Genomic DNA, 144179 nt, shown 5'->3' on the forward strand with positions numbered 1-144179 from the left:
GCCCATGTCACATTCCTCTCAATCACGTTCTGTAAGTATCCATGTACCACGTATCCATGCACCCAGCTGCCTCATTCCCACTGTCCTGCATGTTCTCTCCTCCTCAACCACTGCTCTTACCTCCTCCTGGATTGGCGACGCCTTTCCTTCCCTTTGATGGTCAATGTTGGGAGTAAAAAAGGAACCCAGGCCGGCCCTGCCTCTTGCTACCACTCCCACCAGCCTTTGTGATCTAATCTTGCCTCTGCTTGTTAAACAGCCCCCTCAGCCTTTCATGTTGTAACGTTGTAATTTATAGGCACGGAAAGAAATAAAGAGATCACTCAGTTTTTTCTTTCTACATGTATTGCAAGCATTCCAGTTCAGTGTATCTTGAATTTCACTAGAAACAAACCTCAGGAGTGACATACAGTAAAGTGTATATTGAATGAAAGCTGTGATTATAAATCAGGATTATTTCATGTGACCATGTCTGTGAAAACCCATCTAAAGTATTTATTTTGTGATTTGCTGTTTTCTACATAAAATCATCTTATGTAATGTAAAGAACATTCTGTAAAAATATAACCATGACATCATTATACATTGACTGAGTAAAGCCATGTCAAAGATTGAAATAGTGAAATAACTGCTTGAAATCAAATGTGATGCTCTTTATTTTATAATTAGATTCAGAGACTTTAGCCTGGTTTTCTCGGACTGGGTCACATACATTACACATACATACATATTTTTACAAAAATCCTAATACGTCTTAAAATATTAAAGTATTCTGAAAACCAATTTTACCTTTTAATTTTGTTCAAATAAATGCAACTATAAAGCAATATTTTAATTTTTAATTTTGGTGAAATTCTTTCAGTGGTTAACAGAAAAAATACAGCATGCAGAAAAACAAAGTCATTTGAGTAGTTTCTAAATTCTCAGAGGCTGTGTACATGACATATATATGTATTAGAGTGTGTATGTCAATCTTTATTTCGGTCATAAATTTCACATAAAGAGGCATTACAATGGATTAAATCTAAATTGAACATCATGTTAATAAAATGTATACTCAACTCCTGAACAATGAAGGCGCTGTCAGGCACCCTGCTATCGCTATCCTAGACGTGTAAGTCTCAATAATAGATTATATTTACACGTTTAACTGCAATATTATAGCCCAACCTAACATACAAAAAAAACTAAATGTTCTGGATTTTAATAAAATTTTGATTTGTCTGATAAAAAGCATAGCTTTTTTATAAATCGTTGTTTAGATTGTAGCTTTTGTGACTTTATACAGTTTAGGTCTGTTAGCCAAATTAGGATTTTCACAATGTACTTGTATTGACCATGAAATAAAAATCTATCAATATTGTTTTAATACTAAACCATTTATAAATAGTTTAGCTCCCATTAAAAAGTAAAACTCTCTCTCTCTCTCTGTGTCTCTACACTAGTATGTGCAAAATAAACCAAATTAAAGATTTTTTTGGGTTGACATTAAAGGTTCTGTGTGTAAGTTTCAGAGGCCACTATTGGCGATTTAGGAAATTGCAACCTAAAGCTTCGCCACCCCCCTCCCCCTCCCATTAGAGAAGCTACGGTTGCCGTCACAGGACATATTACATCTTTCTGCAACAACGAACCGTTAATATTTCTAATAAAAAACACGACAATTCGTAAATTTTGTTGTTGTTCTTCCTCTTCTTCTGCTAATCCTTCTATGCAGTGGCTTTGCAAGCTTCCTCCAAAAAACAGCCGAAGAAGAAGACCATAGTCGGGTGCATCCTTCGTTTTATGAAACGCACTCAGTTTGTCCGTGTAGTGCTACTGTAGAAACGTGGCTGTGCAATTTTATAAATTGCATGTAAGGGTGTGCCCGCGGTATATATACATAAAATGGCTCATTGTAAGGTAATGTAAACATTTCGGTTCATTTTGTAAGGTATTTCTTCACCACTCACAACATAGTTTTGTATTATATATTACATTTTGGTAAGTAAATCCTTCAAAATCCTACACACTGTACCTTTAATTATTATTAAAGCAATAAACAGATAATGTTGTCATAATATCATTACAGTGAATTATTTTGGCTACAATAACCATATAGTGAAAATCGATTTCCATAACTGTGTTTATATATTATGGTATATTATTTGTGTAATTATTTGAATAGTGATATTTTACAACAGTTCATTGTAGTCACTTTAATTGGTTGAAAATGCTCCATGATTTTAGTCCAACAGTGGCGTCCCAGACAGGCTGCCAGTCTGAAGCTCTAAAAGACATCAAATTAAAAACAATTACAGGCTATATTCAAAAAAAGAAACTTGTTTTTGGCATCAATCACGGGATGTACGGTAGTTACAGCATCTACCAGCAGGGGCTAACCTGAACCTGCTTATTAAGGGATGACTGTCGTCCTTCAAAAAAACAACCCCATAAGTCATTGGTTCAATCAGCGTTGAATGATTGAATCCTCTAAAGAAGACTTATGGCAAGTTGTGGCATATTCATGAAATGTACAATTTATTGATTCGTGTTCGAACGATAAAGGCCCGCCCTAACCCTAACGTCACAGGGGCAAAGTCAATGCACAGTTAAACGTACGGATGAGATCACATGAATTCACACGAATGAGCCACCTCATAAAGTAGGTACAAATTTGCATTAGATTGCGTTACAGTTTTTCTTGATTGTTTACACACAAATATTGGTACTTGAGACACAATGAGCTCAACATGTAACTCATTGACCAACCCCCTGAACCAATTCTGCTAAACTACAAGCACAATTCCTGCTTTACACTCACATTGTAGATCTAAAACACACTTTTTTCAAAACACTACACACAATTCTCTGCATTTGGCACAATTTTCAGGCAGAAAAATCTCTTGTTTTCACAAGGAACACACTGCCATTCATATATGAACACTGACTCATCACATGTGTAAACACTTGTCACAAACATGTATACCCCTTCTCCAAGCTATAGAAGACACATGTGGAGATATAACAGCTGATGCTTTTCATGACTGGACTGAGAAACATTGCTTGTGATGTGGATGAGGTGCTGTGGTCAGACCCAAACCCAAGAGAAGATGCATCATAGTTTTTTACTGTAACTGTATACAGTCAATTCTTCTGTTGTTTTGTATGTACACCACTGTATGTGCCACTTTGCGTTGGTTGGGATGTACACTGGACATTGTTTTTGTTGGAAAAATTAAATATATTTGTTATCGTGTATTTGTGTGTTCTGACCATAAAAACTATTATATATATATATATATATATATATATATATATACTAAAAATACACGATAACAAACACACACTTATGTATGTATTGTCTGTAGTAAGTGTAACACTGAATCATATAAAGAGCAAAGTCATTATGATGAATGGAGAAGTGTTTTACATTCATCATAGTGTTTTATAAAGAGCACATCAGTGTTCAACTGGTTCTTATAAATGTTTATTCATATGATGGTTTGTGTTTGTCATTTGAAAACAAAATACCATTTTGAGAAGAAAGAACATTGTTTTGAATGTGAAGTTTCATTTTGGAGGAGAATTGAGGGGTTTTGCCCATTGTGTTTGTGTTTTTTGATTTGTGTGTAGAGTTCTGAGAATATGAGGCTTTCAGAAAATGTGTGTAAACAATTGAGAAAAACTGTAATATACATTTATAAATATGAAAGACATCAACAGATTCAATGTCATGTCAATGTCAGCTAGGTTGAAAAAACTGTGTTGTAATGCGTGTGACATCATGAGATGATGTTTGACTGTCACTACCAATCAAAATGCAGGTTGTTATTTCCATATTGTATGACATTTTGTTAAGTTTCCATTACACACTTTTTATAGAAGGCTATTAATTTAGTAATTTACACATTAGCTTGGCACATGATAAACGACTAACAAGGCATTAAAGGTGTATATTTGATCAGCGTGTGTGTTTTCATGGGATCAGACCAGTTATGTTTATACAGGTAACACAAGGCTTTACCAATAAAGCAATATGAGTTTCTGGTTGGCACACAGATTTACCCGATTAGGACAAACGTTTCTGTGCCATCGCCTGCTGCCGATTGAGGCAAAAAGGTGACAAACATGCTTGTATGAGTTGGCGGACTCAATATAACAAAATGTTTAGGTCTCAAGTAACAATACTGTTATTTAAAGTAAGTAAAAAACACCTTGAAATATCTTAATACTCCACCAAAATCTAGACTTTTTAGAACCCAGGTGACAAGAGAATCTACTGACCTCTAAAAACACAAGAAGTTGAGTTTCTCCTCACAGTCTCTGGTTGTCCAGTTGTTTGTGTTCTTCTGCAGGGCTCCACAGCGATTTTTAGCAGGACATTGGGGCTGTCCATTCATTAACTGAGAGAGAACATTATGTCCACTGACCCAGGACCATTCACCTGCTAGAAAGCGCAGACCAATCCACACGTATTGTGTTTGAGCTCCTGAGATTTTACTGAGAGCATCATCCATGCCTTTCAATGAGGTCAGTGTTGCCAGATCATCATAATAACGTCTGCAATATTCTAGAGCTCCCTCCCAGCTCCCAGTCTGCGGGGCCATGAAAAACTCAAATGTCATACAGAAGAATCTTTTATTGTTAGAGCACGGCTTATCTTTCAGATTCTTTTCATTTTCGTCTAGAAAGGCACAGTCATTATTGTCTGGTTCATCAGCGCCCCAGCTGATTCGTGTCGCAACTTTACCTCCTGACCACGTCCAGGCTCCAGTTCTCTTGTTGAGTCCCACCCAGGCATCAGATGTTTGACTGGCTGCATCTTTTAAAAACTGCTGTTCTTCAATCTCATCGGTGAAGGTGGACAGGTCATGATAGGAGCTTCTGCAGTATTGTTGTGCTTCATCCCATGTTTTTTCCTGATCTACATAGTAATGATGTTTAATGGCACATGAGGCGAGTCCATAGAGCTGGATGATGAGGAGCACAGTGAGTGTAGTCTTCATCTTTACCCAGTCAAGAGGTTTTGTGAGTTTGAAGATGAAGATAGAACTGTGACTCTCTCTTACTTCAACGGACACACAACCAATAACAAAAGAGTGTGATGAGTGACAGTGACACAGACCAATCACAACACAACATACAAATGTCTGGTGCAGGTGACCAGTCAGCTTTAAAGTATTCTATGCATTGTACTTAAATAAACATGTTTTTATGAACAGAATTGTGGGCAGGTACTCTTTTGCATAACTTCCCCAGTTTATTTAGCACAGTGGACTCTCATTTGGTTTCCACCTGAAGTTTGAAAGATAAAGCAAAAGTGTCTGCGATATTCAGGCCCACATTACAGTTTTTCTCGATTGTTTACACACAAATATTGGTACTTGAGACACAATGAGCTCAACATGTAACTCATTCACCAACCCCCTGAACCAATTCTGCTAAACTACAAGCACAATTCCTGCTTTACACTCACATTGTAGATCTAAAACACACTTTTTTCAAAACACTACACACAACTCTCTGCATTTGTGTGTAGAGTTCTGGGAATATGAGGCATGCTTTCAGAAAATGTGTGTAAACGATTGAGAAAAACTGTAAACCACAGGCACTAAAACACCTTAAGCCCCAGCGGATGACTGTCTTGGTTTATATCTGAACGGGGACTTGCTTTCAGAAGATAGAACCAAATGTTTGGATCCCAGAGAGTGAAAACTACCTGGGGTGCCATGAATTAATCAGTCAATTTGATCCATTTCTTAGAGAGCATATTGTACAATTTGGCAATGCAGGCAAGGGGACTCGTTCATATCGTTCATCTGCTGTGTTCATTGATTTGATGGACAAAATGGGCTTTCTGTACCTCATATAAAATCAAGATGGTTTAGTAATTTTCAATAACCGTTGAGTCTAGTCAGGGCATTCAACATTCGGACTAGCTTACTTTTTTGTGAGATGTGGAGCTGAAGTTATTTTGAATGCTTGAAGAAGGTTTTTGTCATGTAGATTTTTTGTGTATCTAATTATTTTAACTTTAGCAGTTCAGATGTCCCCTTCCCCAAAATACAACCCAGAAGAGTGTTTACTTTACTAGCGCCACTACATCCAGAAACTGATACTTTCAGCTAACATCATCATGGAATTATATATTGGGATATCCTTATGAAATTATGAAATGCTTCAGGGTATTCATTTGGATTCATCGTATTACAAGAATAAATTCCTCTCCTCAGGCATCCGGAGCAAGTAATGTAAACACAGCTTACAAAACAATGATTTTTTTGCAAAATGTACACGTACTAATTGAAAAGCAGTTTGTTTTGATTTCAGCCATAATACCTTAAAAACGCAGCTAACTAACACAATAAAACAATAAAAACATGATAACATTATCTCATTTTGGACACAAACTCTTTATATGTAAAACAGAACATTCTTTAACTAAGTTTCAAACAAACCTGTCTCGCTGTAAACTAGACAACATATATCAGTCATTTTCCATGCAAATATTGTACATTTGCTTTTCAAGTCAGCTGTGAGGGAAAATGTAGATGTTCTCAGTCCTACCTTGTCATACATTATAGCCAACAAAACAACCGATTAGGCAAAAGTCAAACTTTCTTTCAATTGAAATCATTTACAAATTGACTCCAGTATGTAACTACATTTAGACATGTTACAATATCCTTTTGGAAAATAGTTCTAATTGATTTATTATTACAGTTTTTCTCAATTGCTAAAACACTAAAGCCCATTGGCTGAACAAAGTTCTCAGTTGCCTGAATTTATTTAGCTAATTGTGCAGTCTGTTGTCAATACCTTAAACCATTTCTCATGGTAAAACACAATTTGCAGATCTCACTTAGACTCTTCAGCAGAACGCTAAACACTTTCTCATTCTCAAAACACATTCTGCACTAATGCACATGTCATCCATACTGGTAAACACAAGTGGCAACAATCAAATACAAATAGAGAACAAGTGTCATTGATTGAACACAACCACTCAAAATTGATTTAACCTGTTTCAAATGATGTGACACAACCGATATAAGCCAGTTCAGAGAACAAACAGGTTGTTGAAGGTGGGAAGGAGAAAGTCTGAAAATGGACAGAAGAAACAATGTGAGAGGACGAGTGCTTATGCGAGGTGGGCGATGAGGAGGAGGGCAGGAAAGATGAAGATGAGGAGGAGGGCAAGAAAGAGGAAGAGGAGAAGGAGAAGCGGGATTGGACAGCAGGCTATTGTTGAACCTCATGGTCAACGAGGTGGTAATGTCACAATCTGTGCTGCTATCAGCAACCATGGGGTTCTGCATCACCATGTTTCATGTCAGGACTGGATACGGCACACAAGAGACTTCTTGCCTCAGGAAGGACAATATTGCTTGTGACGTCCATGAAGTGCTCTGGCCTGACCCAGCCCAAAGACAAGAAGCACATTGATCATCACATGTTTACTCTTTTGATTTCTGATTTTATATTACAGAACATTGAAGGCTGTATACTGTACAATAAACTAATGGTTTGGCCCTGAACATTGTGCTTTCCATTTGTGAACAGTTCTGACTGCTCAATAGATTTTCAATGGTTGCAGGTTCATATCAACAAAGAACAATAATTACACTAGGACAAGTTTATGAGATGCAGGGTACAGTACTGTAAAAATAGGGGTAGAAGGAGGAAGAAACCCCCAAAAGTGCAAAGAGAAAAGCAGAGTAGTAATTTCTGATCAATTTTGAGCTACGATGATAGAACATGTTTTCATTCATCAAAAGACAAATGATGGAAAATATAAACTTTGTGTTGAGATAAAAAATGTACTTCACTCTGAGAACTATGTTTTGAACAATGTATTTTCTATTTATTGGTGTATTGTTTACTGACTGCTTGATAGTGTATATCATTTTGATCACTTTGTTTATGATTTGAGAGCAGTGTTTGATTTTGAACACAGGCAAAACTGTTTTGAGTCGAAAGTTTCATTTTGCAAGAGGAGTCAGAGGTTTTGTAAATAGTGCTTGAAGATGAGGTTTTGTGTTCAATGTTTTCAGAAAATGGAGCAACATTTCAGAAATCGTGTTTTAGCAATTGAGAAAAACTGTATTATGTCCATGAGAAGAGAAACATATTCCACCACAGTAGATTGTTTGGTGTAAAGGAGGGGAGATGTTCATAGTCGAGTCTCCACTGTTGTTTATATTACATGCAAACGCTTGCACGGAACAAAGACTTTTGCAAATTCTCCAGGTGAAACAGGCATGTTATAGTGCTTCAAAAATGTAAAGAGAAAACAATCATTGTCAAATAACTGGGTCCACCAGAACAATATTATTCTGAAAACAGTTCCTAAAGAAGTGTTGATTCTTACAGTTTTTCTCAATTGTTTACACACATTTTCTGAAAGCCTCATACTCTCAGAACTCTACACACAAATCAAAAAACACAAACACAATGGGCAAAACCCCTCAATTCTCCTGCAAAATGAAACTTCACATTCAAAACAATGTTCTTTCTTCTCAAAATGGTATTTTGTTTTCAAATGACAAACACAAACCATCATATGAATAAACATTTATAAGAACCAGTTGAACACTGATGTGCTCTTTATAAAACACTATGATGAATGTAAAACACTTCTCCATTCATCATAATGACTTTGCTCTTTATATGATTCAGTGTTACACTTACTACAGACAATACATATATAAGTGTGTTGTTAAATAATTTTTGTGTATATATATATATATATATATATATATATATATATATATATATATATATATACACACAAATACACGATAACAAATATATTTAATTTTTCCAACAAAAACAATGTCCAGTGTACATCCCAACCAACGCAAAGTGGCACATACAGTGGTGTACATACAAAACAACAGAAGAATTGACTGTATACAGTTACAGTAAAAAACTATGATGCTGCATCTTCTCTTGGGTTTGGGTCTGACCACAGCACCTCATCCACATCACAAGCAATGTTTCTCAGTCCAGTCATGAAAAGCATCAGCTGCTATATCTCCACATGTGTCTTCTATAGCTTGGAGAAGGGGTATACATGTTTGTGACAGGTGTTTACACATGTGATGAGTCAGTCTGGATATTTGAGTGTGTTTCTTGTGAAAACAAGAGATTTTTCTGCCTGAAAATTGTGCCAAATGCAGAGAATTGTGTGTAGTGTTTTGAAAAAAGTGTGTTTTAGATCTACAATGTGAGTGTTAAGCAGGAATTGTGCTTGTAGTTTAGCAGAATTGGTTCAGGGGGTTAGTGAATGAGTTACATGTTGAGGTCATTGTGTCTCAAGGACCAATATTTGTGTGTAAACAATCAAGAAAAACTGTAAATGTCCTCATTGTTCCATATAAAATACATGTGGGGTAAAAAATTATGTTTGAAAATTAACTTCCAAACCAAACGTGCTTGTTGTTGGTGCTTTGTTACAAATAAGAAAGAAATGCATGCCACAATACAGTGAAAGTATGGAGGGGATAACATTCCAGATGGAGTAATGATTTATAAGAAGATGCCCAATCCACTTTACTTTGAATGTATTATTTAGCGTATCAAAGTCTACAAAGTTAAGGCCACCAGTTTCATTCAAGTTCATTACAAAAGTTTTTTATACAGTATATATTGTGTCTCCAAACTAAATCATACAGCATCAACCTCTTTAGCTATTGTTTGTCCACATGAAGAGCCAAAGCTGTATATGTTAAGCGAGATATTCCCTGTGCTTTGGTGAGAAAAACTCTTCCTCTTAATGATAAATCTCTCACTAGCCATTGATTTACAGTTTTTCTTGATTGTTTACACACAAATATTGGTACTTGAGACACAATGACCTCAACATGTAACTCATTGACCAACCCCCTGAACCAATTCTGCTAAACTACAAGCACAATTCCTGCTTAACACTCACATTGTAGATCTAAAACACACTTTTTTCAAAACACTACACACAATTCTCAGCATTTGGCACAATTTTCAGGCAGAAAAATCTCTTGTTTTCACAAGGAACACACTCAAATATCCAGACTGACTCATCACATGTGTAAACACTTGTCACAAACGCCTAAACCCCTTCTCCAAGCTATAGAAGACACATGTGGAGATAAAGCAGCTGATGCTTTTCATGACTGGACTGAGAAACATTGCTTGTGATGTGGATGAGGTGCTGTGGTCAGACCCAAACCCAAGAGAAGATGCAGCATCATAGTTTTTTACTGTAACTGTATACAGTCAATTCTTCTGTTGTTTTGTATGTACACCACTGTATGTGCCACTTTGCGTTGGTTGGGATGTACACTGGACATTGTTTTTGTTGGAAAAATTAAATATATTTGTTATCGTGTATTTGTGTGTTCTGACTATAAAAACTATTTTATATATATATATAATAAAAATATTTTACAACACACTTATATATGTAGGCCTACTGTCTGTAGTAAGTGTAACACTGAACCATATAAAGAGCAAAGTCATTATAATGAATGGAGAAGTGTTTTACATTCATCATAGTGTTTTATAAACAGCACATCAGTGTTCAACTGGTTCTTATAAATGTTTATTCATATGATGGTTTGTGTGTGTCATTTGAAAACAAAATACCATTTTGAGAAGAAAGAACATTGTTTTGAATGTGAAGTTTCATTTTGGAGGAGAATTGAGGGGTTTTGCCCATTGTGTTTGTGTTTTTGATTTGTGTGTAGAGTTCTGAGAATATGAGGCTTTCAGAAAATGTGTGTAAACAATTGAGAAAAACTGTAAAAGCTAAACTTCATAAATACACTTGCACTGAGACGGGGAGCGACCAATCACAACAGCCTTAGAAGCGGAAGCTTGCTGATATCAGAAATACACTGTAAGTGGGAAAGTTTGTGTCCCTATTTTTTATTGCATTTCCCCTTTAAGAGGCTCTGGTGGTCTTCAGTGTTACTGCCCACTCCTGTGACGGACAGCTTTAGACGTGCCGTTGGTTAATCACATATCTTTCCTACACACAGCTTCTCAAACTGACTGTTAAACACATTATGTGTCGAATGTTTCATGTCACAGACACTTACAGTAATTTGGTTTACAGGGACATTTACACATATATGTAGCCTATATATACACTCTCTCTATATATATATATATATAATTGAATATATTAGTTCTTAAACATACAAGCAAAATCTTTGTCTCGTTGTTTTGACTGTAGGTAAAATAAATATGAACTACTTTCTATGGAAACAATTTTGCATATACCCGTCACTTTGTTTGAAAGGAACAGGTCTGGATTTGGTTTTCTGTTGAACTGGGTTTGAATGTAAATGTGGTCTCTTTGAACTTCTGTGCTCTTACATACTTTGTGGACTCTGTCCTCAAGAGTTTAGTCTATACACACCTGAATCAGCTGATCTCTTGGGTCTCTAGGGTCACTTGAAAGTGATATAAAGGATTTTGCAGTGAATCTGAGCCGGACAATTGATCTCTAGGAGCAGGGATGACCACCTTTCGTTTAAATATACTCTGTTTATCCAATAACTTTGCAATACTTTATACAATTCTTATACATCCATACAATGCCAGTTTATTTGCTATTCATTTCCTCAAGGAAAGTGTTTCTCCAAAATCAGCACCCTGTTTGACAAAAATAACCTTTGTTATCTCCAAATAAATATCAATAATTAATCAGCCATAATCATTTGTTGTTTCAATACTTCAAACTGAGCTTTAGTTCATATTCAATACTCAACACGCATACAAGTTCTTTATTACACCTTTAATAATATATTCAAACAAATTATGAAAACATCACTTTTGAGCACTACGTTAATTTATCAACTACAATATCTGTAAACCAAAGCAGTGATTAATATACATTTATCATTAATGCTGTGCTTCTTGCTGAAACTTTTCAGTGTTCCGTTTTTTATAGTCCTCCAATGTTCCAACTGTGTTCCACGGCTGATTGGCTACAAGGTTGGTTTGGTACTCTGCTTTTTTGTGAAACAAGTTTTTGTGAAACACAGATTAAAAAATGTTGCCAATTCAATTTATTATTTAATGTGTTAGCATGGGTTGAAATCCACAGAAAACATTCCGAGTGTGTGGTGGTAGCTTTACATAATGTTAGCTATGTTTTGTCTCTCTTTGATGAATTGGTTTCTGCAGGATGATGGGTCACGCTCTGTTCAGAGTGTTCCTTTTCTTCACACTTGTGTCATCTTTTCATGCTCCTTTGACTAATAAATAATGAATCCTAACCCTGCCCTGAGTGTAGGAGGGTGTGATGGTTCTTGATGGGGTGTAGGAGTGTATTAGGGTGTGAAGGTCCTTGATGGGGTGTAGGAGTGTAGTAGGGTGTGAAGGTTCTTGATGGGGTGTAGGAGTGTAGTAGGGTGTGAAGGCTCTTGATGGGGTGTAGGAGTTTAGTAAGGGTGTGAAGGTTCTTGATGGGGTGTAGGAGTGTAGTAAGGGTTTGAAGGTTCTTGATGGGGTGTAGGAGTGTAGTAGGGTGTGAAGGTTCTTGATGGGGTGTAGGAGTGTAGTAGGGTGTGAAGGTCCTTGATGGGGTGTAGGAGTGTAGTAGGGTTTGAAGGTTCTTGATGGGGTGTAGGAGTGTAGTAGGGTGTGAAGGTTCTTGATGGGGTGTAGGAGTGTAGTAGGGTGTGAAGGCTCTTGATGGGGTGTAGGAGTGTAGTAGGGTGTGAAGGTTCTTGATGGGGTGTAGGAGTGTAGGAGGGTGTGAAGGTTCTTGATGGGGTGTAGGAGTGTAGTAGGGTGTGAAGGTTCTTGATGGGGTGTAGGAGTGTAGGAGGATGTGAAGGTTCTTGATGGGGTGTAGGAGTGTAGTAGGGTGTGAAGGTTCTTGATGGGGTGTAGGAGTGTAGGAGGATGTGAAGGTTCTCGATGGGGTGTAGGAGTGTAGTAAGGGTTTGAAGGTTCTTGATGGGGTGTAGTAGGGTGTGAAGGTTCTTGATGGGGTGTAGGAGTGTAGTAGGGTTTGAAGGTTCTTGATGGGGTGTAGTAGGGTGTGAAGGTTCTTGATGGGGTGTAGGAGTGTAGTAGGGTGTGAAGGTTCTTGATGGGGTGTAGGAGTGTAGTAGGGTGAAGGTTCTTGATGGGGTGTAGGAGTGTAGTAGGGTGTGATGGTTCTTGATGGGGTGTAGGAGTGAAGTAGGGTGTGAAGGTTCTTGATGGGGTGTAGGAGTGTAGTAAGGGTGTGAAGGTTCTTGATGGGGTGTAGGAGTGTAGTAGGGTGTGAAGGTTCTTGATGGGGTGTAGGAGTGTAGTAGGGTGTGAAGGTTCTTGATGGGGTGTAGGAGTGTAGTAGGGTGTGAAGGTTCTTGATGGGGTGTAGGAGTGTAGTAGGGTGTGAAGGTTATTGATGGGGTGTAGGAGTGTAGTAGGGTGTGAAGGTTCTTGATGGGGTGTAGGAGTGTAGGAGGCTGTGAAGGTTCTTGATGGGGTGTAGGAGTGTAGTAGGGTGTGAAGGTTATTGATGGGGTGTAGGAGTGTAGTAGGGTGTGAAGGTTCTTGATGGGGTGTAGGAGTGTAGTAGGGTGTGAAGGTTCTTGATGGGGTGTAGGAGTGTAGTAGGGTGTGAAGGTTCTTGATGGGGTGTAGGAGTGTAGTAGGGTGTGAAGGTTCTTGATGGGGTGTAGGAGTGTAGTAGGGTGTGAAGGTTCTTGATGGGGTGTAGGAGTGTAGTAGGGTGTGAAGGTTCTTGATGGGGTGTAGGAGTGTAGTAGGGTGTGAAGGTTCTTGATGGGGTGTAGGAGTGTAGTAGGGTGTGAAGGTTCTTGATGGGGTGTAGGAGTGTAGTAGGGTGTGAAGGTTCTTGATGGGGTGTAGGAGTGTAGTAGGGTGTGAAGGTTCATGATGGGGTGTAGGAGTGTAGTAGGGTGTGAAGGCTCTTGATGGGGTGTAGGAGTGTAGCAGGGTGTGAAGGTTCTTGATGGGGTGTAGGAGTGTAGTAGAGTGTGAAGGTTCTTGATGGGGTGTAGGAGTGTAGTAGGGTGTGAAGGTTCTTGATGGGGTGTAGGAGTGTAGTAGGGTGTGAAGGTTCTTGATGGGGTGTAGGAGTGTAGTAGGGTGTGAAGGTTCTTGATGGGGTGTAGGAGTGTAGTAGGGTGTGAAGGTTCATGATGGGGTGTAGGAGTGTAGTAGGGTGTGAAGGTTCTTGATGGGGTGTAGGAGTGTAGTAGGGTGTGAAGGTTCTTGATGGGGTGTAGGAGTGTAGTAGGGCGTGAAGGCTCTTGATGGGGTGTAGGAGTGTAGTAGGGCGTGAAGGTTCTTGATGGGGTGTAGGAGTGTAGTAGGTTGTGAAGGTTCTTGATGGGGTGTAGGAGTGTAGTAGGTTGTGAAGGTTCTTGATGGGGTGTAGGAGTGTAGTAGGGCGTGAAGGTTCTTGATGGGGTGTAGGAGTGTAGTAGGGCGTGAAGGTTCTTGATGGGGTGTAGGAGTGTAGTAGGGCGTGAAGGTTCTTGATGGGGTGTAGGAGTGTAGTAGGGTGTGAAGGTTCATGATGGGGTGTAGGAGTGTAGTAGGGTGTGAAGGTTCTTGATGGGGTGTAGGAGTGTAGTAGGTTGTGAAGGTTCTTGATGGGGTGTAGGAGTGTAGTAGGGTGTGAAGGTTCTTGATGGGGTGTAGGAGTGTAGTAGGGTGTGAAGGCTCTTGATGGGGTGTAGGAGTGTAGTAGGGTGTGAAGGTTCTTGATGACAACATCAGTCTACGGTACTTTTGCATATTCACCGACATCTTGAACATTTCCATCATGCTTTGCATGATCTTGTTGTTTGTTTGGATCATGAGGATCACAACAGATAACAAGGAATTCTCGCTGAATCTGGTTTCAGGTTTGTTTCTTATTAAATAGACAGTTCAATAAACATCTTAATTGATAAGTTTTGTTAAGGGCTGCATACTTTCTGTAAATGTGATTTTTTGAATTGTTATTCAATATTATTTTATTTTAAATGGCCAAATATGGTCATTTCACTAAGTTTTCAAAAGCCAATTTTTTACAGAGCTGTGAGGTTTGTTTATACACTAAAAAGACTGCCAGTTTGCGCAATATATAAAATTGAGCTGTAAAAAATTAATATATATATATATATACATACCTGTATATATACGTTCTAGGGAAAGAATGGAAAAATTGTTAGCTGGGGTCCTTGACGGAAGCTGGACCCGTCCCCTTTGAAGTCATGATGCATCCCCTATAGTGACCTTATAGTGATTAGCATTTATGAACACCTTTTTTATAAGACGCGTTTATTGATTTAAAATATTTCTTGTTACAGCTGATTATATAAAGTGGGTTCATCATCACATTCATGTAAGCGCTGAAGTGAGACTGTGTGGGTGAGAAAAGCCCAGTTTCCTCTACATGTCACCATCACTTCCTCTTTCCTTCACGTCAGAAAAACTGACAATGTGTTCCGCCAACGCTTTGTATTTATATTCACTTTGCTTCCTTTAGCTGAAAGAACGGCTCTCTCAAGGTAAGAATGTACATTTATCTTTTTTCATATTTGGTACTTTTACATGTAACAGTGATTTGAGATGTTATTGACATCTTCAGATAAACCCACTCGGCATCAGAGCCCTGATCTTAAAACCTTACTAATCTAACCAATGTTTTTCAAAGAATATAACACTCATTTATCTTGTTATTTATATAAATCACTGTGTGACAGAAGATGATTTGTATTGATCAGGAATGAATCAATCACCGTCCGGTTTGCGGTCTGACTCATACAAAGTCCAAACATTTCACTTTAAGATGGAGCAAGCATGATTCATTGAGTTTATGTGACATCATACACCTTGATTTTCTGTTAAATGCAGTTGTGAAACCCATGAATCATCCGTCTCATGAGCGATGATAAATCCACAGTATTACTCAGATGACGGATTAAACGAATGAATGGAGTTCATGGAGCTTGAGAAATGTTTGAGTTCATGATGAGATCTTTAATATTGTTGACTTTTGCTTGCAGACTTGACACATCTGAGCTCAGTTTGAGACATGTTGTGAGATTTCTGTCTCTCTTTCTCAGATGAAATATCACAGACTTTAAAGTGATCTCACCAGTGAATTTTTCCCCTTTTATAATATTGTTGTTGTTGTTGTTGTTGTTGTTGTTTTCAGATGTTTGGTGACATCATCAGTCAGATCACAGATGAACTCAGCACAGATGAATGCAAGCGTCTGTTTTATCTATGTGGAGCTCTTCAGACGGACACCTGCACCTCTAATCTCAGATCAGTGTTACATTCTGTGCTCTGCCGAATGACCAACACTGACCACGTGTTTCTCACGGAGCTCATGCTGAGAATCAAACGCTATGACCTGCTGCGGGACGTGTTGAGCACTAGTAAGGGCACCGTTGAGGGGATGTTGGAGAACAGCCGAGTCGTGTCAGAGTACAGGTGATTCACCTCTCGCAGGTATACGTGTGGATTTCTTCATACTCGTGATGTGAAGTGTTGACTCTCTGTGTGTTTGTGTGTGATAGAGTTCTGATGGCTGATGTTAGTGAAGACATGGACACAAATGACCTGAAGTCATTGACATTCCTCCTGAGAGACACTTTACCCAAACACAAAGCGCAACACATCCAGGTATCAATCATCTGCTGGGACTTTATCGCTTTGACATCAGTTTGTTGATGGTGTTGTGTTATTTGATTTGACACTTGACTGTAGTTTGAAAATACATGTGAGAATATTTCTTCTTTGCAGAGTTTTTTAGACATCGTTGTGGAGTTGGAGAAAGTTGAGCAGCTCTCCAGTGACAAGACGGACAGAATTGAACATTTAATGAGATCCATTCACAGAGCTGATCTGGCCAAAAGAATCCGACATTACCAGCAGAAAGGTGAACATCATCTTCATCATCGTCATGTTTAATGTGAAATGTTTGCAGATGCTCCGAGGCGTTTAGAGACGTCCGCTTCAGATCCTCTGACTGTAACACCTGCAGAAGTTATATTGTGAAAAACACAAAGATCCAAACGCTCATCAATATCACTTCATAATCCAACTAGACCATCTAAAAATACTGAAAAATCCAGAGACAACTTATGAAACTGCGGCTGGTTTACTATGAGCAGAAAACTAGAAATATGAGGAAGTGAGATCACAGTCACATGAGAACTTTTTCTAGAGACGTTACATCTGCTTTCTGTGTCCATCGTGGTTTCATGTGCTTCATCATTCCTGCGAAATGAGCTCAAAGGAATTTCTGATGAATGAAATCAGTTTCATTAATAACCGATATTTGCATTTTCAGTGTTAAACACAAAACAAGGAACTTCACCAGCAGTCAAACAGCAGCTCAACACAACAGCATCAGTAAGAGATGAAATGTATCTTTGATTAAGATTAGATGACATTTACTCGACTATATTATAATCAATATCATATTTGTTTGTCATGTGAAGGTAAGCAGCTCATTTGACATCTCATCGTCATCATCAGTGTTCTGCAATGCTCAACTCTGTGGTGAGTACACAGAAAAACCCTTCACTCTGTTTATTATGTGTAATCCCTTAAAACATAAGTATACTTCATTTATTCTTTATGTAGCAAGTGATAGTTCTAGTATACTTCATTTATTCTTTAAGTCGCGAGTGATACAGTGATAGTTCTAGTATACTTCATTTATTCTTTATGTAGTGAGTGATAGTTCTAGTATACTTCATTTATTCTTTATGTAGTGAGTGATAGAGTGATAGTTCTAGTATACTTCATTTATTCTTTATGTAGCGAGTGATAGTTCTAGTATACTTCGTTTACTCTTTATGTAGCGAGTGATAGTTCTAGTATACTTCATTTATTCTTTATGTAGTGAGTGATAGTTCTAGTATACTTCATTTATTCTTTAAGTAGCGAGTGATAGTTCTAGTAAACTTCATTCATTCTTTAAGTAGCGAGTGATAGTTCTAGTATACTTCATTTATTCTTTATGTAGTGAGTGATAGAGTGATAGTTCTAGTATACTTCATTTATTCTTTAAGTAGCGAGTGATAGTTCTAGTATACTTCATTTATTCTTTAAGTAGCGAGTGATAGTTCTAGTATACTTCATTTATTCTTTAAGTAGCGAGTGATAGTTCTAGTATACTTCATTTATTCTTTAAGTAGCGAGTGATAGTTCTAGTATACTTCATTTATTCTTTAAGTAGCGAGTGATAGTTCTAGTATACTTCATTTATTCTTTAAGTAGCGAGTGATAGTTCTAGTATACTTCATTCATTCTTTAAGTAGCGAGTGATAGTTCTAGTATACTTCATTTATTCTTTATGTAGCGAGTGATAGTTCTAGTATACTTCATTTATTCTTTAAGTAGCGAGTGATAGTTCTAGTATACTTAATTTATTCTTTAAGTAGCGAGTGATAGTTCTAGTATACTTCATTCATTCTTTAAGTAGCGAGTGATAGTTCTAGTATACTTCATTTATTCTTTATGTAGCGAGTGATAGTTCTAGTATACTTCATTCATTCTTTATGTAGCGAGTGATAGTTCTAGTATACTTCATTCATTCTTTAAGTAGCGAGTGATAGTTCTAGTATACTTCATTTATTCTTTAAGTAGCGAGTGATAGTTCTAGTATACTTCATTTATTCTTTATGTAGTGAGTGATAGAGTGATAGTTCTAGTATACTTCATTTATTCTTTAAGTAGCGAGTGATAGTTCTAGTATACTTCATTTATTCTTTAAGTAGCGAGTGATAGTTCTAGTATACTTCATTTATTCTTTAAGTAGCGAGTGATAGTTCTAGTATACTTCATTCATTCTTTAAGTAGCGAGTGATAGTTCTAGTATACTTCATTTATTCTTTATGTAGCGAGTGATAGTTCTAGTATACTTCATTTATTCTTTAAGTAGCGAGTGATAGTTCTAGTATACTTCATTTATTCTTTAAGTAGCGAGTGATAGTTCTAGTATACTTCATTCATTCTTTAAGTAGCGAGTGATAGTTCTAGTATACTTCATTTATTCTTTATGTAGCGAGTGATAGTTCTAGTATACTTCATTCATTCTTTAAGTAGTGAGTGATAGTTCTAGTATACTTCATTCATTCTTTAAGTAGTGAGTGATAGAGTGATAGTTCTAGTATACTTCATTTATTCTGTATCTAGCGAGTGATAGTTCTAGTATACTTCATTTATTCTTTAAGTAGCGAGTGATAGTTCTAGTATACTTCATTTACTCTTTATGTAGCGAGTGATAGTTCTAGTATACTTCATTTATTCTTTATGTAGCGAGTGATAGTTCTAGTATACTTAATTTATTCTTTAAGTAGCGAGTGATAGTTCTAGTATACTTCATTCATTCTTTAAGTAGCGAGTGATAGTTCTAGTATACTTCATTTATTCTTTAAGTAGCGAGTGATAGTTCTAGTATACTTCATTTATTCTTTATGTAGTGAGTGATAGAGTGATAGTTCTAGTATACTTCATTTATTCTTTAAGTAGCGAGTGATAGTTCTAGTATACTTCATTTATTCTTTAAGTAGCGAGTGATAGTTCTAGTATACTTCATTTATTCTTTAAGTAGCGAGTGATAGTTCTAGTATACTTCATTCATTCTTTAAGTAGCGAGTGATAGTTCTAGTATACTTCATTTATTCTTTATGTAGCGAGTGATAGTTCTAGTATACTTCATTTATTCTTTAAGTAGCGAGTGATAGTTCTAGTATACTTAATTTATTCTTTAAGTAGCGAGTGATAGTTCTAGTATACTTCATTCATTCTTTAAGTAGCGAGTGATAGTTCTAGTATACTTCATTTATTCTTTATGTAGCGAGTGATAGTTCTAGTATACTTCATTCATTCTTTATGTAGCGAGTGATAGTTCTAGTATACTTCATTCATTCTTTAAGTAGCGAGTGATAGTTCTAGTATACTTCATTTATTCTTTAAGTAGCGAGTGATAGTTCTAGTATACTTCATTTATTCTTTATGTAGTGAGTGATAGAGTGATAGTTCTAGTATACTTCATTTATTCTTTAAGTAGCGAGTGATAGTTCTAGTATACTTCATTTATTCTTTAAGTAGCGAGTGATAGTTCTAGTATACTTCATTTATTCTTTAAGTAGCGAGTGATAGTTCTAGTATACTTCATTCATTCTTTAAGTAGCGAGTGATAGTTCTAGTATACTTCATTTATTCTTTATGTAGCGAGTGATAGTTCTAGTATACTTCATTTATTCTTTAAGTAGCGAGTGATAGTTCTAGTATACTTCATTTATTCTTTAAGTAGCGAGTGATAGTTCTAGTATACTTCATTCATTCTTTAAGTAGCGAGTGATAGTTCTAGTACACTTCATTTATTCTTTATGTAGCGAGTGATAGTTCTAGTATACTTCATTCATTCTTTAAGTAGTGAGTGATAGTTCTAGTATACTTCATTCATTCTTTAAGTAGTGAGTGATAGAGTGATAGTTCTAGTATACTTCATTTATTCTGTATCTAGCGAGTGATAGTTCTAGTATACTTCATTTATTCTTTAAGTAGCGAGTGATAGTTCTAGTATACTTCATTTACTCTTTATGTAGCGAGTGATAGTTCTAGTATACTTCATTTATTCTTTATGTAGCGAGTGATAGTTCTAGTATACTTCATTTATTCTTTAAGTAGCGAGTGATAGTTCTAGTATACTTCATTTATTCTTTATGTAGCGAGTGATAGAGTGATAGTTCTAGTATACTTCATTTATTCTTTATGTAGCGAGTGATAGTTCTAGTATACTTCATTTATTCTTTAAGTAGCGAGTGATAGTTCTAGTATACTTAATTTATTCTTTAAGTAGCGAGTGATAGTTCTAGTATACTTCATTTATTCTTTAAGTAGCGAGTGATAGTTCTAGTATACTTCATTTATTCTTTAAGTAGCGAGTGATAGTTCTAGTATACTTCATTTATTCTTTAAGTAGCGAGTGATAGTTCTAGTATACTTCATTCATTCTTTAAGTAGCGAGTGATAGTTCTAGTATACTTCATTTATTCTTTATGTAGCGAGTGATAGAGTGATAGTTCTAGTATACTTCATTTATTCTTTATGTAGCGAGTGATAGTTCTAGTATACTTCATTTATTCTTTATGTAGTGAGTGATAGAGTGATAGTTCTAGTATACTTCATTTATTCTTTATGTAGCGAGTGATAGTTCTAGTATACTTCATTTATTCTTTAAGTAGCGAGTGATAGTTCTAGTATACTTAATTTATTCTTTAAGTAGCGAGTGATAGTTCTAGTATACTTCATTTATTCTTTAAGTAGCGAGTGATAGTTCTAGTATACTTCATTTATTCTTTATGTAGCGAGTGATAGTTCTAGTATACTTCATTTATTCTTTAAGTAGCGAGTGATAGTTCTAGTATACTTCATTCATTCTTTATGTAGCGAGTGATAGTTCTAGTATACTTCATTTATTCTTTAAGTAGCGAGTGATAGTTCTAGTATACTTCATTCATTCTTTATGTAGCGAGTGATAGTTCTAGTATACTTCATTTATTCTTTAAGTAGCGAGTGATAGTTCTAGTATACTTCATTCATTCTTTATGTAGCGAGTGATAGTTCTAGTATACTTCATTTATTCTTTAAGTAGCGAGTGATAGTTCTAGTATACTTCATTTATTCTTTATGTAGCGAGTGATAGAGTGATAGTTCTAGTATACTTCATTTATTCTTTATGTAGCGAGTGATAGTTCTAGTATACTTCATTTATTCTTTATGTAGCGAGTGATAGAGTGATAGTTCTAGTATACTTCATTTATTCTTTATGTAGCGAGTGATAGTTCTAGTATACTTCATTTATTCTTTATGTAGCGAGTGATAGAGTGATAGTTCTAGTATACTTCATTTATTCTTTATGTAGCGAGTGATAGTTCTAGTATACTTCATTTATTCTTTAAGTAGCGAGTGATAGTTCTAGTATACTTCATTTATTCTTTAAGTAGCGAGTGATAGTTCTAGTATACTTCATTTATTCTTTAAGTAGCGAGTGATAGTTCTAGTATACTTCATTTATTCTTTAAGTAGCGAGTGATAGTTCTAGTATACTTCATTTATTCTTTAAGTAGCGAGTGATAGTTCTAGTATACTTCATTTATTCTTTAAGTAGCGAGTGATAGTTCTAGTATACTTCATTCATTCTTTAAGTAGCGAGTGATAGTTCTAGTATACTTCATTTATTCTTTATGTAGCGAGTGATAGTTCTAGTATACTTCATTCATTCTTTAAGTAGTGAGTGATAGTTCTAGTATACTTCATTCATTCTTTAAGTAGTGAGTGATAGAGTGATAGTTCTAGTATACTTCATTTATTCTGTATCTAGCGAGTGATAGTTCTAGTATACTTCATTTATTCTTTAAGTAGCGAGTGATAGTTCTAGTATACTTCATTTACTCTTTATGTAGCGAGTGATAGTTCTAGTATACTTCATTTATTCTTTATGTAGCGAGTGATAGTTCTAGTATACTTCATTTATTCTTTAAGTAGCGAGTGATAGTTCTAGTATACTTCATTTATTCTTTATGTAGCGAGTGATACAGTGATAGTTCTAGTATACTTCATTTATTCTTTATGTAGCGAGTGATAGTTCTAGTATACTTCATTTATTCTTTAAGTAGCGAGTGATAGTTCTAGTATACTTAATTTATTCTTTAAGTAGCGAGTGATAGTTCTAGTATACTTCATTTATTCTTTAAGTAGCGAGTGATAGTTCTAGTATACTTCATTTATTCTTTATGTAGCGAGTGATAGTTCTAGTATACTTCATTTATTCTTTAAGTAGCGAGTGATAGTTCTAGTATACTTCATTTATTCTTTATGTAGCGAGTGATAGTTCTAGTATACTTCATTTATTCTTTAAGTAGCGAGTGATAGTTCTAGTATACTTCATTCATTCTTTATGTAGCGAGTGATAGTTCTAGTATACTTCATTTATTCTTTAAGTAGCGAGTGATAGTTCTAGTATACTTCATTCATTCTTTATGTAGCGAGTGATAGTTCTAGTATACTTCATTTATTCTTTAAGTAGCGAGTGATAGTTCTAGTATACTTCATTCATTCTTTATGTAGCGAGTGATAGTTCTAGTATACTTCATTTATTCTTTAAGTAGCGAGTGATAGTTCTAGTATACTTCATTTATTCTTTATGTAGCGAGTGATAGTTCTAGTATACTTCATTTATTCTTTATGTAGCGAGTGATAGAGTGATAGTTCTAGTATACTTCATTTATTCTTTATGTAGCGAGTGATAGTTCTAGTATACTTCATTTATTCTTTATGTAGCGAGTGATAGAGTGATAGTTCTAGTATACTTCATTTATTCTTTATGTAGCGAGTGATAGTTCTAGTATACTTCATTTATTCTTTAAGTAGCGAGTGATAGTTCTAGTATACTTCATTTATTCTTTAAGTAGCGAGTGATAGTTCTAGTATACTTCATTCATTCTTTATGTAGCGAGTGATAGTTCTAGTATACTTCATTTATTCTTTAAGTAGCGAGTGATAGTTCTAGTATACTTCATTTATTTTTTATGTAGCGAGTGATAGTTCTAGTATACTTCATTTATTCTTTATGTAGCGAGTGATAGAGTGATAGTTCTAGTATACTTCATTTATTCTTTATGTAGCGAGTGATAGTTCTAGTATACTTCATTTACTCTTTAAGTAGCGAGTGATAGTTCTAGTATACTTCATTTATTCTTTATGTAGCGAGTGATAGTTCTAGTATACTTCATTTACTCTTTAAGTAGCGAGTGATAGTTCTAGTATACTTCATTTATTCTTTATGTAGCGAGTGATAGTTCTAGTATACTTCATTTATTCTTTATGTAGCGAGTGATAGAGTGATAGTTCTAGTATACTTCATTTATTCTTTATGTAGCGAGTGATAGTTCTAGTATACTTCATTTATTCTTTAAGTAGCGAGTGATAGTTCTAGTATACTTCATTTATTCTTTAAGTAGCGAGTGATAGTTCTAGTATACTTCATTCATTCTTTATGTAGCGAGTGATAGTTCTAGTATACTTCATTTATTCTTTATGTAGTGAGTGATAGAGTGATAGTTCTAGTATACTTCATTTATTCTTTATGTAGTGAGTGATAGTTCTAGTATACTTCATTTATTCTTTATGTAGCGAGTGATAGTTCTAGTATACTTCATTTACTCTTTAAGTAGCGAGTGATAGTTCTAGTATACTTCATTCATTCTTTAAGTAGCGAGTGATAGTTCTAGTATACTTCATTTATTCTTTATGTAGCGAGTGATAGTTCTAGTATACTTCATTTATTCTTTAAGTAGCGAGTGATAGTTCTAGTATACTTCATTTATTCTTTAAGTAGCGAGTGATAGTTCTAGTATACTTCATTCATTCTTTAAGTAGCGAGTGATAGTTCTAGTATACTTCATTTATTCTTTAAGTAGCGAGTGATAGTTCTAGTATACTTCATTTATTCTTTAAGTAGCGAGTGATAGTTCTAGTATACTTCATTCATTCTTTAAGTAGCGAGTGATAGTTCTAGTATACTTCATTTATTCTTTATGTAGTGAGTGATAGAGTGATAGTTCTAGTATACTTCATTTATTCTTTAAGTAGCGAGTGATAGTTCTAGTATACTTCATTTATTCTTTAAGTAGCGAGTGATAGTTCTAGTATACTTCATTTATTCTTTAAGTAGCGAGTGATAGTTCTAGTATACTTCATTTATTCTTTAAGTAGCGAGTGATAGTTCTAGTATACTTCATTTATTCTTTATGTAGTGAGTGATAGAGTGATAGTTCTAGTATACTTCATTTATTCTTTAAGTAGCGAGTGATAGTTCTAGTATACTTCATTTATTCTTTAAGTAGCGAGTGATAGTTCTAGTATACTTCATTTATTCTTTAAGTAGCGAGTGATAGTTCTAGTATACTTCATTTATTCTTTATGTAGCGAGTGATAGTTCTAGTATACTTCATTTATTCTTTATGTAGCGAGTGATAGTTCTAGTATACTTCATTCATTCTTTATGTAGCGAGTGATAGTTCTAGTATACTTCATTTATTCTTTAAGTAGCGAGTGATAGTTCTAGTATACTTCATTTATTCTTTAAGTAGCGAGTGATAGTTCTAGTATACTTCATTTATTCTTTAAGTAGCGAGTGATAGTTCTAGTATACTTCATTCATTCTTTAAGTAGCGAGTGATAGTTCTAGTATACTTCATTTATTCTTTATGTAGCGAGTGATAGTTCTAGTATACTTCATTCATTCTTTAAGTAGTGAGTGATAGTTCTAGTATACTTCATTCATTCTTTAAGTAGTGAGTGATAGAGTGATAGTTCTAGTATACTTCATTTATTCTGTATCTAGCGAGTGATAGTTCTAGTATACTTCATTTATTCTTTAAGTAGCGAGTGATAGTTCTAGTATACTTCATTTACTCTTTATGTAGCGAGTGATAGTTCTAGTATACTTCATTTATTCTTTATGTAGCGAGTGATAGAGTGATAGTTCTAGTATACTTCATTTATTCTTTATGTAGCGAGTGATAGTTCTAGTATACTTCATTTATTCTTTATGTAGCGAGTGATAGTTCTAGTATACTTCATTTATTCTTTATGTAGCGAGTGATAGAGTGATAGTTCTAGTATACTTCATTTATTCTTTATGTAGCGAGTGATAGTTCTAGTATACTTCATTTACTCTTTAAGTAGCGAGTGATAGTTCTAGTATACTTCATTTATTCTTTATGTAGCGAGTGATAGTTCTAGTATACTTCATTTACTCTTTAAGTAGCGAGTGATAGTTCTAGTATACTTCATTTATTCTTTATGTAGCGAGTGATAGTTCTAGTATACTTCATTTATTCTTTATGTAGCGAGTGATAGAGTGATAGTTCTAGTATACTTCATTTATTCTTTATGTAGCGAGTGATAGTTCTAGTATACTTCATTTATTCTTTAAGTAGCGAGTGATAGTTCTAGTATACTTCATTTATTCTTTAAGTAGCGAGTGATAGTTCTAGTATACTTCATTCATTCTTTATGTAGCGAGTGATAGTTCTAGTATACTTCATTTATTCTTTATGTAGTGAGTGATAGAGTGATAGTTCTAGTATACTTCATTCATTCTTTATGTAGTGAGTGATAGTTCTAGTATACTTCATTTATTCTTTATGTAGCGAGTGATAGTTCTAGTATACTTCATTTATTCTTTATGTAGCGAGTGATAGTTCTAGTATACTTCATTTATTCTTTATGTAGTGAGTGATAGAGTGATAGTTCTAGTATACTTCATTTATTCTTTATGTAGTGAGTGATAGTTCTAGTATACTTCATTTATTCTTTATGTAGCGAGTGATAGTTCTAGTATACTTCATTTATTCTTTATGTAGCGAGTGATAGTTCTAGTATACTTCATTTACTCTTTATGTAGCGAGTGACAGTTCTAGTATACTTCATTTATTCTTTATGTAGCGAGTGATAGTTCTAGTATACTTCATTTACTCTTTAAGTAGCGAGTGATAGTTCTAGTATACTTCATTCATTCTTTAAGTAGCGAGTGATAGTTCTAGTATACTTCATTTATTCTTTATGTAGCGAGTGATAGTTCTAGTATACTTCATTTACTCTTTAAGTAGCGAGTGATAGTTCTAGTATACTTCATTTATTCTTTAAGTAGCGAGTGATAGTTCTAGTATACTTCATTTATTCTTTATGTAGCGAGTGATAGTTCTAGTATACTTCATTTATTCTTTAAGTAGCGAGTGATAGTTCTAGTATACTTCATTCATTCTTTAAGTAGCGAGTGATAGTTCTAGTATACTTCATTCATTCTTTAAGTAGCGAGTGATAGTTCTAGTATACTTCATTTATTCTTTATGTAGTGAGTGATAGAGTGATAGTTCTAGTATACTTCATTTATTCTTTATGTAGTGAGTGATAGTTCTAGTATACTTCATTCATTCTTTAAGTAGCGAGTGATAGTTCTAGTATACTTCATTCATTCTTTAAGTAGCGAGTGATAGTTCTAGTATACTTCATTTATTCTTTATGTAGTGAGTGATAGAGTGATAGTTCTAGTATACTTCATTTATTCTTTATGTAGCGAGTGATAGTTCTAGTATACTTGTTGACTCCCTTTTGAGTGTATAAAGGTGAACTTTTAAGTTTACACAACTAGTTTACAACAACATGAAGTAGTGCAGCTGTGCATCATGTGTGTTATTTAATTCACTCTTGGTCTTGTTTAGGTAAGAGGACCGCTGTACAGAAAGACACACCTGGTGTGTGTAGTCAGGTAAGAATGATGAGAGCCGTGTCTTTAGTGTGTGTGACGTGATGTGTGACGTGTGATGATGAGGCTATCGGTGTGATTTCTCACAGCAGATTGAAGTGTACAGTATGCAGACAGATCCTAGAGGAGTGTGCTTAATCATCGACTGCATCGGCACACAAACAGGTGACAAATGTCCAGCACACTTTTATATTCAGTACATCCTTCAAATCTGATGTAAATGACTCAAGTCTGATTCAGATGATTTCAATGAAATCCAAATGATTCAAATCTAATTCTTATTATTTACATGTATGTAAATGTTTCCAATCTGATTGAAATTAACCAAGTCTGATTGTAATAAATCAAATTTAATTCAAACGATTCAAGTCCGAGTCTAATGATTCAAATCAGTTTGAAATGATTCGATTCTGATTCTAATGAATCAAATGTAATTCAAATGGTTAAAATCTGGTTCCAGTTAATAAAAACTGATTGAAATGACTCAAGACCGAATCTAATGACTTAAATGTATTTCAAATAACTCAAGTCTGATTCTAATGAATCAATTTGAATTCAAATGATAATCTGCTTCCAAGGATTGAAACACAGAACAGTACAGTTAAGTTTCTATTTCATCAGTCCATGTATTACATGAGATTCAAACCTTCGACTGGTGTTAATGTCTCTCTGTTTCACACACAGATGTGCTGGAGAAAACCTTCACACTCTTAGGTTTCCAGGTGATGAAACACAAGCTGTTGAGCTTGAGAGACGTCATGTCTGTTCTGATGGACGTCGCCCGTCAGCGGGATCACTACAGCTCGTGTGCGTTTATCTGCTGTTTGATCAGCCGCAGCCGTCGCTCATCACATCTGCTGGACACTGACCGACACAGGACCGGACTCAACCTGGACACCATCAGACACCTGTTCACCGCAGACTCCTCCCCCGGTCTGGCCGGCAAACCCAAACTCTTCTTCATCCAGACGTACGACGTCTCTGAGCCTCAGAGGTGTGTGGGGTTCAGAGGTCATGATGACGGAGACCTGGAGACGGACGGTCGAGCGAGGAGCGTCCCGACGGACGCAGACATCTTCTGGAGTCACTGCTCCAGTCAAGAGAAGCAGCTGAAGACCCCAGAACATCAGTCTGTGTACCTGAACGCTCTCACGTCTGCTTTACATGACGGACACATCAGGTACTATCCTCACGAAATAGAGTTTATTATCCAGCCGTGTGTGATGACAACTCAGGCATGAAATAACTCTTGTGTCTTGCTTGTGTGTAACAGGAGGACTCATCTGCTGGATGTGCACACGGCCGTGAATCGTGAAGTGTTTAAACACGACAGCCCATGTCCAGGATCTTCTGTTTTAAAACTAAGACACACTCTCAGAAAGAATCTGTATTTATGATTCTCAGCCCTGATGTTCATGAGTGAAGTTGTGTGAAAGTAAAGATATGTTTTCATCTCTAACCCTTACTCACATTCGACAATATCACTATGATGTTAGGATTGATTGCATCAATTATTTTTAATTTGCATTTAATTGTAATTTTGCTAGAAATGTTTCACAGTCTGAAACCCATACGAGGTAACATGATCATATCATGTGTTCATCACGTGCTCACAATGAGCGACTGATCGTCATGTGACATGAAACGATCTCAAGAGTGTTTGACATCTAAACTGTCAACTTGAAATGGCATTCGATGTTTATATGAAATAAATAAATATCCTATTTTAGTTCTGGTGGTGGTTTACAATCTCTTTATAACTCTTAACATGGTCTAGTCTTCATAAACAGACTGTGACGTGCTGGTCCTTAATAAACACAGCATCTGTTATAATTCTCTCCACACAGTTATCTTTATTATGATCTTCAGCCTATTCCCTTATAATGATCATCTTCTCTTGTACAGTTTCCAGCCATCATAATCTGACTGATGCTCGTGCTGGTGTGTGTTTATGTTTGTGATAGTGTGAATCGTCCACATGTCGGCGGTGTTGTGTTTCCGACGGATGACTGTGAACGTGTTCATTCTATTTGACATTAATTGGTTCATTAACTGTTATTCAAAGAATTAATTTGCTGAATATTTATTCGTAAAATAAATGTGAATAGTTTAGACCAAGTTCACGTGTTTATATTGATTGCTGACGGGTTTTAGATGCAGAGTTTATATAGCGATGTGTGTTCTCAGTTGCCAGTCGTTGAAGACCAACAGTTCACAGAAAGTGTGTGTGTGTGTGTGTGTGTGTGTGGGACGAATAAACGAAACGTGGATGTCCCCACAAGTCATAAAAGTCATTTGTGTGGGTGCGTGTGTGTGTGCGTGTAGGTGAGACAGGACTCATTCACGCGCGCGCGCGCTCGCTCCTGCACTGCAATGGCGCTGGCGGCGCGCTGAGGAGACTTGCGCGACTTGAACCGAGATTTGAAACGACATCTCCAGGTATGCGCGGCGAGTCGAGTCTTTAAATCCGACCTTAAGGAGATCTGACGGATCTGACCTCGGATCATTCGATGTCCTCCGGTGAGCCGTGAAGGTGAATGAAACCGCCCCGAACGCTCCTCACATCTGCACGCGATCCGCCCGCCGCGTCCACCCGCTGACCCGAGCACGACAGATCTCGCCCGCGCGGATGATTATGGCGGAACGCGGTTCCACCGGATTATTGATGCTGATGTCGGAGCCGTCAACGGCGGTCGCGCGCACTCTCCCGGCGGAGGTGCGCGAGAAGCTGGCGGAGCTCGAGCTCGAGCTGTCCGAGGGTGAGTCGCGGATCTTCCGCCTGTGTTGAGCTCGAGCCGCTGATGTAAAGATGATGTGTGTGTGTGTGTGTAGAGGTTCACATGATCGTGGACGTGTAATTGCATGCAAGTGTAAGTTGGTCATACATGATGTGATCACGTGATAAGGACATGATGAAGGTGATGATGAAGCTCTGACAGCTCAGTGAAGACTCACCCAGGCACAGCAGTGAAGTAACAAACTAGGTTATATTCCTACTGTGATGATCAGATGTGCTGAAGACATGTGAATATCAAAATACTGTCCATTAATATACAATTACTCATCATGATTGTGTCATTGTTGTGATGTTTTTTAAGTTTGTGTGTGTGTGTGAATGACATCACAAATGAACACAGCAGGGTCACTAAAACAGCCCATCCGCTTCCTGTTAGTGTGCGCATCACTTCCTGTCCTGCATGATCGATGTGTTAGACGTCATGTGGCGCTGCATCCGTCTCTTCTGGACTCTTTCATGTGAATGATGATTTTAAAGTCTCACTTACAGCGGTGTTCAGGTTACTGTAATGGAAGCTCACAGACACATGTCTTCATGTCATGAATGACCTCAGCTTGACCCTTAAAGGAAATACACACATGTGGAACATTGTTGCAGGGTGTTGTCTCTGTGGGGTCCAAATGTATTAAAAGTTGATAAATAAATGAAGTCTCTTATTGGTATTGCATTTTCTATGATCTGTTCTTATTTGTGCAAAGAGGTCATTTGCTAAAGTTTGCCTGAATGTAATAATAGTGGACGTCCATTTACAGCACGGAGAAATGTACATGGCACGCATATATTTTTGGAAGTGGATCCTCGTGGATTTGAAAGCAGATGTTGTATTTTTCATGTTTCACCGGGTTGATGTGGTTGTGGAATTGAGAATTACTGCAGATGATTTGCCCTGTCGGGCTGTGTTCAGTTAGTTGATGGTTGAATCATTTCTCTAGTTTGGGGCAGTGGGTGCTGGTGTTTGACCTGCTCCATGTCTCCTGTAGAATTTTGTCCTTGAGCTCTTTAGCCCGAATGCTGTCGAGTTCAAGCCTTGGATATTCCACATGGATGTTGAAAGAGCTGGTGATGTCTTTGTCTTGGGTGGTGATCATGTGCAGTCTGTGGTTTCAGCAGGTGGAATGAGTCTCTCTCTCTCAGGGGGATTCTGGATGGATGGGGGCAGTAGTATTTAATGCAGGATTGATTTAGTGTTGGCAGGAGAGTTTGGAACAGATTGCTGGTGCACATTTTCATTTCACTTCCAGGATCCTGCATTGACTTTCAGCTCACGGGATCCAGAAGACCCTTCAAACACCATGAGACTCAAAACATGTCAACGACATCCTCAGTGTTTTCTGTCAGAAACCCATAGCTGTGTTTCAAGAGTAAGATAAAGACGAACGCTTTTCATCTCGAAGACCCAGAGATTATCCAACATTTGAAATCTAAATATATATATATATATAGAAGATTTTCATAGATACAGTGTACAGATCAGACACGCAGTCGCAGGTTCAGGGCCATTTCTTAATTTCTACACATTATGGAAGAACACAGCACAGAATAACACAAATGGAATCACTCTGCAGAACTAGACCTGTTTTCTTGTCATTTCTCAAGCAAGCTGAACACATTCTTCTGAGATGGACTGATATGAACATGTGTACATCATGTGTTCATATAAAGACTCTATAGATGAGACTGCAGAAGCTCATGATGATGATGATGATGTGTTGTTTGGAATGTTGTGAACTCCATCACCTGACATCAGTTTATCGTGCACAATAACAACCTTCTTTGTCTGTGAGAATAGAGCTGGATTTTTCTTCGTACCCGGCGAGATGTTTCGCTCATATGTGTAAATGTGAGGAATGAGCGTGTGACACGAGGTCAAAGGTCACTTCAGTGTCTCCTCACACAATTTCACACATCAGTGTTTCTAAAGGCCGAGTGGTGAACATGTGCTTTATTCATCAGACACATGAAACATGCTTTAACTGCACCACTAAACACAGATCTACGACAGATCTTAACAAATATCCAGGATTTTTATGGTTAAACTATGGTGATCAGTTTATAAGCTTGAATATTCCAAACACTCTGTGTTGAGCGAGTCTAATGCAGACAGACAGAGCGCTGGGATGTGAATGTGAGAGATTTGTGTTTGAGATCTTTTCACTGAGGAACAAAGAGAATCATCCTCACAACACCACAGATGAATGTGTCTGGATCCATTCACACGCTCTCTCACTCATTCATACACTTTGAGTTTTATTCTCATATACTATAAATGTTCTGGACAGAGTCGTGTAGAGGATTTCACACTACAGATGTATCTATTGGTTTTCCTGCATGTGTTTTCACTCACATGGTGATGTTTTGGACTATAGCTGGACATCAGGAGGATGAAGGGTTTTATGGTCTGGTTATAATGATTGTCTATGATTTGTTTTGGTGCAGAATTTTCCGGATGTGGTGGTGTTGTGGCTATTCGAGGACGGGACGGGGCAGTCATGTGTAGATGTGTGTGGAATGTGTCCTGTCAGCAGAACACACACACACACGTCTGGTTTATTGTCTTCGTGAGGACAGTCCATAGGCGTAATGATTTTTTTATACTGTACTACAAGCTGTTTTGATGAAGTTTAGGGTAAACAGAGGCCTTGATATGTGAACTCTGGAGAGGTCAACAACACGCCTGTATGTCATCACGTGGCCGTTTAAAATACACTTGCCCACAAAAACAATGTGTCTTTATCTGGAACGACTTTTCCATTTGTGAAGTACCCTTCAAAGGAACAAAAACACTGCATGAAATTCATCTAATGTGTTTTAGGGATGCTCTGATCCGATTTTTGCATCGGGTATCGGCGTCGATACGTAAGTGCAATTTGTCACTGATACCCGATCGGACATAAAATTTGTGCTAGACGATGTAAAAGTTCATGGAGACACCGGCGCTTAAACTCTCTCGTGGGCGGCTGTGCTTTGTGCAACGTGCGACATCATACGCTAGCAACGTGCGACATCATACGCTAGCAACGTGCGACATCATACGCTAGCAACGTGCTCTGTACGTAGTGCACGTGAACATATAGCAGCGAACAGCATGGATGGGCAACCGCTGTCCGTCGTTGCGAATAATGGCTTCAGACTCCTTATAAACCATCTGGAGCCGCAGTACGACACGCCGAAGCGTAAATATTTATCTCTACCTTAAACTGTACCGAAATGTCTGCAAACACATATCCGAAAAAATTAAAGATGTCAATGCGGTGAGTTTTACAACAGATATCTGGAGCTGCGACGTGTCCCCCGTGTCGCTTTTAAGTTTAACCGCACACTGGTTGGATGAGAATTTTGTGCCACAAAATGCCACGTTAAATGCAACAAACATGTGCAGTTTTACTAAGCTAGGGAAGCAAAAAAAAAAAAACACTTACTAACCTCACTATTCTTAGCTTTGTATACTGTGCTATAGGCTTTAATGGACTAGTTTGATGCACTTATGTATTTTGTTGCCTATGTTGTTATAATTGCTTCTAATGTTTCCTCATCTGTAAGTCGCTTTGGATAAAAGCGTCTGCTAAATGACTAAATGTAAATGTAAAATGTAATGTAAATGTAAGCTAGTGTTTTATTCATCTGTTTCTGTTTTGGATGTTACATTTTATTTTCACTAAACTTTAGTTTAGTTAAGTGGACTTTGCTTTAGTGACTAAAGCATTAAAAAGATCTGATTCATGTTATTTTGAATATCTAAAGCAGTAAAGCTAGTACTTTTTTGCTCAATTTCAGCTGCTTTATTGCGAATTGATTTTTAAATTATTTTTGCACTTTCTTAAAAACTATTGAGAGATTTTGTTTCCATTTATTTATACCCGTTTATCAAGCTAGTAAAGCTGTTGTTATATTCAACTGCTTAATTTGCACTTTAATTTTGAATGTCTTTTGTCCAAAGATAGTGAACACTTGTTTTATTTTTCATTTGTTTTGCACCGGTTCTGGTTTAATAAACTATTTACTAAATTTGTGAATCATTAGTTTGTTATTTTGTTTTACGGGGTCAGGAAATGTATGTTTAGTCGAGCCTGATGTCTTGCACAGCAATGCACATAGTTTATTAAGTAATTGTGCACTTTAAAATGTTTACCTGTGTAAAAGTGAAGATGTCTCAGGAGACAAAAGTGAAGCAAACACTGGATACGAACGTGCCTTGATGCCTTGCTGTGGTACTTTGCACTTTGTTTAATGCATTCAAAGTGCAAATGACCGAGAGTGTACGCTGGCGCGACTCGCTGCCGCTGCTCTCCGATTGTTTGTTTAATTTTGGGCTTTTTAACTTCAGTTTTTATTGAATTTTTTAACTGTTTATTGCCCTGTTGATATACTGTCACCGATTACTGCGTTCATACCAGCTACATCTGGCTCCTTTTGACTGGCTCCTTTTTGACCAAAATGTGGCTCAGCAAGTGGGCGATACTCATGTGGATGGCTGCGCTACTCCTCGCAAGTTCCTCGTCGGCTATGTTTCAATACTCGACTGCTGAGCTTCTCAAACTCTGCTTCAATCCGACTGCCTCAGCAGTTTTAAAATCGACGCTGCACCCTGGCCCGGATAACGCTCGGTTACCTCGTCGGAGATATCTTCATCGTGGGTCTCGACGGAGTTTCAACATTGATGCTTCCACCGTAATCAACTCCTTCTGGTCTTCATCTCGCCGTCAACCGAGATCATCCAGCAGGAAGGTGGACCAGAGTGTGCTAACCAGTCTACCCAGGTCTGCTAATGCTAGCTCTGTTTCCCACAAGAACAACTTTAACGATCTCCACTTTGGATTATACAACATCCGATCACTTTCGGGCAAAGGACCTTTTCTCCAGGATTTCATTAATGACCGCAAATATGACTTCTTTACTCTGACAGAGACTTGGCAGCAACCACATGACTTTTCCCAGTTGAACGAAGCAACTCCCCCCGGGTTTGTTTACAGTTGTAAACCCCGCGTTACAGGTCGCGGGGGAGGTCTCGCGATAATATATCGCGAGAGTTGGAAAGTCTCGGCTGTCTCTATGCCACTCTATCAGTCATTTGAGTCTCTTGTCATTAAACTAAATGGTCCATCCCCTATCATTGTAGCCACCGTGTATCGTCCACCTAAACCAAATTCAGAATTCATTAATGAATTTTTAGCTTTTCTTACATTTATATCACCTCTTTCCCCTAATATCATTCTTCTTGGTGATTTTAACATCCATATTGATAATGACAATAACTACCTCACAAAAGACTTTAAATCATGCCTTGATAGTTTTGAATTGCAGCAGTTTATACATTTTCCTACCCATTCAAAGGGCCATATCTTGGATCTACTTTGCTGCTTTGGTGTCACTCCTTTTAATTGTACTGCTTATGACCTTCCCATTTCTGATCATAAACTTATTTCATTTAATGCTAAGGTGACACTGTTCAAAAAGAAACTGTTACGTCAAATTTCTTTCCGTAACATCAAGTCCATTGACCCAGCAGCTTTAAATTCTGGTATTGCCAATCTACCTAATATCGACTTCACATCCTCCCCTGATGAACTACTCAGTCACTATGATTGTGGCCTACACCATCTCCTCGATACCTTGGCCCCAATAAAAACACGGTTTGTTTCCTTTTCCCAATCTGCACCCTGGTTTACTTCTGAACATCGCCAACTGAAAGCTAGAGGTCGCCAACTGGAACGCCTTTATAGAAAAACTGGTTTGCACATCCACAAACAAATGTTTTATACCCATTTACTTTCTTATAAAGATTCTCTTTCCACTGCAAAGTCTAACTACTATACAAATTTAATCAGTTTAGGCTCTGGTAACTCTCAAGCACTTTTTTCACTGGTGCATAAAACACTTCGTCCACCTGTTTCTCTACCACCTAATTTTTACTCCACTGACTCCTGTAATTCCATAATGAAATTTTTTACTACTAAAATTGATCATTTACATCAACAGGTATCCCCTCAGATCGCACCCCTCAAACCATACTCTGATGTTCAAACATCTTCTTGTCATCTTTTATCTGCTTTCACTCTCCCCTCTGCTGCTGAAATAACAAATTTTGTTCGCAAATCTAAATCATCAACTTGCCAACTTGATCCTCTCCCGACTACATTGGTTAAAACGTGCATTCACTCCCTGGCCCCTTTTATAACTGCAATTATTCATTCCTCGCTTATCACTGGTATTGTTCCGTCTCCCCTCAAAATAGCTGCAATAACCCCCATTCTTAAGAAACCTGGAGCTGACCCCAGCAACTTTAACAATTTCCGTCCAATTTCCAACCTCCCCTTCCTTTCTAAAATTCTTGAAAAAACAGTTGCCTCTCAGATTCATGACCATCTCACTCAAAATAGTCTCTATGAACAGTTCCAATCTGGTTTCCGTCCCCTTCATAGCACCGAAACAGCTCTTCTTAAAATCACCAATGACCTACTCACGGCTGCGGATTCTGGATTACTGACAATCCTCATCCTTCTGGACCTGAGTGCGGCTTTTGATACCATTTCCCACACCATCCTCATCGACCGATTAGCTTCCCTTGGATTATCTGATACGCCCCTGCACTGGTTTAAATCATATCTCTCTGGCCGTACTCAGTTTGTACAACTTAAAACTTTCAGATCCTACTCTGCCCCCCTTTCCTCTGGTATTCCCCAAGGCTCTGTCCTTGGACCCCTTTTGTTCATTATCTACCTTCTCCCTCTTGGCCACATTTTTCGTAAACATAACATCCAGTTCCATTGCTACGCAGATGACACCCAGCTCTACCTATCCACCAAACCCACTACATCCCTCCCTCCCACATCTCTATCAAACTGCCTTCAGGAAATCACATCGTGGTTCTCTCTAAACTTTCTCAAGCTTAACAGTGACAAAACTGAACTCCTCCTTATTGGCACCAAATCCATTAAAATAAATGATTTCTCCATCGCCATTGACAACTCATCTGTGTTCCCCTCCCCTCAGGTTAAGAGTCTGGGTGTCATCCTAGATAGCACTCTGTCATTTCAGTCCCACATTAATAACATCACTCGGTCAGCATATTTTCATTTACGTAACATTTCTCGCTTACGCCCATCTCTCTCCCCCAAAAGTGCTGAAATTCTGGTTCACACCCTGGTCACTTCCCGCCTAGATTACTGCAACTCTCTCCTCTATGGTTTACCTGACAAATCCATTCTTAAATTACAATTAGTCCAAAACTCTGCTGCCCGTATCATTACCAGAACCCCTTCCATCAGTCACATAACACCTGTACTGCAGCAACTTCATTGGCTTCCCCTCAAATATCGCATCATTTATAAAAATCTCCTCCTTACATTTAAAGCCATCAACAATCTCGCCCCTACATATCTCACTGAGCTCCTCCATATCAAGATACCCACCCGTTCTCTCAGGTCCTCTTCCTCCATTCAGCTCATCGTCCCACATGCTCGCCTGGCTACCATGGGGTTTAGAGCTTTCAGTTATTCAGCCCCATATCTCTGGAACTCTCTGCCCCACTACATTCAACATTCCACGTCCATAACCACTTTCAAAACTCAATTAAAAACTCATCTTTTCAGACAGGCATACTCGCTTTAATTTTTTTTTCTCTTCACCAGTTATTGTTATTATTATTATGATTATTATTATTTTATTCAAAGTTTAATGGATTGAGTGTTTTATTGTTGCTTTTGTAAGGTGACCTTGAGTGCTGAGAAAGGCGCCTATAAATAAAATGTATTATTATTATTATTATTACCTTAGTATCGGATCGGTACTCTGCATCGGCCAATACTGAATCTCAGGTATCGGAATCGGTATCGGAAGCAAAAAAGGTGGATCAGAGCATCCCTACTGTGTTTTCATAAATGTGACGTGTCATATGTAACTTAAGTGTCTGTAAGACCTCTCTCCAGCTCCACATGCGGCTTTTGTTTTAATCCGTCGTGTTGCTGTTTTCATCACCTCTGTATTTAAAGTGAAATAGAGCGTCTTGTTCAAGCGCTCCTTTGTTTTCATATCGGAGTGGGAGGTTTTTGGCTTTGACACCAGTGGATTTCTACTCCGAAGGGGCTTTATTCATCAGGATAACACAGTTTAACACTGCAAGCTCACACACTGACACAAACAAACACGCACACGCAATGCTCACACACTCAAACAAACACGCACATGCATGCGCACACACTCAAACAAACACGCACATGCATGCTCACACACTCAAACAAACACGCACACGCATGCTCACACACTCAAACAAACACGCACACGCATGCTCACACACTCAAACAAACACACACACACACGCATGCTCACACACTCAAACAAACAAACACACACACACGCATGCTCACACACTCAAACAAACACGCATGCATGCTCACACACTCAAACAAACACGCACACGCATGCTCACACACTCAAACAAACAAACACACACACGCATGCTCACACACTCAAACAAACACGCACACGCATGCTCACACACTCAAACAAACACGCACATGCATGCTCACACACTCAAACAAACACGCACACGCATGCTCACACACTCAAACAAACAAACACACACACGCATGCTCACACACTCAAACAAACACGCACACGCATGCTCACAGACTCAAACAAACACGCACACGCATGCTCACACACTCAAACAAACACACACACGCATGCTCACACACTCAAACAAACACACACACGCATGCTCACAGACTCAAACAAACACGCACACGCATGCTCACAGACTCAAACAAACACGCACACGCATGCTCACACACTCAAACAAACACGCACACGCATGCTCACACACTCAAACAAACACGCATGCTCACACACTCAAACAAACACACACACGCATGCTCACAGACTCAAACAAACACGCACACGCATGCTCACAGACTCAAACAAACACGCACACGCATGCTCACACACTCAAACAAACACGCACACGCATGCTCACACACTCAAACAAACACACACACGCATGCTCACAGACTCAAACAAACACGCACACGCATGCTCACACACTCAAACAAACACGCACACGCATGCTCACACACTCAAACAAACACGCATGCTCACACACTCAAACAAACACACACACGCATGCTCACAGACTCAAACAAACACGCACACGCATGCTCACAGACTCAAACAAACACGCACACGCATGCTCACAGACTCAAACAAACACGCACACGCATGCTCACACACTCAAACAAACACGCACACGCATGCTCACACACTCAAACAAACACGCACACGCATGCTCACACACTCAAACAAACACGCACACGCATGCTCACACACTCAAACAAACACGCACACGCATGCTCACACACTCAAACAAACACGCACACGCATGCTCACACACGCACTCACTCACACACACATTAACACAGTTTGATGAGCTCTGTCTCCAGTATATTATCATATTTGATTAAGTGCTCTGGTGTTTGGTCTGTCTGTTCATTCATGTTTCACAGAGCTCACAGCAATGCATTCTGGGACTGTCTTCTACACAAAGGACATGTAATGCAGTTTGGCCTAGACCAGGAGCTGTTAGTGAGGGACCTGATGGACACAAGTGATGGTGTTCTTGGCCATTCAGCAGAAAAATAATATCCAAGAAGATAATAGCAGCAGGGAGAGAGAAACACATCCACCTCGCTCTCAGCCTGTACCCTGTGTCTGTAGGATACAAACCTGAGATAAATCTCTCCACACATCTTTACATTTCCCATCATGCTGTGCAGCAGACAGGTCTGTTCCCTCAATTACACCAAAGAGAGAGAGACGTGAACACTGCACGACCTGCACTCTCTCAACCACACTACAGATGTTTCTATTGGTTTTTCCTGCATGTGTTCTGATCTCATGTGTTTTCACTCACATGGTGATGTTTTGGCCTATAGCTGGACATCAGGAGGATTGTTTATGGACGTACCCTCAATGTCGCTCTCTCGGTTTGAGCTGTTTTGTCACTCGTCTCTAAATGTTATGGTGAAAGTAATTTCACCATAAATGCATATAAATGTAGTTTTCTACCATTTTTTTTGTTAATGTTATTTGTATGGAATCGTCTCGTGTGTGATTACGGGCTAATTAGCATGTTTGTGATGTCATTGCAACGTACATGCATTCTTTGAACTTACTGTATTTTAATACCCAATAAAACCTAAGTCGTTTATATATTTAATGTTTCTGTTGTCAGACATAAATTCTTATTAAAAACACATGTTCACGTTTCCAGTCAAAACAATGTCAGTGCTTGTACACGCTGTATTAAAATCATTCATTTATTCTCATACAAGTAACTTTCAGCTGCTGTTAGGCCATGAACGGAGAAGACGCAGAGAGACTTTTGTCCACTCGCTGAACGTTAAAGTGCCCCTCTTTTCCTCTTCCTCATTTCACCTCTCCTTTGGTGTTTAAGTGTGTGTAAAGTTAAACAATCTGAAAAGTAATTTCACCATAAATGCATATAAATGTAGTTTTCTACCATTTTTTTTGTTAATGTTATTTGTCAGGGATGTTCACGGAGAGAGCGGGAAGAACCAAGTTGTAAGGCAGCCGTGGCGTGCATAGACAAAGACATTTATTTAAATAACAATCCCGCGATTGGGAAACAGGAATTCAAAACAAGGAATAAACATAAAATATGCCAAGAGGGGCAAAAAAAGTCCAAAATATTAAACACTGTTATAATCCAACCGGAAACATCAGAGCAATTAGGCAGACAGGAACAATACAAGGATCTAACAGCACAGGACAGAAAACACAGGGGCATAAAGTATGGAATCAAATCAAGAGGGAACAAGTGCAGTGCATGAAAACATTAACACTAATGAGGAAACCAGAGGGCGGGGACCAGAGAGAGCACATGGCATGTCTCTGTCACACTTAACGTATGGAACTTATAACACGGCTACTGGCCACATGAGAAAAAAAACATGCATTTCCACAGTGTCCATCTCCTCTCCCTTCATCTGAGCAATCTAGTGAGGCTTCACGAGAGAATAACTGTTCTTTCACTAGCTACGACCCTTCCAGAACAGAGAGAGAGAGATGTACAGGAGCAAAAGTCAAGCCCAGAATGATTCAAATCATTATTTCTGATGTTTTTCTCCTCAAATTTTTGTCCGTCATTCATCAGCGATGGTTAAGTCAAGAGGATGTTTCTCTTGGTTTACCTTTCGTCTCCTTATGAAACTGTCATTACAATCCAGACGGAGTGATCACACTGAACCGGATGAATAAACACACGAGTGAATGATCGAACACTAAATATTGATCTGAAATACTTCATTTGCAAGAGCTGGTATGAGAAGTGTCGGTCAGTACCCGTCACAGGTTCACATTTTGTAATGAACAATGTTTTAATTGGGAAATTATTTCAAGATAGAAGTAGTTCTGGTATGAAAGTGAAAAGGTGAAAATGGCCTGGAAAAGCTTTTAATTGTTACACTACATTTGCTGTTTGCATGTTGTCAGTAGTTTTTATATATTAATAACAAATATTAATTATCAGATTCTATTAAGAGAACACCACAGAGTACATACATACATACAATACATACATATATCAAAATATGAAATAAATGGCCTGATATAAGATCATATCTTTTATACAGTATATCCAACTGGGCTAAATTGATTTAATATTGATTTATTTTCAAAAACATCCGTTTTGAAGATCATATAAAGACCGGACCTCTTGAATAGCCCTGCTGGAGACCTTAAGCAGCAAACGTCAGTGATTCCTCATTATTCTACATTATGATGAATGTGATATTAAAGCTCTCCGAGAATGTATTTGGTACCAATATACTGAACCATCGGTTTATATTTTACTAAAGTGTTAATAGAGCTTAAAATAAAAAATGTCAGTTTATGCACAAGCTTTCTATTTTAAAAGAGAAATACATGTATATATAATGGTTACTTTATTTAAATATTCATGTGTCCATTAATTCATGAGGAATATGAAGCGTTATGGATCTGACAATTCTTCAAATGGCTCTTATCTGACTATGAGAACTAAAAATAAAATAAATGCTTTAAAACCTTGAAGAGCTATCTCACATGGATATGAACCAGCAAATGTGCTGTAAAAACTTTCTTTAATGACAGTTTTAGTGACGTGTGTCTATGAGATGAGATGGGATGTTGCAGTATCCATGGAAACAGACTCTGAAACCGATCATCTATTCTGGGAAAGATTTGTCTAGTGGTTTATCCTCATTTCTGTTCCTGCAGTCTGAGGAGAGAGAGAGATGTGTGTGAGTGAGTGAGATGATGAATGTCTTTCTCTTTGTGTGTGTGTGTGTGTGTGTGCACGTGTGTGTTTGCTGAGGTATAAACTGTTTTATCAGTGTGTGTTCAGAAGGACGTGTCAGTCAGCGGACGCTCTGATCACAGGTCACGTGTGTTCTGTCTGGTATTTCCCCTCACACACACACACTCATCATGACCCGGTCATCCTTCTCTTGTGACATCACAGAGGAAAGAATAATGATGTGGAGAGAGAGATGTTCAGCAGGCTTGACCTCAGGAGGTGTGCTTTTAACTCCACTCTTAACCTTCTGATGCTATGAGAATCATTTCACATCTGATTCAAACACCAGCTCAGTCAGACACATGACCCACAGACACGGGGATAAACATCCTCACACAGACAACATACTGACCGGAACACAAAACCTTCACATGATACTAAAAACAGAGGACTGCATGCAAATCCACCCACTCCACTACTGTGTTTTTGGGGTCCGAGTGATTGGTGTTTGCTCTGTTTTTTTATCAGTAAACTTCTGTTGTCCATATATATATCTTTTTTTTTATTGAAACCATATATCATACTAATGTGCACTCAATCATTTGATCTGCTTTCTCTTAGTTTCTACTCTCAGAACACACACATCTATCAGAGGTCATGTGCTGTTTTATCTGGTCTGCTGTTATCACAGTCCAGCACATGAGAGGTGTGATACACAAACACACATGAGGAAAGTCTCGGATGCTTCCATTCATTGACATGACCTCTGAAACGATTTCTATCAGTCCACAGACACATCACAATTCATATAGTGTGTTCACTACACACAAACATTTATATTTAGTTTGAGGTGTATTAGATGATTTAATCCCATTGACCTGTGGTTGAGTGTTTTACACGTCTGTCAGATAGCAGGATTGGAATAAGATTAATTCTTCTGCTTTGTTAGTTGGGTTTAGCCACACCTCTGATCTAAACATAGGAGAACTTTGACTTGTTTTTGGTAACTTGACAGTTTGGTCAAATAGCAGAAACCCATATGAGGCACGTAGGATGTGCTCAAATACAGAATTCATCAACTTTGGCAGCTCAGGATTCTTCTGAATATATTTGAAGGCGATGTCATGTGTTCTCCAGATCTCTCTTAACATTAACATCAGCGCTGGCAACCAGATGACGGACCTGAAGAACAATCCAATGATGTAGCGCCAAAAAAAGCTTTCTTACTTACTGTTACCATAAATGGTCAAAACATGTTTGTTGGCTGTGGTTGATACGAGTAACGCAGGCTTGTGTTTCAGCGGATGGCTGCGGGGCAGAAGAGCATTCTGGGTTTTTCAGGTCTGAGTCTCGTTCATGAGAAAGAATGTGATTACATCCGTTTCTTTGTGTGTTGTGGGGTTTTTGCATGTGAATGTCTGCGAGTAATGCCCTCATTATACTGGGTCAGATTCCTGTGAGCCCTTAACCGGGTGTGCAGGTGCAGAAGAAGAAGAGAGATTGTGCGTGTCAGAGAGAAAGATGAAAGCTGAGAAAAAAGATTGAAGTGTGTTTGTGTTTGTTTGGCAGGTGTGACACTGCAAGAAATGTTAAATAAAATTGATTTTAATAACCTAATCTTTGCGTCTTGATCTAACTACTAGGGCCCTATGATTTCCAACACGGAGAAAACACGGACGGAATCGCGGAATCCAGACATAAAAACTGAATTTACTGTATAACACGGATTGTCACAGAATTTGGAAAATTTTGGATTAAATCATTTTTAAAACCCAAAAAATGTACAAATACTATGGTTTCATTAACTGACGAATAAAATGACAGAACTGCACATTCCCTGTTTGTATGAGGCGCCGTATATGTGTGATGACGTGACGTTAGTAAGGCGTGGAATTACGCCATATTTATAAACATTTATTCAAAGTTGAGACGATCATGTCGTAGAGACCATCTGAGACTGTAAAGTCTTCCAAAAAACTGAAAAAGTTTTCTCATAAAGTACTGCAAGCAAGGAGGATCACTGCCTCAAAACGAAAGCATCCTTCGTCTAACCCACTTACCTTTGAGCTACACACACATGGAAGCCGTACTGAACAAGATCAGTGGGAAGAATATGTGTGTTGTGGTTGATGAAACGATGAAGCGTTTTAACCATTGTTATAGACAAGTCAGTAATAATCGGGGATCATTCATTCATTCATTCATTTTCTACCGCTTTATCCGGGGCCGGGTCGCGGGGGCAGCAGTCTAAGCAGAGATGCCCAGACATCCCTCACCCTAGACACTTCCTCCAGCTCTTCCGGGGGGACACCAAGGCGTTCCCAGGCCAGCCGGGAGACATAGTCCCACCAGCGTGTCCTAGGTCTTCCCCGGGGTCTCCTTCCGGTCGGACGGGCCCAGAGCACCTTCCGGGGAAGGCGTCCAGTAGGCATCCGTAACAGATGCCCAAGCCACCTCAGCTGACCCCTCTCGATGTGGAGGAGCAGCGGCTCTACTCCGAGCTCCTCCCGGGTGACCGAGCTTCTCACCCTATCTCTAAGGGATCGCCCAGCCACCCTGCGGAGGAAGCTCATTTCAGCCGCCTGTATCCGGGATCATAATAAGTATAATAACAAAAGTAATCATCTAAAACTATATACAATAAATGTTTTGTACTCATTTTCCTTCTGGTATTTAAAATTCAATACATAGAGGCAGATTGTTGCTGCTGCGAGAAATAAATAGAAAATGTAATACTAGGTATAACCATCAGCTGTAGTATAGACCCATATAAACAGCAACTTGTGAATATACGGTCCTGTTTAGGAGAAATTAAAACGGAATTTGGGAAAAAATAAAACGGATTTCATAGGGCCCTAAACTACACAAAATACTGCTCTTAAACTACTTAAAAATTCCTACAGGAATCTTACAAATGTCAATTGTCAATCAGTGCAAACCACATTATTGTCATTACAGCAGCTAGAGTTCCACATTAATTATTCTTCAGGACAAATTAATGATGTAAAGCTTCAGGGCAATAATAATTCAACTTATTTGTGATGAAACAGAGCGGGACCCAAGAACTGAGCCGAGCGGGACGCCTTCAGCTTCTGCTGCTAGTAGCTTAGTATGCTGTGTTTTGTATGCTAATCGTTTTACAAAGGCAGTGTGAGAGCTGAAGAGCTTCTTGAGGACGAAGGCCGCTGTGGCCAGTAAACAGTGGGACGGTCTGGCGGGATGCTGGAGTCCTGGGACTGATACTGTCTGGTGTTCAATGACCACTCTGTCTGTATCCGGTCGTAACCCTCCTGCAGGACGGTCTAGAGACACATGAAAGAGATTTGAGCTGGGTTGCAGCCTCTGTTCTGCTCTTCTCATTCTGGGTCTCTCTGGTCCCTGATGGAAAAAAACAGGTCACACCAGATGAAGGCAGTGTAGCTGGTTTTTGGAACAGGGAAGCAATTCTTTTTATCTACCAGGTCTTATTAAGCTGACTGGGATGGTCTGTCAGATTCAGTTCTGAGAGGTCTTACTGATCAACCATCCGGACCTGCCTGGATCAGATCTGTGTTCATGCATTCTGACTTCTTTACAGTGTTAAACGTGTTGTCTTCTCATGATTAACATGGTCAACTTGTCAAAAAATGAGTTGGACGAATGAAGCAGTATTTCTGTGCTCGATACACTCCGCCAGTGTTCGTACAGGTTTCAGAAAGTTTTTTTCGATTATGAAAAATTGTTACGTCACAACTTTCCTTAGTTCCCTATTTGGACAATTCTCCCGGAAAAGCATGCAGCATGCTCACGCATCTACCGTAGAGAGCTGGAGAAGGAGCATGTGCACAAGTCACTTTCACTTGTGTGCAGGAGAGAGAGAGATAGAGAGAGAGAGAGAGAGAGAGAGAGAGAGAGAGAGCACTATGTTCGTGAAGTTCAGCTGTGTTTCTCTGTTCACTGCATTTGGGAGATGAATGTTATATAAACGGTGAATATAACGCTGGATTTGGAGATGGTTTGAAACTGATAGATGGAGCGCCGGTCCCAGCGCTAAAAGATGCCGGATATGAACCGCACGTGGTAAGACAAACTAAGTCATACGTCTGTGTTTTGTTTGCGATGTGTGCGCACGTGCTTTAGTTCCGCCCCCCCACACGCGTCACATGTTTCCAGAAATGATAGTACAGCTGTGTCTGTCTTTATAAATGTGATCAAACTAAAGACTCTGCGGATATTTGAATGATGTGATACTATTCTGTAAGGACTCAAGATTAACACGAGATACACAGAATCTTTTATGGCCACTTTAACTCGCCTGTCATATTGTGTGAAGTGGCTTCATCATGTGTCCCTGTGTGTGGGTTTCTATACAATATTTGTAGAGTAAAAGTCATGTCTATGGAAAGACCCCCTATGTATAGTAACAAATGTGTGTGTGTGTATTTCTATTGCAGGAAGTGAGACGGTAAGGAAGTGCTCTGGATGTGTGTGTTTGGTGTGTCAAGAGGAAGTGTGTGAACGAGGAGGATTTGCCTCCAGTAGAACAGAATTAGCCGTGTTCACATGACTGCAGGGTGTTGTGGATAACAGGCTCGACCTGTCTGTACCACACGCACACACGCACACACACTTCTTTTATTTGGATCCAAAGACAAGCTACAAAAACAGAATCCAAATACCTTGGGATGTCAGTTTGCAAGATGCCATGTACTCGTGGCTAACACTTTCACAATTGTTCAGATTCGTAACATTTTACAATTTAAGGATAGACAAAACGTCTTTGTTTCCATATTTGCGTTCTCCCTATAATGGCTGAGACGTTTAGTTTTCTTTTTCTGCAATCCACTCAACTGCAGTCGTTTGATCACATCCTTCTGCACATGACCTAAACATCCAAACACTCAAGTGATTCACTTGTGTACACATACAGGTGATTGTGTATGTCTGTGAATACAGAACACGTGTGTGGATCTGTCATCTCATCTGTTTATATCAACTCTAGAGTCTCATCATGTCTTTGTGTTGATGTGCTAGATTAAACCCGTCATAGTGGCTGCTTATAATATAACTATGTATATTTTATACCATTGATATTTTATTGAATAGTTATTGTATTCAATAAACATTGTTGAATTTGATTGTATTATAATTTTCGTAAATAAATAATTGTTTTGTAGAAGAGTTGCATTTAAGTTTAGGCAAGTTGCGGTTCTTCTCCGCCTGTTTGGTTTATCAGTTTAGATATCAGGATGAGGACACAGATGAAGTTTCTTCGAGCGATGTGACGATAAATCATGTGGAATCTGGAGCCGTTTTACACAAACTCTGTGTGTTGTGTGTGTGACATTCAGCGTAAGCGGTGTTTGTCACCTGTCATGTGTGTAACGTGTCTTACAAGAGCCGGTGTGTCATACAATCTGCTTCCTGTGAGCACACAAACACCTTCACGTCTGACCCCCCGAACGGGCCGGAGCGGTGAGCCAGCAGGAAGGAGATGAGAAACAATGAAGCCACACTTCCTGTGCCAGACGTCAACATTCCACACGAGAGAGAGAGAGAGAGACATAGTGAGTATCAGAGAGAGAGAGAGAGAGACGCTCGGCAACCAGAAGCTCTCCATCAATCTCTCTTTGTGTGTCTCTGCTCTTTTACTCTTAGTCAGCAGTCATCGTTTCTGTATCAGCCAATAGCGTTGCGTGTTCTCTGGACATCAGCGTGATTTGTGAGCTGTGTTTTATCAATGATTTGATACGAGCCATCAATCCTGTTTAAAACCCAACCGTCAGTGGAGGCAGTCACCATGGCGACCCGTGGCTGGCCTGATGAACGGAAGGGGGATGAGGGGCAGATGCTGTAAGTCTTTGTTTAAATCAACACCATAAAACTCCTCCGGGGTGCAGATGTCAGAGCGCTCTTAAGAGACTCCTGAACATGATTCATCTCATGAGCCCCGAGAGATTCATCTGAGATGGGTTTGAGCTTTAAAGATCTCGCCATGGTCTTGAAGCTCTTCAAAAGCATCCTGAGGTCTGCTGGAAACGTGAGAACAACAGTTTGCTGAAATATTGTCAAACACATGTGATGCTCTAGAAAACTTATGTGATCCAGGCAAGCTTGACTTCTTAACATCATCTGTTCTGTGATGTGATTATTTTCTATTTACTTTAGTGTGACGTGCACACAGTGAACGGTGTAGTCACATTCATGAACATTGATTCTTATGAATGATTCACAGTCTGAAATGACTCACTCACTGAATCAGTTGGACTGCACACTTCAGCCATGACTGGATTCATTTCACTCCAGACGTTCATCGTGTGTGTGTGTGTGTGTGTGATCAGCTGGAGGAAGTGATGTCACGTCAGGTTTGTGCTAGAGTAATGATATGAGCCGAAAACAATCATTTTATGGAAATATTTGAGATGTGTGAAGATGTTTAACATCTACAGTCGTATGTTAGCAGACAGACATAAAAAACAATTCATTGCACGCCCCTAATGGCTAGACATGTTTAAATAATATATCAAAACTTTAGTTAAATAAAAGTTTGTAAGTAACAAAATCGATCCATTTCAGTGTTTTAATATTTTATATGATGTTGTTAATGAACATTATTGTGTTTTATTTCTAAGGTTGGCTGTTTTAATCTACACAAACGTGTCATATTCTCTAAAGTAAAATATCATTTGTTTAAAACACTGTCTCATTTCAGTTCACTTCTTGGACTGCATTGAAAACAAAGTCCAGGTTTGAGTTGGGACACGGCTCTTGTGAATGCATCACAGAGGGAATGAGGTGTGGTGCGTGTGTGCTGCATGGCTCTCTGCTGCCACCTGCTGTTTGTGTTCATCATGTTTCTCAAGCATTTATCAGAAACACAAATCCAGTGCCAAATGTGTATAGTGTGTGTTTGTACAGTGCAAGTGTGCATGCGTGTGTGTGTGTGTGAGAGAGATAGAGAGAGTCATTAGAGCTAAAGTCTGGTCTATCTCAGCGGGGTATTGAGCTCAATAAAACAGCTGTGACACCATAGAATCTATGACATAGATCAACCCCTAATGAGCTCTCACCGACACGCACACACAAACACTCACGCACACACACTCACAAATGCACATATTCACACACACGTACGCACTCACACACGCACATATTCACACGCACACACACACACACACATACAGTCACACACACTCTCACACACGTACACATTCACACACGCACATTCACACACGCATTCACACATTCACACACGCACTCACACACGCACATTCACACACACACACACACACACACTCTCACACACGTACGCACTCACACACGCACATATTCACACGCACACACACACACACACACGCACACTCTCACACACGTACACATTCACACACGCACATATTCACACGCACACATTCACACACACATGCACGCACACACACTCACACATGCACATATTCACACACATGCACATATTCACACACGCACGCACACACACAGACTCACACACACACACACTGTAGAGAGAACACTAGATATGAGGTCTTACTGTGTAGATGTGAAGTCTGGAATCAAATCAAACACAACTGAACTGATGGAGAAATGACATGTGAGTGCAGATCAAGGACGGTGCATGTAAAGTGCAGCAGAGACTGCAGATCAGATGTTTTCTAAGGATTCACAACAACTGCGCTTATCAGAAATAATTGATGAGATTATTTAATAACTGTGTGTGTGTGTGTGTGTGTCTCAGTGAGGTGTTTTACACGTACAAAAAAGTATGAGCATATTAGCCCGGTTCTGTCAACCTTGCACTGGTTACCTATAAAGCATCGCATAAATTTTAAAATCTTGCTTATTACCTATAAAGCCTTGCATGGTTTAGCTCCTCACTACTTGAGTGAACTTCTTACGTATTATAGTCCATCACGTGCACTACGCTCTCAGGTGTCAGGTCAGTTGGTAATACCTAGAATTTCAAAATCAAGTGCAGGCGGCAGATCCTTTTCCTATCTAGCGCCTAAACTTTGGAACAGTCTTCCCTGCAATGTCCGGGAGGCGGACACACTCTGTCAGTTTAAATCTAGACTAAAGACGCATCTTTTTAATCTTGCATACACTAGATTATCATAATATATGTATTTCAAAGATCTAGGCTGCACTAGTTAGATCAACCGGAACCAGGGACACTTCCAATAACAACTGATGCATTTGTTGCATCAAAGAGTGCAGAACAGTACTCTACTCTCAGCCAGTCTTGTCTCATTGTTCCAAGGTTACAAGAGCGGAGCGGGCAGGGCGCAATCCATTCCTAGACCTGACAAATGCTGGACGAAGGAAGTGACGTCCCTACAAAACTTCAGCCACTATTAGATTATTAATGATAATTTTAAATCTAATTTTTTTTTATTTTCGCCTTGTTGTGCAAGCACTGTTGAGCTTGTGCAGAGGCAGCAGTTTTTGCCAGAGGGGAACTGGAATCCCCTGGTTAGGCCTGATGGTTTCCCTCCGAGGTTTTTTTTCTCCTCCAATGGAGTTTTGGGTTCCTCGCCACCGTTTGCATACTGTTTTGCACTGTTTTGCCTGGCCGGGGGGGCTGCTAGAATTTGATAGTCTTATTTAATTAACTCTGCATATAGTAATTTATTGTGTGTCTGATATTTGACCTATGTTTTGACTTCCATAACCTTTTATGTTTTACTTATAGTCATTTTTTCTTGTACAGCTGCTTTGTAACAATGAAAATTGTAAAAAGCGCTATATAAATAAAGCTGACTTGACTTGACTTGACTTGATCCTGTGTGTGTGTGTGTGTGTGTGTGTGTGTGTCTCAGTGAGGTCTGACCCTGTGTGTGTGTTACTCAGACAGATGGCACTGGGGTTCAGACTGATCCTCATTCTGCCCCAAACCTACTGAGGCCAACAGAGCAGGTGTGTGTGTGATTATTAGGGAGAAACTCTCATCCATCTTCATCTGTGATTCTCGGTGTGCATGTACCTAATCTCTCTCTCTCTCTCTCTCTTTAGTGTTAATGCAGTGTAATTGATGTTCATTAGCAGCAGGGGTCTCTCTTCCCCCTCCAGCTCAGAGTTTTCTTGTCTCTCTGGGGTGATGTTTGTGTTCATATTGCTGATATATGAGACGCTGTTCTATATGATGAAGGGATGTAAATCCGACAGTCCTTCACGATATGATACGATACGATGGCAATGTTCTCCTTCAGCAATGTGATATTTGTCAAATCTGTCATCATGAGTCATGAGACAACACAACTGAATATGTGAGATTTTAAGAACATTCTCTAAACATTTACTTGTGTCCCGCATTAGAAAATGTTGTACAGGATCACAATGAGTAAATGATGTCAGAATGAACCCTTTAAAACCGTCCGGATGATCTGAATAAACCCATAATGAACTTTCTTTCTACAGCACCTGCAGAACACTGTTGAGTCCTGATGTTTAAGAGGCAGTTCACCCAAAACTGAAATTGTTGTCGTCATTTACTCTCCTTCCAGTTGTTCCAAATGTGTATAAATGTTTTTGTTGTGATGAACGCAGAGAAAGATATTATGAAGAATGCTAATAACCAGACAGTTGACCACAATAGTCAATTGCTCCGCACGACCCTCAGTCTCCGGTTATAGAAACTACGGCAACAGAAGTTACTCTTTGGCGAGTAAATGAAACCCAAAAAAGCGTAAACGTAGTTTCCTTTTTTAAACCACGACTGTTTTAAACACGTGAAACTGTGTAGCATTACGCTACCAAATCAATTGACAAAGAACACACAGGCTAACGTAGCTTTACACGTCTCTTACAAGCTAATTCATTACGATGACATCAAATATAATTCATTAATTTTCTCGTCCGTGAACATGATGGGTGATCTCCATACGCCTCTGGATGGTCAAAACCACATGTCCCATAATTCCACTGTCCTACATGACATCATTTAGCTTCACCTTTTGTTGTTGTTTACAAAGTGCACCATCTAGCGCTCCAAATGTACATATTGTGGCTTTAATGAAGATTCATTTGTCTGACAGTGTTTGGTGTGTTGGGATGGAAGTGTGTGTGTGTGTGTGTGTGTGTGTGTGTGTGTGTGTGCGTGTGTGTGTGCGTGTGCGTGTGTGTGCAGACAAACAGACAGAAAGTGTTGGACTGACATGACCCTTCTTGAGTGTGTGCGTGCGTGCGTGTAGACAGACAGACAGACAGAATGTGTTTGTTGTTTGTGTGTTATTTTGGGAAACCATTCTCTTATCGTGTTTTTGGTTTGTGGATGAAACTAACTTCTCAGCAGACATAAACATCTGATTTGTTGTGTAGAGATGGAGAATCACGACTGAGGCATGATGGGATACATGTTGGGAAATGTCGCTTATAGCAAACAAACACACTGTAGTGTGAGACATAGAGACCGAAGGTGAAGAAAAGCCTCATTGTGTCTGTCTTGTGTACACAGCAGTGCATTGTTGTGATGTGTGTGTGTGTGTGTGTGTGTGTGTGACCCTGGACAGTGGACACACACTGAGACCTCTCAATCCTTCTTCATGACTCACAGGACTGATCCATCCACATCATCACAGTGAAAACATGTGTGTTTACTGACTGCTGGTTTCCCACAATCCTCCTCCCGATGTGAAGTTTGATGAGGAGGTGATGTGTGCTGCGGTCTGAACTCATCATTCCCACAAACCCCCTGTCTTCATCACATCACACTCATACTGACGCTTGAATATATTTCAATAGGATTATACAGCTTGTAGTGTGAGATTTAGGACCAGTGACAGTCACAACTAAACACAAACCAAAGATGATAAATGTAATATTTCTTCTCTTTTTTTTCAGCCATGGCTGATTCTCTTGAATTCTCCTTTTTTTGTTGTTGAATCCATTCAGATAAATGTTTAGGATCTGAGAGATCCGAGTCAAACGTGTTTATATCAATAACTGATGGTGGTGTTTTAAACGCAGAACACGTGATCATCACATCTGTCTGTCTGTCTGTCTGTCTGTCTGTAGGTGACATCACACAGAAGGGCTATGAAAAGAAGAGAGGTAAACTGTTGGCACCCTACATACCACAGATTCAAGGTAAACATCTTTTATTAAAGCTTTACTAGAGAAACACACATATCAGACGTACATGACTTGAACACTGATGTGTGAATGCTGTGTTACAGACTGCATTTATAATTCTGTGAATCGCATTTGACGGATCTCGTGATTTGGTGGAAATGAAAATACAACATCTGAAAGAATTGATGTGCGCTGAAGCGGTTGTGTTGTTCTGGTTTATGGCCTCGACTCTTTATATCACGAATGTCCTCACTTACATGATGTAATCTGCCCTGTGTGAGCCGGATCTGCATGAGTTCATGTGCTGAAAACACAAGAAAGATTTCAAGAACAAGTGTCAAAGCGCTGCAGTCACAGGACACTTGCTCTACCGTCCCGTTTACATCAGATTGTACGTCTTATGGTCACACTGGAATATTAATGTGTTTTTCCGTATTTGGCATTGTTTGTACGATGTCTCTGTATTGTCATAAACGCCTCTCGGAATGCTCGCTACAGATGCCAAAAACCCTTTTCCACTCATGAGTTTCTCTTCATCTTTTTGTCAAGATCTTCATCAATTGTTGTTTGTTGGTTGTTTGTAATAAACTGAAATTATTTTGAGGATTCAGATTATCATAAAAGAACAGAAATAAAAATCAATGAAACTCATGTACCTGTTGTTCTGTTACGAGCCGTGTAAAGTAATAATAAAGTCAATATTCTGTTTCGTCTAATGAGGATTGTTATTCTAACAGTGGTAACCGTCAGTGTCGTTTGAAAGCTGGACTGTGATTGGTTCGTTTGAAGGCAAGACCGTGATTGGTTGATTTTCAGCCACCTGTGAAGTGACATTCTTTTGCTTATCCATACTTGTAGCATGTTTGTCTGGTGTTATCATAACTGAGCTACACTGAGATAATAACACTCGCCCTGGACGTCCGATCTGTGTGGCGTGAATTCATGACTGTCATTGTATGGATTTGATCCTCTCAGAGGAAACCCTTGAAATGTGATTTGAGATGAGGGACTTGCTGTTGTTTGTGTAGATTCACATCGACTGTTGTTGTTGTTTGTTGAGTATGATGTGTTTGTGTCTCGTGTGCAGGTGTTGATCCGTCTCTGCAGATAGAACACAGAATCCCGTCACAGGTGACCTCTGCAGGTCCCAAACACAACAAATCCCGGGTGACGAACTCCAGGGACGAGCGCTTTAGATCGGGTATGAACGTCTCTTTCCGTCTTTTGTCTTGACATCGTTGGTGAATATAATCCCCAGACGGCACTGAAGCTTTCTTTCTTTCTATTCAGATCTGCACACTGAAGCGGTACAAGCGGCACTGGCGAAATATAAAGAGAGAAAGATGCCGATGCCCTCGAAGAGACGATCTGTGTTAGTCCAGTCCTCAGTGGAAGCCTGCACTCCTCCAGGTACAGAACACATGTATGAGCTGCTGCTTTTATTTCATCATGAGATTCACTTATCATGTTGACAAAATGAAAATCACCTTCATCATGTCGCAGTGATGTTTTCTGTCTTGGTTTTGATCTTTCAAACATGCTGTTGTGATCACAGATGCTGGAGTGTGCACGTGCGTGTGTGTGTTTGCGTGTGTGTGTCTGCGTGTGTGTGTGTGTGTGTGTGCACACGTGCGTATGTTTCGTACTGCTGTACATCAGTTTACAACGTGCTTCTTAAATTCTGGAAACTTTTATATCTTATTGGATGTCGTCATCGTCACATGCTGCGCTCAGATTCTGTCTGTGTCTCGTCTGTCATTCTGAAGGGATGTTTAGTGTGTTTTTAAAGGGATTTAGATTAGGAAGGAGCTATCTTCCCATGTCTATATTCACATTTGTGTCGTCATAAAGCACTCACGCTGGATCTCGTCTGGTTTACGAGTGGATTTTTTAACCATATATTTTGTTATGATCCATGCAGAGAAAAGCTGAATTGTGTCAGCAGCACAACAGTCATGAGTTGAGTTGTGGATGAACACACGTCATCCCTTTCTCCTCATGAATCTCTACGTGTACGTTTGTCTTTGTGAGATGATTTCTGTGAGCTCTGAGAGAGAGATGGAGGATGTGAATCTGAATGATCTTCACTGCAGCTCAGTGTTTCTTTGGACAGTTTATTTCTGCTCTCTTTCACATGTCAGTTCCTCTCTCTGAAATCCTTTCATCTCTCCTGTGATTCTGTTTCATCGTGTATATTCTCTCTCTCTCTCTCTCTCTTTATCTGTGTCAAGGTTACTCGACGAGAAGAGAATTCTAATATCTCTCACAATAATAATGAGCTTTATCATGTCATGACGTGACTCTAGAGAGAACTCAAGTGTGTGTATGTTGTTCATTATGGGTTTAATCCGTGTTCAGAGCTGAACTCTTTCACTGCTTGAGGTCTCTGACATTGATCTGAGAGTGAGTTTACATGCCTTATATATTGTTCAAGAACTGTTAAAGCGTAAGACATACCATGTTAACGCGTCTGGATATATATGCATATATCCTTCTGTGTCTCTCGCCGCGAGGTCGTCACGACGCTGCACTCCTGAAAGTCGCTCGTCATTTGCATAAAATTCAGCAATTCTCAACTTTGTTGAGTTGCTAGACACGGCCACTTCCTCTCAACGGTCACTGTCGCTGGATGTCGCTAGGCAACCATTGAAATGAATGACATCGCCTCTGGCCTTAGCTTCAAACTCTCAGTGTGTTTTATGTGTTTATAGATTCAATGGTTCATGTGTGCAGTTCACTGAACGTCTCAAAGCAGCACATGCTTTAAAGCTAAGAGACATGACCAATAAAAACGCAAGAATCATTAAATCATCATGTCTTGTTAACAGGCCACAGCAAACAAAGGGCAAGATGAAAACCCTCTGGCGATGATTTTATGTCATGAAAGTGAGTCCGATTATATTGATGATGTTGAGTGTGTTTTTCACCTGACAGACACGTCATCAGCATCAGAGGATGAAGGCTCGCTGCGACGGCAGGGACGGATCTCCTCGTCTTCTCCGTATCAGTCTCGCCCTCGAGTCGAACACTGGTTTAATAAAGTCATGCAGGGCTCGTCCACATCATCGTCCGCCTCCTCCACCTCCTCTCATCCCGGAGGAAGATCTCATCACGCCACCTCCTCCTCAGCTGCTACTGTACTGGCTGACCTCATGTCTCACACACGCAACGGTCAGTATATCACACCATGAAGCCTCGGCCTCACACCACATGCACTCGCTGACACTCAATCCGCATCACAAGCTCTGATCTGATTGGCTGAGAATCACAGGGTTGATCTGTGTTAACATGACAGCATGTTCTTCAGTAGGAAGTCATCGTCGTTGGATTTCTTCAGGTTGTACTGTAGATGTGTCAGTTTTTGGCTGATGAACGAGAATGAGCTGTGGTCGTGAGACGGTGATGTGATCATCAGCAGTATGTTGTCTTCTGGACGTTGGGATGTCTCATCAGTACCGAGCGGCAGAAATATCTTGCGTTCCTCTCTATAGTGTCTCAGTTGTGAGTGTGATGTTGACTGATGGTATGATGTAATGTCCCGTCTGCATGCGGGCATGTTCCGTAAAGAAGCGTCAGCTTACAGTACAGTCTCGTCCAGCCGCCTCTGAACATCCTGTTAAATGAATCATTTACCCAAAACACCTTGTGAAACGCAGCCAGTCTACAGAATTTGGCATGTGTGTTCTTCTGGGGTCTGGTGTGAAATTCATGTTGTTTTTCTGTATGCTAGTCTGTACTGTAATCCACTATAACTCTCAAATCTCATTTTCATTTTTCATGTTAAAAACATTGATTATGAGACACATGTGGCTGCTTTCGGTGCTCTATGTAAGAAAGTCAATCGGGTGTAAAATGTTCAGTTTGTGGTGATCTGTTGCTTTGTTTCACAGTTTGAGAGCATTCCTTATAGAAATGAACCTTGTTCTTGTTGTAAACGTGTAGTAACCATGTGATTACTATTGGCAAACCCATGGCTTAACTACCGTAACCGTGTTTTTATTTGTTTTTAACGGTTGGTTCACTTCCCTAAGGGTAACCTTATGATTCATTGAGTTGTGCTTGTTCGACACTTTCATTCACTCATTTCTCTTCTCTCTCTCTGTCTTTAAACGGCACTATCAGACACAGAATCTGAGGGCCGTGTGATCAGACTTTGACAATCATCCACTTATTCATTCAGTTTTGAGTGTCTCTTAAAGCTGTGATGCATAACACGTATGGGTCTCTGTCCTCATCTACATGCTTTCGCAGGTTACTTTATGTGCTTGATCTTATGTACTTGTATTTGAAATTGACCACAAAGCTAAACCCAACAACTGAACTTCATGATCAAATAGTGTGGCATCACAGCTTTAAGGACGATGGTATTGTTGCTCGTCTCTGATATTCGGATCCGACCTGATGTTCACATATCGAACCAGCCCACACAAACGTCATTGAGCATGTAAATGTCATGGTTTGGCCTTCACTCACCTTTGACCTTTGGCACCTCATCACAGACACCAACCACAGTGCCCCCCCGGACGTTACCGGCCTGTCGGAGCGCTCGCTGCATGTGGAGCGTCCACAGGTGTCATCGGTTCGAGGGATCCCGCACGGATACATGAACACCAGTGTCATGGAGACCGCTGACGGTGAGTCCTTCACCCTGCTGTTGCCATGACAGCAGAGCATCTTCCCGTCTCACACTCCTCATCACTGTCGTGTCTCCACTCATCCTGAAACCTTATTTTACAGTGGACATGGTTTTATTAGCTCTGTTCCCATTGAGATACCTCTCTGTCTACAGCCTACACTGTAAAATAATTATATAAAAAAAATGGAATTTACTGTTAAATCTTTATTGTCTGTAAAATGATAGGATATAAGGATATTAAATTGTTTGTCTTGTTCTGTAATTTCATCGGTTTGACGGTATTTCAAAAATAAATACTGAAAAATAGTGTAAACCTGTAAGTAATAAAGTGTAAAATAAGTTTTTTTCACTGTAAAATGACATTTCCCCTGTTCTTTTCTGTGATTTTTACGTTTTACAGCAGTTGTTCTTCAATGTGTCGGGTTTAAACATGATGACAACCTTTGTGGTGATTTTGCCCTTCATAACACGTGTCAGCTCCACATCTGTTGTATGGAAACAGTCTCCTGGCTTGTGTTTCACTGGAGGAAGAAATCACTTTGCTCAAAGTGGCATGAATGACAGCGTTTAGACGATCTGCTTTCCTTTATTTTGGGGCTCACTCAGATAAAGAAACGCTCTGCTTGTATTCTCTTGTGTTAGTTGATGAAAGAATGAATATTCTAAAGCAGCAGTTGATTGGTTGGGCAGTGAGAGCCTGATGCTGTGACGTCATCCTCTCTTCTTCGGCAGAGAAGCACAGAGTTAGTTTTTTATGTTCACATAGCTAATGTGACAAAAGTCTCAAAGTGTCATCTCATTCCTATAAAGCTACGATTTATAACAATTTAAAAGATCAATTTTTTTAAATCAAAGTTGACCGAAGTGTCCCAGAGGGTTAACTTTGTATTAGCACCTATTGTACTATTGCTCTTTGTATGACATATCTCTTATTGCTCCCCGAACTCTTTGTAAGTCGCTTTGGATAAAAGCATCTGCTAAATGACTAAATGTAATAGCGTTCATCTTTAGTTTTAGTTGTCAGATGACTTATGAACTGTTTTATAATAAACGTTACAAAGCAGAAGCTGAAGCGGGACGGATTCATCGCATGAATCTCAAGAGGGAAAGAATCGCCGGGTAAAGTTGAAGAGGAACAGATTAACCGTGTGATTTTCTGAAAAATGTTACATTCACGTTTTCCAATTTATTGATAAAAATAAGGAAACTGCCCCTGGATGTGTAGTGCAGATTAAAGTGTGGCTCTGTTGAATATGTCTTTGTTGTTGCTTCAGGTTTGTATGATGACTCTGGTATACATGTGATAGTGTATTAATAGACAGTATTCCTGACTTCTTTGGCCTCCGTGTTTTAATGTTTGAAGAGATTATTTCTAAAATGAGATCACTCAAAAAGCATGTTGTTTTACTGTGCATGAATATCAATCAAACTGCAGTTGGTTAGTTTTGATTTAAGCAATAATTACTCCAATAAATACAGCTAACTAACATAATAAAACACGATAACAATAACAAACATGACTTTTGAAAAATTTAAAACAGAGCTATCCCATTTTGGAAACAAGTGCCAATTTTTTTTTTAATTCCTCCAGTGTGGTGCATGTAGTGTAGTGAACATGCAGACGGACAGAAAGCTCATGAGATGGGTCACCAGGGAGATGCTTGTTGCTAGGCAGCGGCATCAGAGCAGGTGATGCTGTGGGTCTTCTCGAGACAAACCCTCACAGGCACACAGTCACACATTGATTGTCAGACTGTTGTGTCCTCATCCTCATGTGACCTCTTCATTCATGTGTATTCACATTCATCTCTCTGTCTCTATATGTGTTTGACACTGTCTCCGTCTGAAGGTGTTCCAGTCAACAGTCGAGTTTCCTCTAAGATTCAGCAGCTTCTAAACACACTGAAAAGGCCCAAAAGACCCCCGTTACCAGAGTTCTTCATTGATGATTTTGAAGAGCTTTTGGATGGTAGGTTCACAACGGTTAGAATGAGAGTCCTGCGTCCTCTAGCGTGTCTTCAGAGGTCATTTACTAACCCCTCTTGTCCTTCATGGAAGTGATGTCACGCTTGAGTCATGTGATGGTTCTGTCGTGTCATGGGAAGGAATGGGTTGAATCACTTTTATTACTGTCACGGGTTGGGTGTCTCTCTCTTATTCCTTCATATCATTTTCTCTCTTTCTGTGTTTCTGTCAACTCTCCTGCTCACAAATCTGATCAAAACGATGTGAAAACAAAATCACTTTGTTACATAGACATGTTTTATTTAACATTCCGGTCATTATCCTCTGGAAAATCATACCAAACAAGTTTTCCTTGAATCATCCTTTACATGATCTACTCACACCCTGAGACATTAAGATCTCTCTCATGTACGAGCTCTCAATCGTCTCTTCCTTCATCTCAATCTTTTATTTCTCTGCCGCTGGAAAAGAAAGGTAACTTGGGCCAGTTATTTCACAGGTTTAGTTCTGTTGTCTGAGTTCACTGCTGAAATCAAATGTCTGAGAAAGATCTGACGTCAAAACCGTAAGTGGATCACACTGCTAAATAAGCACACATACTGCGTGTGTGGTCTGAGGCCGAGGCTAGAACACGTCAAACAACAGTCAGTGACATCCCTTCCTGTCCCGCTGCAGTCCAGCATCCCGATCCCAATCAGCCCAAGCCGGAGGGGGGTGAGATGAGGCCTCTGGACGGTGAGCCGCTGGAGGTGGTGACCAACTGGCCTCCGTCATTAGTGGCGTCTCTTCGGTGCTGGGGTACAACACAACCCAAGAGTCCCTGTCTTACTGCTCTGGACAACGCCGGCAAAGCCGTCTACACACTCACATACGGTATGGTACTTCATTTACCCGTGTGAGGTTCCTCCAGCTTGTTTTTGTGTGTTGCTGGACGCTGTGTTATGTTTGTACAGGGAAGCTATGGACGCGGAGTCTGAAGCTGGCGTACTCGCTGCTGAATAAACTGAGCTCCAGGAATGAACCGCTGCTGCGCCCCGGAGACAGAGTGAGTATCAGAGAGACGGAGACGGAGCGAGTATCAGAGAGACGGAGCGAGTATCAGAGAGACGGAGACGGAGCGAGTATCAGAGAGACGGAGACGGAGCGAGTATCAGAGAGACAGAAACGAAGCGAGTATCAGAGAGACAGAGACTGAGCGAGTATCAGAGAGACAGAGACGGAGCGAGTATCAGAGAGACAGAAACGAAGCGAGTATCAGAGAGACAGAAACGAAGCGAGTATCAGAGAGACAGAGACGGAGCGAGTATCAGTGAGACAGAGACGGAGCGAGTATCAGTGAGACAGAGACGGAGCGAGTATCAGAGAGACAGAGACGGAGCGAGTATCAGAGAGACAGAGACGGAGCGAGTATCAGAGAGACGGAGACGGAGCGAGTATCAGAGAGACAGAAACGAAGCGAGTATCAGAGAGACAGAGACGGAGCGAGTATCAGTGAGACAGAGACGGAGCGAGTATCAGAGAGACGGAGACGGAGCGAGTATCAGAGAGACAGAAACGAAGCGAGTATCAGAGAGACAGAGACTGAGCGAGTATCAGAGAGACAGAGACGGAGCGAGTATCAGAGAGACAGAAACGAAGCGAGTATCAGAGAGACAGAAACGAAGCGAGTATCAGAGAGACAGAGACGGAGCGAGTATCAGAGAGACAGAGACGGAGCGAGTATCAGTGAGACAGAGACGGAGCGAGTATCAGAGAGACAGAGACGGAGCGAGTATCAGAGAGACAGAGACGGAGCGAGTATCAGAGAGACAGAGACGGAGCGAGTATCAGAGAGACGGAGACGGAGCGAGTATCAGAGAGACAGAGACGGAGCGAGTATCAGAGAGACAGAGACGGAGCGAGTATCAGAGAGACAGAGACGGAGCGAGTATCAGTGAGACAGAGACGGAGCGAGTATCAGAGAGACAGAGACGGAGCGAGTATCAGAGAGACAGAGACGGAGCGAGTATCAGAGAGACAGAGACGGAGCGAGTATCAGAGAGACGGAGACGGAGCGAGTATCAGAGAGACAGAGACGGAGCGAGTATCAGAGAGACGGAGCGAGTATCAGAGAGACAGAGACGGAGCGAGTATCAGAGAGACAGAGACGGAGCGAGTATCAGTGAGACAGAGACGGAGCGAGTATCAGAGAGACAGAGACGGAGCGAGTATCAGAGAGACGGAGACGGAGCGAGTATCAGAGAGACAGAGACGGAGCGAGTATCAGAGAGACGGAGCGAGTATCAGAGAGACAGAGACGGAGCGAGTATCAGAGAGACAGAGACGGAGCGAGTATCAGAGAGACGGAGCGAGTATCAGAGAGACAGAGACGGAGCGAGTATCAGAGAGACAGAGACGGAGCGAGTATCAGTGAGACAGAGACGGAGCGAGTATCAGAGAGACAGAGACGGAGCGAGTATCAGAGAGACGGAGACGGAGCGAGTATCAGAGAGACAGAGACGGAGCGAGTATCAGAGAGACGGAGCGAGTATCAGAGAGACAGAGACGGAGCGAGTATCAGAGAGACAGAGACGGAGCGAGTATCAGAGAGACGGAGCGAGTATCAGAGAGACAGAGACGGAGCGAGTATCAGAGAGACAGAGACGGAGCGAGTATCAGTGAGACAGACACGGAGCGAGTATCAGAGAGACAGAGACGGAGCGAGTATCAGAGAGACGGAGACGGAGCGAGTATCAGAGAGACAGAGACGGAGCGAGTATCAGAGAGACGGAGCGAGTATCAGAGAGACAGAGACGGAGCGAGTATCAGAGAGACAGAGACGGAGCGAGTATCAGAGAGACAGAGACGGAGCGAGTATCAGAGAGACAGAGACGGAGCGAGTATCAGAGAGACGGAGACGGAGCGAGTATCAGAGAGACGGAGACGGAGCGAGTATCAGAAGCGAGACGAGAGCGAGAGAGAGGTTCAGATCATCATCATCATCTGGGGGATTTCACCACTTGTACACTTCTGGTTTTCACAGGTTGCTCTTGTGTTTCCCAACAATGATCCTGTGATGTTCATGGTGGCGTTTTATGGATGTCTGTTGGCCGAGCTGGTGCCTGTACCGATAGAAGTCCCGCTTACTCGAAAGGTAAATAGCACTAAACTACATCAGCATTTTGTTCACTGCTTTATAGAGGAATGGGATGATGATGATTTTAATACTCGACAGCAGATATTGGGGTGGTACATAATTAATAGTTTTATTTAAAAGTGAACAGCGACATTACATGGGCTGCGTGCACATCTCATAAAGCGTCTGTATCTGATCATTAATCTGATCAACATTATACTAGAGATCACATGCTAAAGCTGCCTCTTTAAACATTCTCTCTACGTTCTGTTTATAAGACGATAAGTGGAAGAAACACCTACCTTCCAACAGTCTTATCAGCTGAGAGATGTAATCCACATGATGTGATATATTCCAACAGATTTAATAGTAAAATACAGACTTATTAAGTCTTGTGTTTCTATTGAAGATCATGCAGTGTTTGGATGATTACAAGAACTCTCTATTAAAACTAAGAACACATTAAGTCGTGGCGTAGCAGTCAAGGCATAATGGTTAGAGTTGGACTCGTGACCAGAAGGTTGCCGGTTGGATCCTCTGGGCCGGCGGTTAAGTACTGAGTTGCCCTTGAGCAAGTCACCTGACCCGTACTTGCTCCCCGGGTGCTGCAGTGATAGCTGCCCACTGCTCCGGGTGTACGTGTGTTCAAGACTCTCTGGATGGGTTAAATGCAGAGGTCACATTTCGGGTATGGGACACCATAACAGACAATTAGGTCATTTTCAGTCTGAGTGAGGTTTAATGTTCATTGTCTATTTGCTTGAGAAAAGCACTCCACATTTTGAAGTTCATCTTATAAAAGCAGTCGCAGTCCTTCTTCTTAACTTTAGATGTGTGTGTGAAGCGCTCTTTCTTAAGATGTGAAATAAGCTTGTCGTGGTTAAGTGCAGCCGTGAACAACAGGTGTCGCCCGTCAGTTTCCCACATGAAACAATATGAATTCTGTCTCTCTCTCTCTCTGTGTGTGTCTGATCAGGACGCTGGCAGTCAGCAGGTGGGTTTTCTGTTGGGCAGTTGTGGTGTGACATTGGCTCTGACCTCTGATGCCTGTCAGAAGGGTCTCCCTAAAGCACAGACTGGAGAGGTGGTCACTTTTAAAGGTGCGTCAATTCTTCTTCCTATTTTTCATCTTGATTTAAAGGGATTAAAACTATATAAAAAAGCTTTCTTCATGGGAACAAAACTGAAGATATGTTTTGAAATGTTTCAGTGGTTTTATGTTCCCACAATGGAAGTCAATAGAGTTCAATGTCTGATAATCATCTTCAAAATATTTTAGTTTTGGGGTAAACTGTGTTTTTTTTAAGACTGATGGTTGTATTAATGTGTGTTTTCAGGCTGGCCCAGACTGCTCTGGTTTGTTACAGATGGAAAGCATGTTGTGAAGCCTCCTAAAGAATGGCATCCACCAATCAGAGAGGTCAGCAATGACATCGCCTATATTGAGGTCAGAGTCACACCTTCACATCTACAGATCGAATTAGATTTCTGTGGTAATAGAAACAATCTCTTTATGTGTTTGTCCAGTATAAGAGCAGTAAGGAGGGCTGTACGATGGGCATCACGGTGTCTCACTCTTCTATGTTGGCTCACTGTCACGCTCTCACTCAGGCCTGTGGATACACTGAGGGTAAGTGTGTGTGGTGTGTGTCAGTCAGTGACCCTCATGATGTTTGTTGACTATAAATCACTTTGGCTTAAAGGTGTTAAAACAACAGTTCAGAGACGTTTTTGTAGATGATCTGATCGAACCGTTAATATGTAGACTAGATCATTTATAGTTTAGGTTCTCTAATCATCTTAAATTTCTCTCCAGGTGAGTTAATAACAAATGTTTTGGACTTCAAACGGGATGCTGGTCTGTGGCACGGCGTCCTGACGGTGAGTCCCACACACACACACAGAGCTGATTCCACACACACGCTCGTCTCTTGATGTCTCTGACACCTGCTGTCATGTCTCAGAGTGTGATGAACAGACTACACGTCATCAGCATCCCATACTCCCTGATGAAGGTCAATCCTCTGTCCTGGATTCAGAAAGTTCACACGTATAAAGGTGAGACTGAACTCAGACCTCTTCCCTCAACAAAGAAAACTGATCATTCTAACATATGGGTGAAATATTTTCCTCACACCTGAACACAATCTCAGAAACCTTTTGATGAAAGTCTTTGTAACTAGTGATGTGTTTTTATGTGTGTTCTGTTGTGTTGTTTTGTTTGAACAGCTCGTGTAGCGGTGGTTAAATCCAGAGACATGCACTGGTCACTTTTAGCCCAGCGAGATCAGAGAGACATTAGTCTCAGTTCACTTCGCATGCTCATCGTTGCTGATGGAGCCAATCCCTGTGAGTATACACTCAAGTAATCCCTGTGAGTATACACTCGAGTAATCCCTGTGAGTCAGGGGCGTTTCCTCCGAGGAGGCAAGGGAGGCAGTGTCTCCTCTCCCCCTCGAAAATAATCGAATGAGAATATTATTAACAGTTCAGAAATAGAATAGGACAGCGGATATAACGTATTGAGCTAAATATGAGATAAATCAGCGTGTACAACTGTGTGAAACAGCGACCCCGCTCGTAAGAATTCCAAAGGGAGACAGCGTTTCTCTTGCCTCCTCTAAGCTCATTGACTTTACATATAACCCCTAAAGCGTGCCGTGAGTTTGAGTGGGGGTAAGTGAAAAGAATGGAGAAAAGTCACGTGAGAGGAGGCAATGCCTCCAACGGGCTATGATTGGATTAACTCATCAGCGAGATCCCGCCTTCCTGCTCGTCTTCGTCATTCATTTTAAACTGCGGGCGCTAAATTAGATTGAACGTTAATTAAATTGTTTTATTAGTTGTATTAATCGGAGTTTAGGATTCGTGTCGGAGATGGCGGAGGCAGAGGAGTTATCGATTGTTGACAGAATATTACGTGGTTCAGATTTGTTCAAAAACGTTTGCTTGTGATCAGGCTTGCTCAGGATAAGAGCAAGTTTAAAGTAAGTCACATCTATTTGATTTGATCTCTTAAATGCTTTGAATATTTCTGGGACTGCTAATAATTAAATTGATGCTATTGGTAATGATCAGGGCCAGACGGAATGCGCGTCCGCGGACCGCGGGTACCCGCGGATATTTCCGCGGAAGAGTAAGCATCAAGTGCTCTGCTGTTTAGTGTTTCAATCTGATGATTTTATGGCGTGATCGATTCCAAAGACACCCACAGTCTACTTCTCAAGCGAATCTAATAGGTTAGTTATATCGTAATCGTTTCTAAAATAGGCTACAGAACAAGCGAATTTTACCTCACGCAAAGCAAAAGTAAAAACCACTAATGAAGCAGCCTGTCTGTATAAATGTCCACACGATATGGTTGTCGTGTTCGTATTGCATCACATGTTTTTGTTGATAAAAGAAAGCTTAGCCTACACATAAAACTTACGCGCTGCGTAATCAAACGCAGCAAACTCACACACAATAATGCAATGAGCGAACAAGTTTGTTAAAGCGCTTATGTTTTTTCCACATTAATTCCTTTCTTCTTCATCTCATGTGCTGAAACAGTATCACTGAAAGATCCATTAAAGTAGTCAAAAACACGACTGAGATCATCATAGTTTAAAGCTGTGAACAGCATTTACATGTATGATCATCATTATAAAAATATGTCATTCTGCATGTTAAATGTATATTATAAATAAACAAGTAGGTCTATATTCAATAATGGTGTTTATAAAACATGTTCATAACGTTTTTATTTAGGTTTAATTGCAATTTTGACAGCTGATTTGTAAATGCTTTTATTTTGTAAAGTTTAAAGGCCCATTCTCTCAAATCTTTTATCAAATTTATTTTAAAACCTTTTTTCAACTTATAACATATTTCAAACAATATAAAAACTTTTCCGCAGAATGCCGCAGATTAAGAAAAAAATTCTGCGCAGAATTAACAAAAAAAGTCTGCAGATTCCGTCTGGCCCTGTAATGATGTAATTCTTATATAGGAAATATAGTACTAGAGGAAGATGAAGGTGGTGTTGATGTACCTTTTCCCAAAGCAGGGAAAATATAAAACTACAAAAATCAGACGTACATACTGTAATGAACTTGTAGTAATTAAAAGGAATTTTTCACACATAAACACTGAAATGACTCTGGTTTTCTGACAAACGCACTTGTTAATAGTGCAGAGATAAACAAAAATTACAAGGGGTAGAAATCTGCCTCCTCATTTTTTAAATCCACCGCACACCACTGCTGTGAGTATACACTCGAGTAATCCCTGTGAGTATACACTCGAGTAATCCCTGTGAGTATACTATTATATTATCCCTGTGAGTATACACTCGAGTAATCCCTGTGAGTATACACTCGAGTAATCCCTGTGAGTATACTATTATATTATTCCTGTGAGTATACACTCGAGTAATCCCTGTGAGTATACACTCGAGTAATCCCTGTGAGTATACACTCGAGTAATCCCTGTGAGTATACACTCGAGTAATCCCTGTGAGTATACACTCGAGTAATCCCTGTGAGTATACACTCGAGTAATCCCTGTGAGTATACACTCGAGTAATCCCTGTGAGTATACTATTATATTATCCCTGTGAGTATACACTCGAGTAATCCCTGTGAGTGTACTATTATATTATCCCTGTGAGTATAATAATCTGAAATAAACTGTTTGATGTGTATTTCAGGGTCTATCTCGTCCTGTGATGCCTTTCTAAATGTATTTCAGTCCCGTGGGCTTCGACCGGAGGTGATCTGTCCGTGTGCAAGTTCTTCTGAAGCCATGACCGTCGCCCTCCGCAGGTTAACTGATGACATTACAGCAGTGTATCAGAGTTAGATGATGTTTTGTGTGTGTTGTTAAACATGTGTGTGTGTTCAGGCCTCCAGAGATGTCGGTTCCTCCTCCAGGTAAAGCAGTGTTGTCTATGAGCGCTCTGAGTTATGGTGTGATTCGAGTGGACACAGAGGAGAAGCTGTCTGTGCTCACCGTTCAAGATGTTGGTCAGGTGATGCCTGGAGGTGAGACCTGTTTCGTTAAACCTGTCTCTCAGTCTGTGCAACAGACACCAATCTTAAACCGTGTGTGTGTGTGCGTGCAGCTCAGGTGTGTGTGGTCCGTGTGGAGGGAATGCCGTATCTATGCCAAATGGATGAGATTGGTGAAATCTGCATAAGCTCCAGCACTACAGGAATCTCTTACTATGGCCTGCCCGGCATGACAAAGAGCGTCTTTGAGGTTAGTGTAGAAAACAAAACATTCCCATGAACTGAGCTCTAATCATATGAACCATGAGCATGGTGAACAAGTCACATATGAACAAAACATGACACAGGTGTCTGTTCTCTGAGCTTGTAACATGAAGTCAAATCTTAAAAGATGAAACAGGAAGTGAACAGATTGTGTTTTTCAGACCATTCCAGTGACATCATCAGGTACAGCCATCAGTGACCGACCCTTCACACGGACGTCTCTCCTGGGCTTCATCGGGCCGGTGTGTTTCCTACACACACACACACACACCGCATCATCTGTTCAGTTTTATCATGTGATGTGATGTCGGCAGGATAATCTGGTGTTTGTGGTGGGGAAGATGGACGGACTGATGCTGGTCACTACAAGAAGACATAACGCTGATGATGTAGTGGCCACAGCGCTGGCCGTAGAGCCCATGAAGTTTGTGTACAGAGGAAGGTAACTGCAGCACCACACACACAAACATGACATCATCACGTGACAGCGCTGCAGTGTTTATGTGTCGTGTGTGTCAGGATCGCTGTGTTCTCCGTGTCTGTTCTCCATGATGAGCGTATCGTCGTGGTGGCTGAACAGAGGCCGGATGCGTCCGAGGACGACAGTTTCCAGTGGATGAGTCGAGTCCTGCAGGTAGACAATCATTATACACAACATAAGTCTTAACTTCAGTGAAACACACACACGCACAGACTCATGTTGTTGTTTTGGTTTGTTTCAGGCTATAGACAGCATTCATCAGGTTGGTGTGTATTGTCTGGCTCTGGTCCCGGCTAACACGCTTCCCAAAGCTCCTCTTGGGGGCATTCACATCTCAGAGACCAAACAGCGTTTCCTGGAGGGAGCCCTGCACCCCTGTAACGTTCTCATGTGTCCTCACACGTGTGTCACCAACCTGCCCAAACCCCGACAGAAGCAGCCGGGCACCGGTCAGTCCCATCATACAGATCAAACACAAAACACGCTTCCATCTGAAGGCTGGAGGGGGGGAAACGCACACGCACACACACACACATGTTCTGGATGATGATGTTGTGTGTGTTTCAGAGGTGGGACCTGCGTCCATGATGGTGGGTAATCTAGTGGCTGGGAAGAGAGTCGCTCAGGCCAGTGGACGAGACGTGTCACAGCTGGAGGATAGTGAGCAGGTACACAAGACACATGCATCATGTATGACGTGACACACACTCTTGTGATTACAGTCAGAAGATTGTTGTTATATGTGTAATGCAGCGGTGTGTTTGTTGTCCTGTAGTTTCTGTACATGCAGGATGTTCTGCAGTGGAGGGCTCAGGCGACTCCAGATCATCCTCTGTTCCTGCTGCTCAACGCCAAGGTGCAAACCCACAATACATTCAGTGCCTGTGTGATTGTTCATGCGGAGATGTAACGATTCACTGTGAGCCGGTTGAAAATCGATTATAAAATGTGAGGATTTCAGTCGGGTGAGATGTCAAATGCCATACATACAAGCAGCTCAGAATCATGACATCAGATGTGGCAATTATCACATTTCAGAGAGCACGTGAAGGCAGCATTTGAATTTGTAATAAAATTGCAGTTACGTTTTTTTTATTTACAAAGAAATGTGCAGCATTTGAGAAATAAACAGGACAGTTGAACACTTATAATGTGTCTGAACTCAGTTTGTACAAATAAATCGTATCGTGAATCGCATCACATTGTGAGCTCTGAAGAAAGGTTTGTGTGATGGTTTGGTTTGGGGATTACAGGATACAATATACAGTTTGTATAGTATAAGAATCATAATGTTCATTGAATGACCTCACACAAGCGTGTGTGTGTGTGTGTGTGTGTGTGTTGTCAGGGTACAGTGTCCAGCACAGGCTCATGTGTTCAGCTACACAAGCGAGCGGAGCGTGTTGCCGTTGCTCTGATGGAGAGAGGTCGACTCAACACTGGAGATCACGTAGCACTCGTCTATCCCCCTGGTGAGTGTGTGTGTGTGTGTGTGTGTTTCCAGCTGTCATGTTTATGAGGTCATCGTTGAGACTCACAGGTCAGTTTTCTTCTGCAGGTATTGATCTGATCGCCACATTCTACGGCTGTCTGTACGCCGGCTGTGTTCCTGTGACGGTCCGACCGCCCCATCCACAGAACCTAACAACCACCCTGCCAACCGTTAAAATGATTGTAGAGGTAACGTCTCCCTCTGAACACATGACAGAAATCGACTTCATTCTGACTCATGCTTCAGTTCAGCGGGACACAATGCTTTATATTTTATTTTCTTAAAAAAAAGGTGAAGCTGTGTTTAATTCGGTAAAAATGAGCTAATAAAATATTTCAAATTCACATTTTATGTCCAGTGTTTTTCTCATGTGGCAAGTAGCCGTGTAATAAGCAGGATTATATACAAGCAGCCGCTGTTATCGGCCACATATCACATCTGAGAGCTAAATGCTAAACATCAGGATTTTAATAAATGTTTCGTGTTTCTTTCATCATGGGAATGACCGCGTGTGTTTGTGTGTTTGACAGGTTAGTAAGTCTGTGTGTATTCTCACAACACAAGCGATAATGAAGCTGCTGAAGTCCAAAGAGGCCGCGGCCGCAGTGGATATGAAATCTTGGCCGTTGATAATGGACACAGGTGAGGAGATTCTCTGTCCTCTCACTGAGGTTCTGTGTCAGAGACATTGTCGTTCTCATTCATTCAATGTTTCTCAGACGATCTGCCGAGAAAGAGAATTCCTCAGATTCATAAACCACACACACCGGACATGTTAGCTTACCTGGACTTCAGCGTGTCCACCACAGGAATCCTGGCTGGAGTGAAGGTAACTGAGAGTCACGCACGTGTCACACTGTAAGAGATGTTATATTAACACTGCTGTGTGTTTGTCACAGATGTCTCACGCTGCCACCGGTGCCTTGTGTCGCTCCATGAAACTGCAGTGTGAGCTGTATCCCTCTCGGCAGATCGCCATCTGTCTGGATCCTTACTGCGGTCTGGGTTTGGCTCTCTGGTGCCTCTGCAGGTGAGCGGCAGCGTCACGTGACGTGCGGATGATGTGTTTGTCGGTGCTGTGACGGCTCTCTCTGTTTGCAGCGTGTACTCAGGCCATCAGTCGATTCTGGTTCCTCCTCTGGAGTTGGAGAGTAACGCTTCTCTCTGGCTGTCCGCCGTCAGTCAGTATAAAGTACGAGTGACCTTCTGCTCGTATTCTGTCATGGAGATGTGCACCAAAGGCCTGGGCTCACAGACCGAAGCCCTGCGGGTCAGTCACAGAACACCTGACCCTACATGTGCGTGTGGATGTTTGCTCTGTGGCTTCAGCTTGTTCATGTGATGTGTGCAGTTGAGGAACGTGAATCTGGCGTGTGTGAGGACGTGTATGGTGGTGGCGGAGGAGCGTCCTCGCAATGCTCTCACTCAATCCTTCTCTAAGATCTTTAAAGATCTGGGGCTGTCCACTCGAGCTGTCAGCACCACATTCGGCTGTCGGGTGAATGTGGCCGTCTGTCTTCAGGTGAGTCTACAGACACACACCAAGCTGTTCACAGTGGTCTTATACTCAAGGCAGCAGAATCCTTGCTTCGCGGGTCATTCACACGATTAGTTTTTCTTATCAAGTTGTTCCACAAGCACAAGACCTCCGTTGGTCTTCAGAACGCAGATTACGATGGTTTGGATGAGGTCTGAGAGCTTTCCAACAAACTCATTTACGTTATGTGCCACCTCGTTGGTGCCACCTTCCATTTTTCCTCTGCCAACGTTGCTCTGTGCGTGCTGGCAACACTGTGACACCGCAGAAACGCTGTTGAAACTTCTGTGAAACCACATTCAGACTACTGGCGTTAATCCTTGATTCCATTGCAGCTCTTTTTTCTGTGCATTACCAATATGTGCTACATTTTGCTCTTATGTAACCACAACATAAATATACATTTTTGAACATTTATCAATGAATGCGGTTAAAACATATCGTCAACACCAACCTGTGTAAACTTTAAAGAGTAACAGTGCATTACTCATGTGTAATAAAGAATAAATAGTTCAAATGTTGTAATTCTTTATATTTATCAAGGGTTTGAATGAAGTGAAGTGTAATGTGTATGAGACACACTGATGTTGTGTTTGGACTGTTACAGCTGCTGTACGTGAAGTCTAAGTCTTCTGGACTGTATTATTGACTTTAATAGCGTAATGATGTGATGCCGTCTGATAGTAACATGAGGAACTGTCTGTCTTCATCAAACATACACAACACTTATCTGCACGAGTCACTCATCACAGCTTCTGCTTCTCTTTTTGTTTATAGGGCACCGCTGGACCGGACCCCACCACAGTATATCTGGACATGAAAGCCCTCCGTCATGACAGGTACACACATCATGTTTTATTTCATTCATCTGAAGTGGGTTTGTCCGTCTTGAACTCATCCTTCAGTCTGTTTCTATATGTTTGATCAGAGAAGAAACCGCAGATGTTATCGCAGATGTCAGAGAAGTTATCGCAGATGTCTCACCGATGGTCACCTTCCGGCGCAACCTGCGTTCTCTCCCTCCCTCTTGTTTTTCCTCTGCTGTCCTCTCTGCACTCCCCCCCTCTAATGAGCTCTCTCTTTTGAATACAGACAATGCCACAGCCACTCTGTGTTCCATGCTTTCATCCTGCTTGGACAACCTATGCCCTCTTGCATCTGGACCAGCCCGTCCATCCCCATCGGCTCCCTGGTTATCGGACGTACTGCGTGAGCATCGCGCCAGCCTCCGGTCAGCTGAGAGAAAATGGCGCAAGTCAAAAGACCCTGCAGACCTCTCTCTCTACCAATCTCTTCTCTCTTCTTTCTCTGTAGATGTCACCTCTGCAAAAACAGATTACTACCACTCGAGGATCTGCAACTCTCCGGACTCTCGAACGCTCTTCAAAACCTTCTCTGCTCTCCTCTGTCCGCCTGCTCCGGCACCTTCATCGGAGTTAACAGCTGCTGATTTTGCATCGTTCTTCGTAAAGAAAACTACTGCCATCAGCAGCCAGTTCTCTGCGCCACCATCTGTCGAACCCGCCCACATCCCTGACACGTGTGTGCTCCCTGCCTTTTCTCCTCTGTCTGAAGCTGATGTCTCAAAGATCATTGGCTCCAACCACCCTACCACCTGCCCACTGGATCCCATCCCCACCCATCTCCTCCAGGCCATCTCTCCAACGGTTGTGCCTGCTCTGACCCACATCATCAACTCTTCGCTCACCACTGGGACATTTCCCACAGCGTTCAAAGAGGCTCGCATCACACCGCTTCTAAAGAAACCCACCCTGGACCCTACACTGCTAGAAAACTACAGGCCTGTCTCCCTTCCCTTCATCGCCAAAGCCCTGGAGCGAGTTGTGTTCAATCAGCTCTCCTCCTTTCTCATGCCAAACAACCTCCTGGACAGCAATCAGTCTGGGTTCAAGACCGGTCATTCCACAGAGACTGCACTGCTCTCAGTCATCGAAGCCCTGAGACTGGCAAAAGCATCATCCATGTCTTCTGTGCTCATCCTACTGGATCTGTCTGCTGCCTTTGACACTGTCAATCATCACATCCTCCTGGCTTCTCTCAGTGCTATGGGTGTCTCTGGAATGGCGTTGCAATGGTTTGAGTCCTACCTCTCGGGTAGGTCATTCAGAGTATCCTGGAGAGATGAGGTCTCCGCGTCCCAACAGCTCAACACGGGGGTGCCACAAGGCTCAGTGCTTGGACCGCTACTCTTCTCCATTTACATGACATCCCTCGGCTCGGTCATTCAGAAGCATGGCTTCTCCTATCACTGCTATGCGGACGACACACAACTCTACTTGTCATTTCAACCGGACGATCCGACGGTCGCTGCTCGCATCGCGGCATGCCTTAGTGACATCTCGCTTTGGATGAAGGATCATCACCTGCAGCTAAACCTTGCAAAAACGGAACTGCTTGTGATCCCGGGCAACCCAAAGATTCACCACAACCTTGCCATTCAACTAGGCTCATCAACGATTACACCGTCCAGCACAGCCAGAAACCTGGGAGTGGTAATCGATGATCGGCTTAACCTCACAAGTCATGTTGCCAGCACCACCCGGTCCTGTAGATTCATCCTCTACAACATTAGGAAAATTAGACCTTTCCTATCGGAGCAGTCTACGCAAGTCCTAGTCCAGGCTCTTGTCCTGTCCAAACTGGATTATTGCAATGCGCTTCTGGCTGGACTTCCTGCTTGCACAATCAAACCTCTCCAGATGATCCAGAATGCGGCGGCAAGAGTGGTCTTCAATGAACCGAAGAGAGCGCATGTAACTCCGCTCTTCATCAGGTTACACTGGCTCCCTGTTGCCCCTAGCCTACGAGACCAACACCGGATCTGCACCATCGTATCTCCACTCGCTAATGCAGATCTATGTTCCTGCCAGATCACTGCGGTCTGCAAAGGAACAACGACTAGTGGTACCATCCCAAAAAGGAAAAAAGTCACTCTCCCGTACCTTCACTGGATCTGTTCCACATTGGTGGAATGATCTACCTGCTGCTACAAGATCAGCAGACTCGGTTGCCATCTTTAAAAAACGCCTAAAAAGGCGTCTCTTCCGTCAACACGTCGCTGATTGAGTTTTTCCTAATTCTCTTCCCTTTCCTTCTTTATATATATAAAAAAAAAAAATTACTAACCTCACTATTCTTAGCTTTCATACTGTGCTAGGCTTTAATGGACTAGTTTGATGCACTTATGTATTTTCGTTGCCTATGTTGTTATAATTGCTTCCAATGTTTCCTCATCTGTAAGTCGCTTTGGATAAAAGCGTCTGCTAAATGACTAAATGTAAATGTAAATGTAGAAGTGAATGTGAGTGATATTTGATGTTTTTGTGATGTGTCTCAGGGTTCGGTTAGTAGAGAAAGGCTCACCTCACAGTTTACCGCTCATGGAGTCTGGAAAGGTGAGAAACGTCACGTCTGCAGTGTTAAACGCCTTCATTTCTGTACAAAAGAGCTTGTGAATACTGTTTCTGTTTATTTCTGTTTGTCGCTCACAGATTCTGCCTGGTGTGAAAGTGATCATTGCCAACACAGAGACCAAAGGACCTTTAGGAGATTCTCACCTGGGAGAAGTGAGTTTCCAGCAGTTGTGTTGTGTGTTGTGTTGTGAGATGATGAAAGTGTGTGTATGTGAATGTTTGTGCAGATTTGGGTGAGCAGTCCTCATAACGCATCAGGATATTACACAGTTTACGGTGAAGAGGCTTTACACGCGGATCACTTCAGCACCAGACTGAGCTTCGGTGACACACACACCGTTTGGGCTCGCACCGGATATCTGGGCTTCTTAAGACGCACAGAACTCACAGACGCCTGCGGAGGTGAAAACTACCGTTCTGATTCACAATATTTCTGCTTGAAACTGTTCTCATCTGCACTGCAGTTAATAACTGTTCTTCATATAATGTCTTGGTGAACGGGAAAACCATTCAGCTTACTTATGCACACTTTTCCAGAGCGTCACGATGCGCTGTACGTGATCGGATCTCTGGACGAGACTCTGGAGCTGAGAGGAATGCGCTATCATCCCATCGACATCGAAACATCTGTGATACGGGCACACAAGAGCATCGCTGAATGGTGAGCGATTGTAACCTTGACTCAACTCGCTCTCTTTTTAAACGTTTTGCGTCATTTTTATGAGGATATTCTATCATTTTAAAAGACAAACGTCTTGTTCCTAGTTGACATTTTTGTCTTTATAAATATAAGAATATCAAATCATGTTCTGATTGGATGAAGACAAAGCACACATGAGTATACAGTTAGGTGGCTTTCACACTTAAAGTTTAGTTCGGAACGGGGCGCGTTCATGTGAAATCTGATGTGAAACTGGGTGCGCACCTGGCTACCCACCCCGCACTTCCTGAAGGAGGTGGTCTGAGTTCAGCTGCTCTGGAACTGTGGCGTGGTTCACATGAATATAAAAGCAGCATGGACCTGTGTGCGCACTGGATAAGGAAGTAAATTGACCTGCACATTACAATGTATTTCCTTCCATAAAGCACATGTAAGAGATGATAGTGTTGATGATTCACCTTGGATTCGATCAAGAGTGAGCCTGCGTTGTATTTCTTCGTTTTGATTGGAATCAGAGCAGCAGGTCAATGGTAATCCTCTGTTTCCTCAGAATAGTCCGTTTGCAAGCAGCAGAAAGCCGTCTGCATGCAACGCGCAAACAGTAAACCCAAATGTAATTTACTCTGCTGCGCATTACATCTCCAACTGAATTAAAACACAATAAATTGACCATGTTCTGTTTTCTGTCATGCGCCGTGCACATTTTTGATGCACCGGGGTTCGACAGAATCGAGTTGAGTGTAAAACCAAACCAACGCTGCAGGGGGGCGGCAGGAACAATCGCCCTCAAATTCGGACCGCAGCAAACGAGCCAAATCTGAAACCGGTCGTAGTCGTTAGGTGTTGTTATCAGTGTTTGTGGGAACTTTATTGTTTTGTTTTCTAAAAGCATAAGAAACATCTCTCTCACCCAGCCTCTTTTGCCGCAGTGCTGTGTTCACATGGACCAATCTGTTGGTGGTAGTGGTGGAGCTTGAGGGCTCTGAACAGGAAGCGCTGGATCTTGTTGCCCTGGTGACCAACGTGGTTCTAGAAGAGCATTACCTGATCGTTGGGGTGGTAGTGGTGGTGGATCCGGGAGTGATTCCCATCAACTCCAGAGGAGAAAAGCAGCGCATGCACCTGCGGGACGGTTTCCTGGCCGATCAGCTGGACCCTATATATGTGGCCTACAACATGTGAAAAACACGGAGGAGAGGAACCTGACGCACACTCTCCACCTTCTCTTCCACAAACATTGATGGATTCGATGATGGAGCTATGCAGTTTATTTTTTATATCAAACATTCGAAATGCCTTGAAGATGAAACTCTGAACTACCGTGTGTCAGGGCGTAAGATGATTTAATTTCTGTTGTGACATGAGTTCAGATTGTGTTGAAGCACACGTAAATGTTTTCTGTGTGAGTTTGAGATACAGGCAGCCCAAAGGTCCAGAAGCAGAATGCACACCTTTGCTTTCAATTACAAGAGCATGGATTTGTGATGTATTATTTTCATAGCATTGCTATTGCCAGCAGTGTAGCTGTAATCAACCACCCAACATAATAAAAGCTGCGTTTGTTTTCTTCTCACATACACACACACTGTGGTAAAGTGTCATTTCTGTGCCAATAGCATCACCCAAAAAACTGCAGCTTTCTTTTTTTGTGAACCGATTGAGCTAGATCTCTCTCTGCCACTCACTCATAGTTGTGTTAATGTAGAGACACTAGGTTTGTCTTTGCAAGGCCCAATTTCTGCTTTCTTAGAAATGGCAAATACAGATTGCAGAGTGGAAATTCAGAAGATCTAAAATGGAGTGGATTTGAGGGAAGCACATGTAGACCTGTTCACTTGCCACAAGTCCTCCCCTGACGACAGCCCTATTTACACTGATGCTCTAGCACCATGCTGGCCCCTGGGTCTGCACAAATGAGCTTTGACAGAAACCATATGGTCCAGCAGTGGTCCACCCAGACTGGGAGCTCTTGGAGATTACTTTTCCCTATAACGACCTCTACCTGGCAGATTCACTAGAGAATTATGTTCTTTCCCTGAGCAGGACACAATCTGGCACCTGGGTCCAGACCTCTGGAATCTCCACCTCTTGCCTTTGGACGGGACACGAAAGACTTAATCTGCAGCTAGAGCCCCCTTTACTAGGCATCTTTTAATGGTCTAGTGCTCCTCCTGGTGGGAACACCGACAGAGATGTGCATTTAAGTCTGTGCTTTTTACAGGCTAGGTCAGAGCGATGTTGTACGTAGCTGTAGCAGCACTTCACACTAGATGGGATTAGATTGAGAAAGCACAGCTAGATTATTAGGTTTCTTTTGTTACAAGGAGGTTGAAATCTTCTTAACTGTGCCTGATTTACTCTTTGGACCAGTCTGGTCCCTGTAACTCTTTCAGAAGACAGCCTCACTTGCATCAGGAGGTTGGGCACCTGCAAGCATATTCTGTGTCCAGTAAACGCCTGGAGTTAGGACCAGTAAACTTCTGTGTCCTTGAGACCCGACCCTTCTACGTACTCAAAGTTCCCACCTCTTTCTTAAGGGATCAGGTGGTTACCTTATGTGGCGGTAGACCCAGACTCTTCCATGCTGTCTTCCGTATGCGCTCTGTGCATTACATGGACTGCACAGGCAGTTTAGACCAGGGGTCCCCATGCTCGTTCCTGTAGGGCCGGTGTACTAGGCACGTTGGAGCTAAAGATCAGCAGAACACTGGCCTCCAGGACCAAGTCTGGTAACCCTCAGGATTAGATGCTCAGAGAGGTGATTGGAGAGCTTTCCTCCTCCAGATAGAACGCACACAGAGGCCATATGTGCTTGGTTAGTCCATATGATGTATTTCCACATGTAAACCTACTCTTGGGGTAGGATGTTTCTGCACAGTGTCTTCCATTCCCTGGTTGGCCCACCTGAAGCAACGGCTTAGTCTGATTCTTCATCCCCTCCTCGATCACTGGTTGAGCTCATAACACAATTCCGCTGATTGTGGTGTTTAGTAAAAGTGCCTCACATGTCACTACATCAACGCAGTGACTGACAGAGACTGTGCATACAAATATATTCCACTGGCCAATTCTCACTGGTCTTTTCTAAGAAAGCAGAAATGGTTGGAACCCCTAATGTCACTACATCAACACAACTATCAGGGAATGGAGGGTTCCATAGTAAGCAAAACTGTGGTAAAGCAGGGCAGCAGGCCAGAGATGTTGTCTTGGAGTTGAATTTAACCCAGAATATTTCTTCTTCTTACTAACATTACTTACACTTTAACATCTTGTTACTAGAACAGAACAGTATTTTTGTTGCATTTGTTTCTGACTCTAAATTCTGATTAGATAAAGCACGTCTGAACTGAACCTCACCTGTGGCTGCACTAAGTTGATCTTTTACTTGCTAACTACAGTTACCTTACATCCCCCGAGCAGTGAAAACACTAAATGGTCTGATATCAGACACCTGTGGACTGTATTGTTATTAATTATTATTGACAGACGTAACAGAACCTTTTCTCTTGATTCATAATTCAGCAGTAATCAGTGAAGAGATGGGACGTCAATGGCAGGACACATGAGCACTACAGCTGAGGGCGTTCATGTTTGCTATCATCACAGTTACAGTGTTGTGTGTGTGTGGTCAGCATTGTAAACATGATTTCTAACTGCGTTTGCTTTATTTGTATTCACTGGTTTGCGGGCCTGCTGTAATTATTGTACAGATTTCGTTTAAGTTATTACTGGGACACCAGAAACCTCTCAATCACACTGCAGAAACATGAACGCAGACCAGATGCTGCTCAACGTTTCATTTCTCCAGGTGTTACGTCATCTTTTATATGGCAGTAGATTTGGTTTTGTTGCACAGATTGTAAAGCACATAAAGGATCTGTATCACAGAATGATTGTGTGACTCTTAATGTAGATTTTTTTTATTTGCAGTTCTGTCATTTAATCATTTGGTTGACTTATGTTAATGTTTCTCAATAAAAATGACACATTTAACTGATTGGATTTTTATTAGACATTTAGTGGAATGCAGCAATGTATTGTTGATTATAATGATGATTAAATATATAATGATAAATGCATAGAAATGTTTCAACTTTAAAAAAATTGAAAAGAGGAGGACTGGAATCATAACAATAATTAGGCATTACAAATATATTCTAAAACACATAAGTACATTACGACAGTGAGCCTCCTTCCACCAAACCACATGCCTCTACGATGTCTCACATTTCAAATGCATAATTAACATGTAGATTTTATTTGCGTTGGTCCATCTTACTGAACACATCAGCTGCTAATGTACTGATCGATTTTCACCAGAAGCTTTGCTGTGATATCCAGTGCAGTTCTGGCATTGTTAACGTTAAACTGCCCATTTGGAATGTGAGGAATCGGGTGATAGTTTGGATATTGAGTATTTTTGCCATCAACGCCGAGTTCAGTGAGTTGTCTGACAGTGTTGGGTAGAGAAGTCAGCTGTGAGCTGTAGTTAGACACCTGCTGAGCGAGACTTGTTATTGAACAGCTGCCTGGATGCTTTCCAGTCCTCCTGTACATAGCTGCTATCAGGGCTTTCTCCACAGCCTGATGCACTTTAAACAGACACCACTCGGAGCTGTCTCCTCCAGTGTCATTTTGAGCAGCTCTGAGGTCACATTGTGCCTGTTCATACCAGCGTTGAGCCTCCGGTCTGTTCGGCCTCGGAGCTTCTGTGTGATACGACCAAAAGTTATAGTGGCGTCTGGAATGGTTCTGATTGAAACCCTCACGTCCCCTCCGATGGCTGTTAGCCTCGGTGTCCCACCTGTGAAAGAAATTTGTGAAGTCTCTCCAGTTGGAGTTTGTGTGGTGTGCAGTTTTCCCTTGCTGTAGTTCTTTGATTCTGTTCTGCAGGTATTTGAAGGCTTCCGTGGCAAGCTCTTTCTTGCCTGGGTTTTTGTCTGGATGCCAGTGGAGGTATAGACGTTTTATCGCCTTCTTCTTGTCCTCGTGTGACATTTTCCAGATTTCAGTTAAACTCTGGTCAATTTCTCTTTTGACCTCTTCAAATGTCTGTGGAAAGTCTCGTTTGGGTGGAGGCTCGGATGTTTTACGAGGCTCTAAGTCTTTGCAAGTGGGTCCCCTTGGCGTAGTGAACTTCTTTTCCCTTTTAAACTGGAAAAGATCAAGAGAGCTCACTTCTATGATGTCACCGTTGTCAACTTGTATTTTATATTTGGCAGAATATTGGCTCGTTTGTCCAAACGAATCATCTAGTCTTTCTATAACAATAGCATAGAAATATTCACCCGACTCGTCCTTACTGTAGCCAACATACTCTCCACTTTCAAAATTGTTGAAGAAGTTCATGTCGAGTGAGTCATGCCACTCTTCAGGTATACTACATCCAGGTTTTGGCAGGCCGCTGTGGTCTTCTTCGTTGTGGCCACTGTTATGAATGCCATGCCTTGACAAGGTTTTCTTAACCTCCTCCATGTCATCACACAGCAGAAGTTGTCCAAGCACAGGAAGGTTTGAGGTTGACAGACAGTTCTTCAATAGAGCATTGATTTCTTTTGTAAGACACATTGTCACTTCATTCACTACTTTGTGGCTCATGTAATCATTGTGTTTCAGATAGAAATGACATCCGTCATCCTGTTTTTGCACATAAACATCTGTTTCGGTCTTACTGCCCTCCAGTGGCCTCTGGTGTACTAGAAGCTCAGTGTGAAGAGTTTTGCAACAGAAAATCTGAATCTTAGAAAAGATTGATTCACACTTTTTGGCAGCTTCTGAATGTGAAACCCCACCTCGACAATCTTCTCTAATGAGACTGATGAGCCCCTGAAAAAATGCAGCAGAAGACAAGTGTTTTTCAAACCAGCCACTGAATTCACATCCCCCTTCATAATCACAGAACTGGACACTTGCCTCATCCAGGTTTTCAGAAATTATGTCAGAAAGAAATTTGGGACGAATCTTCTGGGGAAGCAACTGCAAGAACTCTTGATGATCATAGTGATCGGTTCCAAGATGACAGTTGTTTAATTTTTCAAGCAGTTTTAGCTTCTTCTCCAAAGGAACCTCGAGTCGTGATGCTTGGAAGACTGTGTCATTGAAAAACAATGTGCTGGATTCATAGAGTTTTCCCTCGGTTGATGGGAGATAAAGTGTGTCGTTTGGTGAAAAGGATTGCTTTATATCCGTTTTTACCTGACACAAAAGTTGCTGTACAACACGTCGGACTGTTATCTGCTGATTTGGCTGAAGGTTCTCTTTGTCACAACTATCTGAATAGATCTCCTGAAGAACAGTGATGTATTGCTGGAGTGTAGGAGTGTCCTTTACACCAATCTTTTTGAAGAAGTCCTGATATATCACAAACTCTGGTAGAATGTTGTACAAATATGGTCTAAAGTCAGAACCATCATTTAGCACAAAGGCGGTCTGGTTGGCTTTCACAAGTTCGGTCTTGTTTTCTACCAAGATAATGGGGAGATCTGAGAACAGAGAGGCATCAAAGCTTATTGACTGCAGGTGTGCGTAAGATTTGGTAAACACTTTCTCTCTTGTTTCCAGCAAACTGTCTGTTTGGCAGTTAGACATACAGATGTTTTCCAGATTGACAGATATTTTCTCCGGTGGTGGAGTATCCAAAGCTCCAGCAGCATTCATTTTCTCGTTCAAGTAATGTGAGGGTAGTATTGGCATAGATGTCCAGATAAGATACTGATGATCACTGTGTCTATCAATCAATGATCCACTGATTGCAACAGTGTCTCTCTCTTGAGCGAAGGGCTTGTGAAAAGCACATAGTGCTGGCTGGATTTGTACTGGGAAGATAAATTTGATGTTAGCGACTCTTCCCAATAAATTGGAGTTTTTCTCATAACTCTTTGACCCCACAGTCTGAAACAACAGTTCTGATCTTTTCTTCAGGACATCAAGTGGAGTGTTACCTTTAGTGTCAGATTCAATCTGTTTTGCAAACTGAATGATTTCCTCGTCTGACACTTCATATTTTAATCCAAGGGCCTTTAAAATATGTTTTGATTTATCCTTTTTATCTTTGAAAAGGTTCCAGAACGTTGTGGGCACAAATCTGTCCTCTGAAAGCATTATCTTGTAAAGGGGGTTTTCCTCATTGTAGAAGTAGGAAGCCACCTGATAGGAGCCATGAATGTCCTGAATTAATCTGACATTTCTCAAAGCTGAGACAATCCTCTGGTCCACTGGTGCATACGCTGCCACAAGTTCCACTAACAGTCTTATTAAATCAAGACGTTTGGCCTCTGTCATCATATTTACAAAAGGAAGAACAAACTTGACACAGAACTCCAAATCATTTAAAATCTGAATGTTTAGACTTTCTGCTAGTTCAATGTTCACCGAGCTGTTCTTGAGGAAAATACTGTCACATCCCTCTACAACATATAAGTTTGAAAAGTTTTTGTGATATTTAGAGTTCAGAATGAATATCTCTCTGTGTAAATCCATTCTCTCTCGTTTGCCAGATATTGTCTCAAACAGGGGCAAAGACTTGAACTTCCTCTCACGTTCACTTTTGTTTTTGGAATCTTTGATCCCACGCTGTAAGAACTGCTGAAGTTCTACGCATTCATCATCAGAGAGCAGCTTAAACTGTCCAAGAGGAATTTGATAAATCTGCTCCAAAACTGCACCGCTGTCTCCTGTTTTGAAGAGCTCAGGATCCACATAAGCGAGACGAAATTTCATGAGATGAGTGTTGGTGGTGGAACTGAAAAAGCTGCGATCTAATGTCATGAAGCCAAGTTTAATGAGAATGGAGTTTATTTTCTCATCTGAATTCAGAATCACTTTTGGTAGATTGTTGATTGTTTGTAAGAAGGGTGTGTTATTTTGACTTGGACAGGTGACTGGTAGAATAGGGCTGTCCTTGAAGTGTTTTTTGATCTCACTGAAGACATTCTGCTCGCCATCTTGAAAGTTTTTCTCTTGATCAACAAAGAAGTACCATAAATCTTTCAGCCATTTGATTGTCTCTTTCTCTGCCTTACACAGCTGGCACTGTTGATCTGCTGATGATGTTCCGGGCAGTTCAGCAAGTTCGGCTTTCAAAATCTGTGCTACTGTGGCAATGGTTAAGTCCTTGATAAACTTCCTCTCTTGTAGAACTTTTATATGCTTTGCATTGACATGCAGGTCTGCAAATATTTCTTCATGTCTGGGGAAAAGACTGCTAAACCTTGTTATCATCTTTGGGGTTTGAGAGCTGAAGGTTCTTAACATCTGATCTTGCGTGAGAAGAAGAGGCAGCCTGTTGAGGTCAGGCACAGAGTTTATCTCATCTGTGTTTAGGATATGTTTTTTCTTATAATTTGTCAAGCAGAAGTCCAAAAGTTTGGAACATCTTGTTTTGTCCTTGATGAGTGTCTGGTTAAGGGGCAAAGGTAAACCTTTCATTGTTTGTGTGGGATCATTCAGGGGTCTTTGTTTCATGAACTTCATCACTGTGGACGGACTGATTTCTGACACATTAACACCAGCTTCTTTGAAATTCTTTGTAATTTGTTCTATTTTCTGGGAGTGTGGTACCAATTTCATTCCAGTGTCATCTAAAATTTCAAAAATGTTATCATGGTCACCAGTTGTAAAATAAGGACAACCTGCTGAATCTAGTTTGGACACAGAACACCACTTAACTGTGTATTTTTTAATTGGAAGGTATGATGATAAAAGAATGTGTCCTGGAGGTTTGATAGGAGGGTCAGGTTGTCTGTGTACTGTGGGAATGACAAGGTCGTCACGCTGGCTGAATGATCTGTAGACCTCTGAGATCGTTTCATGCCAGCCTTTGTCTACTTCCTTGGAAATGCATGGAAAGTAATTTAGGCAGGAAAGCTCCAGCTCGCTCTTGAGGAAGGGAAGAGCAGTAGGTGTATCTTTCTTCACGGTGGTACAGAGATGTAACAGAAGGTCGGCGTAGAGTGGTGAAATTATGTTTACTTTCAATGACTGGTTCCACTTCATCTTCAAACTATCACTATCCTCCTTCCACAAGTCCCTTCTAGAAGAATCAACTTCAAAATTTGCATTCACATGAACTGGTAAACCTGTTTTTACTGGCAAAGGCAAAGAGCAAAATGCCCTTCCAGTTAAGCTGTGATCGTCTAAACATGCTGCCAGCGCTGCTTGAGGAACCTTCAAATGTTTCTTCCTGTTGTCAATTGTATGTTCCTGTTTTAAGAAGCCAAAGTGCTCTGCAATGACCCATTTACTATGTTTATGTCCAGCCGAGATTTGCGTTTCATAGATGGTTTTGCATGGTTCTGCTTTTCCTGACATGAGGCACATTTGAACATGAGTGTCAAAGTGTTCCTTGCTCTTCATGCCTTTCTCTGTAAATTCTCTGTATTTCTTCTCAATAACGAAAGAACATTTTGGTTCTTTTTCATTTTTATTGATGATCGAGAACTGTATTTTTGTGATGTGTTTCAAGAACAGAATGAGTCCATTAGGATCTTCAGTCAAGGCTGTGTACAATTCCGTCATGTGAGACTCTGTGACTACACATCTAGATATTTCAGAATTTTCTGCCATTTTCTCAGTTCTGAGAGGAAGCCTGAACATGGTTCCAGAATTGAGTGCAAACGTTTTTGGAAGAAATGTGTGATAAACATCCTCAAAAGACTTTTTAAATTCATCTTCCAGTGAAAACATGCAACCTGGGGATTCTTTTGTCACACCTTCTATAAATTTCAGATTTGGATCAGAAATGCAGAGCAATTTGTCACCAGTCAGGATAGATGGACAATCTGACAGATGATACACAGAATTGAACCCCAGTCCATATTTTCCGGTCCTCCCTAAGGTTCCATCTTTTCCTCCTTCCCCCAGCTGCTGGATACCTCGAAGATCAGCATCAGAAAATGTTTTGTTGTTGTAGATGCATAGTGCTGGGCCTTGAACCGGTTCCCACTTTTTGCCAAATATTTTTTTTGTGCTGTGTTGTCTCCTGTCCCACACAAAGTGAATTTCTGTCGCCTCTGCATCGTCAGCATTTTGAATGAGTTCTTTCAGAATATCTTTTTTGGATGGGTATGCATCAATTATATTTTTTATTCTGACAGTTAGCTTCTCAGTTTGTCCAAACTCTCTGGCAAAAGGGGAAAACTTGCTGACCAAACAGTTCTTCAACGTATGGTGTCTTGTTGTCATTACACCGAAATGAACTGCAACAGTGCGAGGTATCAGCTCATGTGAGAGCCTGATGGCACTTGAAACAGGTATCCATTGGCTGTCATTAAATCTGAGCTCTCTAGAAGATGTCAATACTCCTTTCCCATCTGGAATGAGACAGTTTTCAAGCTTTGAGTCCTTGATTTTATACAGCCCTTTCATGAGTATTGCAATGCATTTATTAAGGTCTTCCGGGGAAAGAGAGCGAGATCCATTCACAGTCTTCAATTCCTCAAGTGCAGCAATAAACTGCTCTTTTGTAAACTGTTTTGAAATGCCAACACAGTCCCAAAGCCTCTCAAATTTGGATAAGATAGATGGAAGTATATAAAGATATGGCTTTTCCTCAAATTCCTCATTTCTGGCCACAGACCTCACATTTACGAAACGATCCTCGATGAAGATGAATGGATATGATTGTGCATGGGCAATAATGGGATCGGGATCTTTTTGTTCCAACAAGTGAGTGTTGAGGTATTCGTAGCTCCTGTAAGAGATGCTATGAAGAAGAACCATTTCAAATGCACTGGAATGTTGATGTGCTTTTAAGAGCTGCTGCAGCACCGTCTCAACTGGTGGATTTGTCTGTACACGCAGTGTTTTGAGAACCGGATCATTACTGTGTAGTTTCAGCTTTGTATGATCCACTGTGAATTCTGTCATGCTGACTACATCATGACACGTCTCACTGTAAACATCACAGGGTTTCTTCAGAACAGTGACGCTCTTGTTCTGCTGAAGTAAAGGAGCTATGGCAGGAAGGAACGGTATAAGAGAGAGTGAGTCCCAATGCTGAGAATTCACATCTAATGCAGAGTCTTTCATTAACTCAACAAGACACTGAATACGTTTGCAACATTTAGATTGGTCCTGTTGCCAAGCTCTGGGTATCTTCTCCGCTCTTTCTTTGATGTCCTCCAAAGGCAGGAACTCACTCAGCATTCCAAGATCTGATAGTCGCTGAATCCTTTTAGGTGAAAGAAAGTCACTTATTGTCCCTTCCAAAAAGCGTCCCTCCTCGAGCTCATATAAGCACGCCACTTTACCAGAAGAATTCACAAGTTTCTTGACTAATTGAAGCTTCTTACATCCCTGTGTTGGAATGCATGGGTACCTTTTTAATAGTTCATCAACATCTCTATTATTCAGGTCTATGGCATTTAGAACAAGAGAATTTCTGCTGTGTGTGTCCATGGTGCTCAAGTTCTTGAAAACAACATTGTAAAACTCAGACCAGCAGATTGTTCTCTGTTGTATCATTTCTTTGAAACCACATTGAATGAAACTTTCTTTTACCCATGACGGAAGAGAAACAACACAGGAGTATGACTCTTCCATATTGATGAACACTTTCTTGGCAATGTCTCCTACTGCTCTGTTCTCTTCAATTTCTGGATGCAGGAATTTCACGCTGTCTAAAGAACCCCACGTCTGTCCATTGCTGAAGAGCTCCAGAGATTTACTGTTGGCAATTTGTGCTATTGCCGAATAGAAAGACTCAACCAGGGGTAGGAATTCTCTGCTCACCATCTCTCTGTTAGGCCAGAATGTGTAGAAGAAATAGCTCTTGAGTGTTCCATTTTGGGCCATTTTCTTGAGCTCAAGCAGAGTGGTGATGTAAGCAGAGGTTAAAGCATCTTTGAGCAAGGCCTTGTTCCAATCAGATTTTACTCCTCTTTCACAGAGGGCTTTCCTGTTTGATGTGACTGCAAAAGTCCCATTGACATGGAATGGAAGACCTGTCTCAATTGGGAGAGGAAGAAAACAAAAAGCCTGGCCACACAGGCCTTCATTAGGAGACCACGCTTCAGCTTGTCTGTCTCTATGCAAAGGTACAGCAATTCCTCCAATAGGCAAAGAAAACACATGTTCGTTTTCATTTCTCCTCTGGAACATTCGCATAGAGTCCCGTGTCCCGAAACAAGAGTACAAAAGCCAGTACTGGGTCGGCAGTGTCACTGGGTGATCTTGAACTATTTGGACAATCTGTGCTGTATTGTAGTCAATAATCTTGTGGCATGTGATGTCACCAGTCTTTAAGATGTCCTTGATCTCTTGGATAAGCTTGTCATTCGAGACAGCAGCCGAATCGATGACCTCTCTTGTCATTTGGAGAGGAGTCTGTAGCTGATCATCCTGTGGAGGGGTAAATGCATTCTCGGGCACAATTTGAAGTGACATAGATTGAATATTCTTCAGAAAAAGTAGGTGGGTTTGTGCGTTTTCAGTCAAATGACGCTTAAAGTTGTGAATGTGTTCTTCATTGTATACCTTTGAACTGATTTCTGACTTTTTTGCTTCTTCTTCGGTGCGAAATGGTAATTTAATCAAAGTGCCATTGTAAGCTTTGTTGGTGTTTTGAGCTGACAGATCACAATCAAAAATGCCCTCATACGACTTGAACTGTCCAGGAAACCTCTTGTATAGTCGTTTCTGGAAGAGGTCTAGTTTGATTCCAGGGTTTCCTTTGCTGAGTATGTGCTTCTCCAAATGAGTGACGTTTGGATCAAGTATGAGAAGTGTTTTCCCACTCAAAACAGAGGGAATGTCACTCACATGGTAAACCGCATTGAATCCAAGGCCAAACTTCCCAATTTTCTCAACTTTGTTTTCCTTTGATGCTGATCCCACTTTGACTATGTTTTGCCAATCCTCCTCTGAAAAGAGCTTATCGTTGAAGATCCAAAGGCAGGGTCCATTGCAGAGGGCCATTCCTTCATCAATGAGAGTCTCTGGAGGGTCTCTGTGTTTTCTGAAGTCAAGGAGGAATTTACAAGTGCTTGCTCCAGCATCCTCAGCGTTTTGTATGAGTTCTTTGAAAATATCGCTTTCCTCATCATACTCTTTAAGAATGTTCTTGATTCTTTGCGTTATAGGTTCTGACTGCCCACATTGTTCTATGCCAATGCACTCTTGCTCTGTTTTTAAGAAAAGTGGTTTTAGGATGCGGGTACTTAGGAATGGGACTTTCAACCACCTTGCAGTACCTGGCAGCACTTCGTCATGAATTACATAAAATTCTTCGTTGTCTTGTTTCAGGTCATCTAATCCTTCAGCACTAATGTCACAGAAGACGGTTTTGGACAAAGACTGCAGAGTGAATTTTTGGTTTTGTGCCATGACAGGCACTGGTGTACTGTCCTTCAAAAACTTCTCATTTTTTCGCATCCAGTCAAGAATGGCAACTGACACCTTGAGTTCTGTGGAATCTCCATGTGGAGGATCCCTATCATCAATTCTTTGTTTTATGTCATGGAGAACTTCTTCAATCTCCTCATCAGACAATGTCTCCTTCACACCAAATTCTTTAAGCAGGTTTTCATATTGCAAAAACTCTTCCGGGACTTTCTTGATGTAGGGGCTCACATCCAATCCAGACGGATAGTCTAAAACTATATCTCTAGGAGAGACAAACTCACTTTGATTCCAAAGCCAAGGGATGCATTTCATGCTCATTGCTTCTTTAAATTTACCTACGTTGTCTTCCATGAATTTGTAGGTATTATGTAGCTTTGTTCTAAACTGAATATCGGACTCTGGGTTCCTCATGTCAGCTGCTATTGATGCCAGTACAGAGAGGTTCTCCAAGACCTTTTCAGCCGGAGGTGGGTCATAAAAACCAAGATGTTCGCAAACATTTTCTGACAACTCGGTGATAATTGGCATTACATGTCCAACAATGGAAGAGTACTTTGAATGTCTCACTTCAACAGGCTTATATAGACCTCTCTGATTTCTAGAAATGCTTCCACTGAGGCACTTTGGGTTTTCACAGGGCACCCACTGTATTTGCATCAGCCCTGGTTTTTGTGTCTGTGTCAGTTTTGAAAGTAAATTGTTCCCATTCAACACTCTAACAAGAGTATCTGCCTTTTTGAATGCCTTGTTTGGTGAGTGGATACGCAGCTTTTCGATATGTTTTACGACCTGGAGTATGTTTTCAGGGGATATTTCTTTCTCTTCTGTCTTTAGGCCAAGTCGTTGTAAGGTCTGTAGCATTTCTTGGGTCTTGGTATAAATGGGTGGAGGAAAGAAATCTGCTTCGAAAAGGTCCTGGAATGTCTTGTTTCTAGGATCATACATGTTTGAAGCTTGTTTTCGTTCTCCCAGAGGGCTTTCAATAAAATTAAGAACCTTAGTTCTGGTAAGCAGCAGCTCACTTTGTGAAAGCAGAATGTTACCGTGATTCAGTATCCAGCTCATTATTGAATGTTCTTCATCTTTGTTGAAAGAAGCTGCCTTAATGCCATCAATCAAAAGAATAGCCACCTTAGCTGCATCCAAAAGCTCAGTCTTGAGAAGAGTCAAAAGTCTGCGGTCAGCTTCATTTGCACACTGTACAATGGTCTCAGGCATGGGCAGATTGTTTGGAATAGCTGGATTGGTGCCTAAAGCAACAGCCTGCTTTGAATTGACAGCAACATACTTCTCGGACATCAATCTGAAGATTGGTAAGACAGACAGCAAGCTTTGTTCAGCATTTGAGAGAGAATCCACAGAAGAAAGGTAGACTTTAAGCTCTTCTATCTCATGTCGTGAAGCAGATGCAATGTTTTTGATGAGCTGATCTCTGTTTGAGTTCAAGAATACTTGAAGAACGTTTTTGGGTGAAGCTGCAAGAACATAAGTCTCAATGTCATGATGCCTGAGACACTCGTCTCTTTTTATGACCGTACAGCCCACCTTTTTAACCACTGTCTGAACATGATCAGATAAGTTGGACCCCCCGCTATTCTGAAAGATCAAAGTTGTGTTCTTCTGCAGCTTTGCTAACGGTACAGAATTGCCTGAATTTTGGAAAGGCTCCAGTGGTATCAAAGGCACACCAACAAAGTCACTTAAATCATCCCATTCAGTACTAAGAAATTTCCAGAAGTCCACCAGCCAGCTCTTTGGTGGATGACGATCTGTTGTTGGTTTCCATGTAACATGACTTTGGGTGTCCTGCCAGTCCATGGGTAAGTGCTTCTTGGTAAGTGCAACAATGTGTTTTGCCTCCACATTGATTATGTTATATGTGTCTGAAACAGAAATGAGTGAGATAAGCATTTATTTGTGCATTCTGGAAAAGTATTGCAAAACGTCTTAAAAGCAGCTGAAGGAGAAACAAATTATTTTTTTCAAAAATGCTTCACAATATTTCTATAAGCATTCCAGATTAAGTATGAATCTATTTTCCTACTTTGTGCTGCCAGGTTCCTTAGGTGCTCAGTGGATGAAGGACTTAGATTGTTGGGTAGAAACCTTTCTTTACAAAATGGCAGCAATGTTCTAGACAGGGATGAACAGAATATTACAATTTGGCAACACAATATAGACACACACACACAAACATTTTTAAATGGAATTATAAATCAAACCTCACCTTGGAAACTTCTTGCTTTCAATCAGAACAGTGTTCAGCTCTTTGTTAAAGGATGTGAAGGTTCCATCACTGAGAGGCAGAAGTGTAAGACCTTGAAGCTCTGCATACTTCTCATCACTGAGAACAAACTCAAGAAGACAGTATTTGTCATCTTTACTGAGAATGTCAACGTTACTTCTGCGAAGGACATCTCTAACCAAAGATGGAGTCACCCATTTCAAGGTACCGCTTTCAGGAAGGGTTTCTCGCACACCTTTCAAAACATGTTTTGGGGCAGAGATGAGTTTTTCTCCTTGTGCAATCAACAATCTCGACACTGCAGTCACTGTGTCACTGCATAAACTGTTGACCGGAAAAACTGCATGTGAGGCAGACACCCAGATGGTCTCATCATCAGCAAGATGAAAGATCTTATGATCGAACAGACGCTTCATAGTGTTTACTGCAACATCGTGCCATCTGTCATATTGTACAGTCTTAGTCAGGTCAGGCCAAATATTGTACACTGAGGCAGCAGGCAAGGCTGAGATTCTGGATAACTGAATAGCATCCAGGATCAACATTAGATACACTAGAGGAAGAACATTATTTCTTAGTAGCTCATTCCACACTGCAGCCTCGTCGTTCTTCTGATCCTCCTCTTGCCACTTGATGTACCTCCGGTTGTCCGTCAGGCCAAAACAAGCATTGATGTGGACAGCAAGCCCAGTTTTGTTTGACTCGTTATTTGGAAGGGGCAGAAAGCAACTTAGTCGTCCATTACAAAGTGATCTTTCCTCATCTAATTGAAATGCTACATCAACTTGGGGGTGAAAGCTTAGCTTGTTGGCCAGAAAGTCGATCTTGGGTATATATCCTTGTTTCAAAAGACAGTGTGTCACAAGCCACATGGATTCAGTTTCTTCCATTGGAGACTTGCGTGATACAGTTTTGAAGAAGGTTCTTCTGTCCAGAGATTCCTCTTTGATATCACACAGATCCGTGTCGTGAGGCGAAACTGGGTTAGTTGACACTGAAACTTTCAGCTTTTCGCTGCAAACGCCTGTGGCGTCAACATACAGCAAAGCAATGGACGACACATTTCTCAGAAAAAGAAGACTGATGTCTGCATCAGCAATGAAACTGTCAAAAAGCTGTGTAACTTTCATAGAGTCATATAACGTATCTGAGATTTCAGAAGCTTCATTACGCAGAGGGAACCGGAACAGTGTTCCTTTGAAGTACTGCTCCTCACTGATGACTTTGTTCCAGGAAGAGTTGTTGACTACGCTAACAAGATTTTGAAAGGGCTGAAACTGGTCTCTCAGGTTCAAAAGACTCTCTTTGTCTTCATCATCATTCAAGGACCATCGGTAGCCTTCCATATCATCTCCAAACATCATCTTTTGTGGGTCAAAGATGGCTAGGTGTTTGGAACTGAATACACATGGCAAATCTGTAAATACAAATAGAATTGCCATTTATTTATCTAGTCAGCATTGTTCCCAGAATTCTGTCAAGTTCTACCTCACAGCAATTCTCTAAAGATCCCTGAGGGATAGGTACACACTCTTAAAAAAGGTGCCATTTGTGTCTGCTTGGTACCATCCAAATAAATTTTGTCAAACAAAAAGGTAAGAAATGGCTTTTATCAGGAACTTTTAGATGAATGGTTCTTTGTGGAATGAAAACTGGTTATTCTACGGGATCACTGTGCAGAACCTTTTGAAGCACATTTTAAAAATAAGTCACAAGTTACTGTAGTAGTAATGTTTTTAGGTCAATACACCGAGAAGCAGTCTCACAGGCTTATACACAAAATAAGCAGTCACATGCTGTGGCTGAAGGAAAATATCCTAGTATAGAAAAAAGGTATTTATAAAGCATCTTAACCCTTGTGACCGATCCTATTAGAGAGACACTAACATCTCCAATACAGCGCAGAAATAGAAGTTATCACTACACTAACATATTTGGCAACTGGAGAAATGCAACTATGAAGCATAAATTATTTGTTTCTGTTATAAAGGTCACAATCTGATTACACAAACAATTACAGCAGAAACGTATTGCGTCACTGTACTTTTTTGACAAATCACATTTGTTGACATTAACCGCATGGAAAAAAGAAAGATGTGTGAGCGTGAGTACGGTAATACAGAAAATATAATGTGCAATTTCAAACTAACAACCCTATACTTAAAAGTGCTCTTTCCTCTTTTTGGCCAAACAACCAATCACAGCCTTTAAAAGACTGTGTCATACACAACACGGGGTCAGCCCGCCTCCTCACTAAGATAACAGTTTTTATTTCCTTGCTCAAAGTTGCACTCAGATAGGTCCAGAATCATTTTAAGATAAGACTCCTACGTGGAAGTGTTTTAGCTAAATTAGGATTTTTCTTACAGGCACAGGAATGTGACATTTTGTCCTATTGAGGAAACATGCTCAGGATTTGAATAAAATACCCCAGAAAATCTGCTCATGGAATTTTTTGATTCTAAATGGAGGTAGAAACTGGAGCAGATGGAAGTCTGTTCCTGTAATATATTTCACCTGTAATATGATAAACAGAGTTGAAGCCAATTCCAAATCTCCCAACTTTTGTTGGATCCTCTTGCTTGATGCTTCGGCCGACTCTCTGAATCCCCTCCCAGTCTTCATCAGTGAAGGCTGCGTCATTGAAGGCATAAAGAGCAGGACCTTTCAAATCAGAGATAACACAGGACTTTAAAAGAAGCTAAGACACTTTATTAACCAGTTAGTAAGGTTGGCACCATACCAGGGGTGCAGATAGGATTTTTTAACTGGGGGGACCAAACTGTCAGCAAATGATTTCAACTCAGTTAGTTATTTTGTGTAAGTTGGGCAAATGGTTTGCACTAAAAAGCCATTGGAGGATTCTTATTTGAAATCATGGATAGACAACAATGAACAGGGGCCTACCCTTCAACACTAGCAATGCATGAACAAACTGGAATTTGTCTAGTATGCCAATCACCCACCAAAACTTCATGCCTTCTGAAAAATATGTTTTATTTTAACATTTAAACATAAATCAGTAAATTTAGCTCATTCTACTTCTACCGTAATTGGGTTGGATGATAATTTAATGCCAGGACCATAATGTAGTCTTGCAGGTCCAGATAAAACATTATTTTCCTAACGATACATTGTTTGATTTATCTAATAATTGTTTTATGTTAATTTTGTATTTGCCTCTGTCCACTAACCTCATTTCGCATGCTCTCCACGTTTTGCTGTGTTTGCTCAGTGCAAAAGACTAGCTATACAAATAAATAACAAAACTAATCTTCCACATCTGGGATCATTCAACAGGCATAGGATACTTACATTGTTTGGATTCTGAAGCAGTGACAGAATAAATAAACGAGCAGCTGTCCTGTCCACCACTACTAATGTACATGGCGGAAATCCTGATTAATCCACAGTTATACCGATGTTTGTCGCCTTTTGTAGGGAAAGTGAGGGGGAGGGATCGAGATCTGAGGGGGTCATGTCCCCCGTCACTGGTGCTATCTGTGCACCTGTACCATAGCATAAGCATATCTTACCAGTTTAACCATCACGATACAAAGTAGTATTACAATTAGGGCTGTCGACTTTAACGTGTGAGATAAAAAAATTGTCCTTTGTCTAGCGTTACGTTATATAATGACGCTCTTATACATGTAAAGGCCTTTAAAGCATTTATGCGTGATTTGAAACAGTTGCTTTGACACGTTCAGTGTAGATAGACGGCTTCTAGCTGCGGGACACAACACAATAGTTTACAATCGCTGGATAAAGGCTGCACATGTCAGACAGCACAGCACCAGTATTCAGTTCTCTTTCGTGCTTGAATGAACTAAAGACGTGTCCATACTTGTAGTTCGGCTCGTTTGGTACTTTTGTTCCGGACCCAAAAAAAATCTAAATAAATCCTGGTTCGCATAGATATCGACCAAACTGCTTACTTGTAAAGACGCAATGTGATTGGACAGCTTTTATAATTTTATTTTTAAAACGGAATTTGCCGGACATCCTAAACAATGCTGTGCACAGTGCTGCATGGGCTATACGTGTTCAGTGTATGTCTGCACATATGAGGGTAACTCGCGAAGCGTTTAAAGAAGTCAAAACAGCGGCAGGAATTCTGTTACATGCAGAAGCACATATTAATAATCACACATTTTCGGATCGTATATTGTTATCACTTCCTGTTTTTGGTTTGGTTTGTTGTGTTCACATTTCAATCGAACCGCGACAGATTTCAACGTGTTTAATAAACTCCTAAATGATTGCAAAGTGTTTTGAAGGGCGTCAGATCTTAAAGGAGCCACGCTCTTAAACCTGCTGCTGCGATTCCAGTCATTAGTGTCAATCAAAGAACTAAACAAAAGAGGAATTCAATGTGTTTTTTCGCTTTCTGTATTTAATTTCAAATTGAGCATTAAAGACTGTAAAGTGTTCAAGAAATTCACTCAAGTTCGGTACATTTCCTACCTGAGAGCTCTCAGTTATACTGTGCTTCAGAGTTGAACGGCTATAACTAATGTTAAAATAAGGAAAAAATTATCAATTAAATGGAGACATCAATTGCAGTACTAATATTAGAATGTTGCCTTTTATTCATAAAATGATGCCGTTTAAGAAATCTGTTGTTACTACATTCATTTGGAGATTAGATGTGAAATTATTCGAATGTAAAACTATATTTAAAAACATTAATGTTGTGTGCGATTAATCTAATTTCATTTTAGACGGCACTAATCACAATGCTGTGCCATGTTCACAATTCAAATCCAAATTTCTTAAATGCACAGATCTAGATGATAGCTAGTAAGTGTATACTGTAATATATTCCAGTATTTCCACACGTGTTTGATGTAAACCACAATATTTTGTAGAATTAACTTTAATAATTTGATAAATTGCAAATACTGAAAATGTACTTTAATACTTATTATGGTAAATTGTAATACTCATTTGAACCCATGGGGACGGCCATATTGCTTTTGAGGACATCAAACGGTTGTATGCACAGGCCAAGTGAACTGAAATATTATATTAATACAAAAACACTACTCTCCTGTAGATATAAGGCGCTGCAATAAAATACATGTGGAAAATAATACTACAATAACAATAAAAAAGTGAAATAAAGACATTTTGATCGCATTGGTCAGATACGGTTCATACATACACAGAAGATTTAAAAAAATGAAGAATCATTATTTGATACACAAGATATGTTTAGTTGTTATGAACTGAATTTTATCCAGAGAACATATTTTTTAATTGATTGAAGCACACTGCTTGCTGTTTGTGTGTGCTGTGATACGGGGTCATCTGTAAATATAGTCAAACCCCTGCAGGAATCTTTTTTGACCAGAGGGAAATGTTCAAGCAGACCAATCATGGTGCTCGCGGCCCGAGTCGAATTGACACGGTTATAATACAAAACCTCAAAGTATTTTCATGTTTTACTCTATGACATAAAACACACCAGTTATAACCCACTCGTGATTTTTGGCACTGATATATTTTGGGCAAGTTATATTCAGTTAAGACAGGTCACACATTCATTTTAGTCTGGGACTAACCTTAAGCCTTGTCTGTGAAACTGGGCCGAGACGTTTAAACAACATAAACCTATGTTAATCCAAAAGTCTATAAGGAAAATGCATAGGCTTTCAGAGGGAACCATGGTGGAGCTTACTTCTGGGTTAGCCTACAAAAAACGTCACCTCTGAGGTACTGACTTAGGGTTTAGGGGCGGGGTCAGGGGAGGGGCTCATTAATGATTTTTTCTAATAGTCATACTTTTTTGTTAAAATAGTTATGATATCAGGTTGGCAGTACGCATGTCAGATATCAGTGGCACGTGGTTATTTAGCTTTCTAAAAGATTGACATGTTATTTCATACCCTGAAACTTTCTGAGCTCTTCACTCCACAGGCTCTGAGTCCCATAATGTCTCTCATCATGAACGAACACTACAGAAGAAGCTCCTGCGTCATCTGCATTCTGGATCAGCTCCTGAGATATTACACCACAATGAATTATATCCATCAGATAGTGTATATAAGAAAGAGGTTAATCTCAAACAGACAAAAGAAGAGACTGTAAAACAGCAGGACATGCTTAACCTCAAACGTGTCAAGTACAACTGAAAGTCATTAAATGCAATACGACTAAACTAAAAGTGATTATTTCATTCCGATGTCACATACCTTAAGGATTTGTCCTCCGTCCGGGTACCTTCTTAAAATCTCTTTCAGATAATCAATAAATGGCGGTGATGTTGCACCAAATGTATTCCTATTAAACAATGTAAGAATTATCACAAAGTACACAAAACACATTAAACGGAAGGTTCTAGATGTACTAACAATGTGTTTATTTAATACTAGTGTTGGCATGTTAACAATTATCTGTAAACATATTGGCTTTGCAGTCTTAAGTTAAACTTAAAGCATTTTTACGGACACTTAAATCTAGTAGTTATTGTGAGCTTTCAGTACAATAATCAAAGCAATCACTCACTTTTTTTTCTTCTGCCTCGATTCTGAACTCATTTTTCTTCATTACAGTCTGTGTGCTAAAACAAACGTTAACTTCACAATATGAACACTTCTTTTGAACCTGTTGTAAAAACTGAATCATTACATGAATTTGTTTGGTTGTTTACGATTGACCAACATCCAGACTATTCAGTCTTTTTAAATCAACATGTTTTCCATCTCAGGTTCAGTGATGTCATATATTTTCCAGAAGGGCTTTGGTTTGTGCGAAGCATCCGAACTGAAGACGATTCGCTTCTTTAATAGAATTGTGTCGGTTCAAGGAAAAGCCTCTTTGTTTGTTTGTTTGTACCCAGATAAGTTGTGCATTCTCACTACATTTGTAAGCAACATTAATAAAACAACACTTATAAATACTGTATAATCGGAAAGTGAAATATAAAAACGAGTATTTAGGACTTTAAATGGTTTTAATGATCCCCAGTTTAACATGAAATATGTTTGTCGTGTTTCTCTTACCTTCAGTGTGCGCTCGGGATGCTTCTGATCGACTGAATGAATCAAAGCATCCAGAATGTGACGGATAAACGCGATGGGTTTCTGTTCTCTGGAAAGAGTCGAAACGAAACTTATCCACATCCTTCCTGGATGCCTTGTCACAGTTGTGTACATATCACACACACACACACACACACACACACAAGCAGCAGTGATGAAGCTTACATTCTTTAAACGTGTTTGAACGGTTACAAGCTTATTAGAAATGATCAAATGATATTTGCGCGCGCGCGCACACATGTAACGGGAGGAGAACATTACCTGTTGTGAGGGAGGTTCAGGTGTATCTGCGAGTCTTTGTTCTAGTGAGACTGCGGCTGGTTTTATTCCATGTTTACATGTGAATTGGTGTTAATGCTACTATACTGATCGAGCTGATTTAGTTCTCATTCTTTCTTAATGTGTGGGGTTTAGTTTCTGTGTCATTGCTGTGTAAATGTCACGTGTGACTTCATTGGCGTGATTTGTGTGTTCGCCCCTCTTCTCATTCGCTGTCTAGCCCGGGGCGCCAGATTGTGACATTACTCCTAATCCTTGAATTGAATTAGTTAGAAAATGTCTTCACTTTCTTTAGCATGCTGCAGGTGACGTGTGCTTGAGAACGGGATAGCGCACATCTGGGTGTGTTCACACCGAACGCGAAAGAAGCGTTAAGCGCGAGTGATTTTCATGTTAAATCAATGCAAAGACGCGATAACCTACTGGCGGTGCGATTCGCGGGAAAAACCTAATTTTCTCTTTCACTTGGGTTATAATAAAATATAATGATTTATCATAATTTTGTGTGTTTATTATCTATTCATTTTTCGGGGGGGGGGTGCTCAAGGGTGGTCTCGCCCGCTGTGCAATTCAATGTGGAACCGCCACTGCTGCTATAGGTCATGGAGGCGGTCTCGTTTCATTAAAGCAGGTAGTACACTCCGTATGCACCCTACTAATGCGACCCACTTTAACGAGAATCCGGAGGACACACGAGGCGTATCCTTCGTTGCAAGAGATAACGTCTCGGTTACGTCTGTAACCTCGGTTCCCTGATGGAGGGAACGAGACGTTGTGAGAGACTGACTGGGGTTTGATCTTGAGAACCTACCTTCTCCGAGATAATTAATTAATAAAACGCCAATGGGCTTGGCGAATGGCACGCGGACGCCAGTCTCCGCCCCGTGCATACGGGTATAAAGGAAGATGGCGGCGGTCATTCACTCACCCTTTGTACTGAGGAACCTGAGAGGGCACTCCCGTTCACTGCAGTGATTCGGTGCAGCGTTGTGGCATGAAGTCACAACGTCTCGTTCCCTCCATCAGGGAACCGAGGTTACAGACGTAACCGAGACGTTCCCCTTCAGTCGGTCTCTCGACGTTGTGAGAGACTGACTGGGGATCAATCTTAAACGCCACAGCGCTTGCACCGATATCACGACCTCTAGCGGAGCGACCCTGACTGGGCTAGCGAGTCCCAGAGTGCTACCGCGAGACGTAATCTTCCAGTCATATAGTATTGGTCATACCGAGAAGCCTCTACTGACGGCCTCACGGACAGTGGCGTACGCCTCTAGTAGCGAGGAGCTGTCCGGAGCCGAACACTGGGGAAACACTGCTCTCCTCTTAGAAGAGTGTGCTACGGAGGCCACATCCTACCCGGAGGGGAGGTACATGTGGAGACATGACATGGTCTCCCCGGCGGGGAGAACAACATGCGGAACGGTGTTAGCCCGAATAGGGGGACAATCCAGGTGGGATTACCACCGGTGGGGAGGTCACAGATTCACCAATCGGGAAATCCTGAGTGAGGAATTCAACACACGGGACGACCCAAAGGGGAGTCACTACGTATGGGGCACTAGTCCTAATACAGGGGTCTGCCTGAGCAGGGATGACTCTACCTGTAACGGACCTGGTTCAAACAGACGGCTCCGCCCAGTCTGTTACCAAGTGCAATGCTTAGTGATGGATGGAATGCCTATACTTCGCCCGAGAGGGGAAAGTAGGTAGGCTACAATAGCGCACTAGTCTCACCTGGTGAGGGGAGAAGGCGCTTTCGCAGGCGTACGCCCAAACCAGGAGCCCACCCTAAACGTTGGCGGCGTTTAAGGGATGTGCTGCAACTGGTTCCACGTGGAGATTGTAAAATCTCGTGAAGGTACTGGGCGTAGCCCAACCCGCAGTTCTACAATGTCTGCCAGAGAGGCGCCCTGTGCCAGTGCCCACGAGTGGAGTGGGCTCTCACTGCCAGCGGGCACGGCGATCCTGGGATTGGTACCCAGTGCGCCACTTCTGTTTGGAGACAGCCCCCCCCGGGTGCCGTCTCCCAGAACAGACAAAGAGCTGCTCAGAGCTTCTGAGGCTCTGTGTGCGGTCCAGACCGAGGCGCAGCGCGCGTACTGGACACAACACATAGAAAGGTTGGGTCTTCCTCTCCGGAGGGGAGCGCCTGCAGGTTCACCACCTGGTCCCGGAAGGGAGTAGTGGGAAGCTTGGGCTCGTTGTCGGGATAGGATCTCAGGACCACGTGAGAATTACCGATCCCGAGTTCCAGGCACCTTTGGGACACAGAGAATGCCTGTAGGTCCCCCACCCTCTTGATGGAGGTGAGCGCCACAAAGAGTGCATCTTTCATCCGACTGAGGAAGATTGGCAATACTTAGGGGCTCACCAGGGCCGTACCAAGGCCCTGTAGGACCCCATTAGGGTCCCAAGAGGGTACGGAGCGCGGCCAGGGTGGACACACCCTTCTCGCGCTCCTGAGGAACCTGGTGACCAGGTTGTGCTGACGGGGATACTTACCTGCGGGTCAGCACTGATCCGATCAGGCAACTCCGCGGGTTCTCCTCCCGGGGAGAACACCAGGACAATTGGCGCCACTTATAAGCGTATGACCGCCTAGAGGCGGGGCTCTAGCCTGTAAGACAGTCTCCCGGACCGCTAACGGGCAAGCCCTCGTCCCGTCCAGGGGCCAGGCATGGAGGTTCCAGAGGCCTGCGTTGGGGTGCCACAACGTGCCCTTCCCCTGCAACGGAAGGTCCTTCGTCAGGGGAATGGGCCAGGGGGGCTGTCGTCAGATCTACCAGATCCGAGAGCCAGGTCTGGTTGGGCCAGTATGGCACCACTCACCAGAACCTGATGCCCCTTTCTCTGACCTTGCACAGGACCTGTGCAAGGAGGCTCACTGGGGGGGAAGGCGTACTTCCGCTTGTCCCGCGGCCAGCTGTGTGCTAGGGCATCCGTGCCGAGGGGACCCTCGGTCTGGGAATACCATAGCGGGTAATGGGTGGAGTCCGGGGAGGCAACAGGTCCACCTGTGCCTGCCGAACCGCTTCCCACATGAGCCGGGCTGCACGGGGATGGAGTCGCCACTCTCCGTGGGAAGTACACTGTCGAGAGAGCGCATCGGCTGTCTGGTTCAGGTTGCCCAGAAGAAACGTGGCCCGCAGGGATTCACCTGCTGACTCCCAAGGAGGAGGCGTCGGGCGAGTTGTGATAACTGCGGTGAGCGTATGCCGCCTTGCGATTGATGTACGCTACGGCAGTCGTGCTGTCCAACCGGACTAGCACGTGTTTGTCCTGCACGAGGGGCTGGAGCCTCCTCAGTGCCAGAAGGACTGCCAACAACTCTAGGCAGTTGATATGCCCACGCAGTCGGGGACCTGTCCACCGACCCGATACTGCGTGCCCACTTGCACACCGCACCCCACCCTTGCAGGGAGGCGTCTGTCGTTCCCACGACACGCCTCGAAACCTGTCCGAGCGGGACCCCCGCTCGGAGAAAAGGTCAAGTCTGACCAGGGTAAGAGAGTGCGAAGGCACTGAGGCGTTACCGTAATCCGCCTGGTGCCGGCGTGCCACGCCGTCCAGGGAACCCGACTCTGTAGCCAGTGCTGAAGCGGCCGCATGTGCATCAACCCGAGAGGGATTACCCCCGTCGAGGACGGCATGTGCCCCAGGAGCCTCTGAAAATTCTTCAGCGGCGTCGAGGGATTCTGACTGATCAACCTCAGACAACGCAGCACTGACTGTGCACGCTCGTTGGTGAGACGTGCTGACATACGGACAGAGTCTAGTTCCATACCGAGGTAAGAGGTGCTCTGCGCGGGGGAGAGCTTGCTCTTCTCCTGGTTGACCCGGAGGCCTAGACGGTCTAGGTGCCAAAGCACAAGGTCCCTGTGCGTGCACAACACATCTCGCGAGTGTGCCAAGACAAGCCAGTCGTCAAGATAGTTTAGCACTCGCACGCCTTGCTCCCTGCCAGGAGCTAAGGCAGCCTCCACTAGCTTGGAAAAAACCCGTGGAGACAGGGCCAGACCGAATGGCAGGACCCTGTACTGATTCGCCCTTCCCTCGAACGCGAACCGTAGGAACGGCCGGTGTCGGGGGAGAATAGAGACGTGAAAGTACGCGTCCTTCAGGTCGATTGCCACGAACCAATCCTGGTGACGTACCGAGCCCAGGATGCGCCTCTGCGTCAGCACTCTGAACGGCAGCTTGTGCAGGTGCTTGTTCAGGTGCCGCAGATCCAAAAATGGGCCGCAGCCCCCCGCCCTTTTTTGGGCACGATGAAGTACTGGCTGTAAAACTCGGACGACATCTCGGTTATAGGGACGGGTTCGACCGCACCCTTCGCCAGAAGGGCGGCGACCTCCTGCCGAAGTACGGAAGCATTCTCTCCTCGCCCCGAGGTGTACAGAATGCCACGAAACTTGGGGGGGGCGCCTGGCGAATTGGATCGAGTAACCGAGACGGACCGTCCTCTCTATCCAGTGTGACGGGCTGGTGCGCTACCAAGCGCCCAAGAACCGTGACAACGGGACCAGAGGGACAATCTGCCTCACCGTGCCGGGGGAGGCTGGTTCGGTGGCTGACAGTACGGTCACCTCGCACAGGGGGGACCCCCAGGGAGGTTGACGGCTCTGTATGTTTACCTGCTTCAGGCGGCCCAACGCAATGTCCGGAGGAGATTGCGGTCGGCGGCCCGATCCATCCCATAAACCCAGGGGAGATTTGTCTCTTTGAGATTATGTGGGCGCCGGACCCTGAAAAGGGCCCAGACTCGATGGAACGCGGCAGGCAGCGTCCTTTTCCGATCCGGCATTGGAAAGGCCGGGATTCGGGCCCAGTAAAATCTCCCCCTGGTTCGTCCCGTCAGGGCCGCTTTAAAGAGCCTCTTGGCGGGCTGCTGACGGGGAACAGATGCCCTCTTCCGCGGGGGTCCACCTCTGGTGGGTCGTCCTCTGGGAGGTTCCTTAACCGGAGGGCCGCCGCGGGAGGGCAGGGCTGCTGGGAACCAGACTGTGCCCGAGACCATGCCGACCTGTTGGCGGGCACGTTGCCGCGTGGCAGGATCTGTTCGATCGCCTCAGTCTGCCAGACCGCGGAGAACTGCCGTCCTCCACGGTATCACCAAGCAGCCCTGCTTGCGAGATGGGCGCATCCAGAACCGACGTTCTGGGCGCCGCTCACCTGCGCAAGACTAAGCCACAGATGCCTCTCTTGGACCACCATTGTGGACATCGACCGACCCAGTGCACGTGCCGTGGCCTTCGTCGCTCGTAGCGCGAGGTCTGTGGCAGTACGTAGCTCTCATACGAGTTGGGTCGAACTTCCCGTCGTCCAAATCCTTCAGGACTTACCTGAAAAACCCGGAGGACCGCCATGGCGTGGAGAGTGGAGGCGGTTCGTCCAGCAGCACTGCAAGTCTTCGACGAGTGTCGAAGAGCTTACGTGCTCTGGACGGGAGTCTAGGTCGAGCCCCCCCCAGTGGCAGCTGTCTGCGGGCACAAGTGGCCCGCGACTGCACGCTCCACGCGGGGAACGTCAACATAGACTCTAGCCGCCCCACCAACCAGGGAAGTCACAGCCACAGAGCCCTCCGGCCTGAAACGCGCCAAAAGGAGCGCATTCCAGGACTTGGCAAGCTCGTCATGCACCTCCGGGAAAAATGGTAACGGAGCGGGGCGTGGCTTTTGACCACGCCCCCGAAACCGCGCATCTAGCCGCGAGCGTTCCGGCGAGGATGTTGTTACACCCTGCAACCCGATGCACGCGGCTGCCCGGGAAAGCATGGCCGACATCTTAGCCCGAGTCTCCTCCGGAGCACTCTTCCGCATCCGATGCCAGCAGGCAGCTGTCCGACGCAGCGACAGAGATAGCGTCATCATCCGTGTGCGAAGTCTTACCACTATGAGACGGCCGTCTGCCGCTCGTAGGGGACGATCCAGGTGAGTGTGAAGAGGTATAGATGGTCCGCGAGCGTGAAGCTGACGGAGCGACATCTATCGCGTCCCTAAATCACCCCCGCCGCTCGCCAAACGGTCAACCTCGCCGAAACGGCAGCTGAACACGCCTGGGAAACAGACGGGGTGGTGGCAGCGCTCGAAAGAACGTAGCCAACCGTGACCGCAACACCCTGATTGCTATGTCCGCACACACGGGACATTGCATCAGTGAAAACCTGCCTCAGCATGCTTGAGCCCCAAGCAAGTGACACAGGAATCATGGCCGTCAGACTCCGGGATGAGTCCGTCACACCCAAGGATACAGCTACGAAACATGCTCGTAGCCGGAGGGACTTACCTCTTAAGGTCTGTAGCCTTCTGCCGAAACGCCCAGGGGAAGTCCACCGAAAGGAGAAGTCCGCTGCTCCGCGTCATAAATCCAGCAGGTTTTTCTCGAAGTCGAGTATCGCGTGTAGCATCAGCAAACACACAGGTTCCGAAGAACAAAGGATGAGTGAATGACCGCCGCCATCTTCCTTTATACCCGTATGCACGGGGCGGAGACTGGCGTCCGCGTGCCATTCGCCAAGCCCATTGGCGTTTTATTAATTAATTATCTCGGAGAAGGTAGGTTCTCAAGATCAAACCCCAGTCAGTCTCTCACAACGTCGAGAGACCGACTGAAGGGGAACCCACAATTCTTTGCGTCGGCCAACTTCAGTTATTTGAATAAACTGCAGCAGCTGCACATTCAATCAAACATGTGGTGTTTAAATGTTAACAGTTTACAATTTGTGTCACTTTTTTAATCTTAGCAGACAGATGTAGGAAATAGGTTTGCAAGTGTTAAATTATTTTAAACGTTTAGGGTTGAAAGTAACCAATGTTTTACCTCTTTAAATCATTTATTTTTAGAATTTGACAGGTGTGCAGGTGCAACATGTTGTCATGGCAACCTGTTTCCTTTTCTGCCTGTATGTCGTATGTCTCATGTCTCGTTTAAGTCCCAGGTAACGACTTGTTTGAAACCGGTTATAAAGCTTTTTATGATTATTCCCTAAGGTATGGAGGAAGCCTGTATTGTTTTATGTCCTTGAACTAAATGTCTGCTTATGTTAAACATTCAGACCGTATTTCAGATATTTCAACCATTTCTAGAGACAGTCGTACCGTACATGAAATCACACCTTGAATCATAAATGATCGGCCAGCACTGGGATGATGAAACGTTTGCTGTTTATAGTCAAATATGACAATAAACACGTGACCTGAAGAACAGACAAATCAGCCCTAACTAGCAAATTACGTTAATGAACCAAAAAGGTGGTTTAACAAAACATGAGAATTTCCATCAACAATATGGCAGTATTTCTGAATGATGCCTTCAATTTCTTTTGGTGAAAATAATTAATCGGGAGTTTTAAACACTTAAGTCTCTTAACAAAACAGTCTTGTTTTAAACCATCACTGATTGAATCCACTCCTCATTGTAAGATGTCAGAACCAGAGATCTCATGATATTGATAATCATCGACCACAGATCATGTGAATGTGGCTAAACTGGAATCTGGAAAGAACCCGGAAAAAGTGGAATGAATCAAATGACTTAAATCCGGTTGCACCGCTTGTTTCACTCAACGACATTGAACAGATTTCTACTTGGAACTCTATTTATAAACTTTGTGACACAACAAGGAAATGCTTCTACTGGCATTAGCTCTTGTCTGTGCTGGCAAATTCATAAATCGGGTATTACTATTAAAATGTGTTTGGAATTGTAGAAACAATTGTAAAAGTAAAAAGCATGTTTCTTGTTTTGCATTGGTTGTACCACCTGTAGGACTCAAATGATCTTTGCTAGTCCTGCGTATTCAAAATTTGGAAGGATGAGGGGAACAAACTGTTAAAAGTAATAGTTTATTCATCAGATTTAGAAGGTCTTCACATTGATGGTTTGTTGCCGTCTTCATACGAGTCCAGTCAACAACACAAAGGAAGTTTTTCATACACATTATATACAGAAAACCGAATATGTTAATGTCTTTTCCTCCGCCTCCGGGTCATAATTCCCTGAGCAACCAATCAGGTCCTGTTGGACTCTTGCTGTTTGCAAGTTGAATTGCCTTCTGTGTCCATGTAATTAGACAAAATTTCAATGGTTATATAGCACACAATATGGTTAAAACAAAGGTTATATGATTAAAACATATCTATTGAACTTTAATCATGTCACGTGGGAAAATACATTTGATTAAAACAAAATTACTCATCCATTTCTATATCGATTGATCTTAATTCCCACACACCTCACTCTGAAAGTGCACCGGCCTTCCCATGACATGAAGCAGCTAGTTTTCAGGGTTTAAGAGAAGATCTTTTCATTCAGCCTGAAGCATCACTTGGTTTCATCTGACTGATGCAGTATTATGTTTATTGTTAGCACTTGCTCACTTTCTGCTTCATTGCAGACGAGAATTCGCATCATGGGAGGGGCTTCTGCCGCTCGCTCACGGCCCTACTAGAGCAAGCTCCTGATTGGTTAGCGCGGCGTGAATTTTCACCAAAGTTCAGATTTATAAGCGAATCACGAAAACGCTCAATTCGCGTTTGGTGTGAACTAGACGATTGATCAGAACACGTTTAAACTCTGGTGGGCTTATATTGTGTTTCTTTCACTCTGTAAGTTTAAAGTAATGGGACTCTCTGCTCTTTTAAACCGTTGTCGGGTTCATCGTGTAAACATCGCCAGTGTGACTTAAATAAGACGAGTCTATCACAGTTTTTCTTGATTGTTTACACACAAATATTGGTCCTTGAGACACAATGAGCTCAACATGTAACTCATTGACCAACCCCCTGAACCAATTCTGCTAAACTACAAGCACAATTCCTGCTTTACACTCACATTGTAGATCTAAAACACACTTTTTTCAAAACACTACACACAATTCTCTGCATTTGGCACAATTTTCGGGCAGAAAAATCTCTTGTTTTCACAAGAAACACACTGCCATTCATATATGAACACTGACTCATCACATGCGTAAACACCTGTCACAAACGCCTAAACCCCTTCTCCAAGCTATAGAAGACACATGTGGAGATATAGCAGCTGATGCTTTTCATGACTGGACTGAGAAACATTGCTTGTGATGTGGATAAGGTGCTTTGGTCAGACCCAAACCCAAGAGAAGATGCAGCATCATAGTTTTTTACTGTAACTGTATACAGTCAATTCTTCTGTTGTTTTGTATGTACACCACTGTATGTGCCACTTTGCGTTGGTTGGGATGCACACTGGACATTGTTTTTGTTGGAAAAATTAAATATATTTGTTACTGTGTATTTGTGTGTTCTGACCATAAAAACTATTTTATATATATATATATATATATATATATATATATATATATATATATATATATATATATATATATATACTAAAAATACACGATAACAAACACACACTTATGTATGTATTGACTGTAGTAAGTGTAACACTGAACCATATAAAGAGCAAAGTCATTATGATGAACGGAGAAGTGTTTTACATTCATCATAGTGTTTTATAAAGAGCACATCAGTGTTCAACTGGTTCTTATAAATGTTTATTCATATGATGGTTTGTGTTTGTCATTTGAAAACAAAATACCATTTTGAGAAGAAAGAACATTGTTTTGAATGTGAAGTTTCATTTTGCAGGAGAATTGAGGGGTTTTGCCCATTGTGTTTGTGTTTTTTGATTTGTGTGTAGAGTTCTGAGAGTATGAGGCTTTCAGAAAATGTGTGTAAACAACTGAGAAAAACTGTAAAAGCGATCGCGCGCCGCCTGCAGGACAAGCAGATATAAACAACCAACCGCCGGAAACCGGAAGTCAAAGCAACAGAAAGTAAAAGTAAGTGAAGAACACTGACATGATGCATTAACGAAAATCAAAGTGAAGAAAGAGTCAAAGTCGAGCATAGGACGCGTGAGATTGATGTGTGGAAGAGTAAATGAAAAGATTCGCTGAGGAGACATGAGGACATTAAACGCGTGTTTACGGTCAATCCGCATATATAATGTGTGTTGTGACAGAGATCTTCATCTTCATCTCTCTCATTCACACGGGTGAGTATTACATGAGATTTACACCCATCAGCTACAAACAAAGAAATAGAACAAAGTTTTGTTTACTGTTCACAACATGAGTTCATCATATAAGTTAGAAACGCTAACACTAGTATTTATGATAGAAAGTGAACGACTGTAGCGCAGAAGACTACAGACATTATACGATAGTGTATTCTACGTAGTTATGTACACTAACACTTACATTTGTCACAATGAAGAACTGTCAACCTCACTGATCACACCGGGATTTGTAATGTGTTAATGAAAACATTTGTTAGAAAATCCCTCTTGTGAAGCCCAATATGAATCCAGTGCTTCAGTATAGACTGTGATGTGTATATTCTTAAACGTAAGATGAGAGAGATGCTGTGTGATCATATGTGTCTGTTTCTCTCAGGCTTGTGCACGGACATACCTGCTCCTGTAAATCTGACCATATCATCCGAATATTTACATCACTTATTGTTCTGGAGTAAGGGACCAGGCACCCCCGCTGGTGTCCACTACACGGTCAGCATGCTCTCTACCAGGTATGACACACACTCACTGAAATAGGTTTGCCTCTTGTCTGGACCTTCTCATCTAATGTACAAGAGCTCAAATATGTTTGCAGTACGCAGCTGTGATCATGAAAAGCATTGTGCACAATATCTGGTTATTATATCAAACGGGTTGACGTGAAGTTTGTGAGCTACGGGATGGTGATCAACAATAGCAAACATTACACATACTTGGACTCAAATAATGTAGACAATAGCAAAGACGCGTTCATAATTCAGCTGTTCAGATGTAATCCTGTACATTGTGTAAATATACTGTATATTTCTAGTGTGCTTCAAACTAAGTAGGGTACTGCATCTCAACTGAAATCTTTCCTGTATGTATCGTCTGCATGTTTTATTGACAGAATGAATTTGTGTGTTTGTGTATTTCAGCAATACGAATGCGATGCTGGTGAAGGGGTGTGAGAAGGTGACGTCTCCTCTGCAGTGTAATCTTACACAAGCGTTCTCTGACCCGTTTGAAATCTATTACGCCAGCGTATCTGCTGTCCTGAGGAACCGCACGTCATCACCGGCTACATGCACACCGTTCAAACCCGTGGTCAACAGTAAGAGAATAATCTCTTGTGTATCTCTACACCATGTAAATGTAAACACGTGACAGGAGACGTTATGTCACTTTTTTATATTGTATTGCGTTTGTTGGTTCTTTCACTTTTCTTTTTTTGCATGTTGGAAATACATATTTCTATAGTGCTTTTCAAACTTGCACTTTACAGTAAATACAAATTATTACAGACAGTAGATATGTAAGAACTGGAATTATGGCATTTTTTCAGCATATTACCGATACTAACTGTAAAAAATGATGTTCCATAACATTATAATCAGTTTGTAAAGATTTAAAGTTTAAAGATGTCACTTTAAAATGTGATCTATTAAAAATGAGATAAAACAAGATGATGAAAATTCCTCATCAAAAACAATGCAGAATGTGATCAGACATGTCAGATCAGGCTGCTCACACGAGGACTGTTCCGTACAATACAGTCATTAGATATTAGCACTCAGAAGAAACTGGAAGTATTTCTTTGAAAAACGTATCCTTTGTGAATGATAGGTCTCTACCCGCACACGTTCAGACTAATCTCTCATTTACCTTCTAAAGATGGAGACGTGATGTGTGTTTCTGGATTAATGAGAATAATGTAAGAACAGATGACATTGAGCAGGAGAAATCTCATGCATGTTTGTTTGCTGGTGATTAAGAGACTTTATTGAGACACATCGTGATCTTTTCTGTTTTATATCTTTGGACATACTGTACTTTAAAAACAATTCAGTTTAACATTAGGCAAAACCATAAGCCATTACATTTGACCGAGCTTTATTTTCATCATCCTGTTAGTGTGCAGGGAATCCAGAAAGTGAGTTTTGGTTTTAATATTAATGTTCTCCTGAAGGCACGCTGTGGTCTCCGCTGGTGTCTGTCAGCGTCTGTAACAAATCTCTGTGTGTGGGCCTCCGATCACCTTCTCCTGATCTTCATCACATCTATAACTCCAGATTTGACTATAGACTCACCATCACCAGTGAGGATGGGCCTCAGGTAAACACTACGGACATCTTCTGAGAATACAGGAAGAAAAACAACGCTGTCATTGTGGACGTACACCGCTTGCACTTCATCACTGAGCGCGAGTGTATTTTTCAGTGGTTTGCAGTGAAAGTGCTGTTTTTCTTCAAATGCCAACAGCTGGCGCTGAACGTTTTTAGCACGCCGTTTCTTTCCTGTTCAGCTTTGCAGTGGGTTGTCACTTATTACTCAGACATCCAATCACAACACTGACCAACTGTCACCACCTTCTTTTACAACAAATGCAAAAGAAGAGAATATTGCAGCACAGAACATTAAACAACAGCAGTTTACTGACAGACATGAAATACATGTGTCTGTAAACCAATGAAAGTGTTTTTCTGGACTGTCAGATGTACAGAGAGTGTTCCATCATTCCCTCTGGTCTTTGTATTTGTTTACTCAGTTTGATATGGATGTTGTGGGCTTACAAAACGTGACTGTGAATGATCTGACGCCTGGTCGCAGATACTGTGTGAACGTCAGAATCATTAATCACAGATGCTCCAGCAGACCTGCGGTGTGTGTGTCCACTCCTAAAACTGACAACATCTCAGGTATCAAACACTTTCGCAGATCAGTTCTGTTCCTCACTCAAATGCACCCGGACCCAGTTTCACAGATATGGCTTAGCCAGGACTAGAACTTGGTTGAATCAAGATATTATGTCATGAAAACATTACTGGTGTGCATCTTGAGACAAAACAATGACGCTGATACGTTTTAAGATATATCTGGGCACGTTATATTCAGTTAAGACAGCTCAAACATTCATTTACATTTTAGTCCGGGACTAGGCTTAAGCCTCGTCTCTGAAACTAGAGTATTAACCTTTACATACATCAATATGATCTTACACTACATCAACGTGATGAAGATGATGATGTTGATGAGCAGTTACAGGTGTACTGATGGCTGTGGGTCTCTGTCTGCTGATGTTGCCGTTAGTCATGTGGGTCATGCCAAGACTTCTTTCTTACTTCCTGTTTCAAAAAGTAGATCTGCCTGAAGTTCTGGTAAGTTTTTAATGTACACGCACACACACATATATACACACACACACACACACTGAAGAAATGAAAATAAATTAAAACATCAATACACGTGAGTATAAAGCACCAAGAGTATCAGTGTGCCTCATGACATGTTTGGCAGAGGATCTGAGGTGTTGACATTGCAGTAAGCCATGATATCTATAAAATGTATAAATATTTACTTTCAAATACATTCTTATAAAACAAAGTGCACTTCACATTAAGCTAACTGCAACTTTAAAATTTTAAACATGGATACTAGAACACCAAAAATAGCATTTGATACTTTACCATGACATATAAAGGTCTTATTTCACGAATCTTATTTCTTTTTGTATTTTGCCGTAATTCCATATCGATTTTGTTTTTAATAAAAACAGTAATATTTTAGATTTGTAACACATTTGTCGTCGTGTCTGCAGGTTTTCACTCAGTCCTGTTGTTTTTTTTGCCTTTATTTGAACATCTGTTATGTAGAGAGGACAGGAAGTGTAGTGGGCTTGGGGGGTGGGATCGCTAAAGGACCTCCAGCCGGGACTCGAACTCAGGTCGCCCGGAGCACAACAGCGCTATATGTCGGAGAACTTAACCGCAAGGCTATCGGCTCCGACCACTCAGTCCTGTTAATGTTAACACGTCCTCACCTCTGAAACGCTGAACATTTTCCACAAGAAATATTCTGAGCACAAACCTTCATCATCCTGGTCTTCTGAAGGTCATGTGAATAACAAAAGTAAATGTTCTCTTTTGATGATATATTAGTTATGACTGGAGAGGGTCAATCTTAACATAAAACAACATAATTTCATCTTGGAAGTTGTCCTCGTGTTATTAGCATGTTCCCCATGAGGCTTCATCTCATGTATGTTTTAATTTCATGCTAAAAATTCAATCCTGTTACAAAAATGCATCGATCTTCCATGATGTTTCTTCTGGCAGGTTAGTTTGGACGACAGTTTGCTGGAACAAAAGTGATGGATTTAAAAGACTTGATGTACTCTAGTGATGATGACGTCCCACAGCAGAGAGAGTTTCTGTCCGATAAATCAGTGTACAGAACTATTAACCCCATTGTGCTCTTCTGCAGAAGTCTTTTGAGAACCATCCTCAAGTCTACCGGGTTCTCCTCATCCCCCCTGAATCCATCAGCACGCTGACAGAGGACACAGACGCTCTCCAGAAGATGAAGAAGAACACGGATGAACATGAAGAGACGGATGGAGACGCAGTAGAGGACGGCGTGATGTACGAGAGACTAGCCACACAACATCTTCAAGCTCAAGACACGTCCTCGTCTTCTGGTTTTGTGTCAGAATCATCCTGTGGCTGTGGTTCGCTGGCGAAGCCGACTTCAGGGATCCAGGAGTCCTCGGCAGACGTCCAGAGCTCCGGCTGTAGTGTTTCTGAGGAAGACGGTGTCAGTAAGTCTCATCATCTCCTCACAGAAACACGAGCAATGATCAAGTGTGTGGACGAGCCGGACGGAGCTGCGCTGGAGGATGAAGATGTCAATCTGTGTTCAGTCCTGTTACATCACGACACATCGTGCAGCAGCACACATGAGTTTGAGCTCATCACCGACTCGTTTGACACGCCGGTCAACATTCACATGTCTGACTGTGAGCAGGAGAGCGAGGAGGAATATTCAGAGTACTTAAGTCGATGCTAGCGCTTTTATTCGAGTAGTAATTCTGGGGGGGGGGTATTTTTGTATAAGCATTAAAGGGCTCTTCACTGTATTATAAACATAGCGACAGTATTCTTCATGTGTCTGGTATGAAGCTGTATGGTGGGTGCTGTCTCAACTCAGTCTTTATGATCAAAACAGGCCTGTCACAGTATAAAGGCACATTAACTGTTTTTATTGACATTGTGTTAAGTGAATGAAAGAGGATTTTGACTGATGTTTGGAACATTTCTTTAAGCCACAGTGTATGTGAAACGGCCCAGAGTTCAAGCTGTTTGTTCATTGTTACAGGTTCATGAGTGTTGTGGTGTTGTGACTCATCTGATTGAGGCCAGTATTGTAATCCCTCTGACATTTCAATCTCTCTGTAAAGATTTGATTCATTTTTTACTTGAATAAAGTTTGACCTTGAACAGATTCTATGAATGAAATCACAAATGTCTGTGACCTTGTCTTTGTTTCTTCAGTCTGCATGTGTTGTTTTGGGGCTTATATATTCTTCTTGACCAGCACGCCCTTAATAAGAAAACTAAAGTCTTTCCTCCTTAGTTTATTAAAGTGTACGTTGAAGTGTAACAGTAGGGAACTTTCACTACACGATTACATGATCTTTTATTTGCACGGCAACAAGTGATCTCAGACTGATAGTTCAATGCTTTAGCACACAGCTGATGAAAGTGTGATGTTTACTCTTCTAGTTTCAGAAACAGAATCATTTACATATCGCTACTGTTCTTCTGAAACCTTAAATATCTCAATATTTCTGGGGTTTTATTGCCATAAATCATTGTTATTATTAGTCAGGCTTTATTTTGTCACTGCATGGGTTTTTTCAAATATCTAACCCATACAAAGTAATTAAAAGTGCTTCGACAACAGAGTATTTAATCTTTTATAAAGTACAGTGTTTAAAAACGGCGAGTGTTTGTAACCACAGCAACGCGGTTATATTTGAATGTTAAATTCAATGGTGTTCTTTATCATGTCATTGAAATAAAGCTGTAAGTGTAGACCTACTTGAAATAGATTTGAAGTAAATGTTTATGATCAGTCTCATGTGTGATATTCTTTGAGAGGGATGTCCATGTTTTGTTGTGTATTATTGACACACGTGTCGTGCGCGCGGACGCTCATTAAATAAACTCTTTCGCTTTTCTTCTCTGACTCCTCCCCCCCACACACACGCACGCGCACGCACTCGGAAACACGGACTCTCGCGCTCGCTGTCTCTCACACACACTGAAGAAGAACAAACTCTGAGAGGATTTTACACACAGGACTATTAATAATAATAATAATAATAATAATAATAATAATAATGTCGTTGATCGCTTTCTCTCGTCTGTCTATAGTTTTACTTTACATCGGTTTCATCAGCGCAGGTAAGACTTTCACTTGAATAAACTGTTAGTACACGAACAAACGCTTCAACGAATGAAGGCTAATAAGTCTTTATGAAGTTTGTCTATATGACGCTGTGAATGTGACATTTAAGACACTTTTCGAGACAGTTCGGACATGTTGATGATGTCAGTGGTGAGACGGGAAACCCGTCGTGTGTCTGTCTGACAGTAAACGAGAACTCGACTTCCGGCTGCATGATTCACATTGACATGATTATTGTGTGATAATAAAACACATGTATGTTTATGCTGTATGGTTTAAATCAGTCTGAAGTGTATTGTGTTCTCAGAGAAGGTTCCAGTGGCTGAGCATGTGCGAGTGTTTTCGTTAGATATGGGTCTACAGCTGATGTGGGATCCACCGAGAAACCTCACGGATCGACTCTGGACTTACACCGCTGAACTGAGGTCAGACCACTTCACACTCATCAGTGTTGATTCAGAGCATCACGTGACCAGACAGATGCTCATATATTCACTTCGCTTTGATTTTATATGCACTATGTGTTCATTTGACCTGTCATATTATTATCTAATAAAAAACGTTACACTTTGAAATGACTTTAAAGGTTAAATTGTGTCATGAGGTCTGTCACTGGAAAATATATGAACAATCTATTTAATAATAATAATAATAATAATAACAATACATTTAATTTAAGATGCCTTTAAAGCACTCAAGGTCACCAGAAGTAATAGATAAGACGACGACATGAACGTATCAATATCAATAGAACACAAAAAAGATAATCAGCAGCTACAGAAAGAAATGATAAAGTATATCTCAGCCATGATATATCATCATCACTACACCACTATTATATATTTCTAATTAATATTGATGATAGGTCTCATTTATTGAAATAACTCTGTTGGGCCTTGTTAATGACTGATGTCGTTCTCTCTCTGTGAACATGTAGCGGATGGACGAGAGATTTTGAGAGCGTGTGTATGAACATCTCTTCACTCAGCTGTGATTTCACCAATCACGTCTCTACCAGCTTTGGAACATATCGTCTTCGTGTTCGGACCGAGCTCGATGGAGAGACGTCTGCCTGGGTCGAGACTGAAGAGTTTGCAGTGGACAAAATAAGTGAGTCACTGTTCACGTCAAATTTGTCTCTTTAACGCTACAGCTCAATAAAAGTATTACGTCAAAAATGAAATGCTTTAAATGTCTACGTATTAGGGCTGTGCGATATTGAGGAAATGTGATAGCATGCTTAATAATGCGATGTTCGATATGCCATATAATATTTATTTTTATAAAATCAATTTAAATTGTATTAAAATAGATTAAATAAATGATATAATCAACATATATTTCACATTATTTAAGGAAAAAGAAAGCATCATTAGAACTTCTGGAAGTGAACAGCCATGTGTTACTGTTGCAGTCAACAAATCTGACATTTAGTAAACAAACAAAAATAAATGAAACAAATTTCGCTTCGCGATGCATATTGTTGATTGTCAGAGCACGAGCAGCACGCTATCCCAACTAACATCCTCCTGACACAAACAATAGTATATTATTATCAGCATCCACATAAAACTCTGACCATACATCACTTCACTAAGAATTAAATAGCTCATTTATCACAAACCATCGAGGTAAGCATATTATGATATACACATGTACGATATTTCCATATATTGCACAGCCCAAGTATCAACTCAACTTGGCTTTATAAATAATTTCATGTCTGAAATAACGTATAAAAATCATAAAAGTTGAAATTGCTGAAAGACTGATATAGTCGTGTGTGTGTGTGTAGCTAATATAAGTGGGCCACATGTGGAGCTGAGAAGCAGAAAGGGTCAAACTGAAGTTCATATTACTGATCCTCCCATGAAGAAAAATCACCTGAGGGATGTGTTCGGCAGTATTTCTTACCTCATCCATTACTGGAAAGACGGAGAAGTGACAAAGGTAATTTTATCAGCTCATACACATCATCTGATGGAGGTGTTTATTTCAGCTTTGAATAGTTTGTTTATTCCTTATGTGAAACAGAAACCCAGCGTTCTGTTTAAAGACGCACTGATGTGATCTGGAATGTGCTGCATTATTTAATGTGTCATTTCAACTGAAATATTCCCCCTTTATAAAACAACCAACAGCATTTAGTTTACAACACAGACTGTCAAAGCGGCATTTAACCGCATGATGGCCACAGTGGGAACTGATGCTTAAAGTCTAAGAGGATCAAAATAGTTTTTTTGCTTCAGAAGTCATTGATGAACCCTCTGAAGTCGGATGGATCAGTTTGAGGGAGGATATACTGTATCCGTGCTTCAAAAAGGGTTTCAAAGCATTAGCTGTGAAGAGCCAGAGTATCTTTCAAAATGATTCAGAAATGATTCAAATTCATTCTAGGAAGAAGTTTTTCTTTAAGGCCAACTTGCTTTTACTAAAAGGAAAAAAGACAATGGTAACTATAAAGCACGTGACTGTAGTTTGTGATCAAATGATTGGATGTGATGAACTCAAACATCACTAAACGTGTATGTGTGGGCTCTTTCTGTAAGTGTTTTTCTGGTGTATTATATCCAGGAGGAACTAATAAGAGAACAGAACAGAATCATGTTACCGTCTCTGGAGCCGCTGGTGAGCTACTGTGTTCAGGTGGCAGTTTTGTGTTCCATCAATACAACCAGTGACTTCAGCAATGTCACCTGTGTGACCAACACAGCCAGCGGTGAGATTTCACACTGATTTATTTATAGGCACTGGTCAAACATAATCCACCTGCAGCACGAGCTTTTATTTAGCCATGTGTTATCCGTGACCCTAAGAAAACACAAATCATCAGTTTGTCTGGTAAGATTAAAAACAATCTTCTTTTTTTTGTAACAATCTTCAGCACATTCAGCTCACTTCTGTTTTCAGACCTGACTGAAGATAGAAATATCAAGCAGTGGTTTTGGCTGTAGTGTTTGTTTCTATGGTGAATGTGTGCTTTAATCTTGTTGTTTGTTTGTTGTTGTTGTGTTAGATGAGGTGGAGAGCTGGTTTATAGCGGTGTTGTTGTTGGTCAGTTTTGTGGTGGTGTCACTGGCTGTGATTCTCATCTTTCTGGCTGTGTGGTACAGTTATAAAGTGTGCCGAATGATTTATCCAGATGCCAAACTACCTGAACACTTGAAACAGGTACAGTATAGTGAAGTCATCATCATAATAGCATGAGAATACTTGTTTTCACTTTGCATTTTATTTAATTACTTTTTATATAGTATACATTACTAAAAACTATTTTTGACCGATTTTATTATCTTATTATTTACTTGTGTATGTTAAAATCAAACCTTTCTGAATGACATTGATTGATTTTCTTATGTGTCATGTTTCATCAGTGTGTGTTCAGGTTCAGGAATGATGTGTTAGAAATGTGTCTTCAGTGACGCATACAACAGATGAAAAATCTTTAACTTTAGAATCCTACAGACGTCCTGTAGACATAGTGCTGCTGTGTGTTTAAATGAGTGTGTGTGGTTCTCTCTCTGGATGTCTGTGCAGTATCTATGTGAACGGCCTCCGTCCTCCAAGCTGTTGAGCGCTCCGCCGAAGGAGGACGTTCATGAGGTGAGGATCCTTCACGAGGAGACGCAGAACACTCAGCTGGCAGAGCGACCAATCAGAGCTCGGGATAATCGGACAGATTGCTGGACAACGGTGGATATAAAAGAGAGAGATGAAGAGCAGAGATTATGTTGATGAAATTAAACCATCGTATTCACATCATGAACTTTCTTCATTTTATAAATGTTAAGTATTGTGAAGCCTCGGCATCAGTCTGAGGTTAAATATCTGAATTACTGAAGGGCTTTTGTATTTTACATTTACATTACATTTATGCATTTGACAGATGCTTCTTACATTGCATTATACTACACATGTTTTGTTTCTAAGTATGTGCATCCCCGGGAATCAAACCCACGACCTCGGCACTGCTACTCTAACCTCTGCGCTGCAGTCTGCGTGTGTATTTTTACTTTTCATGAATACAGCAGCAGTATAATGTTATTATTAATAGGTTTGTATGCTGCATGTTTTATGTACAGTTTGTTTGTAAAAAGCTATTTAAAGCAACACTTTGTAGTTTAAGACTTTAAAATAATGAAATGATTTCTGTGTTAGAACAACTCTTAACCAGACGAGTTCTACTGCCGCTGCTACACGTCTCTGCTTCTGAAATCGACATTCGCCATAACGCTTGTAATACAGCTGTGTGGCTTTATGAATTTGTACATGGTGAAGTTCATTTTGTACAATATTTGTCACTTTTATTTTATTCGTTTTTAATAAAGAGAACAAAACAAATGTTTGCCACGTTTATTTAGTATTACATTTATTAAGTTTAATACAATTACTTCATATATTTAAAATGAAACACTGCTATATGTGACATTCATTTAATCTGCTAATCTCAAAAAGTATAAAATAACTCAACAAGAACAAACATAAGTGTATAAACGTCCATTCGTGGCATTAACCGTCACTCTCCTCCAGCTAGTGTGTCAGATGTCCAATCAAAATCAGAATGCATTGTGGATAAAAAGTAGTGAACAAATCTAGCGAATGACTTGTTTACTCAGAAACCGGTCAACATGATATGGGCTCTATATAGGAGCGAATTCAGACACAGCCTCACAAATCTCAGAAGCAGAGGACCATCCAGGTATTTATTGCCTACTGTTTCGTGCATACTGAGGGTTCAGACATGCTACTCGTGACTCATACTCTTTTTCGCCTACTATATAGTATGGAAATAGGGGAGTTCGGACAAAGCTGTTTCTCGTTTCGGAAGGCTGCGTCCTGTTGCACGTGATTTGAGTTCAGAGTGAGGTGAGGTGTAGTATGTAGTGTAGTGAGGTGAGGTGTAGTATGTAGTGTGGAGTAGTGAGGTGAGGTGTAGTATGTAGTGTAGTGTAGTGAGGTGAGGTGAGGTGAGGTGTAGTATGTAGTGTAGTGCAGTGAGGTGAGGTGAGGTGTAGTATGTAGTGTAGTATAGTGAGGTGAGGTGTAGTATGTAGTGTGGAGTAGTGAGGTGTAGTATGTAGTGTAGTGTAGTGAGGTGAGGTGTAGTATATAGTGTAGTGTAGTGAGGTGAGGTGTAGTATGTAGTGTAGTGTAGTGAGGTGAGGTGTAGTATGTAGTGTAGTGTAGTGAGGTGAGGTGTAGTATGTAGTGTAGTGTAGTGAGGTGAGGTGTAGTATGTAGTGTAGTGTAGTGAGGTGAGGTGTAGTATGTAGTATGTAGTGTAGTGTAGTGAGGTGAGGTGTAGTATGTAGTGTAGTGAGGTGAGGTGTAGTATGTAGTGTGGAGCAGTGAGGTGTAGTATGTAGTGTAGTGTAGTGAGGTGAGGTGTAGTATGTAGTGTAGTGAGGTGAGGTGAGGTGCAGTATGTAGTGTAGTGTAGTGAGGTGAGGTGTAGTATGTAGTGTGGAGCAGTGAGGTGTAGTATGTAGTGTAGTGAGGTGAGGTGTAGTATGTAGTGTAGTGTAGTGAGGTGAGGTGTAGTATGTAGTGTAGTGAGGTGAGGTGAGGTGCAGTATGTAGTGTAGTGTAGTGAGGTGTAGTATGTAGTGTGGAGCAGTGAGGTGTAGTATGTAGTGTAGTGAGGTGAGGTGTAGTATGTAGTGTAGTGAGGTGAGGTGTAGTATGTAGTGTAGTGTAGTGAGGTGAGGTGTAGTATGTAGTGTGGAGTAGTGAGGTGAGGTGTAGTATGTAGTGTAGTGAGGTGGGGTGTAGTATGTAGTGTAGTGAGGTGAGGTGTAGTATGTAGTGTAGTAAGGTGAGGTGTAGTATGTAGTGTAGTGTAGTGAGGTGAGGTGTAGTATGTAGTGTGGAGTAGTGAGGTGAGGTGTAGTATGTAGTGTGGAGCAGTGAGGTGTAGTATGTAGTGTAGTGTAGTGAGGTGAGGTGTAGTATGTAGTGTAGTGAGGTGAGGTGCAGTATGTAGTGTAGTGTAGTGAGGTGAGGTGTAGTATGTAGTGTGGAGCAGTGAGGTGCAGTATGTAGTGTAGTGAGGTGAGGTGTAGTATGTAGTGTAGTGTAGTGAGGTGAGGTGTAGTATATAGTGTAGTGTAGTGAGGTGAGGTGTAGTATGTAGTGTAGTGTAGTGAGGTGAGGTGCAGTATGTAGTGTAGTGTAGTGAGGTGAGGTATAGTATGTAGTGTAGTGTAGTGAGGTGAGGTGCAGTATGTAGTGTAGTGTAGTGAGGTGAGGTATAGTATGTAGTGTAGTGTAGTGAGGTGAGGTGCAGTATGTAGTGTAGTGTAGTGAGGTGAGGTGTAGTATGTAGTGTAGTGTAGTGAGGTGAGGTGTAGTATGTAGTGTAGTGAGGTGAGGTGTAGTATGTAGTGTAGTGTAGTGTAGTGAGGTGAGGTGTAGTATGTAGTGTAGTGTAGTGAGGTGAGGTGTAGTATGTAGTGTAGTGTAGTGAGGTGAGGTGCAGTATGTAGTGTAGTGTAGTGAGGTGAGGTGTAGTATGTAGTGTAGTGTAGTGAGGTGAGGTGTAGTATGTAGTGTAGGGAGGTGAGGTGAGGTGTAGTATGTAGTGTAGTGTAGTGAGGTGAGGTGTAGTATGTAGTGTAGTGTAGTGAGGTGAGGTGTAGTATGTAGTGTAGTGTAGTGAGGTGAGGTGTAGTATGTAGTGTAGTGTAGTGAGGTGAGGTGTAGTATGTAGTGTAGTGTAGTGAGGTGAGGTGAGGTGTAGTATGTAGTGTAGTGTAGTGAGGTGGGGTGTAGTATGTAGTGTAGTGTAGTGAGGTGAGGTGTAGTATGTAGTGTGGAGCAGTGAGGTGTAGTATGTAGTGTAGTGAGGTGAGGTGTAGTATGTAGTGTAGTGTAGTGAGGTGAGGTGTAGTATGTAGTGTAGTGTAGTGAGGTGAGGTGTAGTATGTAGTGTAGTGAGGTGAGGTGCAGTATGTAGTGTAGTGTAGTGAGGTGAGGTGTAGTATGTAGTGTGGAGCAGTGAGGTGTAGTATGTAGTGTAGTGTAGTGAGGTGAGGTGTAGTATGTAGTGTAGTGAGGTGAGGTGTAGTATGTAGTGTAGTGTAGTGTAGTCAGGTGAGGTGTAGTATGTAGTGTAGTGTAGTGAGGTGAGGTGAGGTGTAGTATGTAGTGTAGTGTAGTGAGGTGAGGTGTAGTATGTAGTGTAGTGTAGTGAGGTGAGGTGTAGTATGTAGTGTAGTGTAGTGAGGTGAGGTGTAGTATGGAGTGTAGTGTAGTGAGGTGAGGTGTAGTATGTAGTGTAGTGTAGTGAGGTGAGGTGTAGTATGTAGTGTAGTGTAGTGAGGTGAGGTGTAGTATGTAGTGTAGTGTAGTGTAGTCAGGTGAGGTGTAGTATGTAGTGTAGTGTAGTGAGGTGAGGTGTAGTATGTAGTGTAGTGTAGTGAGGTGAGGTGTAGTATGGAGTGTAGTGTAGTGAGGTGAGGTGTAGTATGTAGTGTAGTGTAGTGAGGTGAGGTGTAGTATGGAGTGTAGTGTAGTGAGGTGGGGTGTAGTATGTAGTGTAGTGTAGTGTAGTCAGGTGAGGTGTAGTATGTAGTGTAGTGTAGTGAGGTGAGGTGTAGTATGTAGTGTAGTGTAGTGAGGTGAGGTGTAGTATGTAGTGTAGTGTAGTGTAGTGTAGTGTAGTGAGGTGAGGTGTAGTATGTAGTGTAGTGTAGTGAGGTGAGGTGTAGTATGGAGTGTAGTGTAGTGAGGTGAGGTGTAGTATGTAGTGTAGTGTAGTGAGGTGAGGTGAGGTGTAGTATGTAGTGTAGTGTAGTGTAGTGTAGTGAGGTGAGGTGTAGTATGTAGTGTAGTGTAGTGAGGTGAGGTGTAGTATGTAGTGTAGTGTAGTGAGGTGAGGTGTAGTATGTAGTGCAGTGTAGTAAGGTGAGGTGTAGTATGTAGTGTAGTGTAGTGAGGTGAGGTGTAGTATGGAGTGTAGTGTAGTGAGGTGAGGTGTAGTATGTAGTGTAGTGTAGTGAGGTGAGGTGTAGTATGTAGTGTAGTGTAGTGAGGTGAGGTGTAGTATGTAGTGTAGTGTAGTGAGGTGAGGTGTAGTATGGAGTGTAGTGTAGTGAGGTGAGGTGTAGTATGTAGTGTAGTGTAGTGAGGTGAGGTGTAGTATGTAGTGTAGTGTAGTGAGGTGAGGTGTAGTATGTAGTGTAGTGTAGTGAGGTGAGGTGTAGTATGTAGTGTAGTGTAGTGAGGTGAGGTGTAGTATGTAGTGTAGTGTAGTGAGGTGAGGTGTAGTATGTAGTGTAGTGTAGTAAGGTGAGGTGTAGTATGTAGTGTAGTGTAGTGAGGTGGGGTGTAGTATGTAGTGTAGTGTAGTGAGGTGAGGTGTAGTATGTAGTGTGGAGCAGTGAGGTGTAGTATGTAGTGTAGTGAGGTGAGGTGTAGTATGTAGTGTAGTGTAGTGAGGTGAGGTGTAGTATGTAGTGTAGTGTAGTGAGGTGAGGTGTAGTATGTAGTGTAGTGAGGTGAGGTGCAGTATGTAGTGTAGTGTAGTGAGGTGAGGTGTAGTATGTAGTGTGGAGCAGTGAGGTGTAGTATGTAGTGTAGTGTAGTGAGGTGAGGTGTAGTATGTAGTGTAGTGAGGTGAGGTGTAGTATGTAGTGTAGTGTAGTGTAGTGAGGTGAGGTGTAGTATGTAGTGTAGTGTAGTGAGGTGAGGTGTAGTATGTAGTGTAGTGTAGTGAGGTGAGGTGTAGTATGTAGTGTAGTGTAGTGAGGTGAGGTGTAGTATGTAGTGTAGTGTAGTGAGGTGTAGTATGTAGTGTAGTGTAGTGAGGTGAGGTGTAGTGTAGTGTAGTGTAGTGAGGTGTAGTATGTAGTGTAGTGTAGTGAGGTGAGGTGTAGTATGTAGTGTAGTGTAGTGAGGTGGGGTGTAGTATGTAGTGTAGTGCAGTGAGGTGAGGTGTAGTATGTAGTGTAGTGTAGTGAGGTGAGGTGCAGTATGTAGTGTGGAGTAGTGAGGTGTATTATGTAGTGTAGTGTAGTGAGGTGAGGTGTAGTATGTAGTGTAGTGAGGTGAGGTGTAGTATATAGTGTAGTGTAGTGAGGTGAGGTGAGGTGTAGTATGTAGTGTAGTGAGGTGAGGTGAGGTGTAGTATGTAGTGTAGTGTAGTGAGGTGAGGTGTAGTATGTAGTGTAGTGTAGTGTAGTGAGGTGTAGTATGTAGTGTAGTGTAGTGAGGTGAGGTGTAGTGTAGTGTAGTGTAGTGAGGTGTAGTATGTAGTGTAGGGAGGTGAGGTGAGGTGTAGTATGTAGTGTAGTGTAGTGAGGTGAGGTGTAGTATGTAGTGTAGTGTAGTGAGGTGAGGTGTAGTATGTAGTGTAGTGTAGTGAGGTGGGGTGTAGTATGTAGTGTAGTGCAGTGAGGTGAGGTGAGGTGTAGTATGTAGTGTAGTGTAGTGAGGTGAGGTGCAGTATGTAGTGTAGTGTAGTGAGGTGAGGTGTAGTATATAGTGTAGTGAGGTGAGGTGAGGTGTAGTATGTAGTGTAGTGTAGTGAGGTGGGGTGTAGTATATAGTGTAGTGTAGTGAGGTGAGGTGTAGTATGTAGTGTAGTGTGGAGTAGTGAGGTGTAGTATGTAGTGTAGTGAGGTGAGGTGTAGTATGTAGTGTGGAGTAGTGAGGTGAGGTGTAGTATGTAGTGTAGTGTGGTGAGGTGAGGTGTAGTATATAGTGTAGTGTAGTGAGGTGTAGTATGTAGTGTAGTGTAGTGAGGTGAGGTGTAGTATGTAGTGTAGTGTAGTGAGGTGAGGTGTAGTATATAGTGTAGTGTAGTGAGGTGAGGTGCAGTATGTAGTGTAGTGTAGTGAGGTGAGGTGCAGTATGTAGTGTAATGTAGTGAGGTGAGGTGTAGTATGTAGTGTAGTGAGGTGAGGTGTAGTATGTAGTGTAGTGTAGTGAGGTGAGGTGTAGTATGTAGTGTAGTGTAGTGAGGTGAGGTGTAGTATGTAGTGTAGTGTAGTGAGGTGAGGTGTAGTATGTAGTGTAGTGTAGTGAGGTGTAGTATGTAGTGTAGTGTAGTGAGGTGAGGTGTAGTGTAGTGTAGTGTAGTGAGGTGTAGTATGTAGTGTAGTGTAGTGAGGTGAGGTGTAGTATGTAGTGTGGAGCAGTGAGGTGTAGTATGTAGTGTAGTGAGGTGAGGTGTAGTATGTAGTGTAGTGTAGTGAGGTGAGGTGTAGTATGTAGTGTAGTGCAGTGAGGTGAGGTGTAGTATGTAGTGTAGTGTAGTGAGGTGTAGTATGTAGTGTAGTGTAGTGAGGTGTAGTATATAGTGTAGTGTAGTGAGGTGAGGTGTAGTATGTAGTGTAGTGTAGTGAGGTGAGGTGCAGTATGTAGTGTAGTGTAGTGAGGTGAGGTGTAATATATAGTGTAGTGAGGTGAGGTGAGGTGTAGTATGTAGTGTAGTGTAGTGAGGTGGGGTGTAGTATATAGTGTAGTGTAGTGAGGTGAGGTGTAGTATGTAGTGTAGTGTGGAGTAGTGAGGTGTAGTATGTAGTGTAGTGAGGTGAGGTGTAGTATGTAGTGTGGAGTAGTGAGGTGAGGTGTAGTATGTAGTGTAGTTTAGTGAGGTGAGGTGTAGTATATAGTGTAGTGTAGTGAGGTGTAGTATGTAGTGTAGTGTAGTGAGGTGAGGTGTAGTATGTAGTGTAGTGTAGTGAGGTGAGGTGTAGTATATAGTGTAGTGTAGTGAGGTGAGGTGCAGTATGTAGTGTAGTGTAGTGAGGTGAGGTGTAGTATGTAGTGTAGTGTAGTGAGGTGAGGTGTAGTATGTAGTGTAGTGTAGTGAGGTGGGGTGTAGTATGTAGTGTAGTGTAGTGAGGTGAGGTGCAGTATGTAGTGTAGTGTAGTGAGGTGAGGTGTAGTATGTAGTGTAGTGTAGTGAGCTGAGGTGTAGTATGTAGTGTAGTGTAGTGAGGTGTAGTATGTAGTGTAGTGTAGTGAGGTGGGGTGTAGTATGTAGTGTAGTGTAGTGAGGTGGGGTGTAGTATGTAGTGTAGTGTAGTGAGGTGAGGTGCAGTATGTAGTGTAGTGTAGTGAGGTGTAGTATGTAGTGTAGTGTAGTGAGGTGGGGTGTAGTATGTAGTGTAGTGTAGTGAGGTGAGGTGCAGTATGTAGTGTAGTGTAGTGTAGTGAGGTGAGGTGTAGTATGTAGTGTAGTGTAGTGAGGTGGGGTGTAGTATGTAGTGTAGTGTAGTGAGGTGGGGTGTAGTATGTAGTGTAGTGTAGTGTAGTGAGGTGAGGTGTAGTATGTAGTGTAGTGTAGTGAGCTGAGGTGTAGTATGTAGTGTAGTGTAGTGAGGTGAGGTGTAGTATGTAGTGTAGTGAGGTGAGGTGTGGTGTAGTATGTAGTGTAGTGTAGTGAGGTGAGGTGAGGTGTAGTATGTAGTGTAGTGTAGTGAGGTGTGGTGTAGTATGTAGTGTAGTGTAGTGAGGTGAGGTGCAGTATGTAGTGTAGTGTAGTGAGGTGAGGTGTAGTATGTAGTGTAGTGTAGTGAGGTGAGGTGTAGTATGTAGTGTAGTGTAGTGAGGTGAGGTGTAGTATGTAGTGTAGTGTAGTGAGGTGAGGTGCAGTATGTAGTGTAGTGTAGTGAGGTGTAGTATGTAGTGTAGTGTAGTGAGGTGTAGTATATAGTGTAGTGTAGTGAGGTGAGGTGTAGTATGTAGTGTAGTGTAGTGAGGTGAGGTGCAGTATGTAGTGTAGTGTAGTGAGGTGAGGTGTAGTATATAGTGTAGTGAGGTGAGGTGAGGTGTAGTATGTAGTGTAGTGTAGTGAGGTGGGGTGTAGTATATAGTGTAGTGTAGTGAGGTGAGGTGTAGTATGTAGTGTAGTGTGGAGTAGTGAGGTGTAGTATGTAGTGTAGTGAGGTGAGGTGTAGTATGTAGTGTGGAGTAGTGAGGTGAGGTGTAGTATGTAGTGTAGTGTAGTGAGGTGAGGTGTAGTATATAGTGTAGTGTAGTGAGGTGTAGTATGTAGTGTAGTGTAGTGAGGTGAGGTGTAGTATGTAGTGTAGTGTAGTGAGGTGAGGTGTAGTATATAGTGTAGTGTAGTGAGGTGAGGTGCAGTATGTAGTGTAGTGTAGTGAGGTGAGGTGTAGTATGTAGTGTAGTGTAGTGAGGTGGGGTGTAGTATGTAGTGTAGTGTAGTGAGGTGAGGTGCAGTATGTAGTGTAGTGTAGTGAGGTGAGGTGTAGTATGTAGTGTAGTGTAGTGAGCTGAGGTGTAGTATGTAGTGTAGTGTAGTGAGGTGTAGTATGTAGTGTAGTGTAGTGAGGTGGGGTGTAGTATGTAGTGTAGTGTAGTGAGGTGGGGTGTAGTATGTAGTGTAGTGTAGTGAGGTGAGGTGCAGTATGTAGTGTAGTGTAGTGAGGTGAGGTGTAGTATGTAGTGTAGTGTAGTGAGGTGGGGTGTAGTATGTAGTGTAGTGTAGTGAGGTGAGGTGCAGTATGTAGTGTAGTGTAGTGTAGTGAGGTGAGGTGTAGTATGTAGTGTAGTGTAGTGAGGTGGGGTGTAGTATGTAGTGTAGTGTAGTGAGGTGGGGTGTAGTATGTAGTGTAGTGTAGTGTAGTGAGGTGAGGTGTAGTATGTAGTGTAGTGTAGTGAGCTGAGGTGTAGTATGTAGTGTAGTGTAGTGAGGTGAGGTGTAGTATGTAGTGTAGTGAGGTGAGGTGTGGTGTAGTATGTAGTGTAGTGTAGTGAGGTGAGGTGTAGTATGTAGTGTAGTGTAGTGAGGTGTGGTGTAGTATGTAGTGTAGTGTAGTGAGGTGAGGTGTAGTATGTAGTGTAGTGAGGTGAGGTGTGGTGTAGTATGTAGTGTAGTGTAGTGAGGTGAGGTGTAGTATGTAGTGTAGTGTAGTGAGGTGAGGTGTAGTATGTAGTGTAGTGAGGTGAGGTGTAGTATGTAGTGTAGTGTAGTGAGGTGAGGTGTAGTATGTAGTGTAGTGAGGTGAGGTGAGGTGTAGTATGTAGTGTAGTGTAGTGAGGTGAGGTGTAGTATGTAGTGTAGTGTAGTGAGGTGAGGTGTAGTATGTAGTGTAGTGAGGTGAGGTGTAGTATGTAGTGTAGTGTAGTGAGGTGAGGTGTAGTATGTAGTGTAGTGAGGTGAGGTGAGGTGTAGTATGTAGTGTAGTGTAGTGAGGTGAGGTGCAGTATGTAGTGTAGTGTAGTGAGGTGGGGTGTAGTATGTAGTGTAGTGAGGTGAGGTGAGGTGCAGTATGTAGTGTAGTGTAGTGAGGTGAGGTGTAGTATGTAGTGTAGTGTAGTGAGGTGGGGTGTAGTATGTAGTGTAGTGTAGTGAGGTGAGGTGTAGTATGTAGTGTAGTGTAGTGAGGTGAGGTGTAGTATGTAGTGTAGTGAGGTGAGGTGAGGTGTAGTATGTAGTGTAGTGTAGTGAGGTGAGGTGTAGTATATAGTGTAGTGTAGTGAGGTGAGGTGTAGTATGTAGTGTAGTGTAGTGAGGTGGGGTGTAGTATGTAGTGTAGTGTAGTGAGGTGAGGTGTAGTATGTAGTGTAGTGAGGTGAGGTGAGGTGTAGTATGTAGTGTAGTGAGGTGAGGTGCAGTATGTAGTGTAGTGTAGTGAGGTGGGGTGTAAACATGACGTGATGTTCAGCACAGACTGAGTCGCCCTGCGTTGTGTTTGAGTCCAGCACATGAGCACAAGTGTGTGTGGATGAAGGATGTCAGGAGACATCAGAGTGGATTTGTGTTTTCACGTCCTGCTGCCTCTCTCACTGCTCATTGGTGAGTTCCTCTTCTTTTAAAGCTTGTTTTTCTTTAGCTAAAGCACTCTTTCACGTAATAAGAGTAAATGTTTTTATTTTTCTGGCAAAACGGGAGAATGAAGAGAAAAATATTGCTGACTGTTCTGATATTATTATATACATTTATAAACAATACTGAGATTTCACTTTTATTGTCTCGGCAAAGTTTGTGGGACATTAAACAGATGTTATAAATATAATGTTATCAAACACAATTATTTTATAGCTGGAGACGCTCACAAAAACTGTGCTTAGAAATTAATTTACCAATCATTTGAGCTGTATCCATAAAATAAATTCAGACACCAACCTGAGAGTCTGTTCGGGTATCGTTCGGGTTTTTCAGATACCAGAAAATGTAATACACAATAATACACCACAATTCACAATTAAAGTTTAAAGTGAATGTGAAATGAGCATGGACATGGAAAGATGTTATAGATGTTATATATCGGTGTTATACACCCTCCAGTTAACTAAATGCTCACCATAGTTGTATAAAATATGTGCAGAAAAAGAGTTGAACATATCAACAGATGAAGTCACAGAGATCCTTCTTGGCAACATTATTTAGAGATTTTATTATTAGAGAGACAGAGAGACACAGAGAGAGAGAGAGAGACGGGTGACGGGCGTCTGGTTTTGAGCAGATCACCGTGTTTTATGACATTATGATCTAAGCTGTGATATAGTAAAAGATTTCTATATCACTTGAGTTTTTCTTCTGGTTGTGTATAAATATTGTGTTTATCGTCGGCTCATTGTCTTACTGTACAGGTGCAATATTGTGTATGAAACGTCTGCGCTCTACTCTTTCTCCTCAGTTGTGTCATCATGAGTTTCTCCTTCACAGAATCCACAGAAAGAGGTTTATTGTAGAAGTGTGATGAACACAAGCACATTGATGTTTGGGGATCAGAGATTATTTACTTTACACTGTTTACTGTTAGAAATAACGATAGAAACCATTCAAATTGCCACCAAATGCAAATTATAATTCACAATGAAAGAGATTTATTAAGGGTACTGACCATTTTGACCATTACTAAATATCATTTTGTTTTATTTCTAAAGGTTCTTTTAGTGTGCAGCTTAAAAATATTCAAGTGAAAAAAATGCTGAAATATTCTGTTAAAATATGAAAGGCCTTTGTTAGAAGAATGTTGTGTTCAATCCGACTCAGATGGACAGAGTGTTGTTGTGTTGTGAGGTTTTCCGTCCCAAATGTATATTCATGTTGATTCTCAAATAACAGAACAACACTGACAGAAATAGACTTTACACAACAAACTGAAAAACATCAGTATCAAATATTTCAGTTTGATTTGTTTTACTGATAGTGTTGGAAAGCACATTATGATTCCTTATCTGTGAAAGGTGCTTTATAAATACATTTGACATACTTGCTAGAGAATAGAAGTCGTCATCACATGTAAAACTCACAGACTTTAACTCTGAGCAGTTTCTGGATGATGATGCTTTTAGTGATGCTGAAGGGTTGCTGGTGATGATGTTGATATCAATTTACTGTTGCGTACATTTCTGCTGATTGTATTTAGGCTTTGAAATGGATCTAGCTTATGTTTTCTTAAGATGATCTTGACTGAAAAAACCTGCAAGTATCGTAAAGTTTTGACATTATTTTTTTGTGAGAATACAGAAATATCCTATTTGTCTTTTTGTCCACAGCAATATTATTCCGTTACAATGGCCTTTCAGTGGTGTATCTGCTGTTTCTTCTGTCCATTCCTCTGGTGCCCAATCCAAACGTGGCTACTACAAAGGGTACGTGAGAATAAGTGACCAATGATGAATATCATCTCCCATTATATGAACAGTGCAGTAAAACACATTGATCTATGTCAATATCATTATAGATTCCAGTGAGTAAATGTCATTGTGTCGGTGTGAGTATTGTGCATGAAGTAAAGTGTAAACATCTGTTCATTGATCTTGAAAGAACAGTAAATGACTGCAGTTCTAATGCTATTGGAGGTTTTTTCTATATTTGTGTAGCGTATTTTTGTTTTAATTCATCAGTTAAGTGTTTGGTCCAGACATGTCATCAATGATGCATTACAGAATAATCATTCTGCAGTCAGCTCAGGCATTACCTTTAAGACTTTAAAACATCCTTTCACATCCTTTATAGATCCACATAATCCTGTTAAGTTTACTTACTTATTTCCATTCAGGAACTTACTTTAATTGACTCATTTACTCTCTCTCTCTCTCTCTCTCTCTCTCTCTCTCTCTCTCTCTCTCTCTCTCTCTCTCTCTCTCTCTCTCTCTCACACACACACACACACACACACACACACGCACACACACGCACACACACACACGCACACTCACTCAATGTTTACTGTAAGTATGAGGATTATTGAGGAATTATGAGGAAAAATGGCAAAGCTTTTAGTAAAAACCAGGCGATGGGAAACACATTTGCTGGCTCAGCTGATTGATTTATTGCCGTGTAATCAAAAACAACATCCTCATTTCTCCTACATTTACAGAAATAAATGATGTCAGATATTGATCTCCTGCAGACATAAAACTGAGACAGATGAGCTGAAAAACATTTTGTGAATGTTGTATTATACTGTAATACAACTGAAATATTTCTGTTTTAAGGCTCCGCTCATCATCAATCTAAATAAAGATTCAAACACGTGTCTCATCATTGTCTTCTCAGATGTATAGCCCACGACTCACATAAATCATTTATATATTGTTGTTAGCGTCTGCCAAACATTCATCATTTCATCATCAAAAAAATGTTGAAGTGGACCCATACGGTTAGAAAATACAAATATTCAAGTTTTGCAATCTATTTCAGACATACACTTTATAAGTCACTTTAAAAATTAAAATAATACGATTATTTCAGTTCAACGGACAAAACCACGTGTGATGGCATGAGGAGGAGAAAATCATTTTCATTTTTGTTGAAGTATTTCCTGAAATGAAAAAGATCATCGAGTTCTGAACAGTGTGATCTGAGGACACCAAGAGTTTAAAAAAAGAACTATTACAGAAAACAGAAAATGTTCATAAACTACTGTGAAGTGTTCAGATTCTTGACATCCAGCAGAAGCTCAAGATCTCTCTGTAGCCTGAGTCCTGATTTAATGAACATGAATTATTATACACTTTTATGTTTTTATACTTTAAATTTGACATTTCACATTCATACAACATTAAGTTAAAAAGTGCAGCTGTGGGAACTTTGTTGAGGTTTTTGTTAGTATTGATTCACCTGACTCAATGGAGCCATGTGTGTACAATACCCTGAAAAGCCATCACATAAAGAAACAGATCAATAGTGGATTCTCCAGAGATGGTCAGAGATGCTCCTTTAGATTTGCTGACGTTTTCATCACATAGCAGTTCAATGGCAATAAATGAGAATATTACACCACACTGCAGGTGTTTGGGCCGTTTCATCTGATGCCTTCGGTTTGAATGTAGGATTTCAGTCCAGTAACTTCATGCAATCTCAACCAAAACCCAACAGATGTCACGCGTCTGCAGTTTATGTGTCTCCGTTCACTGACGGATGTCTTGACATGAATGAGACTAAAAAACATGAGCACGGAATTATAAGAATGATAAGAAATGAAAAGAATAAATCAATGAACACAGTTAAATGAATAAAGACAACTGAACTGAAATTTCTCATTTTGATTCCAAAGTAACGTGTGGCTCTGGGACCAGCTAGCTGTCAAAACAAATGTAAATACAAAAATAAAACATGATAAATATAGTTTACTGAAGACAGCTGAGCAGAGGACAATCCCTAAATAATTCTCTAATATGATGACAAACAAATGACTTATCATCATGAGCAAGTGAAATACAGTGGATTGAAATGCTTCTGAACTTAGAAATGTGTATATTAATGTGAAGCCTTTGTATCTTTGGAGACGGTCCCTAAATTCAGACGTCAAACCAATTTTATGCTGGTGGATAAACACTGAATTTTTAAATCTGTACTTACATACTTGCTTAAATACTCAAAGTCAATAAATAAATGAAGTATTAAAAAGGACATTTCCAAATGATTCCTGTAAAGTTGAATCCACAAGTTATAAAAATAGCGACTAGTGTTTTGATCGGGTACTCAAGGGGTCCTGGGCAGTCTGTGATGTAAATACTCCATCAGTGGGGGATTGTGTGATTATACCATCAACTATCACTGTTTTATAGTCTGCTTTCAAAGTAATAATGATCTAACAACGCTTGTCATGTCATACCCTGCAGAAATATGTGTATATGTCTGTGTGCAGGTAAGAGTGTGAGATTTCTTCACACTGTTTGCTCGACCGCTGTCATGTTTCTGGCTCTTCAGTGTGGGATGCAAATCCCCTTCACTTACATTCAGAAACATGGTGAGATCACTTGTGTTCATATGTCACAGTGTTTACTGGGATAGAAACACACATCTTTGATCTGACTTTGATGATCTGTATTCTTCAGTGAGCGGACCGTGGGACAATGTGTTCTTTCACCTCGGTGTTGTCAGGTATGATCCATTCATTCATTTGTTCATTTTAGTGACACAATAAAACGTATGATTCCAAGACTCAACATTAAAACAATAAAGTAATGACGGTTGAAGAATGAGTTTAAATATATTAGTTTTATTTTTGGAAAATCATATGTGGAGTTTTGTTGTATCGTATTGACATAAAAACTGACATTGAAGTGGGAATTGTGACTTATTTATTTATACCATGGTCTGTTTGAATACTGGATTGTGATTGGCTGGAAGGTGTGCATTAAAACCGTTTAACGCATGGGTGCCTCCAGTCAATTTGAAATGATCTGACACAAATAACCCTCATGTTCACCTGTTTGATCATAAATGACGCTGTAGACATCAATAACAGCTTTAACTTGGCAAATGACCGCGGTGTAAGTGGGATACATTAAAGGGTTTGAATGCGCTTCACATCGGGTGGTTCCTGGCCTCCCTGTCATGCATTAAAACCCTTAAGCAGTAGATTATCCCTAAAGCTACTGAATCACTTAGCACAGAAAAAGACAAAAAATACAAACATTGATTTCAATTTGTGACAGGTGTGTGCACACAGCGCTATCACGCCCTTCATAGAGCTCACTTTAAAGGGTGCATGACATCAAGATGCTCACTTCTCATCACCACAAAAGCCTCAGATCACTTTCTCATTGTTTTAATCCTCCTCAGGTTCAGTGATGTGGACACACGTAACATCATACGTCTGCTGATGCCGGATGTCGCCGTGTTCTCGTCTACACTCTTCATTCTGCGTCTGTGTTCATCCAAAAAGCCTCGTGACACGAAGAGCGCTGAGCAGCCGATGTTTGACAGCGAGGTGAGACATCTGCTCATAGATCACGTGAGAATATAGCGAGCTCACCGTATGGACTCTTTGTGTGTAGGGTTCAGATGAAGACACGTCTGACTCGGAATCTGAAGACGAGAGCAGAACATCAGAGAGTTCAGATGAGAAGAACGATCCAGCAGCGCTCTCGTCTCCGTCTCTCCTGCAGAAGATCTCTGTGTTTCTGAGCGGTCTGAGACTTCTCGTGTCTTCTCTCATGAACACGGCAGGGAAAGTGTTGGTCACTGTTCTGTTGGGTCTGTCAGGTACATGAACACGCGTGCGTGTGTGCGGTGTGTGTGGTATGGGTCACACGGGTCATGATGATGTTGATGTGTTTCTGACAGGAGTCATTTTGCCTTCGCTGACGTCGGCGCTGTATTTCGTGGTGTTCGTGTGTCTGGTGTGGTGTTGGGTTCTGGCCTTCAGCGTTCCTCTGCTCTACTTCAGTTCTCTGTGTGTCATGATGACCATCTTCAGCGGAGGACACCTTCTCATCCTTTATCTCTATCAGCTGCCTCTCATCCAGCACAGCGTTCCTCCTCAAGACGTCTTTGTCAGGCCAGTAAAGCAACAGACCAATGTCTAATTCATGTCTGAAAAGATGAAAAATCATCCTGAGATCATAATCAGAGTGATGAGAGATCTTTTCTCATGTCTTACGTCAGGTATAATCATCTGTGATATTTGTCCTCCCATATCAGTCTTTCTTACAGTGTCCATTACTCCGAAGATTCTGTCTCTCTCATGATAATCTTGAGTCCTTACAGACTAGTATCACACCCTTCAAAGTCAGAGTCTTTAGTTTGATCACATTTATAAAGACAGACACAGCTGTACTATTATTTCTGGAAACATGCAACGCATGTCCGGCAACTTTTTCCCATCTATCAGTTTCACTGATCTTCATATCCAGCGATATATCCCCCGTTTATATGATATTACAAACAAACACACGAGTACTGAGCTGCAGCCTATCTGGATGGTAAGCGTGTCTTGCTTACCATCATCTTGCCGTTGCATGCTTTTCAAGGAGAATTGTACAATAAAGGACTACGAAAAGTTGTTCGGAAACCTGTACGAATGCTTGGGGAGCGTATCGAGCTCAGAAATACTATATCATACATACAACTCCCTTTTTGACAAGTTGACCATGTTAAGCATGAGAAGATGTTTAACGTTGTGAAGAAGTCTGTTTAATGATGGACTTGATGCTTTCTTAAACAAACAATAGAATGTGTGTGCAGTGTGTTTTGAGTATGTTTGAACAGAATAGATGACATGTTTGGTGTGTGTGTGTGTTGAACAGATTGTTTGGTTTGAGAGCACTCATCCACACAAACGTGTCTGATCCGCATGTTCTGGCTCTTCATGAGGACGGCAGCTGGCCGGCGATGCTTAATCCACTTCTGCTCCTCATTCTCTATTTCACACTCATTGCTTTACTGCACCGCTGGACTTCAGCTGAGGTACATCACACACAACATTGTCTGGCAGAACTCTTCGTTTGGATGACTTTAAGAAAGAGGACTTGAGCTTTCTCACAGTTGTGTGTAGATTTGTGATGTGCTTGTTGTTGTGTAGCCTGTGGTGGTGATGATGTGGAGGAGGAGGAGGAACACATGGGGAGATGAAGACTCTCTCAACTCTCTGATGTTAGAAGAACACAACTCACATCACTTATCTTACGGTACATCTCAAATGTTGTCATTGTTGTTGATGAGTGTGTAGTTTATCTCTGTATTAAAGTGTGTGTGTGTTTCAGATGAAGAGAAGGACAGCAGAGCAGATGATGATGAATGTGAGTCCAGCGCTGGCATTCTGCTCGGACACTTCATCATGAAACAGAGTTACATCATCGCTCTCATCATCATGATGGTAACGCACACACACACACACACACACACACTCTTTCAATTGAACTATTCTTGAGCGTGTTTGTGTGTGTGTGCAGGTGTGGAGCATCACGTATAAGTCCTGGCTCACATTAGTGTTATTGGTGTGGTCGTGTGTGATCTGGATGTTGAAGAATCGTCGGAGGTTTGCGATGCTCAGCGCTCCGTTTCTGGCCGTGTACGGCACATTTCTGCTGGTTATCGCCTTCATCAGTGAACTTCATCTTAACCAGAATCACATTTTCCCCGTCTTACCAAAACTCGTTCTGATGGATTTTGATGTCTACGGTTATCCAGTGCCCTGCGTGCACCTCATGGCAAAGGTGCAAAACTCTTCACACACTTTGAGGTTTTCTGATGTCATGCTAAAGGCTTTGTGAAAACGTCTTATATGAAAACTCAGGAGTTCTTTGTTGTTTTTCAGGGGATTTACGCCTTTACTTTCTGGATGTTACTTCATCAACAGTTGAAAGAGAAAAAGGAAGAACGTCAGCAGAAGAGTGAAGAGTGTTTAACAGAGATCAAAGTTCAAGCGTGTACGCATACATACATCTGTCATCTACTGCACATGTCTGTTATTCTCACAATATTCACTACAAGTAATAAAAATGTGTCCTGGATATTAAAAACATAGAAGATCTCAGATTGTCATCAAACTTGTGTTGCGGAAATGGGATTTATTGTTGTTTGTTCGGTTTTAAATGTCACGAACAGGCAATTTAGTTTAATCATTTGTACATATATGTTATTAAAAGACTTATTTATATTTCATTCGTCAAAATAACTGTCAAAATGTTTTTCAGCGTCCGGGTTACCGTGTGTTATTAGTTTCGAGCGGTTGTTGTCTGGGAATAAAGAACCTACACATGTCTCGACTGGCCAATCAGAATCAAGCGTTCCAAGCAGCCGTGTAATAATATGAACGACTATCGAGTGAAACTGATGTGTCTTCTGTATGTTTACATGTGTGTGTTTCAGGTAATAAGAATCATTCTTCAGATATGATGACGATGTTTGGATTGTTGATCAAAGGAACGCTGGTGAAGTACTGGATCTTCTGCTGTTGTTTCATGTTCTTCATCATCAGTTTCTCAGATAAAGTGGCTGTTTATAAAATCCTCTACATCTGTTTATTTCTCTTCTGTGTGGTTTTATATGAGGTCAGTTCATGTCATTTCTGAACGTTCAGGTTCTGTGTTCTTCTGTTGACTGTTCTTCTGTATGATGTGATGTGTTTCCTTCAGGTCCAGTATGAGATGTGGAGGAGAGTGTTGAAACATTTCTGGATGGTTGTGGTGGCGTATTCCATGACCGTGTTGATCTTGATCTACGTCTATCAGTTCAAAAGTGTTTCCAGTCTCTTTCAGCAGATATTAGGAGTTTCAGAGGAGCGGTGAGCAGCGTCTGCATCTGTTTTGTCTTCTCTGGGTGATGTGCTGAGCATTTTTTCTATGTTTGTGTCAGGTTGAGAGATTTTGGCTTGGAACAGTTTGACGTGGTTGAACTCTTCGCTCAAATTTTACTGCCAGCCTCATTTCTTCTGGCCTGCATCCTTCAACTGCATTACTTCAACAGCGACTTTCTCATTCTAACTGATCTGAAGACAGTACCGCCGGCCAACACCACAAACAGGTGATGAGAGAGAGAGACACTCCGTCAAGTGTGATGTATTAGTGTGCGGTCACATGATAACATCACATTGAGTGGGTCAAGGTGTTATTTTCAGAGCAAAGCCACTGTGTAACTAAAACTGGAATCATTTCTTTTTGTGTGTGATTTCAGAGAAGATGAGCTGAGAGAAACACTGAAAAGTATTTTTGACGTGTGAGTATTTGACCTCTTGTTTATCATTTAAGTTGTTCATATTTTGATATTTGAATATATTGAGAATATGCAGAAATGAAGAGTTGTTTAAGTTTTTCTCTCCTTCAGTTTGTGGTTAAGGTCATTGCACATTGAGTATGAAACTTGCATCCGAATTGCATTCCTGTGCATGTGTGTGTGTGTGTCTGTGTATCTGCGTTTGTGCGTGTGTGTGTGTGTGTGTGTGTGTGCTGTCATGATTCCTCCACAGTTTGTATTGTTTGTTATCTCTATCCTAACAGTGTACTGATGTGTGTGACTGATATTTGACATGTAGTTGCAGATATGAGCAGAACGTGTAAAGCGTATCTGATGAATGTTATGAATTGTGATTCTGATATAATCGTGTTGTATTATAGTGACACACTGTGTTTTTATCCTTCACTGTAGCATAAACAACAACATTCAGATGTTAAAAGAACGGTAAGTGAGGTTGTTTCATGTGATTCATGTGATATTGAAAGAAGCATCAGAACTGAAGAGTTTGACAGTTTTCCTCCATTAAAGATCCTTTTAAAAGTCATGCATGAAGCTGTTTGATATTTCTAATGGATGCTCATCGTCAACAAAAACACTGTGTATGTTCGGCCTCTTCTGTCATTGAACTGTTCATCAGTTTTCTGTGGGATTCATCTCATCTACTGAAACATCTGTGTTTAGTTCAACATTAAAAACACTTTATCTGGCCTGGCCTGTCTTTTATTACTCAATCGTGGATTTAAGGCGGTGTTTGTGTGTTGTGACTTGTGTTTGTGTGTTCAAGAATGATGCAGGGGAAGCTGAGCGCCGAATCTGCTGAACACATGAACAGTTTGTCTTCATCTATAGACAGAAATCACGGCACGGATTCAAACGATGATGATGATGATGGTAAATTCAATTCTGTACCCCCCCCACACCAAAGGAACTTCACACAGAACAACCTTACAGAACCTTTCTTAAGATGTTAAAGGGTCTTAATGCATGTGTGTGTATTTCAGAGTCAGTAAAGCAGTGGATGGTGGCGGTGGAGTGGCTTTATGTCCTTGTTCTGCGAGGTGTTCTGTGTTTGTGGAGATGTCAGGAGCTGTGCTGGACAATACTGGAGATTCACAGTTTTAAACTGGTGTCTGCTGGTGTCATGTGGGTGTGTGTGCAGGAGGTGAGATAGAACGCACACGCACACGCACACGCACACGCACACACACAAGGACACGCACACGCACACACACACACACACACACTATGATCATGTCATGTGTTTCTGCAGGTGTGTCTGATGAACTTCTTGTTCTTGGTGTTATGGACGTTTGCTCTTCCGTTTCCGAGGCTGCGACCTTTGACCCTCAGCGTGTCATCCGTATGGGCGTGTGTGATGGTGGTGTGTAAGATGATGTATCAGCTGAAATTCATCAAACCTTCAGTTTATTCCTCAAACTGCACCGCTGTAAGTGACGTGTCCTCATCTCATGTTGCGTGATCTTTATGATATGACCTCATAAATGATGATGATGTCATCATATCATGCGTTTGAACAGGCTCTACGGCCGTCGTCTAACGGGAGTTGGGTTGATGGTAAGACATCTGAGCTCTTGAGAATCTCTGGTCTCTATACAGCACCAGTGGATCCAGGACTGTGGATCGGTGGATTGAAGAAGTGTGAGGATCGCGTCCTGCCCTGTCTCTGGGTATTCTCACAGATATGTTTACAAACACTGACCCGTGCATATGAAACACATTAACACAAACACGTAAACAGCATCCGACGTCAGGTCAGACGGTTTCATCACACTACATCATCTTTTGATTGTTGATTCAGGTCGACTGGAGAATAACGTTTGTCTGTTTTCATTCTTCATGTGATTCTTCAGAATCACCTGTTTATTTTAGGTCTGCTTGTGTTTGAAGTGACCGTTCATCGTCATCAGTTACATCTTCATCTTCAGAATGGCTTTAAAGCGTCATACAGCAGCGCTCTATTCCAGGGAGTGACACGCCAACATCTGGACCGGAGCATTCTGTCCTGTCTCAAATACTTCACCAACTACTTCTTCTACAAGTTTGGTTTGGAGGTTTGAGAACATCAGAGCTGTTGATATTGATGAGTGTTGCTTACGGCATTAGTGTAGCGTTCGCTCATGATACTGTGATTTGTGTGTCAGGTGTGTTTTGTGGTTGCGGTGTTCGTCATCGGTCAGAGGATGGATGTATGTGCTCTTCTTCACTCACTGGCACTGATGGTTATTCTAGCACGTCGTCGCAGGAAGGCCATTGGAGAAATGTGGAGAAAATACTGCTGCTTCATCGCAGGCTTTATTGTGCTGCAGTATCTGCTGTGTATCGGCCTTCCACCAGCGCTCTGTGTCGGTTAGTTCATCCTCAGTTACTGTCAATGAAACTCAAAAAAGACCTGCCTTCCAGTCAAAGCCATCTGTCATTAAACATGAATCCCTTTTTCTGCTTGCTTAGCGAAACTTGGGAAAAGTCTAGTCTTATTGTGACCTTAGAATGTGACATTGAAGGTCATTAAAGTGTGGATGTCACATTTCACTGAATTACTGAAGGATCTGAAAACCAATGTAGGGCTGAATCAGAACATGTGACAGCTTGTGTGTGTTTTGTTAGATTATATCTGGAGGACGTCGTCTTCTGCTTTGAGTTCAAATCTGATCAAGTGGTTATATCTACCAGACTACGCCATGAGACCAGACGCCACCTTTATCATCTGTGAGTACATCCATCCATCCATCCATCACACCACATCACACCACATCACACCACACCACATCACATCACATCACACCACATCACACCACATCACATCACACCATATCACATCACACCACATCACACCACACCACATCACATCACATCACACCACATCACATCACACCACATCACACCACACCACATCACACCACACCACATCACACCACACCACACCACATCACATCACACCACATCACACCACATCACATCACACCATATCACATCACACCACATCACACCACACCACATCACATCACATCACACCACATCACACCACACCACATCACATCACACCACATCACACCACACCACATCACATCACATCACACCACATCACACCACACCATATCACATCACACCACATCACACCACATCACACCACACCACATCACACCACATCACATCACACCACATCACACCACACCACATCACACCACACCACATCACACCACACCACACCACATCACACCACACCACATCACATCACACCACATCACACCACATCACACCACACCACACCACATCACATCACATCACACCACATCACACCACATCACATCACATCACATCACACCACATCACATCACACCACATCACATCACATCACACCACACCACACCACATCACACCACACCACACCACATCACACCACATCACATCACATCACATCACACCACACCACACCACATCACATCACATCACACCACACCACATCACACCACACCACATCACACCACATCACATCACACCACACCACATCACATCACATCACACCACATCACACCACATCACATCACATCACATCACACCACACCACATCACACCACACCACATCACATCACACCACATCACATCACACCACATCACATCACACCACACCACACCACATCACATCACACCACATCACACCACACCACATCACATCACACCACATCACACCACACCACATCACATCACACCACACCACATCACATCACATCACACCACATCACACCACATCACACCACATCACATCACACCACATCACATCACACCACATCACATCACACCACATCACATCACATCACACCACATCACATCACACCACATCACAACACACCACATCTCACCACACCACATCACATCACACCACATCACATCACACCACACCACACCACATCACACCACATCACACCACACCACATCACACCACACCACACCACACCACACCACATCACACCACATCACATCACACCACATCACACCACACCACATCACACCACATCACATCACATCACACCACATCACACCACATCACATCACATCACACCACACCACATCACACCACATCACATCACACCACATCACACCCCATCACATCACATCACACCACATCACATCACACCACATCACACCACATCACACCACATCACATCACATCACACCACATCACATCACACCACACCACACCACACCACATCACACCACATCTCACCACACCACATCACATCACATCCATCACACCACATCCATCACACCACATCACACCACACCACATCACACCACATCACATCACATCACATCACATCACACCACATCACATCACATCACACCACACCACATCACACCACATCACATCACACCACATCACACCCCATCACATCACATCACACCACATCACATCACACCACACCACATCACACCACATCACATCACACCACATCACATCACATCACACCACATCACATCACACCACACCACACCACATCACACCACATCTCACCACACCACATCACATCACATCCATCACACCACATCCATCACACCACATCCATCACACCACATCCATCACACCACATCACATCACACCACATCACATCACATCACATCACATCACACCACATCACATCACATCCATCACATCACATCACATCACACCACATCCATCACACCACATCACATCCATCACATCACACCACATCACACCACACCACATCACATCACATCACATCACACCACATCCATCACACCACATTCATCAAACCACATCACATCCATCACACCACATCACACCACATCTCTGATCCTCTTGTTTCTTCTCTTTCTCCAGATGACTTTCAGCTGTTGTTGGTAGCATCTCTGCAACTGCAGGTGTTTCAAGATGAAAATCAGGCTCACATTAGACTCCTGGCAGGAGAGAACGTGGAGATCAGCCGAAGTTTAAATCCATCAGCACTCAGTCAATACTCGCCGGTCAAGAATTTTCTGCATTGCAGGTGTGTGTGTCTCTGAATGTTAATTGTGTTCAACACTAGAACATTATACATGTTTATGTTTTTTATTACATAACTCCTTTCATAGTCAAATCTTATTGTATGATAGAAGGAAATGTGTATTTCTGTATTACACCGACTATTCAATTTTTTTTACATAATTGTCTGGATAAAGTGCAACATGTGGCATAACATATCAAGCCCTTACTTTATGTCATTTACTTCATATTATTTTACTTCATATAGTTTGAAGTGTGTTTACAGAGACACGCCTGTGTGTGTGTGTGTGTGTGTGTGTGTGTGTGTGTGTTCAGGTCATGTCTGGACATGGTGAAGGTGTTTCTCTTCAGTCATTTCTTCTGGATGGTTTTATGTCTCATCTTCATCACCGGCACTACCAGGATTAACATCTTTTGTTTGGGTTATCTGGTGGCTTGTTTTTACTTCATGTTGTTTGGAGGAACATTACTGCTGCAGCCGGTGAGACATGTACTCAGATTATGGGATTGTCTGATAGCGTACACCTGTGTGGTCATCAGTCTAAAGAACCTTCTCTCGGTAAGAACACGTGTCTCTGTATGAGTCTCTTCAGTATGTCTCTCTGTCTTTAAGATCCTTCACTTAATCCATTCGGTTATAAATTAAGAAACAACGTTCAAACACTAACAGGCAATTTTGTTCAATCATTTGTAAATATATGTTATTAACAGAGATATTCATATTAATTTGTCAAAAAAACAATGATTTGCAGCGTCCGGGTTACCGTGTGTTAGTTTTGAGCGGTTGTTGTCTGGGAATAAAGAACCTGCAAATCAGAATCAAGCGTTCCAACCAGCCGTGTAATATCATCAAAGAAAACATGAATGAGTGATTTAACTTTTCACAATAAACAGTGTTTTAAACGTGTGTGTGTGTGTGTGTGTGTGTGTGTCAGTTGGGTTCTTGTGCGTATCTGGATGGGTTACAGGTTCATGGCTGTTGGCTCATACAGGCCTTCAGTATGTTCTGCACCATCAATGGCTACACTTTACGTGAGTAACACATCATTGATATATTTACAGTC

The 144179-nt window shown here is 41.3% G+C and overlaps 6 protein-coding genes across 15 annotated transcripts in view; 5 read left to right on the plus strand and 1 right to left on the minus strand.

Annotated features, from left to right (window-relative positions):
• Positions 1-11910: 11910 nt before the first annotated feature.
• cflarb (CASP8 and FADD-like apoptosis regulator b) lies at positions 11911-29399 on the plus strand. 3 transcript variants are annotated; one of them, XM_079464126.1, is made up of 10 exons: positions 11911-11964; positions 16142-16422; positions 16509-16614; positions 16735-16870; positions 17285-17346; positions 17436-17496; positions 27240-27286; positions 27373-27448; positions 27968-28463; positions 28557-29399. In XM_079464126.1, the coding sequence occupies exons 2-10, from the start codon at positions 16142-16144 to the stop codon at positions 28678-28680; spliced, it is 1389 nt and encodes a 462-aa protein (XP_079320252.1). In that variant the 5' UTR covers positions 11911-11964; the 3' UTR covers positions 28681-29399. The 3 variants fall into 3 exon arrangements, with proteins under 3 accessions (XP_079320252.1, XP_079320253.1, XP_079320254.1); XM_079464127.1 differs by lacking the exon at positions 11911-11964 and adding an exon at positions 15404-15491 and having other exon boundaries at positions 28557-29113; XM_079464128.1 differs by lacking the exon at positions 11911-11964 and adding an exon at positions 15404-15491 and having other exon boundaries at positions 27376-27448; positions 28557-29113.
• Positions 29400-29606: 207 nt separating this feature from the next.
• Positions 29607-79991, plus strand: dip2a (disco-interacting protein 2 homolog A). Of its 6 annotated transcripts, none has more exons than XM_079464254.1 (38): positions 29607-30042; positions 53371-53442; positions 54515-54628; positions 54718-54837; positions 56362-56598; positions 57927-58061; positions 59913-60032; positions 60704-60901; positions 60982-61073; positions 63051-63161; positions 64120-64243; positions 64481-64590; positions 64671-64773; positions 64960-65024; positions 65108-65201; positions 65373-65492; positions 67834-67948; positions 68028-68167; positions 68248-68384; positions 68560-68640; positions 68713-68840; positions 68918-69032; positions 69121-69328; positions 69447-69547; positions 69655-69735; positions 70228-70351; positions 70438-70559; positions 70902-71013; positions 71091-71200; positions 71271-71401; positions 71473-71641; positions 71723-71893; positions 72686-72747; positions 75267-75324; positions 75421-75495; positions 75570-75744; positions 75880-76003; positions 76918-79991. In XM_079464254.1, exons 1-38 carry the CDS (start codon positions 29913-29915, stop codon positions 77183-77185), a joined length of 4752 nt encoding a protein of 1583 aa, XP_079320380.1. In that variant the 5' UTR covers positions 29607-29912; the 3' UTR covers positions 77186-79991. The 6 variants fall into 6 exon arrangements, 5 of the variants coding, with proteins under 5 accessions (XP_079320380.1, XP_079320381.1, XP_079320382.1 ...); XM_079464255.1 differs by having other exon boundaries at positions 76933-79991; XM_079464256.1 differs by lacking the exons at positions 57927-58061; positions 59913-60032.
• On the minus strand, positions 79905-98991 carry sacs2 (sacsin molecular chaperone 2). Of its 2 annotated transcripts, XM_079464253.1 has the most exons (9): positions 98897-98991; positions 98597-98684; positions 98100-98154; positions 97787-97874; positions 97481-97592; positions 94107-94253; positions 91572-93006; positions 91389-91477; positions 79905-91227 (listed from the first exon to the last, which is right to left on the minus strand). In XM_079464253.1, the coding sequence occupies exons 3-9, from the start codon at positions 98129-98131 to the stop codon at positions 80291-80293; spliced, it is 12840 nt and encodes a 4279-aa protein (XP_079320379.1). In that variant the 5' UTR covers positions 98132-98154; positions 98597-98684; positions 98897-98991; the 3' UTR covers positions 79905-80290. The 2 variants fall into 2 exon arrangements, with proteins under 2 accessions (XP_079320379.1, XP_079320378.1); XM_079464252.1 differs by lacking the exon at positions 98897-98991 and having other exon boundaries at positions 98597-98731.
• Positions 98992-108682: 9691 nt separating this feature from the next.
• crfb2 (cytokine receptor family member b2) lies at positions 108683-114396 on the plus strand. 2 transcript variants are annotated; one of them, XM_079464263.1, is made up of 7 exons: positions 108683-108955; positions 109356-109488; positions 109894-110069; positions 110925-111070; positions 111504-111654; positions 111995-112113; positions 113219-114396. In XM_079464263.1, the coding sequence occupies exons 1-7, from the start codon at positions 108907-108909 to the stop codon at positions 113798-113800; spliced, it is 1356 nt and encodes a 451-aa protein (XP_079320389.1). In that variant the 5' UTR covers positions 108683-108906; the 3' UTR covers positions 113801-114396. The 2 variants fall into 2 exon arrangements, with proteins under 2 accessions (XP_079320389.1, XP_079320390.1); XM_079464264.1 differs by having other exon boundaries at positions 108705-108955; positions 112001-112113; positions 113219-114253.
• A 600-nt stretch (positions 114397-114996) lies between these two features.
• crfb4 (cytokine receptor family member b4) lies at positions 114997-119559 on the plus strand. Its single transcript, XM_079464952.1, has 7 exons — positions 114997-115200; positions 115512-115629; positions 116142-116314; positions 117000-117154; positions 117779-117923; positions 118221-118375; positions 118742-119559. Exons 1-7 carry the CDS (start codon positions 115137-115139, stop codon positions 118937-118939), a joined length of 1008 nt encoding a protein of 335 aa, XP_079321078.1. The 5' UTR covers positions 114997-115136; the 3' UTR covers positions 118940-119559.
• Positions 119560-128908: 9349 nt separating this feature from the next.
• The window catches only part of LOC306899046 (piezo-type mechanosensitive ion channel component 2), a gene marked incomplete at its 5' end in the record, with an annotated part of 37889 nt that continues 22618 nt past the window's right edge, over positions 128909-144179 (plus strand). Inside the window, 25 exons of the mRNA XM_079464996.1 lie at positions 128909-128972; positions 130682-130777; positions 133282-133383; positions 133472-133517; positions 134202-134373; positions 134417-134624; positions 134706-134919; positions 135668-135827; positions 135943-136048; positions 136124-136236; positions 136313-136576; positions 136678-136789; positions 137232-137413; positions 137498-137646; positions 137718-137885; positions 138880-138986; positions 139097-139257; positions 139366-139542; positions 139634-139783; positions 139967-140167; positions 140258-140462; positions 140721-140822; positions 142954-143119; positions 143431-143674; positions 144051-144147. Coding sequence (XP_079321122.1) covers positions 128909-128972; positions 130682-130777; positions 133282-133383; positions 133472-133517; positions 134202-134373; positions 134417-134624; positions 134706-134919; positions 135668-135827; positions 135943-136048; positions 136124-136236; positions 136313-136576; positions 136678-136789; positions 137232-137413; positions 137498-137646; positions 137718-137885; positions 138880-138986; positions 139097-139257; positions 139366-139542; positions 139634-139783; positions 139967-140167; positions 140258-140462; positions 140721-140822; positions 142954-143119; positions 143431-143674; positions 144051-144147 — 3766 coding nt within the window. The remainder of the gene's footprint in view (positions 128973-130681; positions 130778-133281; positions 133384-133471; positions 133518-134201; positions 134374-134416; positions 134625-134705; positions 134920-135667; positions 135828-135942; positions 136049-136123; positions 136237-136312; positions 136577-136677; positions 136790-137231; positions 137414-137497; positions 137647-137717; positions 137886-138879; positions 138987-139096; positions 139258-139365; positions 139543-139633; positions 139784-139966; positions 140168-140257; positions 140463-140720; positions 140823-142953; positions 143120-143430; positions 143675-144050; positions 144148-144179) is intronic.

Source organism: Barbatula barbatula (assembly GCF_947034865.1).
Source record: "Barbatula barbatula genome assembly, chromosome: 9".
NCBI lineage: Eukaryota > Metazoa > Chordata > Actinopteri > Cypriniformes > Nemacheilidae > Barbatula > Barbatula barbatula.

Coding starts and splice junctions, on each gene's coding strand:
- cflarb (XM_079464126.1), top strand. CDS start 16,142: ATGTTTGGTGACATCATCAGTCAGATCACAGATGAACTCAGCACAGAT. Junction 16,615..16,734: donor ACAAAGCGCAACACATCCAG/GTATCAATCATC, acceptor TCTTCTTTGCAG/AGTTTTTTAGACATCGTTGT. Junction 16,871..17,284: donor CCGACATTACCAGCAGAAAG/GTGAACATCATC, acceptor TTGCATTTTCAG/TGTTAAACACAAAACAAGGA.
- dip2a (XM_079464254.1), top strand. CDS start 29,913: ATGATTATGGCGGAACGCGGTTCCACCGGATTATTGATGCTGATGTCG. Junction 69,033..69,120: donor GGATGAGTCGAGTCCTGCAG/GTAGACAATCAT, acceptor GGTTTGTTTCAG/GCTATAGACAGCATTCATCA. Junction 71,894..72,685: donor ATGTGGCCGTCTGTCTTCAG/GTGAGTCTACAG, acceptor TTTTGTTTATAG/GGCACCGCTGGACCGGACCC.
- sacs2 (XM_079464253.1), bottom strand. CDS start 98,131: ATGAGTTCAGAATCGAGGCAGAAGAAAAAAAA. Junction 97,875..98,099: donor TCGAGGCAGAAGAAAAAAAA/GTGAGTGATTGC, acceptor ATTGTTTAATAG/GAATACATTTGGTGCAACAT. Junction 93,007..94,106: donor CTCTGTTTATCATATTACAG/GTGAAATATATT, acceptor TTGTATTTACAG/ATTTGCCATGTGTATTCAGT.
- crfb2 (XM_079464263.1), top strand. CDS start 108,907: ATGTGTGTTGTGACAGAGATCTTCATCTTCATCTCTCTCATTCACACG. Junction 109,489..109,893: donor GTCAGCATGCTCTCTACCAG/GTATGACACACA, acceptor TGTGTATTTCAG/CAATACGAATGCGATGCTGG. Junction 112,114..113,218: donor TAGATCTGCCTGAAGTTCTG/GTAAGTTTTTAA, acceptor GCTCTTCTGCAG/AAGTCTTTTGAGAACCATCC.
- crfb4 (XM_079464952.1), top strand. CDS start 115,137: ATGTCGTTGATCGCTTTCTCTCGTCTGTCTATAGTTTTACTTTACATC. Junction 115,201..115,511: donor CATCGGTTTCATCAGCGCAG/GTAAGACTTTCA, acceptor TTGTGTTCTCAG/AGAAGGTTCCAGTGGCTGAG. Junction 115,630..116,141: donor ACTTACACCGCTGAACTGAG/GTCAGACCACTT, acceptor GTGAACATGTAG/CGGATGGACGAGAGATTTTG.